Source organism: Prinia subflava, chromosome W (assembly GCF_021018805.1).
Source record: "Prinia subflava isolate CZ2003 ecotype Zambia chromosome W, Cam_Psub_1.2, whole genome shotgun sequence".
Lineage (NCBI taxonomy): Eukaryota > Metazoa > Chordata > Aves > Passeriformes > Cisticolidae > Prinia > Prinia subflava.
Window position 1 is genome coordinate 1,860,193 of NC_086282.1, and position 113,950 is coordinate 1,974,142.

Consider the following 113,950-nt stretch of genomic DNA (forward strand, 5'->3'; position numbering starts at 1 on the left):
TAAAATGATAGTAAACTCAATACTTAATTAGAACTTTCTCTTCAATATCTTTGCTTCTAACTTAATACCTTTATTCTTAGTAAACCATTCATTTACTCTTTCACTTCTACTATCTCTAACTTTCTCTTCCTTCTTATTTCCTTCTTTCTTCTCCCTCTCCTAACTCTCTATTATTCCTTTATATTAATTCTCTCCCTTCGTCCTGCCCTCTAATACTAGCACATTCCTTCTTATCACTTACTTATACTTTCATTAGATTTCTTTTACTCTTTCGATTAAACTCAAATTACAATTTAACTAACACAACATAGAAAAAAGACTTTTACATATTAAAACTTACAATAAGAATTAATAAAATAAAACAATTTATATGTCATTCATTCTATTTCTAAACTATGAATCATTGATCTTCTGCTGGGCCCTAGCAGGAAAGCAATGAACAAAGTCTAGCAAATAGACTATTTAACTCATATTCTAAACTTATATATGATAGAAAAATATGTATATAATAAATGCAATATAATAATATTATTAAAATGCAATGAACATAAATATAATAATCATGTATATAACAATAGTATAAAATCAAAGGGATCATTGGGAAAGGAATGACAAGGAGTGGATAGGGACTTGTGCAGTTGCTACAAATGAATTATCAAATTAGAGAGACACAGGAGAAATGAACAAATCTCTTTTGCAATATAAAACAAAACTTCTTTTCTCGGGGATGAAAAAATCTTACAGAACCCAAAGGTTTCCTCAGAGGTCTTGAGAGATCGAGGATATCTGGGATGTCTTTCCAATAATGGAATATTAACAGTTGAACGCAAACTAAACGCGGAAACTGCTTTGTAAGAAGAGAATTAAAAACATTAGGATTAATAGAAGAACAACTGATAGGGGTAGAAACTGAATGGGAATTTGAGCAACCGGCACAAGTGGTTAGGGGTTCTGGAAAGGGGGGTGGCCTGGGCGCCGCCATCTCGGGGGGAGGCAAGATGACAACCCCCGGGCCAGGGTTTCCGGCAAGCCGGAAAAAGGAGTGGGAGTGACGGTTTGGCGTCTCTTCAAAGGTGCTGACCCCTCTCTCTCCTGCCCCCGGAAGACCCCTCCTCCAAGGAGGGGCATCAGGGTGACGACAGGAGGGAGGGCGGTTGAAGGGAGGCGCGGAACCGGGGAAAGTCTCAGGGACCGGAAAAGAAGGATCAGCGCGGGAAAGTGGAACCCAATCGGCGTGGCCATCGCCATTTTGGAAGGGAAGGGGAGAGCCTGCCCGACCTGAAATGGCAGCAGGCTCAGGGGACAGGGAAGGGTTTGGGGAAGTCTGAGGGACCGAGGGTATGGGGAGCTTCACAGAAGCTAAAGGTGAATCTACGGGAGAGGGGCCTGACGCAGTCAACTATCGATGTTGTGCGTGATGGTAAAGGGCTTCTTTAATTACAGTGTAAATTGATTTTAACTCAAGTTTCCAAACTAAAACTTCCCAAAACGAAATCTTAAAGAAATCATTAACTGGGGTCCCTGGGTAAACCCCGAAAATCAACTTTATAATCTCCTTTAATTCTTTTTTATCAAACTCTCTCCCGTATGAAATTAAATACCGTTTTAACCTAAAATAAACGCGTCTCTCCGTTTCAGTTAGTCTCTGCCCCATTACGATTTTCCCTTCCCTCTTTCCCCCCCCACTGGAAGCGCCTAACCGAGTTACACCAGTATGCCGAGGAGGGAAACGGAAGGGACAGTGAGCCCACTCCCTCCCCCAAGAGCTCTCCTTCAAAGTAGCCTGCTGCAGTTCCTCCCTCGGGGCCAAGCAGAGCCCGGTTGCCCTTAAAGCCTGGACAGCAGACTGACAAACAACTCTTGGGAAGAGGGCTTCCCTACCGACCCTGGCCAGTCACTCAAACTAAAAGCCGATAGGGCCCTATCCACCCGCCCGAAGCCTTACCCGTTTAGTGGCAACCCGGGTCCTCGGCGTTCCACGGCCTTCGCGACGGTCCGGCTGGCACGTTGCCCCGGGTGGACCTCCCCGGTAACCTGACAAGTGCTCCTGAGCTCACTGCGCGTCTCCGCAGCCGGTCGGAGTAAACGAAGACTGGCTGACAACTCCTCACGCCTCTCGGCTCGCCGTTTCCGCAGCCATTACTCTCCTTGAGCTTCAGCCTTGCTGTAGAGGCCTCGGCTACGGTGTGCCCCCGCACTCTTCCCCCGCAGGAGCTCTTCTCCCTAAGGGGCCTTGCGACGAGCTTTCTCCTCCGCCCTTGGGTACGTGCCCCCCGCCTGGGTGCTGGCAGGCACGAAGGAGTCCCGGAACTACTCTGTTCCTCCCGGAGTCGAAGAGTCCCTTGTCGCCGGTGTTTTTCACTCCCTTCCTCTTCGCGGGCTGCGAAGAGGCAGAGAGCCCCTCTTTCCGCGGAGCTTCTCGCCGCCGCTTCTCCGGATGCTGAGGCTCGCGCCGTGCAGCGCTGGGCCGGGGCCGTCCCACGCCGCTGCCGCCGGAGCCCCGCCGGGGCCGCGCCGCCACGCGCTGGAGGCGCGGCTGGGTCCCGCCGGGCCGGGGCTGCCGCGCCGAAGCCGCTCGGGTCACGCTGCGCAGCCCACGCCGGCTGGCGGTGGCGGCACGTGGCGTGGTGGAGCGGCGTTTTCGCGCGGCGGCTCGGGGGGGGCGTCCGGTCGGCCGGAGAAGGTAGGAAAGCGGCGTTCGCGGTTTTTTGCGCTGATGGTGCGGCGGTTCTTCTTGCCCCACGTTGCAGGCGCCAGAAATGTCGCTGTGCGTGTTTTCCTAAACCCCAGGGCACGCAGCGACATTCAGGGGTGCGACACCTTCCCCCGGGGAGCTCTCACTTCCCCACCGGAACTCTGGTTCAGCCAGTCTATGGGCGCAGAGACAAAGTGAAGACGAGACGGGTCTTGGGGTGAACTAAGGAGATTTATTACGGGTATAACTGAAGCATAACAACTAAAAAATGAACCCCAAAGACCAGGGGCACGTGTCCTCGCGTGCGTTTTATAGACAGGGCAATACAAAGCAAGCAACCAATGAAAATGCACTCAGGGAGGGGTTTAGGGCGGGGAGTACAGAACAAAATCCAATGGGAATAGCAGAAGCAGTGTGATGATATGAAACAGCAAATGATATATCGATTTAAGAAAGACTGGCAGGGAAGGCTCTAGAAATAGAGGCAGGGGCACAGAGGATTGACACCTAACAGTATGTATAATTTAAATCATAACACACAAATGAAATAGAAAGCTAGCTTGAAAACTTAGAGTAGAAAATCCACACCGCAACACTTTAATAGTGCAGGAGATGAGATATGTAGGAAAGAATAAAGAGCCTTGAAAACAAAAGACAAACATCCTACATTTAATGTGACAGGTTAGGTGGAGCTACTTGATAAAATCAAGAAGTGATGGATGTCAAATTGAGAGTTAAGGAAATTCTCTTTAGAGCAGCAATTATCACTGACAGAAATGGATCAAACCTGCATTGCCAAAGCTAGAAGTGTTGTTGGCATAATCAAGGTATACAAGAGAAAGCTATGAGAATGGCAGGGAAGGCTAAGGGCTCTGTTTCAGCTACATTGAGCTTCAAGAAGTGAACATATAGGCCCAAGCAAAGATTAGACAGGACAAGACTTTAGTTTTGTCATGGAAGTTGTAGAACCTGGACCATAACAAGACACAAAAATAAAGTGTGTGCATTTCTATTCTGAAAATTCTAAAAGACAGAGGACTAATAAGAAGGAAGCTTTTGGAGATTATAGATATGAATTATGATGGTTTTGAGAGGAGGACAAAATGAGGATTCATGAAGTACAAGACAAGAATTCAGTGCATTCTACCTAAGAGCCATGACAATACGCTTAAAGGAAATATCAGTTCTTGATCCTTATTAATTCTCAGTCTGTGTGAGCCTCACTATTACTCTGCATGCTTGTGTGTGCATGCATTAAAAAACAGAAAGTAGAATCTCAACTAAGACTGCTAACTCTTGACTGAAAAAAAGGAACCTAGTAAACAACACAGGAAAAGCAAAAGAACTTTAACAAACCAGACCACAGAGAATGTAACCTGCTTGTCATTATTGAAACTGTTTTCTAAATAGATTAGTAAAAGATTTTTTTTTTTAAGCAAAAAATCTCAAGTGTCACTTGCTAGTTTCCTACATCCTATATTTCTTATATGGGCTTTATAGAATCACAGTATGGCTTTGCATGAAAGGGCATGGGCAACCATTACCTCTGGGCAATATATTTCCATGTTTTAATACCGTCATTGTAACGGCTTTATTATATCTAATCTAAATTGATTGTATTTTAGAATCACAGGCAGTTTTTTGAGTTTTGCATCAGAAATCCTTTAGAATGCAGCAATGGACAATGCAAGAGCTGCTGAAGATCTGATATCTCCATAACAGCCTATGACTACTTAGAGAAGCAGGATTTTTTTCAAGTTCACACAGTCAGAAAGAACCTGAAGCCCTGAAGCAGCTGAGCCAGCCAATCTGATAGCATTGGTATTATAATTTATGAAAATTTATTGTGATCAGCCCACTGATAAAACACCTGTTTTATAAGTGTGCTATGCTGATCCTTAAAAAAAGTAAGCAGTAGAATCCAAAGAACAATCTCACCTGAAGTCCTGGAAATCATGGAGCACCTCTTTGAATACATTTCCAAACAAACAAATCTCCCAGGAAGATAAACAGGAAAATCAGCATTGAATTATTAAGCTTAAGCCACACTTAGCCAACCTACAGAGTAACTACCTGGAGAGAGTGGCAAAAATAATCTCTCTAGAGTTTAGTAAAGTTTTTGGAAGCTGAACAAGAATGGGCTGGAAGAACAGACTCTTAGGTAGGCTGAAAATAGGCTGGACTGCTGAACACTAACTGCTCAATGGTTGGCAGTCAAAAGTGAGAAATGTCTGCCAGTGATTGATACTGAGATCTGTGTTGTTTAATAACATCTGGGCAATAACAATGAGCATCCAGAATAGTGTGAAGTCAACTCATGCTGGGAAGCAGATGGATAAGTTTCAGCGCAGTAGAAAAGAATCTGTGAAATACAGCAAAGACCACCCTGAACACAGGCTACAAATGCTCGCTCATAATGACTGTGAAAAATGTAGTATGTTAATTCATGTTCTTATAGTTAATGAAATTTATTGAAAACTATAAAACTGTATATATGTATGTGTTGTATGAAAATATAAGTTTCAAGACACCCTGTAACATCTTGTTAAACCAAATTATGAAAAGGCAGGCACCACCCCAGAAACTCACATTCAGAAATAGACAAAAGGTTTACAGGAAAAACCGGCAGCCTCCTCGAGCACCGAGCACCGGGAGGAGACCCATCAAGATAAGGTGGCAGAACCATCAACAGCACCAGACTACACCCTCACCGGTCATCAAGCATCATCATCCATATCTCGACCATTCATCAGCCATAAGGATCTATAGAAACTGGACTTTAACATATGAACTGAGAGAAAGAACTCTTTTCAGCCTAGCCGGAGACACCCTTGAATTAGAATAGCTAGCTGAGACACAAAAGGGAGAATGAGGAAATATTGCCAAAGGCAGAATAAAGTCTATAAAAACCAAGCCCCTAACCTGGAAAATTTGTGAACCTAGGGGGAGGCAGCAGACGGCCAAGTTCTGTGTCTCGAGGTTCACCCTTGGCATTTTCCGGGAAAAAGACTGTCAAGTATCTCCGCTGTTGGTGGGTTTACCGAAATTCTGTAATTCGATCTTTTGATTAATAAATCAAAATTATTTAATTAGAATATTGTATTAGTATTTATAACAATTTGGCACATAATGTGGGGCCAGTTTTAGAAGATCTGCAGACCCCCGTTTCTGACTGGGATGCGCCCCACTGTAACAAGCGGCCCAGCAGAGCAGGTAAAGTCCAGCAGAACCAACTAGCAAAAAGAACCCAAAAACCACAACAGCGGAGGGGTAAAAAAAAGACAAGCTAGCTTAGGTAAGCTCTAGAACTCAGCAGGGGGGTCCCTAGTAACCGCGGTATTTGTTTTCACTCGTAAAAATCGACGTGCACGAAGAACCCACGCGAGAGAAAGAGACCATGAGTATGGTGTAGTTGAGTGGGGTGACCAAGTGTATGAGAACGTGTGTGTGTGTGTGTGTGAACGAGACGTGATATTATCACGAAACGAGAGCAGACCCTGAAACCGCTGTTCCACTGTCCCGCGAGGGGCGTGGCCAGTTGACAGGGAAGCGTGTGATATTTGTGTAATATTTGCATGAGTGTTTCCCGATGGGGGGTTGGTAGTCACCAGGGGTCTTAAAAGAAAGAGGACGTCTGTTGCCTGGAACGCAATAACCAACGACACCGAGGCAAGGTCTTCAGTGAAAGCTGCTCTCTACTGAAAAAAAGGGGCCCAGCCTGTTTATTTCTTTTTTTTTATAATTTTGTGGGTCTGGAAGCACATTGGCTCTTGGGGTTACTACCCCTTCACCCCACTGGCCAGACTAGCTGTCAACTAACATTGTTTTCAGGCTGGAAATATGTAAGCAAAGGACAGTGAATAAAAACAAGAAAGGTTGTTTATGTTCTAAAGCGTGAGAAAGTGAAAAACTGACCCTTAATATCGCAACAGTAGCTAAAGAACTGACTCTATCTTATAAGCAAGTAGAAGGCTTTAAAAAATCTCAGAAAAACCAGGGCAACAGACGTCCCTTCGAGTTCAGAGACTAGTAAGCCTTCTTAGCTGCGACCAAAGAGTCCGTTAATTTTTTCAGTAGCAGTTGTAGAGCCCGCCGTTAAATGAACCTCCACAGAACGGTCCTCCGGTGGACTACTAAGTTAACAGCACCGAGTTCAGAAAAACTCGGGATTTAATTTTTGTGTGATAACCCATCAAACTTCTGCGCCACGGGAAAGATAGAGTCGAATCTCAGTAGAGATCAAGAAGATTCCTTAAGGGAAACCTCAGCGAGAGCTACTCTTGAAATCCCTCAGAAAAGTCCATTAGGAAAGTTGTTGCAAGACTAGCAAGAATGCCTGATTAAGAGAAGGGCATCTAAAGATCAGATGATTTATTTGTGTATGAATGTTTGGGGAGGAAAGGAGATAAGACCAAATCTTATATGGCCAGTGTTCGGTACTTTTGACGAATGAGCATGGGAAGCTCTGTAGGAACATGTAGCGAAGAAGAAAAGGAGAGAATTTGAAGAATTGGCATATGCTATGTTATAGTATGGGGTACGAGTAAAGCTGTATTCTGAAGAAAAGGAAATACAAAATAAACTAGACTACGAGATAAGCTTCTCTCACAGCTCAGTGGCCCCTGTTCTGTCAGCCCTAACCCCCACCTCTTCCTCCTCCTCGGCCTCCTCGGTGACAGCATTAGCACCGTCATCCGGGACCCATGCAGAGCTTCGAGCTCGGCGGCAACTCCAAAAACCTTCCTCCCGCTCAAGGAGATCCCTGAGAGGGAGCCCTGTCCCCGTTTCTGGTCCCAACCCCATACCCTAGCCACCAACACTAAACTATGGAGAGAAAGGGAAGAAGAGTAAGAAAAAGGAAGGGCAGAAAAATAAATTAAATAATTATACACCAGGTGAAGCCCTAGCTAAAACCTAGACCCCTGAGGGAGATCTAGGGGAACCTGAGGGAGATTCGGGGTAAGACAGTTGGTGTAAGAGCAAGAACGGCCCAAGAGAAAACACGGGGAAAAAGACATTTATGTTAGACAGTGAAGCAAAACAGGAATTACAGGGGGTAAATTGACATGCATCAGAAAACAATTAGTAGTGTTGGGACACGTACAAGCCAGAATGGGAGAATTCGCGCAAATCCGCAAAATGAGAAAAAGATAGAAAAAGGACTTAAAAGGAGTTTCGCTTACTCTTTTCCTTAGTAGTAGTAGATCTTTTTACTTCAAGCTAGATACATTTTAGAAGCTCCCTAAAATTGTGTACTTTGCTTTAAAGAAGTTTTTTTCTCAAATGAGATCAGCAGAGTTTCTTAGTTTTTGCTAGCAGGGGAAAAAAGAACTAAACCTCCCCCCCGCAAGCGGTAGAGCGAGTTAATCCCTCGTTGCTGAGAAACAGTGACTGGCAGCAGCAGCTGCAGGGCGCAGCAGTACAAGCAGCGTTCCTCTGTCCGTAGCAGCACAGACCGTCCAGAGCAGAAAGTAGTGATGTGTAGAAGGGAAAGAATTGAGAGGAGATATGGGAATCCCTGTTTCCATAAGTTTTTGAGATAACTTTGAAGACTGATGTGTTTTCCGCTAATTAGAGCTGTGTTGATGAGGCTCAGTGAGATCACCCTGAAGATAGATATGAAAGCTTGCTTTGAAGTTATTAACAGTGTATATATTTTATACATGTGTAGCTGTTTTTAGATGCCTAAAATTATGAACACTTTAGTTACCTGTTTGTTGCATGTGAAGATTTTTTGCAAACTAAAATTTGTTGATAGTCTCTTCATTAAACAAATCGGGAGAGAAACAAGTTCCAGCAATAAGCTCTCCACATCTTTGCTGTTAACAGTATGGCAGATACAGCTTATCTATGCTTGAAATAATCACTACATTTTGAATTCAGGTTGTTAGCTTGAGTATGAAGTAGAGATATAGCATTTGTGTTAGCAGACAATGTATTACAAAGAGGGTTTTTTACTGCTTAAGTTTTTTTTAATGTTGAAGCATGTGACCAGAAGAATCCAAATCAAAGCTGCTTATAAGAAGTAGTAGTCAAGAAGCTGGAAACTAAATCTTTCTGTTAAGATAGTATTAGAATAGTAGCTGGATTCAGAATTCTAGCATTAAGTTGAGAAAATAGCATAATACAGTAGTGTCACATGATTCTTTTTCTAGATTAGTAGCAGGTGCACTTGTTAGACGGTAGCTGAGAACTAGAAACTGAGAACTGGAAGTTTTTTTCAAATATTTAACTTCTGCAAGGTGATTGTATGCATGGGGGACACACCTTGTTCATAATGTTGTTCAAGTCTTGTTGCCCAGAAGTAGCTGTAAAGCCAAGCTAGATAGAGCTGGTAGTGAAGTGTCCCTCCCTGTAGCAGGAGGATTGGAATAAAAATAAGCTTTAAACTCTTTCAAGTCACATATGTGCCCAAGTAATTTCCTTAGAGAGAATTATGAGCTGTGATTTCTCTGTGTTAGTAGCTACAAGTGTTTTCTTTCTTCTTTGCAGTTCCTATTCTGTATGTACTTTGTCTAGGGGAACAAGATTTTTCATTTCCAATTACTAATTTCTTAGGAGATAGTTAGTATTGTCCCTTTGATATTATGTCTTCTTTACTTGCTCCTCAATTTAGAAAATATAAACCTTAAAGTTGCCCTGATACCTGTATTTAAAAAATAGAGAGTGATTTATGAGAAGTAGCTTTTGTGTCACTTGTATGAAATATTATAGTTAATATTTGCTTGTAGTCTTTCAAACCACGTATTTAGGTTTAGTAATACACAAGAATGGGTAGCAAATACAGGAGTTTTGCTTTAGTTTAAGGAAAATAGTCATAAGTTAACTCAAGTTTTGTTTGTTAATAGAAGCTAAGTTTGTAGAAGTTTTTTTGATGACTAGAGTAAAAAGCAGTAGTAGTAATGTTCTAGCAATTGTACTAGATAAAGCTGTCTAGTTACTAGAGCCGGAATTTTAAAGTGACTCTTAGCCTTGGAAAACTTTCCAGTATCTTAAGTTTCAAATTTAAGCAATACATAGTATATTACAGAGTATTTTGATGCATTTTAACTATAGCTTTTGATGCCTTTCATTCAAAACAGATGAATTAGTCTTGCTACTCTATTCATTTCTTTTGATAAAAAGCTAAAGAGCTCAGACACTCAACAAGTTACAATTCTGATGTACCTTGTCAAAAAAAAAAAATAATTTTTTGTGTCAATTGTTAAAATTAGTCTTAAACTATAGATATGAGAAGTGTCTGAAGTGATGCCATTTCTATAATAATCATGTAATATGTGTAAAGCAAGACGTTATATTGCTGCTAGTGTTATGTGTACCTTTTGTTCTTATCGCATCTGTATGCTTAGTTTATTTTGAGAGGTTGAGATATTACATATATTGTAAAGGATGAAGATCTGTCATTTGTAGAAACAATTCTTTAGCTTTTCTATGCCTTGTTAAAATATTCCCCAAGATTATGGTTGGGATCTTAAATGTTATCTCGTTTAAATACTAATTTTACTTAAGTAGCCCTTCTTCATTAGAAGCATATTACCTAGAGCTAGTCTGTGAGATTTAAAGTTGTCTTAGTGCGTATTTACATATTGTGTAACACCCAAGTATAGACAGACACTTTTAGATGTATTGGAAGTATATATATGTGTTGTTTGTCTCTATTATTATTATAAGCCTCATTTAGTAAGAGATAAAATTCCCTTTCTATTAGTTTTTCTTTCTCTCTGTAACAATACAAAAAGGAAGTTTTGAATTGTATTTTAGATTGTGTGCTGAATTGTTTTTATATGAAAAGGAGATTCTGAATTATGTGTTGAATTGTTTAGATTTTAGACTGAGTGTTGAATTGTTTTTATATAGAGATGAATGTGTGAAGTATAAACTAGAAAACTTATTCTAATATTTAGATGGTCTGAATAATAGCCATAGCAGGCATTCTTCCTGTAAAGCATTTCTGTAAATTTTTCAAAAGTACTGTGCTTATTTAGATTTATATTGTGCATAGATTCTTAATTAATAGATTTAATTTAAAGCAAGTTATGATAAAAATTGCAAGATTTTAATTTATATATGATTAGCTAAATTTTGGTAAAAGAGGTTATCTCCATATGACAAAAGTATAGCCTTTTCTAACCCCTCAGTTAGAGTTCCCCTGTTGTGTTCCTTTTAAAACAGGTGCCAGTGCGAAGAGACATAAGAAGTGAACCCGTGCTCCCAAAATTAAAGAAGAGGAACTACATCCCCAGGAAGCCCTGAAAGAAAATCCCGAGTGGAAAGTCGTTTCTTCCCCAGGAGATTTGAGGATCTGTTTACATCGAAGACATAACAGCCCAAAAGAGCACAGAGCTACGATTTAGAGAAGTCCAGAAAGAAAACCTTTGTATCCACCTTAAAGAAAACCCAGAAGGGGCGAGTAATATTAAGAGAGACATTTTTAGCCATATGATCGGTTGGGAAAAAAGGAGATTCATTAGCTAACACTTGAAATTCGGCAGGAAGGGGGGAAAGCAAAACCATAGAAACCGAGATTTTAGTCCAAAAAAGCTCCTACCGCAACAGAACAACCAAAGTCATCTAGGGAAAACCACCCAGTAAGGAGATATGAAGCAGAAACCAGAAAGAGGGTCTGGGAAACCTTTTCCTGCTGTTGAGAAGAAACAAAACCTCACCATTGGCTGCAACCCAATGGGCGCTAGCATAAACAGAGGAATTTGTTTGCAGATCACTCTAATAGTCATAAGCCTAACCATAAGCCCGACAGAAGGCCAGCATAATGAAACTAAACTTAGCCCAAAGCTTCCCAAAATAGACAGCCCTGAAGCTAAAATTCAGTCCATCTTAGAGCACCCTCTAAAGGGAAATCTGGACCAAGAGATCAAATTAGTTAAAAAAGATTTCAACCGACAGATCCTGTCTAAAGATCATTAGTCACAAATGCTCTCTTCATCCTCAGAAATCCCACTGAAAGGGACCTCTGAAGGGAGTTTAATATCACGCAGTCCAGCCCTTATAATGGAATCAAGGACAAGGACTCATGAATTCCTAATTAATATACAGATTGAATTGAAAAAGCTAAAGATGATGTTAGAATTTGTGAGAAATAGCACTCGGAAAAACAAAAAAATTGAAATTTAGTCTGAGTATGAAAGTTGGGTGAATATGCAATCAGAGAGGGTGGACTGCCTTCTAAAGGGGAAAAGAGAAAATATGCCAAGTAAACAGAATGATTTATCCTCAAGAGACTCAAGGTGGAGATAGATAATAAAAGGAAGTGCAGGAATAACAGGACTATGGGTCCTAGGAATAATAATTTGGGCATTGACAAATCCCAGGCTAACCCTAAAGTATATGAGTCCCTTGTATTAGATAACAAAAAGAGTAAAGACTTTCAGAAGTATGAAAGTAAAGAGACAACAAAGAAAAAGAGCCGCTCAGGCTTTAGCAAGGTTTGAAATATGGTTAAAGGAAAAAGTTCACTAAATTGTAAGAAAAAGAAACCATAGGGATGATGCGAATATGAATTAAATTGTTAATAAAATAAAAAGAGGGGGGAATTGTGAAAAATATAGAGTGTTAATTCATGTTCTTATAGTTAGTAATATATATGTATAAATTGTAAAATAGTGTATATATATGTGTTGTATGAAAATATAGGTTTCAGGATGCCTTGTAACATTTTGTTAAACCAAATTATGAAAAAGGGCAGGCACCACCCTAGAATCTCACATTCAGAAATAGACACAAGGTTTAGGGAAAACCGGCAGTCTCCTCAATCACCGGGAGGAGACCCATCAAGATAAGGCCGTAGGGCCATCAACACCACCAGCCAACACCCTCACCGAGCATCAAGCATCATCATCCATATCTCGGACCATTAATCAGCCAGGAAATCTGCCAAAACCAGAAATTAACACCTTACCTGAGAGAGGGGACTCTTTTCAGCTGAGCCGGAGACACCCATGAATTTGAATAGCTAGCTTAGACACAAAGGGGAAAATGAGGAAATATTGCTAAGGGCAGAATAAAGTGTATAAAACCCAAGCCCTGAACCGGGCAAATTTGTGAACCTAGGGGGAGACAGCAGACGGCCAGGTTCTGTGTCTCAAGGTTCACCCTTGGCATTTTCCCAGGTAAAAATTGTCAAGTATCTCCGCTGTTGTGGGTTTACCGAAATTCTGTAATTTGATCTTTTGTTAATAAACCAAATTATTATTTTAATTGGAATATTGTATTAGCATTTATAACATTGCAGAAATAAAAACCATGTACTAAAGCTTCAGTCTGAAAAGCATTTTTCATCACAAGACATTGCATAGGCCCCTGCTAAGTCCAAATGAAAATGGGGTTTTCCTCAAATCAGAATTATCAAAAGTTCTTAAATACTTCATTGGCCTAAAGACTACTATACAGGCTTTGTATTAGTTTACCTCCTATGTGAAGAAGTTTCCTACAGGAGAGAAGGAAAAAGGCCACTCCAATGTTCCTTCCATCTCTACAACATGTACAAGACGACCTGTGGTCAGTTCTTCTCTATTGGAAAGGAATTTTTTCCTGGTCACTCTTTGTTGTACAAGGGAAGGATATATCCCAAAAAAAGGAATGTTACAAACTAATTAAAACAAGATATATTGTACAAGTATCTACAGATCAGTGTCTGCTGAAGGGATCTCTCAACTGGTTCTTCTTATACAGCACTTCGAGGTAATTTATTTAAAATATAAACATATCAGAATATCAGTGCTACAAAACGTTGTCTATAAGACATTTTCTTACTTGGGAAAATCATCTTCTGCATGATTCAGAACCATTCAGCATCTCATACTGGATCTTGGGAAGACAAGAGGTGATAAAGGTTCCAGGAAACTTTCAAGTGCCTGTGTGCACTGCTGTCCTCTGCTGGAAGAAATCAGCCTCACTGATGTGTGTGTGGCTGACCGGCTTCTGTTGGCAGTCACTGACATACTGCACAGATGAAATAAACAACAACAGCTCATGTTCATTCCCATTTAAGCTCCACACGCCTGTGGCTTGGGATGGACTGTCATTAATTCTGTTATCTGTGCAATGTAGTGTGGGTACTGACAATGGTCAGATTTTAGGCTTCAGGCACTGCTAGAGTCTGTGTGAAAGACAAGTGAGCAACTTTCTCATTCTGGCCTGGGAAAATCTTAAGGAGGAAACAATAACAATCCTTGGTGTGAAATACAAAATTATGTTTTGTGTCAGGGAAATGAAGAAAATCTGTGTTTGTAGTTGTGGAACACGGCCATGGGACAGTTATAAAGATGAGTTCTAATAAACAACCGAGGAAAGCATGGAAGGAAGTTTTTGAATAAATCTTTTGCTTGCAATTACCTATTATAAGTCTCAAGCTATTCTGTAGTGTCTTGAATATGTATAATATAGCCAATAATGTATGAATATAGCCAATAAAATACCAGCAAGTCCAGCAATTGGTGTGCAGTTGGAAGGGAAAACCCCTACCACTGTACCCAGCACGCTGTCTTTGCTCACACTTTACCATGCTAATTAATTAATTATTAAAATGAATTACTGCTTGATATACTGGCCGTGTCAAGCATCTCATTTCTAACATTGGGAAGTGAAAACCATCAGCAGGTGGTGTTTTTCCAACGTGTTAACTGGCAAAGGGTGTTTACAAAGAGGTGTAGGCTCTGAATGACCAATCATATTCACTGTACCGAAGTACTGTATAAAAGGAAGATTTAGAAGAATAAAGACTGCTCTCATTTTTGCATCACGCTGAGAGTCATGTTGTTATTCCATGCTGTCCGTAAACCATAACGACAATGTAGCGACATAAATATTAAAGATTGCAATAAACGCCAATCGCTTGTTTTAGAAATTTATGAAAGTTTAATAACAATAAAATGGTTATATAAAAAAATAGTAATACAAATATAGCAATAAAGATTAAACAATTTAGAGTTAGGACAATTAATAAGACAATAACAGCAAAGAGTTACAGCCCGGGCTGGGTCCCCCTTCCTAGACAAAAGTCAGCCAGGAGAAGGACCACGTTAAAAGAGAATTTACCCCTTAAGAGGAGTCACCTCATGATTATGCATATTTTATTTAAAACAAGAAATTTTGCCTGGTACTTGTCAAAAACTTTCTGTTAATCCCCCAGGCGCCTTTGAGTCTAAGTCAGGCTTGAAGAGGTTGTTTCTGTTGATTAGGAAGCCATAAATCCCTCTCCTCTGGAAAATTTAGGGGTTTCTGTAATTGTTATCTCTGTGCGAAGAATTTCTTGGTTATCTTCTCTTTTTCTTGAGCTAAAAAAGAATATCTCACACACATAGTTCTTATTTTTGATTACTAAAGCTTAATGTTAATTACAAAACTACATTTACTATATTATTCAAATGTTAATACAGCATAACTTTTCAACCTAGCATAATACATATAGTAAATATCTGCGTAGAGCCATATAATATGCATTTTTCACAAAGATGTTATCATATGCCCTGGACAAGACCCTTTATTACCACAGAACATTCCCAGGCCCTGCCGAGACCGAACCTTGCTGGTCTACCTATGGGAAGCGCCAAGATCTCAATGGCGTGGTACTGCATCATTTGATGCCCAAGGCTTGCAAACGTCCGCCGATGAAACAACAGCTGGTTTTGTGTCAGCGTGAGCCCAGAAGAAAATCACACACAACCCACTTGGAGGACCTGAGCCACCTAATGCGTTGTAAACAACAGCCAAGCAGCGATCCTATCCCCCGCTTCAGCATTCCCGGGAGAAGCACAGGGCCTGCGAACCCAGATCTCGGCGTGGGGGCGGAGCCGGCGCCACGACGAGCGGCCTGATGGGAGTTGTAGTCCGCCCGCACAGCCCGTGCTCTACGCAGCCATCCCGGACTGCATTTCCCAGGGGCCGCTGCGGGCGCCCAGCAGTCGCTAGCGGGGCAATGGCGGCCGTGGCGGCCATGGTGGCCATGGCGGTGCAGGGATGCGGCGGGGTCTGGCGCCGGGCGCGGCAGTGCGGCGCGGGGTGGCCGGGGCGCGGGCCCGGTCCTTTCCCCGCGGGCAGAGGGCTGTCGTCTGTAACGCGAGAGGCGGGGCGGTGCCGGCGGGGAAGAGCGGGTACGGTGCCGGGACGGCGCGAGGAGAGGGGCCGATGGAGCTGGTTCTGCCCTGGGGCATCCCGCCCTCGGGGCGGAGCCGGGTCTGGGGCTCCGGGCTTGGGCACGGCAGCGGCGGCGACAGGAGCGGGTCCCGCTGTAAATTCCGGCTTCTGAGCGGTGTAAGACATCCACAGCTTGCTGGCAGCGCCTGCTCAGCACGCGTTTATCTCGCAGCCCTTCCCGAAGCACAGACGGTAATTGCCGCGGCAGCGGGGCCGTGACCCTCTGACACGCTTGGCTGCGATAAGAGCCCGCAGCTCGGGAAGCGTGAGCGCTCACATGTGCCGGGAATGAACAGCCAGGGCTGCACCAGCTTTCATGAGCGTGTTTTCGAGGGTCATTCTAGTCCAAAAGAGGCTTCCTCTTCCAGTGGAGTATTATGAGATTTGAGCAGCGTGCCTGAAACAGAGCGTTTTATTTCTGCTGCAACTGAAATCACGGCCTGAACAAGTTCTGTTCTCTGGTGTCCCACGAGTTTCTGCACAGCTGATCACTTCAAGAAAGTTGTGCAGACACCGGCAGAAGTGTGCTGCTGATTCTTTAGAGACACATAAACTTAGTCCTTGAACAAACACGGCAAGAAGTTCTAGGTGCCTCATCAGTGTTGTTAGTAGGACTGAAGGACTGCAATACCTTTTTCTCTTGAGTGTAAGCCAACACAGTGATTAAGCAAAGCCTGGCATAATTTTTAATGCCATGATATGACAGAAAGGCATTTCTGAAGAATGCAGGAAACAATGGAATAAATTTGCCTCTAAAATGTAAAAGAAAGTCCACATTATTTCTTAAACCTTGAAGCATTTGTATGATCAGTTGAATATACAGAAGAATAATACTATTTTAGTGAAAGGAAATGTATTAGCTCCTTTAAACATCTGAATCTTAATCTTTCGTGATAGTATTCTTCTTCCTAAAGCATCAATATAAGTGGCATGTGCATCACTAGTTTGGTGTTTGTAGGGATGTCCTCAGCTGTTGGAGAGCAGATGGAGAACTAAAATCTTGGCAAGGTAGACTGTTCACCTTTAAAAAGAATGCTGTACTTGATATATTTGTTTGATGTTTTTCCATAGCTTACTTATCTCTATCTATCTGGGTACTCGTACTGCTGAAGTATTCTGACACAGAAATGTGATTTCATCAGTGAAATACTATTTGTGCCAGTTCATTTGTACAAGGCCAGATAATTACTTACAGAAACTGTCAAAGAATTCATACTGTAAAGGTGACCTTTTCCTCTTGTCCATATAAAGGTTATGGATGTGAGAATTGCAATTACTTTTTAGATGATATGAAGAAGCTTTATTCTGTGGAATACATTCAGAGAACAGTAGTTCTGGTTGAAATGATGATTTCTCTATTACCAGATTACTAATGTTTATGCTAATATTCTACTAACGCTGCTCTGGAGAGCCACCTTTCCCAGTGTGCAAGTGTCTTTCTGACAGAGAATACATAATTTATTATGCCACCTGTCTGTTGGAGATTTATCAAACTACCTGAGAAGTAATTCATATTTATGATGATTTGGGGATTTTCACGAGGCACCAAATTAGGGTTCATCCAGCATGCAAGTGTGCCTCATTAGTTTCTCTGAGATTTCTTGTGTAAGGAAAAGTTAAAGGTTTTAAACCATTACATTTTTTATTACATTCTTTTTTGAATATAATGAACACTGCCATATAGTCCCCATAGCCTCTGTTCTCCATATCGCAGCACAGCTTTTCCCATCACAGTGTAGATGTATTTGCAACATTGTTTACAATGCTTTTACAATTACAATTTAATTTTTTTAATAAATTAAGCATTCCTAATTCTTCTGTTTCTAGGTTTTCATGGGTTTTAATGTCATCTTTATTTAAAATGTTTCTCCCTTCTCCTCTTTCCTTTTCAGCCTTGCTCCACGGATACCAGTTGTGGGTCTGGAAATTCATGCACAGATCAGATCCAACTCAAAACTCTTCTCTGGTTCCCAAGTCCAGTTTGCAGCACCTCCCAACACTTTGGTATCTTTCTTTGATGCCTCTTTACCAGGAACTTTACCAGTAAGTTAATCTGCAATTTCATTTATGTCAGGATTAATGTCAGACAACTTTGCATATGTTTCTAATATTTTATTCTTCCGAGGATTTGATTAAAGTCATATATATGACTACTTTTCCTTACTTTTCTAATTTCTGTTTGTTTCATGAGATGCCTAGTACTGTTTCTTTTCAATTTCCTTACTCCTTAGCTATTGACTTAGGTACTTTATATCCCCTGCAAAGGACAAAAATCAGGTGTCTCTCTTCAACATATTGAATGGATTGTGATATTTCTTTGAGGCCAGAGTAGGTGTGTTTGGTTAGTATGCCACACAGGAAATTCCTTAAATATGAGAGATGCCTAAAGCCCAGTGAGAGAAGAACATCTTAGATTTCTGAGTGGCTATTTGAGGTTATTTTGCCATATGTTTGTTTATGTAGCTGTCATTTGCCATTTGAAATGTCTCACTGAGGAGTTACTTTGCTTCCCGAGTAGAAAGTCTCTAATTTAGGAAAGTGTCAACCATTCCTATTTCCAGAGCAAAGCAGTTATTAAAAAAAAAAGTAATCTGTCTGAGACATTGGGGATTAATAGATCAGAATAACTAGCTAGCACTTAGCAATAAGGTTTATTAGTGAAAACTTAATAAATGTTTGAATTCACAGCTTAATTATACCCATGATGGCTTTGACAGTGCTACTGTAGAATTTTCTGAGTATCTAACAAGTTTAATATAAAAATAAAAGTTAAAAATTATAACATAAGCTCTTACAATACAGTGAAAATAAATATTTAATAGACTTAGCATTGCCACATGCAACAACTCTGCAGAGACTATAATGGGGTCTAATTATTTAAAGCAGAAATGTTTCACTGATGATATTCATTTAAGTGCAGATTTGAATTCCAGTTACAGAAATGTATTTTTAAATGTAGTTGAAGATTTTCATCACCATAAAACAGCCTCAGATAATCTAAAATTGAGAATTAATTTGTGGCTGGATTTCTAGGGTCTTGATAATATGATCATTATAAAGAAAAATTATGTTGTTATTTTATTTTTATTTCTGTATTTACAGAGGTATTGAAAACTAAGGAAGTGAAGTTTAGATGCTGATAAAATTGGGAATTCCCTCTGGTTGCAGTGGCAATTTAGAGCTGAGTTTCAGATCTAACTATATGTAAATTCTGAAAACTTCAAGGAGATAATGGTAATCTTACGCAATAATTTGGTTTTAGACGAGTCTAGCTAGACTTAAAGGCAGAAAATTAGTTCCTTTCATTTGGGGGCAGGGCCAGGTTAGTCAGAAAATCTATAAGAGTTCAAGATTCTGGATTTGGACATTCTACTTAATCTGTTAATGCACAGAAATTCTCTTAAATTGTCTAATGCTTATCTTCAGTCAAGTAGAAAAGCTGTTCTTGAGTGAACAAAAATGAGTATTTATGAGGAGTTTAATTTTTCTGTATGTTACTGTTTATCAAGGGTGCAGTGTATGTGTGTGTGTCTTTTTTCGTTATTAATGAGGCTTTAAAATGAGGCTTGGTATGACCTTTGTAGGAAGACCCCAGTACATGTGGGCTTTGGTAGAGAAAATAACTGCACCTGAGAAGAAAAAATCCAGAATGGTTAGGTTAATTTTAAAGTAGTGATGCTGTGTTAGGTTCTACTAGCTGCTTTTATCTATACAAAGAGAAGAAAGATTTTTCTTACTGTAGTACTGGTGAGAATAGAGTTGAAAGTGGTTGTTACAAAATACATGTTCCTGCATGTTAGAATGTGATGCAAAATCTGATCAGTAGTCATAGCTTTATTTTCCCATTGTACCTGCTGCTGCTGAGAGACCAGCATTTGTTCTGGAATCAGATGGGCTTGTTTTCTATGTGTAAATTTGTACATGGCAATAGTACCTGAAGCAGAACTGGATTTTGGTAAATTGTGAAAGATGGAAGGTAATTTTTGAAAATTCTGAGTGTTTGTAGAATAAAACCAAACCAACAAAAGCCATTTTAATAAATGTTAGGTTATTGCCTAATAAGACTACTTAGAAGAGAAATATTTGGCCTTTCCTTTGGGCTCCGTTTTGTTGAAAAATGAAAAAAATAGCAGCAGAGTTTTTACACAGTAGTTGTGCTGTCTCTAGAAGAGAATGACTGCTGTTTTAACCCGAGAATTATAGGGACAGTTTTCAGCATCACAGGGATTTAAATTTACCGTGTGACAATGAGATGGTTGCGATAGACACCTGTCCTAGTATTTCCTCCTTCACTGTGGGACCAGAAATGATGGTGCTGAAGAGAGCTTTTCAGGTTGCTGTGGATTTCTGGGTCACAGTAAGTGTTGGTGTGAGCTTTTGCTGTGCTCTAGACAGGAGAGGTGAAACTAGAAGAATGTGTTTAGCCCTCCTCCTGCTTTCCTTTTTATATTTGCTTCCTGTAAGGTTAATACAGCTTATTTTATGCTTTTGCTGCAAGTAGGCCTTGGGAGGGTGTCCTGGTTTGAGGGGAAATGAGTTTTTTCAGGAAGCTGAGGTCAAACCAATCAGTGGTCAGGTTTGAATGTTGGTACCTTCGGTGGCCACTGAGGGGTTGGACACGCCTCTGAGGACACAAGGGGTTAAAAGCGAGGCCTCCCAGACAGACTTCCTCTTTTCTGGCTCTGCTTTCAGCAGAGGAGCATCCTCCCCCTTCCCCTGCCCAGTCTGACCAGGCTGGGTGGGGGAGGGGAGCCAGGTGGGCCTGGCTGAGGTAGGCCCCAGGCCCCGGGGGGGGAAAGAGAGAGAACGGGACTGGACCTCAGCCAGCCCCATCCAGGATGGAGGGGTGGAGAACTTTAGAGGTGCCTTCCGTCCCCCTGTCCCGTCCCCCGTCCCCCCCCCACCCCCGCAGGGAGAAGGTGCCGAACTGCGAGCTGCGTGTGGGAGCTGCCGGAGTCTGCGAGTGCCTGAGCCTGTGGCCTTGCTGGAAGACACAAGCTTTTAACTCTTTCTAAGGCAGAGGAGAACTGTTCCCAGACATTGATTCTCATGGCTGGTGGTTTCAGGAGAGAGAGGGATAGCTTGGGACCGAGGTGATAAAGCACAATTGGAAAAGAACCCCTTCATTGCGAGAGATGAAGAGGAGTGGCTTTTGGGCTGGACTTTTCTTGCTTAATGCTAGCCATAGACGGACCCTAGACTCTCCTGAACATAAATAAGACTGTATATGGGTGGATGCTTTTTGGTTCAAAACCAAAGACTTTGTGGCCTATTCTTGGAACCCTTGGCCCCAGGGGTAAATGTGGGGGGGACTGCTAGTCCCAATATGAGAAGATGGCTGGTTTTTGGTACTTGGCCAAACATCCTTAAAAGAGCCCTATATGCGGTTTTGGTCCATGGACGGTGGTGAGAGCACTGGACATGGAAAGGAGGGTGTCACCCTGGCAGACTTCTCCGGGTGGTGGCATGGGTGACATGGGAACACAGGAAGGTGGACCTGTGTTTCCTGTGGGGGGTCTGTGGTGCGAGAGAGACTCCTCTCTCCCTGGATGGATTGAAGATTGGTTTTTTTTGAGTGATGATGACTTTGGGAACCCAGGGTTTTTGGTTTAAGCAAGTAGGATGAGGGTAATGTGCAAGTGTTAACTGTTGAGCATGTAAGGGATGGAAATTGGGGGGAGGAGAAGTGTTCTGGGAGGGTTTTTTTTTCTGCTTTTGGGTGTTTGGGTTTTCTTTTCTATTGTCTGTTGTTATGTAGTTTAATAAAGTTTTCTTTCTATTTCAAGTTTTAGGCCTGCCTTGCTCTGTTCTTGACCACATCTCACAGTGGTTTATTAGAAAAAACAAACACTCATGGGTGCACTGGCATTTGGCCAGCGCCAACCCATGACAGAGGGTCATCACAGTGGAAGTGGCATGGCCATTTCACTTTGTTGTTCTCATAAAGTGCCTCTGAGAGGCAGCTACAGGCAAGAGGAGCTATGCAGGTGCCCTCTTAGTTGGCATGAGACGGGAAGAAATGATGATAGAATCATAGAATCTTGGGATGGTTTGAGTGCCAAGGACCTTACAGCTCATCTGGTTCCAGTCCCCCTGCATGGACAGGGACTCCTTCCATTAGGCCAGGCTGCTCAGAGCTCCATCCAGCCTGGCCTTGAACACTTCCAGGGATGGAGCAGCCACAGCTTCTCTGGGCAGCCTGTGCCCATGCCTTAGCACCCTCACAGTAAAGAATTTCTTTGTAACATCTAATCTAAACCTGCCCTATGTCAATTTGAAACCATGTCCTATCATTACAAGCCCTTGTAAAATGTCCCTCTAGCTCTCTTGTAGGCCCTCTTTAGGTACTGGAAAGGGCTGTAAGGTCTCTCCAGAGTTTTCTCTTCTAAATGCTGAACAACCCCAACTCTCTCAGCCTGTCTTCATAGGAGAGGTGTTCCAGCCCTCTGGTAATCTTCATGGCCCTCCTCAGACTCTCTACAGTAGGTCCATGTCCCTCTAATGTTGGAGGTCCCTGAGCAGGATGCAGCATTCCAGGTGGGAATTCACAAGAGTAGAGTAGAGGGGCAGAATCCTCTCCCATGACCTGCTGTCCACGGTGCTTTGGATGTAATCCAGAACATGGTTTGCTTTCTGGACTACAAGTGTGCTTTGCTGGCTCATGCTGAGCATTTCCTCAACCAACACCCTCAAGTCCTTCTCCTTGGGGCTGCTGTCAATCCATTCTCTGCCCAGCTTATACTGGTGCTTAGCATTGCCCTGATCCAGGTGCAGGACATTGCACTTAACCTTGTTGAACTTCATGAGGTTTGCACAGGCCCACTTCTCAAGCCTGCCCAGATCTCTCTGGAGGGCATCCTTGCCCTCCAGCATGTTGGCCACTGTGAAAAACGTGAGATGATTAATTCATGTTCTTATGGTAAATTGGAAAATTATAAAGCTGTATAAATTTATATCAGGTAAAAGTCTATGTTTCAGGAGGTTTCTGCAGCAGATGGTGAAACTGAGCACCCTGAAAATCAGGCGTCTCCATTCAGAAGGGAACAAAAGACTTTGCAGCCTTCTCAAGTATTGGGAGGGGACCTGTTGAGATGAGCGGGTATCAGCAACTCACACCTCTACGGCTCAGAGCAGGGACTCTCACCGATCAAATGCTACGTGCCAACAGGATCATCACACACTTCTACGACAGTTAAATTACTCAAAGCAAGGACTAACTCTGGACATTAGCATTTGAATGTGCCAGGGGACCCTTTCGGGATTTAGTATAAACAAAGTTAATGGCCGGTGCTTAGTGAAACAATGGGAGAAAGGTTGCCGAGGGGGAAGTTAAGGGTATTTAAGTTAAGCCTTTAGGTGGGCAAAGTGTGAACCCAGCTAGAGACACCGACTGCCAGGTTCCGTGTCTCTGGGTCACCCTTGGCTCAACTTTTCCCGGGAGAAATTCTGTCAAGTAAGTGTCGCTGTTTGTGGGGTTTCGTATTGTTTTGTTTTTATTACTTAAAATTGTTATAATTTGATTCCAAATTTGTGATTTGAATTTTAATAAACCAAATTATTGAATTTGGCAATAAATTTGTCCTGGCATTTATAACAATTTTGGCGCCCAACAGAGGGGCCAGTTTTGAATATTCTATGGACCCCTGCTTCTGACTGGGAGGTGCCCCGCTGTAAAAAGCGGCCTGGCAGAGCGGGTAAGTCCGGAAGAACGAACTGGCTTTACGAACCCAGAACCCACAACAGCGAAAGTATTAGGTATTAGGACAAGCTAGCTTGGGGGGGGGGCTCGGGAACTCAGCAGGGGTTTTCCCCTGGAACCGCGGTATTGTTTCACTCGTAAAAGTCTACGTGCACGAAGAATCCACGCAGGAAAAGGACCGTAAGTATAGCGTGGTTGAGTGGGGTGACCAAGTGCTTGAGAACGTATATGTGTGTGTGAGTGTGTGCGTGAACGAGACGTGATTTATCACGAAGCGAGAGCGGACCTTAAGGTCGCAGTTCCGCTGCTCCCGCGAGGGACACGGCCGACCGACGGGGAAACGATTGGAACGCGTGATATTTCGCTTCGTGTGTGAGTGTTACCCGACGGGGTGTGGGAGTCACCAGGGGTCCTGAAGGAAAGAGGACGTCCCTTTTTGAGTTCGGGGACGAGTAAGCCTTCTTGACCGCGACCGAGTGGGGTCCGTCAATTTTTTCGGTGGCGGTTACAGAGCCCCGCGGTTAACCGAACATCCACGGAACGGTCATCCGTTGGATCATTAAGTTAACGGCACCGAGTTCGGAAACTCGGGATTTAATTTTTTAGTATCCCATAACTTCTGTGCCACGGGGAGTATGGGATTGGATCTCAGTAGAGATCGGGAGGATTCCTTAAGGGAAACCTCAGCGGGGGCTGCTCTTGAAATCCCTCGGAAAAGTCCATTAGGAAAGTTGTTGCAAGGTTGGCAAGAATGCCCAATTAGGAGAGGAGCATCTAAAGATCGGATGATTTATTTGTGTATGAATGTTTGGGGAGGAAAGGAGATAGGACCTAATCTTATATGGCCTGTGTTTGGTACTTTTGACGAATGGGCATGGGAAGCTCTGTGGGAACATGTAGCGAAGAAGAAAAGGAGAGAATTTGAGGAATTGGCATATGTTCTGTTATGGTATGGGGTACGAGTAAAGCTGTATTCTGAGGAAAGGGAAACACGGAATGAACTGGACTACGGGATAAACTTCTCTCACGGCTCGGTGGCCCACATCCTGTCAGCCCCTACCCCTACCCCTTCCTCCTCCCCGGCCTTCTCAGGGGCAGCGTTAGCACTGCCATCCGAGACCCATGCGGAGCCCCGAGCTCAGCGGCCACTCCAGAAACCTCCCTCCCGCTCAAGGAGATTCCCGAGAGGGAATCCTGCCCCCGTTTCTGGTCCTGACCCCGCACCTCGGCCACCGACGCTAAACTATGGAGAAAAAGAGAAGAAGGGTAAGAAAAACGAAGGGTGGAAGAATAAACCAGACAGGTATACACCAGTTAGAGCCCCGGCTAAAACCAGGACCCCCGAAGGAGATCTTGAAGAACCCGGGAGGGATTCAGGGTGGGACAGTTGGTGTGAGAGCAAGAACGGCCCGGAAGGAAAAATGGGGAAAAAGAAGCATTCCCGTAAGAAATTTAAGCTAGACACTAGAGCAAAACAGAAATTACCAAAGGTGAATTGGAATGCATTAGAGAATAACTAGTGGTGTTGGGAAGCGTGCAAATTAGAAATGCGAGAATTCACGCAAGTCTGCAAAAGGAGAAAAAGATAGAAAAAGGAATTAAAAGGAATCTTGCTTACTCTTTTCCTTGGTGGTGGTAGATCTTTTACTTCAGGCTGAATACATTTTGGAGGCTCCCTAGAGTTGTGTATTTTGCTTAAAAGGGTTTTTTCTTCTGGACGGGATCGGCGGAGTTTTTTTTAGGGTTTTTTCTTTTTTTTCTTTTCTTCTCTTTTCGCTAATGTGGGAAAGGAACGAAACCCGCCCCCCCTTTCCCCCCCCCCCCGCAAGCGGCAGGGCGAGTCAGTCCATGGTTGCCGGGAGACGAAGGAAAGCGGCAGTTTTAAAGTGACTAGACGAGGCTGCCCAGGGCAGAAAACCGCCCTGTAAGGCGAAATAGGAAGCAAAAATGGATAAAAGTATTGAGAGAAGAGACCAAGAATGAGAGCTATACTTATGCCTGGGAAATACCTAGGTGTTTGTTCTTGAAAAGCTGAAAATATATCTTCCTTTTGGTTGCCTGTCTACTGCATGTGAGGATTTCGTGCAAATCAAAATGTTGATAGTATGGTGGATGTAGTTCGTCTATGTTTGAAACGATTGCTACATTTTGAATTCGGATTGTTAGCTTGAGCAGGAATATGGCATTTGTGTTGGCAGACAATGTATTGCAAGGGTTTTGTGCGTTTAAGTTTTTCTTTCAAAAGGTTGAAGCATGTGGCCGGTGGAGTCCAAATTAAAGCGGCTGTTGAGAGGCAGGAAACTAAATCTTTCTGTCGAGATAGTGTTAGAATGGTAGTTGGAGTCAGGATTCTAGTATTAAGTTGGGAAAGTGGTATAATTCTCTGTGTTGGTAGTTACAGGATTTTTCTTTATTCTTTACAGTTCCTATTCTGTATGTATTTTATCTAGTTGGGAACCGGGATTCTTAATTTTAATTACTGACTCCTTAGAAGGAGATAGTTTGTGTTGTCCCTTTGATATTATGTCTTCTTACTTGCTCCTCAATTTGGAGGATGTGAACCTTGAGGTTGCCCTGGTGCCTGTGTTTCAGGGGTGGAGAGTAGGTGATGTATGAGAGGCAGCGTTTGTGTCACCGGTGTTAAGTATGATCGGTGTTTGCTTGTGGTCCTTCGAGCCATGTATTTAGGTTTAATAATACGCAAGAATGGATAGCAAATACAGGAGCTTTGCTTTGGGAATTAGGCATAAGTTAACTCGAGTTGCTTGCTAAAAGAGGCTAAGTTTGTGAAGTTTTTTAGGACTGAGGTAAAAAGCAGTAGTGTTAATGTTCTGACAATTGCACTAGATAAAGCTGTCTGATTACCGGGTCCTGAAGTTTACAGTGACTCCTGGCTTTGGAAAACTTTTCTGAGTCTTAAGTTCCGAATTTAAGTAATGCATGGTATATTACAGAGTATTTTGATGCATTTTAACCATAGCTTTTGATGCCTTCCATCTAAAACAGATGAGTTAGTCTTGCTACTTTATTCACTTCCTTTGATAAAAACTGAAGAAAGCTCAGACCCGCAATAAGTTAGAAGTGCCTGAGGCGATGCCATTTTTATATTGCTGCCAGTATTGTTCTTATAGCATCTGTATATGTCTAGAATATTCTATAAGTGGTAAAGGAATAAGTTCTGCTATTTGTAATATAATTTTCTTCTATTTAGTGTGCCTTGTTTTTTCTATGTCTTGTTAAAATACTCCCCCAGGATTATGGGTGAGGTCTTAAGTTTTTCTTTTATATTGTATTAGGTACAAATGTTGCTTAAAGGTTATCCCTCATTACGTTGTCCTGCTCACTGATTGTTTGAATTGGCTCCCTGTCGAAGTGGTCACTTCAGCTATTACTGCAGATTGTATCTTGCCGCGCTGGGTAGGGGTCTGAAATATAAATTTGTAGTTCAGTTAATTAGCAGTAGTGCGGACTCATTGCACAGAGACTGCAGAAACTGAGGGAAGATGTGTGTAACCTTAACAACTGATTGTCTTGGAAACTGCTGGTGTCTAAAAACGTTGCAGGATACGAGGTTTTATGAATGTTTGTCTGTATACCAAATCACTCTGAATGTGCTGAGTTTGGTTCTTGAAATAAGCCCAAATTGTTTGTGCTTGTCTATGATTTTTTTTAAACTGAATTTTTCTTTAAAAAGCTAAAACCTGTGTTAATGCTATGGGATTTGGAGTAGTCTTAGTGTTTATTGTTTACTCGCTATATATCCAGTGGACATTGTCAGAAGTATTAGTAGAATGTAAAAAGAATTGTTTGTATGTTTCAGTATAAACCTCGTTTAATAAGAAGTAAAATTCTCTTTCTGTTAATTTTAATTTTTCCCTGTAACAGTACAAAAAAGAAGATTTTTTTGAATTTTGTATTGAGTTCTTTAAATTCTAGATAAGGAATTAAATCATTCTTGTGTGAAAAGAAGATTTTGAGTCGTATGAAGAATTGTAAATTATTTTGTATAAAGAGGATGAGTGAATTATGAACTACAAAACTCATTCAAATATTCAGATTGTCTGAATAATAGTCGTAGCATGTTTTCTTCCTGTAAGGTATTTCCGGAGATTTTTCAAAAAGTACGGTTAAAAATTAAACTTGCATTATACCTAGATCTGAATTGATAAATTTAATTTGAAGCCAGCTGTGAGAGAGCTTCAAGATGTTAATTTATAAAATCAGATAGATTCTGGAAAAAGAGGGGTTTTTTTTCATGTGACAAAGGTGTAGTCTGTGCTAACCCCTCAGTTTTGGAGGGTTCCCCTGTTTTGTTTTTAACAGGTGCTAGTACGGAAGAACATCAGGAAGGGTGAATCCGGAGCTCCAGAAATTTAAAGAGAAGGAACTCCACCCCCAGGATATCAGAAACAAATAGCAGAAGAAATATCCATTCGCTGCTCTGAACCTGGATGCCCCTGCAATCCATATATCCATTTCAAATGCAATTACTGTCTTGAAATTTGGGTGGTGCACTGCAAGTGGGGGTGGAGGCCGCTGGGGTTATGCCACAGGAGTTCTGAGGAAGAACAGACTCTGACTATGCGATTCTTAGACTGTGCCACACGTTTGGGATTGATAGAACCAGATTATCCCGGGTGGTATTCAATATACGAAAAAAGGGGTTAAAGGGAAAATTGGATCTAAAGGCCCAAGTGTTAGCCACTGAGTGCCGTGTGTGGCAGAGCCGGTAAAGTTATCTTGGTGGGGAGCTTGTAAAAGGAGATATGCCGTCCGAACCACCCCGAGGGTCCGAGCAGAGAGCCCCTGCTGTCGCGAAGAGAAAAACTTCCCCGTTGTTCGGTTGCAACCCGACAGACGCTGGGCCAGACAGAGGGAAGCTCCTGCGGATCACTCTAGGAGTGTGAACCAGGCTGTGCACTCTGTGAAGAGCCAGCCCTGTGACATATGGCTCCTCCAAAAAGTTACCCCTGTTAAGACACAAGTAACTGGCTGGCACTCAAAGGCAGTCAGGGACATGGGAATTGGAAAGATCAGAAGAAAAGCAGAAAAGGCAAACATGGTTCAGGAATCGCTAGTGAGGTGTTTCTCCAAGGAATGAGAAACTCAAGAGAGGAATTTTAAGTAGATTTAAAGAAAAATCTAAAATGATGACGATGCGAACATGAATTAAATGGTTAACAAAAGAAAAGAAATGGGGGAATTGTGAAAAACGTGAGATGATTAATTCATGTTCTTATGGTAAACTGGAAAATTATAAAGCTGTATAAATTTATATCAGGTAAAAGTCTATGTTTTAGGAGGTTTCTGCAGCAGATGGTGAAACTGAGCACCCTGAAAATCAGGCGTCTCCATTCAGAAGGGAACAAAAGACTTTGCAGCCTTCTCAAGTATTGGGAGGGGACCTGTTGAGATGAGCGGGTATCAGCAACTCACACCTCTACGGCTCAGAGCAGGGACTCTCACCGATCAAATGCTACGTGCCAACAGGATCATCACACACTTCTACGACAGTTAAATTACTCAAAGCAAGGACTAACTCTGGACATTAGCATTTGAATGTGCCAGGGGACCCTTTCGGGATTTAGTATAAACAAAGTTAATGGCCGGTGCTTAGTGAAACAATGGGAGAAAGGTTGCCGAGGGGGAAGTTAAGGGTATTTAAGTTAAGCCTTTAGGTGGGCAAAGTGTGAACCCAGCTAGAGACACCGACTGCCAGGTTCCGTGTCTCTGGGTCACCCTTGGCTCAACTTTTCCCGGGAGAAATTCTGTCAAGTAAGTGTCGCTGTTTGTGGGGTTTCGTATTGTTTTGTTTTTATTACTTAAAATTGTTATAATTTGATTCCAAATTTGTGATTTGAATTTTAATAAACCAAATTATTGAATTTGGCAATAAATTTGTCCTGGCATTTATAACAGCCACCCCACACTGCCCCACACTATCCAGCTTGTTGCCATCAGCAAAGTTGCTGAGAATGCACCTGATCCCTCTGTTCCTGTCACTGACAAAGATATTAAACAGCTCTGGTCCCAGCCAAGACCACTTAACACCACTTGTCACTGATCTTCACTTGGACATTGAACAGATGACCACAGCTCTTATAGTGCCACCATCCAGCCAATTTCATGTCCACTGACAATTTGGGACTACATCTGACTACATAAATTTCATTTCATGTAATGAAATTTGCAAAAGCCTGCGGTTTTTACCTTGTGAATTGACTTGGCAATAATCTTGGCTTGGTATCTTCAGAAAACCTATTCTATCGGTGGTAGCAAATAGTACATTAGACTGCAGACTGGACTAAAATTCTTCTGAGGATCCATAAAAGTGGTTGCCCTCCCAATCTGATTTAGCCTCTGAAAATTCTGAGAGGCTTTAGAAAGGTTTTTAAAGCTAAAACTAGGCTCACAGAAAAAGAATCCATGATTATCTATTTTCATGATGGAGCTGGCTGACTAAAAGTTGATTATAGCTCAGCCACAGAAATAAGATAGTAGATCTAGCAGCTAAAGGCTGAAACATTTTTATCAGTGCTTAGTCTTTGTCACACATTTTATGTTTGTCTCCTGCATGACTGAAGTGAAACCATGATCCTATTGTAGGCAATCTTTTGTGGGCAAGTATATAAAGAAATAATCTAGGATTTACATAACCAGTGTTTAAATTTATAAGATTTGAATGAATATTTGCCCTACAGTCTTAAATATTTCAACTTGTTTTAATATCTTCTCATGCATTTGAATTTCATTCTCCTCTTAGTGTGAACAGCATCTGTTTTATCTTTTTTTACAACACTTTTCAGAAACACTTGGGGCAACTAGATCACTCCTTTTCATGGAAGAGAGCAGTGCTAGAGCAGCTATCAGCCCTTATTCCTTCCAGCATTGCACCTCTGGCACCTTCAGCTCCAAGCTTGGGCTTGTCCAAAGCTGGCAGATGCCAGCGCAGCACTGCGCAGTCACTGAGAGCACCTGGATCAGACTGTTGCCTTGCAGTGCTGGGCTGCTGAGGGGGCTGCCCAGGCATGTGACAGGGTTAATACCCAGTTTGGGATTATAGAGGGTGTTTCCGTGTATTCTTGGCAGTGGCAGGTACCCAGTGTTTTTCTGGATGTTTTGGGTGATGGATTACCAGATTAAATAACATCTACAATTCATCAGAATATACTGGATTTATCTGATGCATTTGCTTTCAAAGGCTCTGAGAGGCTTGTGTAAGATTTTGGTGGCTCTGTCTGTCAGCTATTCATACTGGAACAGAAACAACATTTGAGACCAGAATTTATACTTTCCAGCTTAAAACTAGAATTTTTTTTTATATCCTGTGCCTGTTAAATCTGGTGGTTGCAACAGCTGCTTTACCAACTTGTGATTTCAGTTTTGTTTTGACATTCCTGCAGGCATGCATGTGAATTTACCCCCTTCTTGTACTACTTTGTTTTGAAAAAAAACCTGCTTCTTAGCTTGACTTTTGATAACTGCAGTTTTAATTGCGTGCAGTTTTAATTGCGTGCAGTTTTCATGGGGAGCTGAAAAATCTTCTGATCATTCGTTGGATGTTTTTTTAGCTTCCATTACATACATTTTCTTCTTTTTTTGAAACCATATAATGGCTAGGTTTTTGTATCCATGAGTGCTAAGGCCGTCTCTACAGGTTAATAAAGTTCCAAGAACGTTTTTAAGTCTTATGCAAAGTTGTTAATTACATAAAAGCATATATCTGAAGGGGAAAGAGTCCTAAATGAGTGGTCTTACAATCAGTTGTGAGCGTGAAGTCTTAGAAAATAAAATACTAGAATAAACAAGTTTTGACACAGAATTTAACACAGCATCACAGCCTCAGGGTAAAACAACCTCTAGCTCCTGACCCCAAGCAGGGTTCCTGGCCGCAGGGTTGCAATGACAGGAAGAGGATCCCGAGATCACAAACCCCAAGCAGGGATCCCAGCGGCGGGGTCGCAGTGACAGGAAGGGGTCTTGGGGTCCTGAACCCGCGCAGAGTCTCCGGCAGCCCCGAACAGAGTTCCGGCGGCAAGTGCCGCAAGGGGAAAAGGAAGGGGACCCCGGGGCCCTGATCCCAAGCGACAAAGACTACAATAGATGGTACCTTTAGAATCCCGTTTTGGCTCCCTGGCAAGGCTCCTTCCCCAGGCTGTGAAGGTGGAGGTTGCATCAATAGATCGGATTGATCGATCGATACCTCCACTTCCAACCCAGAGGCTTTTTATCTATATGTTACAAATTCATATTCATGCTTTTATCTACACACTACTCAATCTAGGTGCAATTCCTAAAGTTCGTAACACTACAAAAAACTACGAAAAGCAGTATCAAAAACTTATGCATATAGCATATCTATTAGTGTAAAAACTCTATCTTGCTAACGTCAGAATTTTATCTTATTATGAGTAAAATTCTATCTTAGTATACGTGAAAAACTTTATCTTATTTGCGTAAAATTTATACCAAAAATTATAAACAGTACTCTATTTTTTGTTATGTGTAAACTATATTACTGAGCCTGAAGCTCTGAACTTTTACACTAGCAATTAAGCACTTAGGGTATGCTTAGGGAAGCTTTAAGCTAAAGCTTAAATCTCAACTTTATGTATGCATGGCTTTATATATCCTAATTTTTCTAAAAGTTTTAATTCAACCCCTATAATTCTCACTCTCTGTGGAGAGTCAATGTCATTACTCCCTGTTGGGGGTTATATTTGCCTCTTCTTTACTTACAGAATTTTTTCCCATAAATTGCTAAGAAACCTTAACAACAGTACTTAGCCAGAACAAAAGGAGTAGTTGAAGGACATGGCAGCACAAGGCTACACCTATTGTTTTTGAGTCTCTGGGAGTGTCCCTCAGAGGGGAGAGATAACTCAAGCTTTGGGAAAGGTAAAAAGACAGAGCTGGGGGGGCAGTTGCGAGGACAGTCAAGCTGCCCCTCGCTGCAAGGAGAGTTCATAGCCATCACTCCGTCTCGTCCTGGGAAAGCTACCTTCATCTGCTCGTGCACCCAGGAACCCTGAGCTCGCTTTCTCCGGCCCTCCCCCCACCGCCACTGCTTCTTCGGAGCTTTGAGACTTTCCTGCTACTCTGTAGCCCTGCACTGTCCAGCTCTGCCGGGACACCCCTGCCGCTCCAGCTACCAGCGCAGAGCTCCTCACCTCATCCACCAGCCTGGGAGTTTCCTCCCTTCCAGCTTGGCCTCTCGGAGTCCTGCAGGGGCACCGAGATCAAACTGCCCTGGGCTTTTGTGAAAGAAAGCCCTCGAGGTTCCTGGTTCTGTTTATTATTAATGCTGTAGTTGTTGTTTGTTTGTTTTTTTGTCATATATACTAGTAAAGAACTGTTATTCCTATCCCCATACCTCTGTCTGAAAGCCCCTTTAATTTTCTAAATTAGAATAATTTGGAGGGAGGGGATTTGAATTCTCCATTTCTAGGGAGGTCCTGCCCCCTTCCTAGCAGATACCTGTCTTTCAAACCAAGGCACTTCCGTGCTGTCCGTATTCAGTAACGACAACACAGTCCTGTAACTGCAGTTATTCTGCCATCTTTGACATTTTTGGACAGCACAACCACTGCACGACATAGCAGTGTCCCCCCTTTCTGAATTCATTTGGAAATTGCTGCTGAAATGCACATTAGCTGTTTGTAGTAGCTTTTCTCAGTGGGCTGGGAATTTCTTTAAGTTGGACCTGAGAGGGGATTTATTGTTCCAAATTTCTATTACCTCTGTTATCAGTCAGTATAGGTATTCTGACATCCTTAAGTTTTTGATTTTGTGAGAAATGCATATTATATGGCTCTACGCAGATATTTACTATATGTATTATGCTAGGTTGAAAAGTTATGCTGTATTAACATATGAATAGTATAGTGAATGTAGTTTTGTAATTAACATTAAGCTGTAGTAATCAAAAATAAAAACTATGTATGTGAGATATTCTTTTTAGCTCAAGAGAAAGAGAAGATAACCAGGAAATTCTTTGCACAGAGATAACAATTGCAGAAACCCCTAAATTTTCCAGAGAGAAAGAGATTTATTGTCTTCCTGATCAACAGAGACCACCGCTTCACCCAGATCCAGACTCAAAGGCGCCTGGGGGATTAGCAGAGGATTTTTGACAGGAACCGGGAAAACGGGTTTGTTTAACATAAAGTATGCATAATCATGAAGGAGGTCCTCAAAAAGAGAAAGATTTCTCTCTAATGCGTCCTTCTCCTGCTGACTTTGGCCTAGGGAGAGGAGACCCAGCCCAGGGCTGTTCTCTTTGTCATTATTCTCATAAATTGTCCTACTCTAAATTGTTTAACTTTTATTATTGTATTTGTATTACTATTTTTTTATAACCATTTTTATTTTTATTAAATTTCCAAAAATCCCAAAAGCGAGTGATTGGCGTTTATTACAATTTGATTTCATTTCCTCACAGTATGTAGACAGTCTGGTTCCAGGTGACTCCATTTGAGGAAATCTGTTGTTGAACCCTGGAAAGACTGGGGACTAGAGTAACGCGAGACCAACCAGTATGGTTTCCAGCACGTACTCCGCTTTATTCCGCGAGATGGCCGGTTAAGTACAGAACGAATAGTTTACAGTTAGCAGGTGCACGGTGATAGGCGGTGAACATACAGAAGTATGTAAGCAATCTAGGATTAAGGTGGCTACGGAGATCTAGTGCCATTACCTCTATGCTGCGAGTGGCCATACCTTAACACATACCTAGTAGGAGATAAGTTTATCTGCTACTACGTATGCTGAACGTTTTGCGGCCTACTAGGCCCAGGCCTGAGGCCTAGTTTGGCCTAGTTTGGAATAGCTCAAATGGTATCTGTGAGCATATCATGCCCACGATACCTGAGAAACTCGGCCACAGTTCCCCCTTTTTCTTTTTGGGCTATCCAAACTGACGTTAAAGCACGGTCGGCTAATTTGCGCATGCATTGTATCAAGCAAGGCACTATTGTCAAAACTACTATGACAGCAATAAAGATCATTATACCAAAACGAATTAAATCCACAATCCACCCGGTGAGATTCCAAGACTTCAGCCAATTGTCAAACGGAGTGTTTTCAACTACAAGGTGTTTCATGTTGTCCCTCAACTGCGCTAACTGCTGATGTATCGACCATGAGTGGTCTGATAAATTCATGCAGCACATGCCTTCAAACTCTTCGCATCCATGCCCCTGAGCCAAAAGAAGGAAGTCAATCGCGGCTCGGTTCTGGAGCACTGAATGGCGAATGCCACTAACATCTTCAGCAAGCTCACTCAACAACTTCGTCGTTATATTAATCTGTTTCCCTGTCCAGCAGGCTAAATGTTTCAGTTGTGTGAGGGCTTGTGCTGAAGCAACTCCTGGGGCAAAAATGGATGCTGAGATCACGGCTGCAGGCTGCCATAACTTAACTTGATCTCTGCAGTCGGAACCTAGTTGAGACATACTGCGCTTGACTCGTTGAGCCTTCCTTGGCAAGCCTAGAACCTGGTGAATACTAGGTGCGAACAGAGTTAGTTTACCAAAATAACACGGTCCTCCGACACTGTTTGGAGGTACTGTGGACCATGCTCTATCTCCGCAAACTAAAAAGATTCCTGGTGGCAATCTCTTAGCAGCTGTTGTCAATTGCGTGACAGATCTGACCCAACTATTACAATACTCAGAGTAATTGTAATACAATGGTGAATGAGGGGACAGCCACGTAGCGTGGCCTTTCAATTGCTGCTCATCTATGATTAATAGACTTGAATTCACTGCAAAGCGCCCAAAGACAAGACAATAGTTTCCTGGCACAGAACCTAAAAGATCAAGCTCCTGAGGTTCTGGACCAGCAGTTCTAAGGTTTCGCGCTATGGCAGCAGCTTGTGGCCCTAAAGCACCTTTTGGGTCAATGTTGACAGGGGTTAAAGACTTGAACTCTGCCATGGAGGTCAGTGGAACTCCAATCAAGCAGGTTCTAAAAGGATTGGATGGTGTTGCTAGAGATAAACAAAAGGAATCCTGTTTAGTTTGTTTGGCCCAAGTAACCCACATGTTCTCCCTTGTGTCAATGTTAAACATCCCTGCTCTTGTTTCTACTACCACACTGATTAAAACCAACACCCTCATGCTTAACATTTCACCCATTGTGAAAGGCACACAGTGTAGCACGCAGGCTATCAACCTAAAACCCTAACCAATAACTTATCGTGCCTCTAAGTATCACACAATAACAGTGCAATGATATAGTATTAAAACAGTCAATTTTCAGCATTCTCCACGTCTTCTTGAGGTGCTTCAGGTAAGTCGTCGCTGTCTTTGTGAGTGTCTCTAGGAGTGTCACCGCCGGTTGGTATCTTTTCCTGTGGACACGCACGGGTAAAGCGACTCGGCACCCAGACAGGTCCTGCTTCTCCTGCAGAAACACACATATAACCGCGACCATTAAACAAGACTGGACTGGGTCCCTGCCATTCACCCGTTCGCATGTCCTTATGATATACGTAAAGTCCTGGAATTGCTTGTGGTCTCCCTTCTTTCACAGCCTGGTGGTGGATGACAACTGCAGGCTCTTCTCACCCTTCTGCTAGGCATAAGTAATTTAAAGTGAACAGTACTTTAGATAAACGATTGGTCACATCTAGGTCATTGCTTTGCTTCTGTTTTGTGAGATACTTTTTCAGCGTCCGATGAGCCCGTTCCACAATGGCTTGGCCAGTAGGAGAGTGAGGAATCCCGGTAGTATGTTTGACTCCCCACTTTTGCAGAAACCTAGCAACTCGTTGTCCCGCATAAGCTGGACCATTGTCAGTTTTGATTTCTGCAGGCACTCCCATCACTGAAAAGCAAACAGTCAAATGTCTCTCAACGTGCAGAGCTCTTTCCCCAGTTTGTGCTGTGGCCCAAATGAATTTGGAGTAGGTGTCAATAGTGACATGAACATATTTCAACCTTCCAAACTCTGGGATGTGTGTTACATCCATTTGCCACAGTTCCAGGGCTTTCATTCCTCGAGGATTCGTGCCTAGGCCAAGACCTGGCCCGTGATGACTGCATTGAGGGCAGGCACGCACAATCCCCTGTGCATCGTTCATAGATATTTGAAATTGAGGACGCAAAGCTCTAGCATTCTGATGGAAGTTCTCGTGGCTGTTGCGAGCTCTTACAAATTTGCTTTCGGGAGGGACATGGGCAACGCAACTGACTGCAGCATCTGCCCGTGCATTGCCTTCTCCCAAACCATTGCTGCACTGATGACTACGAATGTGCATCACGCAAAAGGCATGCTGACGCTGTCTGAGTATACTCCTCAGTCGTAGAAATAGTTCTCCGAGGCGCTGATTCTGAGTGGTCTTAATGAGTGCATCTTCGATTCTTTGTACCACTCCAACCACATACAAAGAATCTGACACCACATTAAGAGGTTCCTTATTCCAGGTTTGCAAAGCCCAACACACTGCTCCCAGTTCCAGGGTCTGCAAGCTGTCTCCGGCTTCACTGTGGATTAAATGCTGCTTCCATTCTCCTTGCTGTTTCCACACACACACAGCTCTTTGTGTCTTTCGGCCAGCATCCGTATAAACTGTTCTGCCTTCCACAGGTGTCATGGAACACAAAGGCTTCTCCAGCCACTGATGGCGTGCAATCAGAGTCCACATCGGACCCTTTGGCTGTCGATTGTGAACCACACCTGTAAAACCTAACAATGCTTCTTGCAGCTCCACAGAATGTCTCAGCTTCCAGTCCAGATCTTCATTTCTGATCGGAACACTGATATCTGCCGGTTCTTCCCCATCGATCTCTAAAATCCTATCTCTCCCTTTCCTGATGAGCGCGGCAAGGGCTTCTGTTCTTGTCATAACACGACTCTTCGGCTGCACCGGCAAGAACACCCATTCAATCACACCAGCTGTCGATTTTAACCCAGACTGGTGTTCCCCCTTTTTCTTTTGCCATTGAAAAATGATGGCAAACGGACAGGCATCTGCGTTGGAGAGGAACAGTGACAGTGGCAGGTGTTCTATGCGGCGAATGCTCCAACCACGTTGTAGCTTCTCTGACACCTTGACTAAGGCTCGTTGCTGTTCAGGGGTACATTGTCGAAGGCTACTGGCATCATTACCGTGTAGCCATGGTAGAAACGGTTGCAAGTCCTCATTGGTGATTCCTACAATGGTACGAACCCATTGCAGGTCTCCAAAAAGTCTCTGAGCATCATATAACGTTGAAATGTTGGTATGTAAAGTAATTTTCTGCGGCCGGATTTGTGCACTCGTGATCAGCCATCCTAAGTACTTCCACGGGGCTGATCGTTGTATTTTTTCCGGGGCCACAGTCAGACCACGATGTTTTAACTGCGTGACTAGCCAGTCCAACTCCTCTGTGGGCAGAGGCTCCTTAGTAGCAACAAGGATGTCATCGACGTAGTGATAAATTATTGCATTGAAAAAATGCTGACGAATTGGCTGCAAAGCCCAATTGACGAATATCTGGCACATGGTAGGCGAGGTACGACTTCCCTGAGGAAGAGTTACCCATTCATATCGTTGTGCTGGCGCTGCTCTGTTAATAGATGGCACAGTGAAGGCAAAGCGCTGAGTATCTTGAGGGTGGAGCGGGATAGTGAAAAAACAGTCCTTCAAATCGATGATCACAATGTCCCACCCTTGAGGAATCATGGTCGGTGCTGGCAAGCCTGGTTGCAGAGCACCCATCGCTTGCATCTGCTCATTAACCTTACGAAGGTCATGTAGCAGTCTCCATTTCCCTGATTTTTTAGGGATGACAAAAATCGGTGTGTTCCATGGACTCACTGAGGGTCGAATGTGACCTGCTTCTAATTGTTCCTGCACCAATTGCTTGGTAATTAGCAGCCTCTTCTCTGTCATTGGCCACTGCTCAACCCACATAGGGGTATCAGTTAACCAGGTGATTTTTAAAATGGGTGGCTGCTCTGCAGTGGCCACTAAGGAAAATGCCGATCAGTAGTCAAAACCATCCCTATTTGGGAAAGCACATCTCTTCCTAGCAGCCCCAGAATCTCTTCATGCATTGGCACAACATATAGATGAGCCACAACCACTTGTCCATCTTCAAAGATGATCCGAATAGGATCTGCGCTTATTGAGGGAACAGTCAGGCCTCCTACGCCCACAACGCGGGTATAGGGGGATTTCAAAGGCCAATGAGAAGGCCAATGTAACTTGTTAATTAAAGATATGTCTGCGCCGGTGTCTGGAAGTGGTTCCATGCCAATAATTTCATCGCCCCGTTGCAGTTTCACTGCAATCCGTGGCCGCTCGTGTAAATCCACTGTAAGGAAAACATTGTGTCCCATAGATCCAAAGCTCCCAGCTCCGCCTTCGGTTTTCGCAGGCTGCTTGTGGGACTGACGACGTGGCAGGATGTTCTCAAAGGGGATGATCTGAGCAATCCTGCTCCCCTTTGGGATTGTCACAGGAGGCTGCAGGGCATAAACCATTACTTTTAACTGTCCAGTGTAATCTGCACTGATGACTCCTGGCACCACCATAATACCCTGTTTGCTCGTGGAGGCTCCTCCTAATATCAAACCTCCAGCTGAGGAAATTGTATTATAGATGGGTTCAGAGACATCAGTTGGGATTAGGGTGACTTCTTTATCTTGTAAGATGACCTCTTCTGCTGCTGTTATGTCCACACCAACGCTTCTCCACGCAGCAGGTCTGGTCTGTCTCAATGAGTCATTTTTGGGGTCTGGTGGGCTGAGGCATCGATTTGTGTCTTGGCGCGCTGCCTCGGGGCGCTGGCCGTGAAGTTTCCCTGTTTCCTGCAGACCTCTGTGGCATGAGTGTCCACATTGCAGTTGTGACACCAAACAGGCTTTTGGCAGGTCCGCCTGAAATGACCCATTTCACCACAGCGGATGCACTGGGACTTTGCCGCTGATTTTTTGTTATTAGTAAAACGGTTAAAGGGCTTTCCTGTCAATGCAGCTGCGATAACATGTCCCTGTTGCTGCATTGCGTTTTGCATTGCCGCTGTGAAAGCTGCTGTTTGGTTCGTCTGTTCTGCTCTCGCTGCTCTCACCAACATTTCGTCCACGCCACAGCCTTGAGGGAGGGAGGCCAGGATGGTTTTCATGCGTGCGTTAGGGTTCTCAAATGCCAGAGAACGAAACAGATGGTCTCGCACCTCCTCAGGCAGATCTGGGGCATCTCTCAATGCCATAGAAAGACGATCAATGAACTGTGCAAATGATTCGGTGGCTCCTTGCTTGATGTTGGCATAGGATGGAGGCTTCTTCTTGTCTGGCACCAACAGCAAAGCTCTGTAGGCTAGTGACTGGGAGAGTTGATGGATTTCGATGGGAAAAGTCAGCTGTACATTCGTCGTGGCATAGGCTCCTTGGCCCGTCAGCATGTCCGGCTGAATCCCATAAAATGGATCTCCCACTGTTTGATGCCTATTGGCTTCCTCGGTTGCCAGGCGTCTCCACTCTCTTTCAAAAATGAGAAATTGAGATGGCGTGAGCAGAAGTGCTGCAATATTAGAACTGTCAGCAGGGCACAAGAGGTCAGCAGTGAAGATGTATTGGATAATATTTTTAGAAGCTTCCGCACGAATTCCATACTGGCTAACTGTCTGCTTTGCAGATTGCAGTACTTTCCATTCATGCGGTTGCCATTTGGCAACGTTCTGCTCAATCACCACAGGGCAAGCTATAACATTGGCTGCTTCAAAGTCCTTATCGAGGATGGCATGTTTTTTAACTTCGGCCCAGCGGTTCAGCAGCGGATCAGGTTGATTGGCAGACAGCGCCATCTGCTGGGCATTGGATGGCAACGCCTGCTGGCTGTGTATTGACGACAGAGGTTGTACGTTACATGGTTTCTGCGGGAACGTTTTGGATAATTCAAATGTCCTTTGTTCCAGCTGACTTTGCCGGTTAGAGAGCTTAGCAAGCTCTGCTATAATTTGCTGCAGCTCCGTTGACCTCTGCGGCTTTTCCGGCGAATGAGTTGCACAACTGTTATCAGGTTTCAAAACGTCCTCATCCGAGTCAGATTCTGGCAGAGGACAGTGAGACGCTCGTGGATGGGTGGCGGGTCCCACTGATGCAGGCTGTGGGGGCGCAGGGATCTCAGGTTGAATCGAACTCGCGTTGTCTGATCCGGACATGGGCGCCGCCACGTTCTCTGTTTTTGTTTTTGTCATGTGGGCAGCTGACGTCAGCTCCCGTTCCGGTGGGGAGGGGTTCGGCTCCGCTCCGCCGGTGGCACCGCCTCTGAGTCCGCCTCCTTGCTGCGTCACTTGTGCCCGCCCTGCGCCGCTGCCGGTCCCGCCTGCCTCCTCTTTCGCGGGTCTGGCGGCTGGCTCGTCTCCTCCCCCACGCCTTTCTCGCCGAACCGTGGCAAGGACACTTCCGGCTTCTCACTCGGTCTCTCAACCGCATGGCTGGCTACGTCTACCACATCACGGAGGGACGAGCAGAGGGGGGCCGCGTTCCCTTTCACCGGATGCGTGGAATTAATTCCGAAAAATCTCGCAACCCTGGATACTTTTTTCCGCTCTTCCGCTTTGGAAGAAACGGTCTCCGGTTCAGGAGAGCAAGGGGCTGTTCTCTCCAGTGCGGAAATCGCGGCTTGGGCAGCTCTGCGCTCCGCGGCTAAGGTTTGTAGCGTATTTATAATTTTCTTCCACGTGACGCCTAACTCTGAACAGAGTTTTGCGTCTTTCCCCTGTGAAACTACCGAGTCCCACAGTAAATCTCCGATCTCCTTCCATTCTGTTTCGCTGAACAAAAGCGAGGGCTGCTGTAACTTTCCTTTCTTTTTAGCCCATTGGGCCAGCTGATTTATATCAGAATCTCTGATCTTTTCGCCCCGTTTCGAGACAATGGACGCTAACAGCTGCGTGGCAGCTATGTAATCGCGTTCCGTGAGTGAATCCATCCGCGCCGCTGCTCTTACCTTCTTTCCACTGACAGTGGGTGGCACTGTCGCCTTCTAATCAATCCAATCAGCCGACGCTCCCCAGCCTGCCTCGGAAATTCCAGACTGTAGTTCGCAAGCGACACACACACGTCCGAAATCAAGCGAGGTCTTCCAGCATTTAAGCTAAATAATTGACAGCATTTAAGCTAAATAATCCACAGCATTTAAGCTAAATAATCACACAGCATCGAAGCTTTATATTTCATTAAAATCCAGGGCTCTGTCCCTGTTCGGGCGCCACTGTTGTTGAACCCTGGAAAGACTGGGGACTAGAGTAACGCGAGACCAACCAGTATGGTTTCCAGCACGTACTCCGCTTTATTCCGCGAGATGGCCGGTTAAGTACAGAACGAATAGTTTACAGTTAGCAGGTGCACGGTGATAGGCGGTGAACATACAGAAGTATGTAAGCAATCTAGGATTAAGGTGGCTACGGAGATCTAGTGCCATTACCTCTATGCTGCGAGTGGCCATACCTTAACACATACCTAGTAGGAGATAAGTTTATCTGCTACTACGTATGCTGAACATTTTGCGGCCTACTAGGCCCAGGCCTGAGGCCTAGTTTGGCCTAGTTTGGAATAGCTCAAATGGTATCTGTGAGCATATCATGCCCACGATACCTGAGAAACTCGGCCACAGAAATCCAAGGTGGTATGTTGTATATATGTGTATGTAAGCAGTGCTCTCTTGAGCAAAAGTTTCATAGTTCTGCCAATTCCTTAGCATTTTAACTTTGTGTCCTGGTTTAGGACAAATTAGGGGAAAAAAATCTCCAAAAGGAGCCCCTTAAAAAAATGAACCCCCCACAACTCCTCCCCCCCCCAGGTTTGGGAAGATGTTCCTCAGAGGAAAAGTGGAAAAAACTTGTTTATTAAGAAAACAACAAAAAAACCACTCCCCAACATGAGGAAAAGAACAGCCTGAGATGACAAGTGTTTTCACCAGTCCAAGAGAGGATGAACAACTTGAGCAGTCTCTGCTGGGGAGGGTGCCAAGCTTCTCTCACAGATGCAGACTCCGGGGGGAGTTCCTTGACGTTCCCAGATCAAGGTTCGGAGCTGGTTCCGATGTCTTGAGGAAAGGGGAGGAAGGAAAGAAGGGGAAAAACAAAAGCAGAAAAATGGCAAAAAGCAAGCAAAAAAGCAAGAGAGCAAAGCCAGCAGCAAGCGAAGCCGAAAAAGCCAGCAGCAGCAAGCGAAGCAAGCAGCTGGGGGAGGGGTGCGGCTATTAGACAAAAAAACCCGAGAGCACGGGAACAGAAAACACACGATTGGGATACAAGGCGCTGTCACCCCAGGACACTTTGCAAACAGACCTCTTGCTACTTCATTCTTCTTCTTAGCAATTGTTTCTTTGAAGAGTCTTTCATTAAAAGCTGTTTAGGGAAGCATTGTCCAACAGTAATGACAGATAATTGTAGACTATGTCTTTGTTATCTTCATGGTTAGCTGTCTGGTGAGTACTGTTGCATAACTGTCAGGTTTTTGTATTTTGTTTGAAACTTATTTTGGCGCAATTAGGCTGTAATTGGTTCCTGGGGTAAAATTAATTTCTTTGTGTTCTCTCTGATTGTCAGTCACCTTGCCACCTTAAATATGGCTGTATTTGATTTTGAGAGGATTATGTAAACTTCTGCAAGTGATGTTTATTAGTTACATATGCAGATTTTGCCACAAGGACTATTGTTTTCTATACAGAAATGCTTGTTTTGCAGTTTTGCTGCCAAGTTCAGCTGAACTTTCCTCTAAAAATCTTTAGGCTTGTAGAGGGTTGTTATGAATATATTAGCAGGCATATGATGAAGAAATGATCGATTTAGTCTCCCCACTGATCTCAGCTTTTTTTGGGCTGCTGCTCTTCAGATACTTGTGACACTTTATACTCATTTTGGGATGTTTGATGAAATGAGGAGAAGATAAGGGAGTCACAGAAGAGAGAGTTTTGGGGTCACTGCTTAGGTAAAACAAACTAGGGATGTTATTTAGAGGAAATTAGTCTCTGTTGGTTCTGCTATTGCAGAACAACTTTGTTAAAAGCAAATAATTTCCTTTTGCTCTCTTGCAATTTCCCTCAAATAATTTCTTAATAGCTCTTTGCAAGACTTGTTGCATTATGTTGCCTATTGTTTTCCCGAATCAATAAAATATTTTATCTATGTGTAGAAGACCACTTCTGCTTTACTCCTGATTTGTATATTGTGCTCTCTTAAGAGATCTGGGTCAGCCTGCAGGGAAAGATGGCTGAGAAGAAATAAGCATGTTTTGGGAGGTAGCTGTTGGAGAAAAAAGGAATGAGGGAGTCAGAGCAAGGGGCTGAGAGTTTAGTGTGGGCTCTCAGACACACAAAAATTGCAAGAAGGAGCAGATAGCCAAGACTTAAGAATAATAGAAAATTACAGTAAATGGGTATCAAAGATCAGAATTTACGACTCAGAAAACCACAGAGCTGGCTCTCAGCAAGCCTACAAGCAAAGGACCATCTGCAAGGAGAAACAGGGTAGGAGTTGGTTTACAAACTATTTTGTCCTAAATGCTCTGAGTATTTTCATTTAAGAAATTAAACCATCTATGTTATGTTGAAGAAGGCAGATGATATTCACATTCAAAAATTTTTTTTTTCTGCAACTCAGTGTAGGAAGAAAGGTCTGAGATGGTTCTCATTAAACATCTTGTTGCCTTTAGATTTGATCAGAGTCTGTAACTCAAGTTTTAGCCATTGCTCAGTCCCCTACCTCCAGCAGCAGTGAAATATTTTCACTGGATCTTCCTGCATTAAATGTGTCCTGGATCAGATGGCATTAGCAGTGATTTAAATTCCAGCTGGCAGTAAAGAGGGAACATCCTTAGGACAGGTCAAAAAACACCATGTGGTAGATGCAGAAGACTAATGTCAACAAGGAGAGCATGTATGTTAGAGAGGTCCTGGACCTCTTTATGGGAACACCACGTAAGCACAGCATTTGGTTATGAATTTCATGAACCACTGTATCACCATTGCATTGTCCTGTCTTCTCTGTGGGTTCTCCTTGGAACTGGTTCTGAAGGGTAGAATTTTATTTGTTTTTAGATGCTGCTGATGGGATCAGAGATATGATCTTGATTGGTTGCTTCCCAGAAAACAAATTTATTCTACTGAGACTATTGAGCACTTTGCCCACACAGTGGTCTGAATGGATGTTTCCTTCTGTGTTTCTTCTAGCAACTGCTGTTGAGCTGAGAAACTTTCAAGTGTGTCATTTTTGAAATATCTTTGTATCTGGTGTTACCTTCCGTTTTTCTTGCTCCCAGGGGTCAGCATTTCTCCCTACTGCTGCTGCATTTTTCTGGTCATCACTGACACTGGAAGATGCTTTCTCCATCCTAAGCCTTGTGATACAAGCTTTCAGCCTAGCTCTTCAGCTTTGACTAAGTGTGCCCTCTCATTCTGCTGAGTACACCTGAAGTAGTATGTTGGGGAGCTGGGTACTTCTTGATGGCAGAACTGCCTGGTTTTTAGATATGACTGGAATCATTGTGTGCTGCATCACCACAAGCCGACTTTTGCCACTAGACAAGGTTAGCAATAATATGTTTTGTAGAGCAGTGTATAGCTTTTTGGTACCAGACTATGGAAAGGCAAAGTTAAAAAGTGCATTAAGTATGTTTAATGCCTCTCATCACCTTTGTTGTTTCAGCTTCTGTGTTGTCATTTTGTTCTCTTAAGCTGGAATCTCTTTCGATAAAGCTAAGATTTCAATTTAAAACGTCTGGTGCTTCTTCCTCTTCTGTCATGCCCCTTTCCTTATGGAAAAGAACATAATGCTCATACTGGGGCACCAAACCTGCTGTGAAGTAGCATGCTGGACTAAGAGCAGAGGACACTAAACTGAAGCTTTTAAAATTTTCTCTGAATTTTGATTCCTCAGGTTTTGGAATGTGGGCTCTTTGAACACCTAACAAATGACAGGACTTAAGTTGTCTTGATTTTTTATTTTTATTGCATGTTTTGGGGGATGGAGTCTGATTGTAACCTATTGAAGTAAATTTGGGAAATGGTCAACACTTGATTTATTGCATGTACATTCTGTACATGTATAGCTCCAGTTGGTCCCTTCTCTCTGTGTGGGAGGATGCCAAGGCAGAATGCTGCAGAGCAGTAAGTAATCTACAGTGTCAGACTGAACAGCCACAATTACACTGTGACTAAGTACATATAAGGATATTCTATTTTGAAGTTTAACTTATGATTGCATTTCAAAGAACTATATATTGCAGCAATTTGGTACTTTTAACACAGCTAGAATAGTAAGACTGAGTATATCCATTAGTAGAAGCAAATAAAAATCAGAGTGAGATGAAATAGGAGTACTTGAAAATGTGATTAGATATATCTGTTGAGGTTTCTAAAGATTAGTGTCTGGTCTACAGAGAGGTGGCTGAGTACGTTGTACTACTTCCTTCTTTCAGATATTATTTTGAATGAAAAGGAGCTAAAATTAAATATTTCTTAGATAAACAGTCCTGTAGGTAATCTGATTAATGCTGATTTTTTCATGATTGTAAGTAGGATTGAAGGTCTTAAGATAACCAGTGAATATTAAATCTACTTTATTAAAATGTGTGACCTAGAATCAAAAAGTTCACAAATTTCTAGGGATTTATTTTGATTTTACTGGTTTTAGTACAAGGAATATTTTCTTCTGTAAGATAGGCTTCCTGGGTGCAAATCTTATTGCAGGGATTATTGTTTTTTTGTAAAAGGTAGCAAAAATAAACTTTTTTCGGGAGAGTTATTTAGATATTTCTTCTTTTTTCCCCCAATTTTCCTATATAATACTCATTAGCAAAACAAGAAGCTGCATACCTACCCTCTTTAAAATCTAAACATGTTAATTTACTAAATATAGAAACATATATCTTTACATTACGTAAAAGGCTGCCAACTTTCTTTAATATATTAATATAAGGACTAAACCTGTTGTTAAAGAAAAATATGTTAGAAAATTGATTTTGGTGGGAATTTGTGCTGTTGAAGGTATTGCATATAGTTTTGAATAGCTATTGAATATTGTATTTAAAACTAAGGTCTTGACTAAACTGAACTTACGAATAAAGATAAATTTTTAAAAGGAGCCTTTCCACTTGTGGTCTAGATGTAAAGAATAGACAAGTTGCAGAAGAAGAGAGATCTTGGTTGGACTGTTCTTTCATTCCTTTAGTGCTCAGTTACCATGAAGCTGTAGCAGGAGACCGTAGCTACAAGGGAGATGGTGCTGGTGTTGTGATGCCATTATTAAGGTTTTTCATGAGTTTCCAATACAAACAATTTCCATTTCCTTTTGTAATAGCTCTCTAGGATTTTCTTCAAATACTAGGAGGGATGCTTCCAATTTAGAAGAGCAGAAATATTGAAAAAGTCTTTATAGACTATTGTGTTTTGTCCGTAGCTACTGCAGGAACTACACAGCTTGCTTTCAAGTCCAGCACTTTGCTAACATAGCAGACAGGCAGCTTGTCAGCTCAAGGCAGTAATTTAAATCTTTGGTGCTAGTCAAAGCTGTCAACTTAATAACAGCTTACTGCATAAACAAGCTAGAGGACTTACTCTAGGCCATTAGTATGGGAAGTTTCACATACTGAATTGATCTTTATCACTGCAGATTATTTGAAAAGCAAGGCTTGTTTGACGGGAAGGTAGTGGTTTGCTTAAACAATTCTGCTTTGTGCCTACAGCCTCAGTCATGGCAGTGGGTAGTAAAAGTCACTTCAGACATGAAGCAGTATTAGATAAGTTTTGATTTTTGAAGAAGAAGAGGGTCATCTGTTTGGGTTTGGGTTATTTATTTAAAGGCACACAGGGCAGAGGAAGCAGATTGGCACGGTAGCCATCTCAGTATGCCATAGCAGGAAGGATCTGCTTTGCAAGGCCTTCTCTTACCACTGAGATCGGTGAAGGAATAGCACAGGAAGTTGAATGAGTAATGGTGCATATAAAATTATTTGGCTATTATGGACCAGTCCACTGGGGACACAAACACATCAGAGTCATCTAAATGCTTAGTAATACTACATAAAAATAATCAATACTTCATGTTTTTACTCCAGTTTTCCCCCAGAGCTGCCAAAATGTTTCATCAGCGAAACATCAGCAAAAGATTCTCTCTATTTAAGTAGTATATATGTGGGGATTCTTTCTTTCACCTCAAAACAGTGCTATCCCTTAGGACAGTAAGAGCCACACTACCTGTTTGAAGTAAAAATTGAAGAGCAATGAAGTGCTATGAAGCTTTCACTGATTGTGACTCGGGAGTTGGGGTTTGTCTTGTTCACTGATTGCAGCCAGTCACAACCCCTGCACCATCAGGAATTGTAGCAAGATATGGTTCACTGCTTTGAAGCTGTGCTGTTTTGAGTCTACCAGTCCTTATGGAGGCTTAGTGGGTTTCTGGTGGCCAGTTTTTAAAGGACTGACTGACAAGGTCCTCACTAATTTGTAAAGCTGAACAGGATTGTGCCATAAGGCTTTAGTAAGGGGAAATTTGCCTGTATATTTAGAAATATGAAGATATTTTAAACATCGAACAGTTTGACTACCACTGTTACAGAATTCCTTAAACAGTAAAAAAAAGTGTCTGTACTGTCTGGAAGCATTTAATTGCTGAAAACAGGATCATCTACTATATAATGAACTGCAGTTATGCTACTAAAATAAATTTATATTTTGTAGTTACCAATTTTCTTTAGATTAGAGTCAGGACTAATTTTGTGCATTTTGTTGTGGATTGATATTTCAAAGGGAGATTGTTCTTCCTTTTTTCTTGTCTAGAATTTGCTTTACGTATCTCTTAAATTTTTTAATAAGTAAAATATGCCTGAACAGATGATGTGTTCTAGTTAGCCATATATAGCTACACTAAAGATCTGAAAGTTCCCTTGTTAAATGTCTTAAATATTTAATTCCTTTTCTGTAAAAGCAATTTTAAAGTTTTTGTTACATGAAGAGTTGCCCATATCCTCTCTTACTATTTTGATTTTTAAAAACTAAATGAGTAAAATAGATTCGTTTCCTGGCTGAAAGGATGATGGGAAATCTACAGCTGCTTAATATGTTTTCAGAAATCAGACTGGAGAATATAAAAAGTAAATACTGTCAGAAACATGGAAGAAAACAAAAGCCTTTTATGTTCTGGTCAATGCAGATGAAGTCATACATTCTTTTACATAATGTGCTCCTTTAATGGTCGTGCTGGAAATAGACTTCTTGGCAGCTGTACAGTGCAGAACAAGATAGATAAAGTTCTGTTACTGTTGCAAAATGCTGTAAGTGTGAGCATGTCAGAATTGTACTAAGACAAATTCAGTCTTTTTTCCTTTTCAGTTTCACCTATTTGATGTTAGTTGAACAAACTGCTAAATTAATGAGAGCACATCTGAAAAAAAATCATTTGTCAGTAGTTTTTGGAGTGAAATTTTCTTTCTCCTCTGGATCCTGACCCTGCTGAGGAGATGGAAGGGTGTAGTGCTGAGAATGATGAGTCCATGGTGAAAAACTGCATTTACCTCTTTTATTTCTTTGTGAAGACCTTGCTGGATCTTTAGATCACATGGCATTCTGCAAAAACCTTTATCACATGGGTTTCTTGGGTGCTGGAAACATGTATACTTGTAGCCATGGGATCAATTGCTGTCTTTTGGGTTCTGTTTTAGCAAAGATGTAAGTGTGCATCAATTCATCCTGGTTAAGCAAAGCATTAAAATCTATGGTATGTGTAGATACTCATCAGTTCACTGTGGTTCTGGGGTTGCAGGTGTTCTGGAGTGTTCTGCTGTAAGGGCACTGCAGTCCCTAATACAAATCCTCTGTGTTTCAAATTCCCAGTATGAGCTGACAGCTGGTTACAAGTCAGTTATCATGTGCTGTGATTTGTTTCCTGTACCCTCAAAAAGATTCAAAAGCACTCAATGTTTGCAAAAGTAGCAAGCCAGAACAGTGCACACCTCCATATGTGGTATGACAAAATGACTGAATAGCTTGTTTTTTCATCTTAAAACTTTGCAGATTTATAGCTACCACAACTTAATTGATGAATAAGAACTACCCACACAAAGAAAGAGATCTGATGGTGACTGAAGGCAAGTGCAATTGAATAGATGCTCCTTATAAGGCAGTGTGTGGGAGACATTTGTAACATATTGAGTATCTGAGCAAAACCTTGTGTCATGTTTCCTTAGGTTTTCAACAGGAGATGTGTAGAAGCAGCAGTGATGACAGGGCTGGCTCTCAACTGCAGCATAAACAAGAAGTCCTTGCTTGACAGAAAACACTACTTCTATGCAGATCTTCCTGTAAATATGCAGTATGGCTGGTCCCTCCTGGGCTGGAGGAAGGACAAGTCTGGAGTCTGGATGGCAGTAGGGGAGGAGTGCAGAGATGCTTTTTCTGTTTTCAGTCCTCTGCTCACCCCAACAGGATGCTACACTGTGCCCTGATTGAATAGGCAGCTGTGCCCTGGTGCTCACTGACTGAATATGATTGCTCTGATTGCTGACTCCTTGCTTAGCTGCACAATTCCAGTAGCCTAATGTAATTGGATTGGGCGCTGGAGCTGCTTTGTCCCTTAAATCGTCCATTCCTGGTGTTTTATACTAATTGTCTGTTAGGGTAAAAGCAATCTGATAAAAGTCCTTCATTTAAAGTGAATGTATAACTGTCTTGGTTTAAAAGACAGGTATCTGCTAGGGAGGGGGCAGTACCTCCCTTGGAATGGAGAATTCAAATCCCCTTGTGAAAAATGAGGTTCACTTGGTAAAATTTAAAAGTTTAATTAAAAAATACAAATAGACAATCAGAAGACAATAAGAACAAAAATATTCTTTTACAGGCACCTGGATACCTTCACATGGGATTCACCATGCAGGTACACTGCTTAACAAAAGACTCATCCCTTAAAAACACTAGGGTGTTGAATATTCATACATCACATACATGATTCAAACATTCTTTTCAAACTTAGGTGTTCCGGTTTAATCTTAACAAACCCCCCCCCCCTTTCTCCCTTCCATCTATAAATCTGGTCTTCTCATGGCTCCATTCAATCGCAGGGATTTGATAACGGATGTCATAAATCTTTTCTCAGAGCCTTTTTAGAGTCATTGCTGCTATCTCTTATAAAGCTAGGATACTGTGAAAAAATTCTTTGGTTATCTTCTCTATTTCTCGAGCTAATTACAAAAGCATCTTTACATAACATAGTTTCTATTTAACTTTTATTCTGTAACCTAAAAACTACATTTACCATATTACTGAAAGAAACTATATGAATACAGCATAACTTCCCAACGTAACACATGGGATATTCATTTTAATATGTGCGAAAAGTCAGCTATATAATATGCATTTATAACACCCTCCCTCCAAATTATTATAATTTAGAAAATTAAAGGGACTTTCAAGCAGAGGTATGGGGATAGGAATAACAGTTCTTTATTAATGTGTCTAACAAGGCAAATAAACAATAACAACTGCAGCATCAATAATAAACAGAACCAAGAACCTCGAGGGGCTCTGGTTTCACATAGCCCGGGGCAGTCTGATCTCTTGGGACTCCTAGAGCACCAAGCTGGAGCGGTGGAAAATCCTGGGCTGGTGGATGAGATGTATCAGAACCTCTGTTGGTGGTAGCTGGAATAGCAGGGATGTCCTGGCAGGGCAGGGCAGTGTGGGGGCACAGAGTAGCAGAAAGCCTCAATCAAAGCAGTGCCGGAGAAGCCGCACCGGTAGGACAGGGCCGGCCCAGCAAGGCAGGAGGAGGCGAGCTCAGAGTTCTTGGGCACACAAGCAGATGATGGTAGATTTCCCAAGACGGGGCGGTGTGGTAACAGTGAGCTCCTGCAGCAAGCAGCAGCCTGGCCATTCCCTCTCCACAGCCCTGTCCTTTACCTGCCACCAAACCTCGAGTTATCTCCTCTCCCCCCACCTAGAGAAACTCCCAAAGACCCAAAGAAGTGTAGCCAAGTGCTATAACTCCTCCCCTCTGGCCCCTTTGTTCTGCTTAAGCACCTACAAGTACCCAATAGTTAGTTTCCTAGCAACTTATGGGGAAAATTCTATAAGTAAAAAAGAAACAAATCTAACCCCCAACAATAACTAACACAGGCTCCAGTGGAATAAACACAGTAGTGTCTTTTTTTTGTGTGCTTAGGGACCTAAAAATATTTCATTTCCCTTCAAAACTTTCCCAGTAGTGGTTCCAATAAATTAAAAAAACATAACTGAGAAATCGAGTCTGCAGTGTGGTTTATTGGTAGCTTTCATATTGTGTATGTGAAAAATGCATATTGTGTGTGTGGCTCTACGCAGATATTTACTATATGTAATATGCTAGGTAGAAAAGTTATGCAATATTAACATTTAAAATAATATAGTAAATGTAGTTTTTAACATTGAATCTAAGTAAGAAGTGTGTGTAAGGTATTGTCCTTAGCTCAAGAGCAAAGAGAAGATAACCCAGAGGTTTCTACACAGAGAGAACAATTACAACAAGCCAGACTAAAACCCCCTCTTGGATGTTTCAGAGGGAAAGATACATATCTCCTCGAAACCACCCTGGTCAAGCCAGACCATGCATATCTCCTTGAATCCACAAAGCTATCTGGTTAAGCCAGACTCCAGGACGCCAGGGGTTTTGCAAAAGGCTCGTGGCAAACGGGCTTTTCTTAGATAAAGTATGCATATTCATTAAAGTTGGTCCTCAAAAATAGAGAGGCTTCTCTCTAACGGGGCCCTTCTCCTTCTCAGCCTTTGTCTGGGAGGGAGGGGGGACGGTAGACCCGGGCTACCTACTTTGCTCTTATTTGTCTCATTATTTGTCCTGTCTCTGAAAACTTTTTAAACTTTTATTATTGTATTATAATTTTTTGTAACCAATTTTTATTCTTTATTAAATTTTCATAAATTTCAAGAAGCGAGTTATTGGCATTTATCACAATTTGGTAGCAGAATACGGTTAAAATACCCCACTGTGGGTGCTGTGAGAGGATTAGAGACCAGGAAGACGCGTCCCGCCTGCATTAGGCGGCCTCGGCTCTGGTCCTCGCAGAGTACCCCAGAAAGGGGTAAGATCCAAGGACAAAAGGAGGCAATAAGGCAAAGAGAAGGGAAAGAATTCCCTAAAAACCGCGGTAACCAGCTCCTAACATCAAAGTGTACACGAAGAATAAAGACCCAAGGACAACGGAGTGGTAAGAATTGCTGGGATTGGGGGGGGCAGCGTTTGGCGCGGAACGGGGGCTGAAAGTGTGTGACTGAGAGGCGGGCTGGGGTAACACCCGGACCTTCCAAGCGAGAGCGGAGTCCCCTACGCTGCAGTTCCGTTGTCCCGCGAGGGAGGCGGCCAGTCCGAGGACGAAAGTGAATGGTAAAAAGGAATGAAAGAACCCCCCGGGAAGAAGTGTGTGAAAAGGGGACCCTAAAAGCTTTTGCTGGGTTGAGGAAAATTATTCCAAGAACACCCAGGTTATTTTAATAATCGGCTGGGTTGAAGAAATATTCCAAGAACACCCAGAATTTAGCTGGGTTGAGGAAAATTCTGAGAGCATCCAGGGTTGATAACCAGCTGGATTGGAGGAAGCAATTCCGAGACATCCAGGGTTATGTTAAATTCTGCAGAATCTATGAAATAAACCCAAGAGCACCTGGGGTTGGGAAGGGAGAACCCCCAACACTGCCAGATTGAGGGTTTATGAAGGGCATTTTCTGGCCAGGTACTCTCAAAGAGTGTAAAAGTGTGTGGAAAGTAAAAGGTACCTTGTTGTTGTGATTGTTTTGTTGTGTGTGAGATTAAGTGAAAAATAGAGTGGAGTGAATGTGGACGAATGAAAGTATAGAAAGTGTAGATTTTTATTTTATTTTAAGCTTTATTATAGTTCCTCAGAGAAGGTAAACTTTATTAAGAAATAGTGTGGGAGAAAGGAGAAAAGTAGTTTTTGTGGGGGTAAAAGAGAAGGTGAACAGAGACAGGGATGGGTAGAATAGAGAAAATTTTGAAAGAAAAGGGATAGAAGTCCAGTGGGGAGAAATCATCGACAGAGATACCACCCTAGGATCGTCCCTTGGGAGTTGCATTGCCGGCTCCGGTGTTGGTGCCTGTCTCAGTCCCTGTGCTTGCCCCAGGTTCTGGCTTGTCGCTTGTTTCTGCCCCAGTTTCTGTCCCAGGCACTAGTCCGCTGTTCGCAGCGGCAGCCCAGCCGGTTTCCCCCCTGCCCCCCCTCGCTGTTCGCAGCGGCGGCTCAGTCGGGACCGGCACCCCCCCGGTCCCTCCGCCCGCCGCTTCGGGACCGGCTGCCGCTTCTCTGCAGCGACGGTACCCGGCCCCCACCCCGGTCCCTCTCGCTATTTTCCCGCAATGGCTTTTTCAACCTCATTCCCGGTATTTGTTTGTTAGTTTGTTTTAGCAGCGCTGAGCGTTGCCGCCAATGCCTTACTTTTTGTTGGAATCGGCGAGTACAGTAGCCATGAGCCACGTGGGGGGTGACCGCGTGGTGGCTTAGCCGACCCTGGAAAAGCCCCCCAGCTGCAGCAGCGGCGGCAGGTCCCCCTCCCCTCCCCAGCCGCGGTGGTGAGTCCCCCTCCGCTTGCAGAGCAGGGGTGGGGGCGGCTGGTTCCTTCACCCTTTCCTCCCAGCGGCGGCGGCGGGTACCCCCTCACCCCCCTCCCGTTCGCGGCGGCGGCGGCGGGGCAGCGGGCTCCCCCTCCCCCCTTCCCCCCTTCCCGGCGGCGGTTCCTCCGCTGTCGGCGTGTGGCGGGTTGGTCCGGTCCCTAGCTGCCTCAGTAGCGATTCCAGCTCCGGTGGTGCTGGGCGACTGCCGGAGGCAGCTGGAGCCGCCAGCATGGGCCATGCAGGAGAGCGCGGCCACATGGAGGAGACCGGAAATTGCTTCCCCTTCGGGAATTCCGGTGGCAGACCCCACCCATGCCCCGTCCTTGGAGGACCAAAAAATCAGTGGTCAGTCCTCCAGAGCTCCCCACTTCCTGTTGGGGAAGCCGTTCCCTTGGAAACCGCAGTCAATGCAGATCTTCTCAGGAAGAAAGGGAGTGGGCAGAGAGGGACGGTGGGCCGAGCGCTTCTCCTGCCGGGAGTAGGAGGACGAGCGAGGCTCTCGTCCCCGGTGGCGGCGGCGGAGAGGGGCGGCCGCCGCATTCCTGCACAGCCGTGCCATGGCAGAAGGGTGCCCGGTGGAGGCGGCGGCGCCGAGCCGCGCGTGGGACGCGCAGCTCCCTGCCCGCCCCTCCTCCAGCTCACTTATCAGCGCCCGCAGCTGCTCTTTTCCTTATGACCGAGTGACTCGGGTCATAGAAGTTTTAAAGATTTTTTTAGTGTTTCTCATGCGCTGGCCTTCAGTTTCTCTCAAATCAGTAGCCTGTAAACTCAGACAGCGTGCACACGTGTTCTGGGATGTTTTAGGAAAGACTTGTGGTTTTTTTTGAGAGGAAAGGAGACAGTGTCTGAAGCTGTGCTTTTTAAATGACTGCTGCTTGATGTGCTAACATTTTTCAAGCGTTTTTCACTTGATGAGAGAGAGCTTGGCCATGTGAAGTCAGTGTTTAGTGCTTTTTAAGTGTCTCTTCTACAATTGATGAATGGATGTGGAAGGAGGAGGAGTGAAGAAAGGGAAGTATTAGTGTTCACTGGATTATTTGCTTAGTCTATGTTATAAAATGAGATGTGTAGAAAATATTTTGGAAGATGCAGACAGGAGGAAGAGTTGGAATTTGTGGAAGGTACAATAGCAAGAAGAATTTGTTTGGTAGATATTTCAGGAAGGCATGGTGTAAGTAAAGATGCAGTAGAGTGGTGGGAGCAAGAAAAGAGTTTTGCCTGTCATCAGGGATGCGGTGATATAGAGAGATACCAGAATTTAGATAAGAGATGTTTTGTTAGTCCCAGGAACAAGGAGTAATTTGTTAAGACGAGAATTTCAAGTGAAATTAGGAATAGGAGTGGTTCCAAAAGATGAAATAATTTGGCAGACCAGGAAGCTAAGGTGCAGCAGAGAATGAAGCTAAAAGGGTCATGTTAATATTAACACCAAATAAGGAAAATTGAAAATTCCAGAATTTAGTGAAAGAGAGGAAAGAGAATTGAAAGAGATAGGAGGTGAACCAGATGAATCAAAGAAATGGAAACTTCTTGATAGAAGGCAATTACTTAATAAAGTACTTACTAGAAAAATATTAGAAGACATGCATCAGAAAACTCACTGAGGTACCCAAGCTTTGTGTGATTATTTCCTAGGAAACTATGAATACATTAGGATTTATAGGATAGCAGAGAAGGGTAACTGAAAGATGTATAACTTGTCAAAGGATAAAATAAAAAGATAATGAGGAGAACTACACTGGAAGGTAAGGAATTAGCCTTTAGACCATTTCAAAGTATCCAAGTAGATTTTACAGAACTTCCTCAAGTTCAACAATGGAAATATATATTAGTAATAACAGACCATTTAACTCATTGAGTGGAGGCAGTTCCCACTGCCAAGGCTACTGCTAATGTGGTAAGTAAAACCCTTTTGAAACAAATTATTCCAAGATATGAGATGGTTAATAAAATAGATTCAGACAGAAGAACACACTTTACATCAAAAGTGTTACAACAATTAATTCAAGCTTTGGGGACCCCAGGCCCAGCAGCTCTGGCTCTGTAAGAAAACCCTAACAGAAGCTGTGAGGCAGCTGCACCAGGACCCCCCTGACCTTGGGCCCCTCTGGGCATTGGGGTCTGGGAAGAGAATGAATGTCTTTGTCCCCAAGAGGGAAATCCCAGAAGTCCCAGGGTGTCCTTAGGGAAGTGTTCCTGAGTTCTGCTTCTGTTTGTCAATAATGCTGGGGTTGGTGTTGTTTGTTAACCTGTGTATACACACCAGAAAGGAACTATGATTATAGTCCCATATCTTCACCTGAGAGCTCCCTAATTTTCAAAATTACAATAATTCAGAGGGAGAGAGTTGGAATTCTTCATTCCAAGGGTGGCTCCAGCCTTCCCTGGCAGACACCTGTCTTTCAGACAAAGACAGGACCATTTTTTTGTTATCATTTAGAACTTAGTTATAATATACTTATAACCGCATTTTAGCATTGTGCAGCTTGTATTCCAAGATTTTGTTAAAACCTATGATCAATTTAATATGCTGCCATTTCTGTTGGCTATATGGTGCACACACAGATAGATTATGTTGTGCCAAAATATAATTCAAAGGAATTATAAATTGCACCATATCAAAACTGTTGTGATTAATATCTCTAACTCCAAAATGAGAAGGTCCTTTTGCTGACGACCGAGGCTGCGATCCGGACCAGGGAACGAGGGTGGATCCACGCCAGCAGAATCAAAGGACCTGTGGAAAAGCCTAAGGAGTGGACAATATCATCGGAACCGGGTGATACGAAATTAACCCTAAAACGGGAATGAGAGGTGATGAACTGGGGAGATCCGCATGATCCAGGAAACATACACAGGATCACACCAGATTGGGAAGCTAGACCGAGTTTGCACCATTGGTTTCAAATACCACCTGGGAAAACTTTGAGACACCCTCCGGTACCCTCCCTGGGGAGGAATACTTCCACCACAGACAGGAGGATCGGGATTGTTTCGGACAGAAAACCCCTGTGTTTTTGCCTTAGCCTGTGATTTATATAAAGAGGAGGGTGAATTACAACCTCATACATTGCCAAGCCAAATACCCTGTTTGATTCCCCCAAATACTGGACATGCTGGTTGGTGTAAATGTAAGTGTTTGAGCTGTGGGGAAAATTGGTACTGTAGTTCACACAAACGACGCTCTCGTTGCATGAAGTGTAGAGTGTCACCTGAGCCCCCTATCCAAGAAGAATTTGGAGCTACTGAAATAATAACTTGGTTGTGTGGTTGGGAATTATTAGTGCCTGTTGAATGGGAGATAGCTGAGGAAAAGTAGGAGACCACGGTCAAGAAGTGTCAAAAACGATTTGCCTGGAAATTAACTAAGAGAAAGTGACAATAGAGGAGAGGGCAAGACCAGATTGGCCTCTATAATCGCCACCGAGAAGATCACATACACCTGCTGTGGGTTGCCCCCCCATAGGCATGGGAGGTGGGACTATAAGCCATACTGGACCTCTCCTGGTTCTGTCACTCATTTTCTGGCTCTTCCCTTTTGGGATGCCGACCAGGCCATGCTACAGGTGTTACCAAGAACTGTATATGGAAAGACACCGAGGCTCCTTCTTTGTTTCTCACACTCCTATCAACAGTCACTGTTATAACCCTTCCAAATTGGGAAACTGCATACACAATGGGAAAAAGTATTGGATAGCGGAAAATGTAAGGGGAAGTGAATGTGCAAAAGGGGAGAAATGGATGTGTTTCACCCACATTACTGGGAGTAAAACAAAGGATTTGGTAAAGGAGGAATTGATAAGCAAAAAAAGCTAGGCCTGCACCACCACCAAAGCCTGTACCAATCTCACTGGATGGTTTGTATAAGAAATTGGAACAACAACTAGAGAAAGAAATAGATATTTCACGGATGGGTGAAAATCTGTTTGTGGAATTGGGAGAAAGAATAAGTAAGGAACTTAACGTAACCAATTGTTGGGTCTGTGGAGGGGCTTTTGATGTCAGAAGAATGGCCATGGAAAGGCAGCAGCTTAGGCCCAATCGAGCTCCTTAAGTGGAACCAAACAAGTATAAGGGGAGAAAATCGGCCAGGGGGATGGATTTTAAGTTCAGTAGTCATAGGGGAGGAATGTCTTTGGCGTTGAAGGAAAAAGTTCCTCCATGAAGTAGGAAAAACTCCCTGTAAAAGATACAAGGTTAGTAATGGGACCTCTGTATGGTGGATCCCAGAAGAACCTACCATGTACTGGACCCAGAAAAAAAGAAAAAAAAAATGGAAATTGTGAATATAATAATAAAATCAGACCTTTTCAATGTAATGATACAGAAAAAAATCCTTATGTTGGCATCCCAGAGGTTTCTAAATTTTGGGAGAATATGGATAAGCAAAAATTGGACTATGGGAAAGCTCCAGACGGTTTGTTCTGGATATGTGGGAAAAGGGCATATCCAAAACTTCCCTCTCAGTGGAAAGAGAGCTGTATTCTAAGAATCATACAGCCAGGAATTTTTCTTTTTTGCCTAGACCTGAAGGGGATTAGTTTATGAATATTTCCCCCTTGTTTGATCCCTTGTTTTATCAGATTAATTACTAGTGTAGTTCAAGGTATGCAATTAGTAACCTTGGATCAAAAGATGGATACAACAAAAACGGTACAAAAGATTATGGTATTAAGGAAACAAAACAGAGCAAAAGACCCCCTCCAGAAAGCTAGACTGATTTATATGAACATAGAAGGGATGCAAGAGAGCAGTAAATATCGCTCGAGCCAATTTTATTATAAAAACAAAGAGGAGGGATTGTGAAAAATGCATATTGTGTGTGTGGCTCTACGCAGATATTTACTATATGTAATATGCTAGGTAGAAAAGTTATGCAATATTAACATTTAAAATAATATAGTAAATGTAGTTTTTAACATTGAATCTAAGTAAGAAGTGTGTGTAAGGTATTGTCCTTAGCTCAAGAGCAAAGAGAAGATAACCCAGAGGTTTCTACACAGAGAGAACAATTACAACAAGCCAGACTAAAACCCCCTCTTGGATGTTTCAGAGGGAAAGATACATATCTCCTCGAAACCACCCTGGTCAAGCCAGACCATGCATATCTCCTTGAATCCACAAAGCTATCTGGTTAAGCCAGACTCCAGGACGCCAGGGGTTTTGCAAAAGGCTCGTGGCAAACGGGCTTTTCTTAGATAAAGTATGCATATTCATTAAAGTTGGTCCTCAAAAATAGAGAGGCTTCTCTCTAACGGGGCCCTTCTCCTTCTCAGCCTTTGTCTGGGAGGGAGGGGGGACGGTAGACCCGGGCTACCTACTTTGCTCTTATTTGTCTCATTATTTGTCCTGTCTCTGAAAACTTTTTAAACTTTTATTATTGTATTATAATTTTTTGTAACCAATTTTTATTCTTTATTAAATTTTCATAAATTTCAAGAAGCGAGTTATTGGCATTTATCACATGTAGAAAGTGCCACTGGAAGTCAGATGTATTTTGCTGCATTTGATATGGATGTAGAAATATTGAAATAGTTTAAGAACCTGTCCTTCTGTCCTTGCAACAGGATGCAGCAGTGTTTGAGCCTTTTTTTCTCTCTAATGATATTAAACCTCTAATTTTTAACTTACTTTTGCATGAGCTTATTTGTACTGAATGTTCAGTTTAACACTAATCAGTTGTTATAAATGACCTAGGATAATTCATGTTTTAATAACATATTTGTGCAGTTTATGTGTATAAAATAAATGTAACATGCAAGCCGGGGTTTGCAACGAGAAAAATCGGGCAAGCCCAGGCTTGCAGAGATTGCTTTTCAGAAGAACAAAACCCTGGCTGGGTGTAGTTAATAGCGAAGAACTACAGCCATTAACCAGAAGAAAAGACGAAGGAGCAACTCGTTCTGAGCAAGGAGGATGGTTGATTGCTTGGTCGTTAAGAGTTATCTCAGCAACTGCATCGAAGGAGACACACCTCTATTCATCAACTCAAACCCCAACATTAGTATTCATCTTTCCCCAGAACGTCTATTCAGCAAAGGAAGGAACTGAATGAAAAACTGAAATGATTCTTCATCTTTCTGTGGAGAGTCGGTTTAACGGGTGATTTTGCTGAATAGAACAAAGAACTGGGGGACCGCGGGCTTAATAAAGTCTATTGAAGGGGACCCCAAAACGGGTAAAATTTTTGAACAGGGGGAGGTCTCAGTGTGACTGAGTCTGTGACCGTGGTTCACCCAGTGCCGATCCTGGGTTATCGGCATTGCACTTTCGATTGCTGGTTTGCCTAAATTTTTGATCTGTAATTTCTTTAATTAATAAAAATTATTTTATTAATTTGGAAATTGACTGGCCATTTATAACATCTGTCAAAGGGAGGAAGCTATCAGTCATGTTAGCTTATCCTCTCTTTAGGTGAGGAGTCTCAGGCATCCAGTGAAGCAGAGTGGGAGACCTCTCAGATCCCAGATGAATCTATAAAGGTGCTGTATTATTAACCAAATTACTTTCTTTCCCACTCTTGTTCAGGCATTGAAAATGTTTTGAAGTTAAGCAAAACATTTTCAATTACAATTGCTTCCCACCTTAGAAAGAGAATTATATTATAGTTGTCCACTGGAGACCAGGATCTCAGAAGAGATTTCTGTTTTATTTTCTTCTAGGTAGGTAACTTGTGGCTCTTCTGTGAAGTTGCTATAATTTTGATTTGGTTTCTAGGGATAACTTTGCAAATATTTGTAAGCAACTAAGAGGCCCTTTTATTGGGAGCTGTGCAGTGACCTGCTGGGAATGTGAAAAGCAAACGTAGCAGTTTGAATTGCCAATACTTTTTTAAAAAAGTGTAGAACTATCTTAAAGCCCATTTCAAGACCTGAAGGAGAAAAAGGTGAAATAGCAGGAAATAAATATGACTTTTGAAATTCCTTTACACATCATGCAGAAACATCAAAAACATCACAGATAAATTGTTTGCAAATTACCTTTAGTGCTTATTCTGTTAAACTGAAATCACTCTCATATTTTTGTGAATGTTGTCCTGGGAAAGAATCCATATCTGTGTGTCCAAGAGAACAGTTGAGGTGGAAGAAACTGTGAGACTCTGCCGACATGAATTGCAGGATCCTCTGGTCACATAAGCATGGAGATTATGTCAGGGAGATGCTGACATGTTTTATTAGCTTAAAACATTTAATCCTGGCTTTTTACTGACTGACTTCTGCAGTTTAAGCGCTGACAATAAACTGCCTGACCTGCATTTCATAGTGAACAGTCTAGTCAGGAACCCTGTAATAAGATGCAGAGTTTAGGCTAATGAGCTGACTAGAACAGATAAATCCGGCTTGAAAAGAACAGGGCTTATGCTTTTATTAATATTCAGCTCTTTATTAGAGAGATCAGCTGGATGGGGGAGCTTGCCGGAGTCTTCCCACGCTGTTGTAGCAATCCGGAGGGACAGGAAGTCTCTCACCTCAGCACTCAGCTGCAAGCAGTAAGTGCCGAGTCCTTGTTCCCATGGGAACAGCCAGAAGCTCTCTTTGGTGACTTCTCAGAAGGCAGAGTGGTGGGGAGTCTGTCACTGAAGTGCAAAGCAGCAGATGTCAGCTCTTTTCCCTCGTGGAAAAACCTGGAGAGTTTCTCTCTGAATCAGTCACTTGAGCTGGCCCGCTCCCATTCCATTCAGACTCCTATTAGACCATGGTGAGTCTTCGAACCAGGCCAGGGGGTGCGTCCACTCCTTCCTCGGCCAGGGCACCATCCAATTCTCCTCTGATGCATCTAGCTTCCCATCTTGGGGTGCAGTTCCTCTCAAAAAACTCTCCCAGGATTCACAGGGTCGGTTTTATTTGCATATACAAATGCATATGCATTTGTCCTGGTCGCAGCAGAGGGTATTCCTGCTGAAAAAGGTAGTTACAGTAAAACAATGACAGGGCCATTTAGACAGTAGCCGCTCCTTTTCACATTTTAATGAGGTAGGAGAATGCCACAGGGCAGCTTCCCCTCATCCTCAAACTTGCTGGGGTGTCAGGGCTACATCTCGCCTAGCCAGGAGGGGGGCCAGCGGCTCCCTAGGAGCAGCAGCATCACCCCAGCTATAGGGTTCTCTGCAAAAAAGAAAAACCCCATTTTTCTAAAAGGCTGGGTGACGGCACAAATTGATGGGAGGAGGGGGTTGCATTTTGAGCAATCAGAAACTCTTTTAATATACTAATGGATGCTCTGCATTTTCCTCTGGGGGGATGGAGCAGCTGTCTTGCTATGGGGCCCAGGACAGGGATGGCACAACCCCTCCTGACTGGGGTTTACCTGTCCCTGGGAAATGCTGGGGGGTTCCAGTGCCCCCCATTTGCTCTGTTCAGAGCCCGGCCCTTGTTCTCGTCAGCAGCGGCTGCGCCTGTCAGGGCCACACAATGTGAGTGTGGCTGCCAGGCGGCTGGTGTTCTAGAGACATAACCCTGCCACATCCCAGGGCCACAGCAGCAAACACAGGCAGCTTTTAGAGCACTCATACCCACTGGGAATTCATTCATAACAGCTCTTAGGGTCATTTGACAATGGGATTATTGTTACTCCTGAAAATGCGGCTTTGGATGGGAAGTGGGATTCATATTATTTATTGTCACTCAATATTTCAGGCTTTAAAAAAATCATTTTAATGAGAACTTTTAGGAGAAGAGCCTGTGATTAGCGTAGGCTGTAGAGAGTCAGTTATTCTTTTTTTCTTACAGTGATTATGTCTAGTAGGTCATGCACTTCACTGCATATATAAATTGGGATGTTGACAGGACCAGACCACTGTTCTCCATTCCAGTGCCCTGGAATTCACCATCTCTACATTTTAGAGTAAGCTCATCGTCCCTGCAAAATATGCAAATACTCCTCACAAATACTTTGTCTGGCAGACTTTTTTTTAAATTTTCACCACTAGCGCCATAGGCAAGTGAGGAAGGAGGAAGCAGAGGGGACCCCCACCTCAGCTGTCATTGATTCACTTCTCTATTTTTACATCACTGCAGTTATTCCAATACCTTGCAGCCACTGTTTTGGCCAGCAGTTTCCCCTTTGAGTGGAGTCCCAGGCGTGAGGTGGCATTTATCAGCCGTGTGCCTTACGTGGGGTTGCAGTGTCTTGTCTTTTGAATTGCTACATTAATGAAATAGAGCTTTCTCATTTTCTTGATTTCCACACCTCCACCCCTTCCCTCTCCTTCTCTCTAATGAGTACAATTTGGAAAGACAGAGGGGGATATGCAGCCTCTTGGGAGGACGAGTTATAGCCCCAGCTTGGGGATGGAAGTACAGAAACTGGCTTCAAACAAGATGTAACATGATCATGGGACCACAGGCGTGAAAGAACCTCCTGCAGTCCACTTCCTGCCCTAGGGCAGTAGCAGAGAATTTTGTCATCCTTGGCAAGAGATAGTGCAGTTGATTATTGATTGTTTCAGCATTAGTATGGTGTTGAATATTTATCTGTATTGAGGAGTCCTCATATTTTTTTCCAGACTTCTAGCTTCTTCTTACAGTTATGTTGAATTCTAACTCATCTTCTGGCTTGCTTCCTTTCCATCTAAGAAAAGTAACTTTTGAATTAATATGTGCATGTATTCTCTCCTCTTATATAGGTCGCTATGAAAGATGTTGCATTTTCAGTTTTGTTCTTAGTCAATTATATTTGCACTTGGTCTGCTTTCTGAAAAGTGAATGTTTCAGTTGAGTATAAAGCTAATTTTGTTGACAGACTGGCTATCAAATCACTCAGCAAAGAGTTCCTATTGCAGTTAATGGAAGTCTGTCATACAGTCTCTGCATAGACAACAAGATGAGCCAGATGGTGACCAAAACTGTGAGGATTAAACAAATTCAGTTGGAGCAAGACAGTGGAAAAAGTCTCCATGATGACACAAGGTGCCAAACCCTAGTGGACTTGAATAGGGCTGGTAGGCTTGGATTATTATCCTATTTTTCTCCTTCTTTTGGGTTAAGATGGGTCTTTAAAGGTAAATAGATGACAAGAAACAGGCAAAAAATAAAAACAGCTTTATGGCTCTCTCCTTGAAAAAATAATTTATGAAAATGACTGTTACACTTGAAACAGATGAATACTTGGTTTTTTTAATGGCCAGTAAACCTTTCCCATTTGCTATTGGTTGATGGCAATTGGCAGTAGCAAGTTAGAAATCTCTTGGCTCCAGTTTGCTCAGAACTGTCAGTCACATGGAGCCACTCAGCTATTTAAGCTCTGCACTGTATGTGTTGTTAAAAAAAGTAAAATGTAACAGATCTAGTGAATCAAGTTTGTGTAAGAAAGAGCAGCTGTTGGAATCTGTTGGTGCATGAATCAGACATTTCTTTTAATTATTAGCTTTGAAGAAATGTAGATTTTCTCTTTTAACTTGGAAACTGTAAATGGGGTGATCCAAAGGAGTGCACAACATGGGCAGCAACTGGCTGTCCTAGCCTAACTGGGATGAAGTACTCTGGTGTCCATTGAAGCTGAGGGCTGTAGCTGCTCAGATTCTTTGAAAGCTACGTCCTGAAGCTAAAAACTAGACTATATCTGTTTACAGTTCTGCCTGCTCCAAAATTGGTTTAAGATAAATAAATTTGCATCTGGAACCCAATTGGCTTTAAGTGAGAGTCCTTTTAGAGAAAGGCAGAAGAAGAATGGGTCCTTCTGATCTGCTTGTCATCAAAGGGTGGAGGGTTGCCTGCAGTTTGTCTGTTACTTTAAAAAAATATCAGGAAAAGTTTTCATAGCAATCAGTAGCTAGGCCCATTGTGACAGTTACTAAATAATACATGAGGGTTGTATTATATGTATTTCTATTTTTTTTTAGGAAGCCCAAGTTCTTTCATGTGTTAGCCAGTTGCACTCTCATATGCCAAGATCAAAAGCTATTGTTGAAAATCTCCTGTCTCTTTCCCTGATAGGTGTCGGTCTCATAGAGGTTGTCATGGAGCCTGATATGTGCTGTGGGGAAGAAGCAGCTGCAGCAGTCAGAGAGCTTCAGCTCATTCTGCAAACACTTGGGAGCAGCCAGGCAGTCATAGGAGGTACTGAGGGGAGAAAGGCATGTTCCCTTGTCACCAGTAGTTCTCTGCATTTGCAGGAGTTTTGCAGCTTCTGGTTATTTTGCTCTGTGGTTGCTTATAATGCATAGCCCTTTCTAGCTGTTGTTTTTACAATCCTCAGAGTCTGTCCTAATGTTTGCCATGCTTATAGGCCTGCCTTTGTCTGCAGAGCTTTGCCATGCTAGATGTTTCCTCACACAGTAATTTTACAGGATAAAGCTAGGCAGGAAGAAATGTCCTCAGGGTTCCTGTGGTGCTTCTCCCCGTCTCTCTCCATCTTGCTTGCCACAGCACTGCAGCACAGATCTGTAGCAAGGATTAATTGTAGAGTATGGAAGAGACAAAGAGACAAAGTAGTGGGAGCATGGATTGTCTTCTAGGTGTCAGGTCTCAGCTAATCATAAATTGATGTAGGCAGTAAACTTGTGCTGGTGTCATGGATGAGATGGAGTAAACAACAGCATGTACAGAAATGGGTGCTGGAGTTAATTTTAGCCAAGATTACCTATCTTTCTGAGATAACTTCCTCTTGCAGGAAACGTTGCTTCTGGCACCAGCTCTTTCTGTAATTTTAAGGCCCCAATTTTCACAATAGGTGATGTGCAGAAGCATAGCCTGCATTCAGCCTCCTAACTGGTGATTCTCTCTCATTAATTGTAAGATTCAGATCATGCCGTTTTTCCTCAGTCTTAAAGTTACCAAAATTTACAACCAGCCCATGGTTACAGGTAGCATATAGCAGACATCTGCTTAAGAATTTAAAAGTGATTTCAGGCATTCATCCCCTCTACACATATCCACAGTTAGCAGCTGCTTATTAATGTTCACAGTGTAAGCTATATTTTTGCCTGTGACAGTTGGCCTCACTATCTGGCAACAAATTCAGTCCATTATACAAGTGGATGTCTCCTGGAAAACTAAGTCAGAGTGGTCCATGCATCACACAATAAATGGGATCAAATAAATGTTGACTACTTATGCAACTTTAATTTAATATAGCGGGAAATAACAATAGCTAGTCATTATGTATTTCTCTGAATCTTTTCTCACACAAGTGTCCCACATGTCAAATAAGGCACAGTTGTCAGTATTAAGCAGCCAGTTTGGATGCTTCTTCGAGGGACTTCATGGGCATACATATACACAATCATTTTTCACTACTGAATTGGCCCTAAGATTGCCATTGGAATTGAAGTGTTATATCTTTTATCACAGGGAGATTTCTGACTTTATATGAGAATCACAGTATTGGAAATATTTTTCTTCCAGGATAGTTAGCTATAAAAGTATTTGGATTTTTTTTTCTTTCTAAGTAGAGGTTTTAGGGGCTTTTGCATGTACAGTGAAGACGTGCCCAGTTCTATCAGATGTTATTTCATTAACAACAAACAGATGAAAAGATGCTTTCATTGTAAAGTGAAAGAAAAGTAAGCTGGGCTTAAAGAAAAAAAGGCCCTTTTTTCTTTTTTTTTTTCTTTTTTGAACTTTTGCAGCCTGGGTCTTTTGCTTATGCCTGATTAAATTCATTGTCTGGTCACACTGACACCTACATCCAAGTAGAAACAGGTCATGTCTCGAAGCAAGGGCAGGACAAGACTATTCCTCATTTGGAACAAGTACAAGTTTCACCCCAAAGAGGGAGCACATGCAAAACACTTCCCTTGAAAGAGATATTGGGTCATTCCAGCATCTTTGTCTCATTTGTATGTCTGGTAAGGCTCTATGAAGACAGAGGAAATGAGTGTGCTGTCATCCGACCTGCTTTTACGAATTGTACCAAAGCCTCGCCAGTCAATTTAAATCTATTGACTGGAATGGGTTCTGAAGCCATAGTGTCATCACAGTTTTAACTCTGAGTCATTTTGCACTCTCATTTATAGTTCTGTAATATAATGTATCAAAACAGTTGGCATTTTTATCTGTATTTAAAATAAAAAAAAATTAATAAAACACAGGGAAAGGCTACAGATGTTCACTGTGTAATATGGAGAAAATAATGTTTCTTAACATTCCAGGATGTAATACAACCTCTCCTGTTTGTGTATTCCCAGCAGCTTATAACTGTGGCAAGCCTTTTCTTCTGAGAAGAGATGTCTTTAGAGGGACAATACTTAGAAAGATACAATTATGATTTCCTTGTGGTTGAGTCATTAAAAATTTTTAAGGACATTGGTCCATTTTGGACTGAGAGTACATAATGCTTTTATATAAAACTTTGTACAGTTTTTGGCAGCCAGGGACATTTCGGGGGGTAAGATTGCAATTTCCTGAAGGAGAGGAAGAGAACTACAAAAAAATCCACTGCTTCTCACATTTTGTCCTTGAGCTGTAAATTTCCAAGAACACCTTAGTAAATCTGTTCAACATAACCTTAAGTTCTTGTGTTCCATGCTAGGGTAGTATATATCCATCAAATTGTAATTCCAAAAGGTATTTTTGTGCTGCTTTGAGAGGAATGGAAGCTCACAATCCACCACTTTGCTTGTCTAATTCTGCCATTTATTTAAGAGCTGTGAATCAGAAGCTCTTATCACTGTATGGATTAGAGGATCTGTGCTGCACTGCACCATGCAGTTTCTGAGATGAATTATGAGCAATAATTTAAAACTATTTTGAATGATTCAAGGCAGTGCCTTGAGATGGAATCACAAACAGAAAGCTATGATGAAGTGGTTGTTACTCCTTTCTGAACATAGAGAAGTCTGTTATTAAGGCGCTGCACATAACATGCAGTTTATTAATGCATGCCAAGGTTCTTAACTCTAGTGTACAGGGCAGGCCGTTCTGTTAATAAAATTTCCTGTTACAGAGGATCAGCTGAGAGTGGATGCCAATCATCCTGGAGAGCCTTATTGAGTGAGGACTGAATTGAAGAATATCAATCACATACGATTTCTGGCAAAAGCAATAGGTAAATAGTGGTTGCTTCATTATAAGAGCATTTTAGGTATTTTATGTGGTCTGAGATGAAATGTGTCAGGCTCTTGAATGCAGTAATTGGCCTTAAATGCCCTGGTGAGCTTCACCTGGGTGTCTCCTCCATGTGCCTTGCCTGTGGGTACAGGAGTTCCATTTAGGCTCATGCTGGGACCTTCAGACCTTGCCTGAGTGTCTGTGTCACAGGAGTGGCAGTTTTCAGTCCTGTCTCCTGACAGACCTTGGACCTGTTCTGTAGTCTCGTTCCCAGTCCTATCTCAGGACTTAGCTCCTTCTGCTTCTCCCTGAGCTCTCTGAATGGATCCTGGATTCAGCTCATCCCCTCACCTCAACTGGCACTGTCAGAGGACTCTGTTAGTAGCACCTACTCCTGCTCACGCTGTTCAGAGTGCTGTGGGACTGCATCAGACCATGAGAGCATGGCCTGGGCTCTGGTCACCCCCCACTCCTGGCTTATCCCTCTTTATGGAGTAGCCCCACTCTTGCTGCTCCCTGACAGAATAAAGCTTAGGATGGGAGACTGGGAGGAGCAGGCATGTTAGTCTGCAGGGTTTTTGCAGTAAAACCTCTGCCTACTAGAAGAACGAAGCAGTTGGTGCAGTGTCTAGCATGTACTAAAATATGGTAGCAGTGGTTTTGTGTCCTCCAGTGGAGATGATTGCTTTCCCCTGAGTATGGTGTGCGATGTGTGTGAAGTTCTCATGCAGCTTGGGTATGAGGAATAAAATGCTGATTGTTACATCTCCAAAAGAAAGCTGAATTAGGTGACTGCAAGGTCACCAGGAATGTATGACTTGACTGCAGTGCCTGGGAGAAAATGGTTTCCATTTAAAGGAAATGAAACCAGATGAGGAAAACACACAAAGAAAGAAGCCGTGCTGGAGAGACAGTGACTGATAATTCTGCCTATAACTACTGCTGTTGATTTTATTAAGGTTAAAACAACAAAGTCTTCCATTATGGCGTAGCAGTGAAAAATTAAATAGTGGAGTGCACTAAAGCTAATAGTGTAGTCTAACAAGCTTGCTCTTTTTTCTTTTGTTAATGTCAGATTATGAAATACAGACACAAATTGAAGAACTTGAAAATGGAGGGACAATTTTGAATGAAACAAGAGCCTTTGATTCCAAGCTTGGGTGAGTTTTTATTTTGGAGGAACACAGGAATAGCTGCTTTTGAGTGCCCACATATACCTAGTGACATGATCAGGAGTTGTAATATAATGTTGCTCAACTTGTGTCTTCTAAAGCTAATGTTCACAAGTACAGTCTCCTCATAGGGAGTAATTTAAGGCTGAGGCTTTTTCACAACAGATTGTGTGCTGTACCAAGCAGTGTCTATGAGAATGACTGCCCTCTTACATGCACTTATTCTTTGAAGTGGTTTTAAGAGGCTCTCCTAATTTTCATGAGGGAGAAGTTTTGGGTTGTGGTTTTGCCATAAAACTAGTTCTGTGATGTATCTCTTACCACATCTTGTTTTGTTTTTATTTTAGGTGCACAGTACCAATGAGAGACAAAGAAGGCAAACAGGATTATCGGTATTTTTTTAATAGACTTAGCATTTCACAAACTGAGAATTTACTAAATTTCTGAAGTGTAGCCAGTGTAATAAGGATGTAAAGTTAGTACAGTGAGTATGTGTTGGAAGTTTACCTTCCACTGGAATGGGCAGAGACCTATCAAAATCCCTGCTAGTCTGAGCAGTTCAGATCTGGATTCGTGTCTCATTTCTGGTAAAACCTCTAGACCTTTCCCAAAGACTAGGCTGGGAGTACTTCAGCGCAAAGTGGGAAAGTTGAAGGTTTACTTTATGGCCAGTATAAGTGTATTCTTAAGAATACCTGACATAAAACATCAGAATATTCTGAGTTCAGCATTGCACCTGCTTTAAGTAAATACAGAGGGAAACAGTTTTCAGCTACCAGGCCCTGCCTCTCCATGCATAGATTCTGTGATCACAGATCACAAACACTGTTTGAAAATCCTAGCTTCTATTGAAAGGTGTCAGCATTTTAAGGCAAATTTCTACCTTGAAGTTCTTTGTAGACCTAATGAAGGTGCTACCTTGCTAGGTACTTTGCCTTCCATAAGTGTGAGATGACAATCACTGAACCATAAAGTCACCCAGGAAGGATTTAACTGTAGGGCCGAGGGGACAACGCATGGGTCCTGTTGGAAAGCAGTGCTGCTGGAAATGAGTTCTGAGGCAACACTGCAAGGCAGCAGCACAGCTGCTCAGGGCCATCGTAGTGCCAATCCTCCCAGTAGTTCCCTAGCTTTGCATCCCAGAGAGAGCTTCCTATTACTCCCAGAGTTCACTTTCCAGCAGGAGACTTGCAGTTCTGCAGGAGAACTTCCAGAACCCCTTAGCTTTGTCAGTTCTGTGTTCCTGTTACATCTTATATTCTACCACTGATCTAGCTACAGCAGAGCAACAATTTTGAAAACATCCCACAAACTTTGAATTTAAATCTGCCTTTTAGATTATGTTTTTGTAGAAATGCAGCAGTGATCATTTTGTGAATTCTTTGTTATGGTAGAGGCAGGCATGAGGCTTATTTAAAAAGACTAATTTTAAAAAATGCAAAAGAAGATTCGTTAAAACCTAGACAAAGCTGATGAGTCTAAGATATTTCTAAAAAAGACCATAAAGATTATTACTAGTACTAAGATTATGAACAGTATTGAACTGTAAACTATGTTTTTTAGGGGTTTTTGTGTCTTAGTGCTGTACATTATACATTATTCTTAAAATCTGTGTTTAGGCAGATTTTAAATAGAAATCATTATAGCCCAATGCCCTTTATTCTAGTGGTTTTGAACCTCTCATTTGATCATGTAAGAGTGAAGTTTCTGCTTCAATTGCAGTTATTTGAGTCATTTGAATTGGCCTTCTCTTTAAGGGAGCCTTTTGTTCTGTGATAGCACCCTGCTGAGCACAGTAACTTTGCTTTTAGCACAGCATGAGATTTCATCAAGATTTTTGAAGTTTGGTTGGAAAAGGTTACAACCTGCCCAGATCACTCCTGGCAGTTGGCTGTCAATCCAAGTTTTTCCCTGCCGGCCCACTCCCATTTTTCTCTAGGTCTGTAATTTATGCTTGATGCCAAAATGAGTGGGCTGTTTCCGTATCTTTCACTGGTGCTATTGGGACTTTTTATTATTATTTTTGGTGCAGAAGTGTTTGAATTACCCCTTTTGTATTATGAGCTCTTTAACAATTGGTGGAAAATTCCTGAAAAATAGAGGCTTTGCAACAGTTTGGGGCCTGATATCTTTCTACTTACCAGTGATATACCAAGTCATTAATTTTTAATATTTTGTTTAGTTGAAAGGGTGATACAACTTTCAGGGAAGTATAAACTTGTGGTATAAATTTTATTCCTTGTTGTTCAGCTTCTGAGTGAAAATAATTATAAAGGAGTTTTTCTTCATTTTTACTAGGTTCATGCCAGAGCCAAACCTTCCCCCATTGATTCTGTATGATGCAAAATCTTTGCCAGCTAATATGAGCCATCAGCAAGTGATAAATATTGATTGGATTCATGATAGACTTCCTGACCTCCCCAGTGTGAAGAGAGAAAAGCTTGTTGAACAGTATGGGTTTCTTCCTGAACACAGCTTCACCTTATTGGTAGATCTATTGATCAAGTGCTAAAATAAGCCTAGAAACTTCAAAGTTGGACGGTTCTTGAAAAGATTTACAAATGTCATATTAACCAGCTGTCAGTCCTTATGAATATTCTAACTTGGAAGTGTGTCCAATGCATACTTCATACCATGGAATGGTGGAAAAAATGAACCAGACACAGTGTGCCAAGAAATGTTTCTCACACAAAGTGCAGTTGAATAACTGGTACTTAATATTGATCTTGTCTGTCTAGACATTGATGCACCCCTGACTGACTGCAATAAATGTACAGCTTCTGGATACAGACCCTTGTCTGCAACTGTCTGCTCTTCAGCTCTGGGCCTGCTGCAAGCCTGGGCACACAGACCATATTTAATGAACATGAATCAAAATCCAAAGTCTAAATCTTTCAGCTTCATGTGCTCCTTGACCTACCTTCCACATTATTGGAAACACTCTCCCTCCTTCCCCCCAGATTTATTCTTAGAGAAATATTCTAAATGCTTGTACAGTATCAACTGTGACCTCATAGTGCAGTTTACTAGGGATAGGTTCAGAAGAGGGGATGAGAAGGGAAACGATGTGACAAATACAGTTATAAATAAGGAAGTGACACCAAAATCTCATAACTCTCAAAATTATTCTAGAGGACTATGAGCTTTTTAAATGCAAACTGTCATCTCTCTTTGCCAGTGATAACTTTGGGGAGGGAGTTAGTACACTCATGCTAGATTAGACATTTCACATACCCAGCTAAGCTAGGAGAATTTCCTGCTTTGGTAAGCACTGTCATTAGTGGAGAGAGAAGGAAAAGGACTTTTTCAGAGTGAGATTCAGAGCAGAACTGTAAGTACTTTAATTTGTCCTCTGGAGGAGATCCTTTCCTTTGACTATAAATGGAGAGCAGTGCACATAACTACCTCATATCCCTTCTTTGTATGTCTGTAATTTAATACACTTGTACATAGGCTGATTCTACAGGAAGAAAATTATTCTGTGTTCTGAAGGAAGCTGTTAGGAAAACTGCTTTTGTGCTGCTGTGCCATTTTAGTGAGTTGCAGACTGTTTGGTGGGCAGATGCGTCATAATTCTTATCAAAGTCAAGACTGCAGTCATAGTATTGAGAGCTGTCAGCAGTTCTTAGCTTTCTATTTCACTGCATAAGCTGCAAAACATGATTTTGCGGCCAGTATTCCTGTCCATGCATGCATTTTTTCACATATTTCTAAAATATTAAAATAAACGTAAGAGTAGAAAGGGTAGATAGGTCCTGCATCCTTTTTTTCTGAATTTTTCTACTTTTTCTCTGTAGTGCGTTGGTCCTGCCAGCTGCTAAGTACTACAGCTGCTTGCTCATCTTCCAAGCCAGTAGTACAGGGAGATTAGGAAAAGCAAAAGTAAGGCTCGTAGTTTGAGACAAACACTTAAGTGAAGGAACAGATTAGGGGTGTTGGGAAAGATGAAGTAGAAAGACCTTGCAAATATGGTGGTTTAGATTCTGGGAGTCTGAGTTCAACAAGCGAGATAGAAATGAAAGCATGCTTTGAAATTTAGGGTGTAGGGTACAGAGCCATCAGCTTGTGAACAATGATATGCTGAGCTGAGGGCCAGCTCCCTTGATTAAACAATATACTCCTGCTAAGCTGAGGGCCAGCTCCCTTGATTAAACAATCCCCTTCTGCTTGCCTTAGGTGATGGGACAATTCTATTGGGTGTAAGTAAATGTTGTTATCTTGTATTAGATTGGTTGGTCCAACACAGACTATTCAACTTAGAAAGATATTTAATGTACGGTATTCAGAACCTCGCTCTCTGTTCACTGTTCCTGCTCTCCTGGCCTGCTTTAGCTGTGCCTAGCAGCTACAAGCAAGGCCCTCACAATAAACCACGTGCTACCCCTGCTACTTTGCTTATAGAGATACTTTGTCGCCGACTCTACCGTCACGGAGTTACTCCTTCATAGGGGAAAACCTAAAAATGATGCAAATACAATCACTCATCACTCCCACAAGTAGACTGATGTGCTGCCAGTCTGCAGCCAATGACACTGACTACATCCCCCAAAATGCCCTTCCCTCAGTTTTCCTTGTTGAGCAGGGCATGAAATAGTACCAGTTTGGGTTGGCTGTTAGACTGTGTCCCCCACCTCTCTTTGTGCTTATCCTTGGCCTATTTGCTGTGGGGGACAGAGTAGAGAAAGAAAGTGCTCCTCAGCAGTAGCCAAAACACCTGTGTGTTGTCAGCATTGCTGTGGTCACAAATCCAAACCACTGCACCCTCTTTAGGACATAAACTCCATGGCAGCCACACCCAGGACAGTCACTCCTCTCACTTGGCATCAGCCCACCTTTTGTGCATATTAAGTTGCTGATATGGGTGGCTTCTGTCATCTCTGCCAACTAGCCCTATATATTTGCCTCATTAACTGCTCTTCCTTTCAGCTGTTCTCTGAAATCCTTTATTGCCTTTGCTTTTCCCTTTTTCCTTTGTTCCTTTTTACGATGTGTAACACAACTAACGAGCTCCAAGCTGAAATTTGGGATTCAGCTTTGTCTTGGTTTGAAAGACAGGTATCTGCTAGGAAGGGAGCAGGACCTCCCTAGAAATGGAGAATTCAAATCCCCTCCCTCCAAATTATTCTAATTTAGAAAATTAAAGGGGCTTTCAGACAGAGGTATGGGGATAGGAATAACAGTTCTTTACTAGCATATATGACAAAAAAAACAAACAAACCACAACTACAGCATTAGTAATAAACAGAACCAGGAACCTCGAGGGCTTTCTTTCACAAAAGCCTGGGGCAGTTTGATCTCGGTGCCCCTGCGGGACTCCGAGAGGCCAAGCTGGAAGGGTGGAAAGTCCCAGGCTGGTGGATGAGATCAGCTGCGCTGGTAGCTGGAGCGGCAGGGATGTCCCAGCAGGGCAGGGCAGTGCAGGGCTACAGAGTAGCAGGAAAGCCTCAACGCTCTGAAGAAGCAGTGGCGGTGGGGGCAGGGCCAGAGAAGGCGAGCTCAGGGTTCCTGGGTGCACGAGCAGATGAAGGTAGATTTCCCAGGATGACACGGAGTGATGACCATGAACTCTTCCTGCAGCAAGTGGCAGCCTGACTGTCCTCCCCAATGCCGAGAGCAAAAGAGACCAACTGCCCCCCCCCAGCTCTGTCTTTTACCTTTCCCAAAGCTCGCGTTATCTCCCCTCTCTGAGGGAAGCTCCCAGAGACCCAAAACAATAGGTGTACCCTTGTGCTGCCATCTCCTTCAACCACTTTCTTTGTTTTGGTTAAGCACTGTCCTTAAGTTTGCTAGCAACTTATGGGAAAATTCTCTAAGTGAAAAAGAAGCAAATCTAACCCTCAACAAGCTTGTAATAAGCTAATGCATCCATTTGAATGCATGAAGCAAACAAGTTCTTCGTTACAGGTCTCTTTTTATTGTGCATTAGAATGTCAGCCTGCACACTCCCCACCAGAGCTGCTTGCCTGTGCACTGGGACACCTGTTAACCTTAATTCATTGGGAAGCGCCGTGTCTGTCGCTGCGTTCAGCTTGCATCAGAGGCTGCATGGGATTGCTGATAGGGCCGGATGCACACATCTAATGAGCATTCCTTCAGGTCAGAGTGCCCAGGAGTGCTCATTAAATAAATGGCAGTTGTAGAGGAATGGCTCTAAAATGCAAAGTGTGTTCTGCACCAACTCGATAGAGGAAGATTTTATGCTGAAGTTACAATCAAATATACATGCACCAGCATGCAGGGGTTAGGGTGAACTTATGCTTATTTTTAGAATTCAAATCATTTTACAAGAAGCTTCAGGAAAAAGTTTGAACTTTCTTTGACTGGTCTGCTTGTCTACTGGATGTTCTGGGGTTTTTCCCCAGACGGTCTTGTACATTTTTGCAGCAGTTGTTACCTCACAGTTGGTTATTGTAGGAACTGTGATGGTGAAAATGGGAATAACAAAGCATCAAATTACATTTTATTTGTGAACACTGAAGTAGTTTTCTTCTTTAGTTCTTTGGGAAACATTATTGGTCTTTAAAAGAATAAGTTTGCATTACAGTCCCAATGTCCCTAAAGATTGTACCCATGGTATTCTGTAAAATAAAGTATTGTTTTAAACTTGTTTAAAAGGTACTTGAAATCACTACACCACTAGGGTTTTTTACATCTCAGTGCCATGAAATTATCATTTTAAACCATGTTTAAGAAAGAAATTTGCATCTGATTGAAATATTGGTATGTCAAGTTTCGTGCCAGTGAGACTTGCATGAATAAATTACAGCATATTTGGTGTGTAATGGAAGCACAGAGTGGCCTGGATCACAAACATGGTGCTACTATTCCAGATTTCTGGTTTTCTTTCAATGAAGTTTAGAGTATTCAGAATGAAGAGAGAACAGGCAGTCAGCATTCCTGTGAATCCAGCACATTGGAGAGTGCAGTAGTTTTCAGCTCACATTTGCCACAAGGGACAGGTCTGTGAGTGTACTGGTAGTTGGAGTGAATTTGGCAGGAAGAAAGTTTACCAAAATGTAAACCAAATTAAAGTCAAGTAGTGCAGTATCTAGAAATTGAAGCTAATCAAGTTATGTCTACATTTCTTTTAATATAACAAGAAAATAAGAAAAATGTTTCATTTCTGTCAGTCATTCTAATGTTTTGACACTGCCTTACTTATTTCAGTCTAGCATTACTAGGTTTTCCTTCTCTTTGGCTACAGAAAATGACAGTCACTTAAAAAAACCCAAAATGAAAAGCAAGGGAATTTTGGGGAATGTATCTGGTTATGTGTGCACAAGTAGTGAGTATGGGGTTCAGAGACTTGGTAGCATATGTAAATCTGTCTCCCTGAGTTTTCCTGGGCTTTTCTGCACTTGCTGCCTGGAAATCATCTGATTAAAATGCAAAGGCTGCATATGTTTGTCCTTGATTTTTCAAAGGCCTGGCAGCAGGATCAGAACTGTAACTCCAGCCAGGCTGTAAGTATCCAGAAATCTGGATGTGCCCACTGCTAGGGATACATTCTGTAGCCTATACATGATGGAAGTGCTGGATGTGCTGTGTCTGAGCTGTGTATCTGCATTCAGACTTGGCATCTCCAGAGATTATTTGCCTGTGCATAATGCTGTAGCTAGACCTACTCTGCCTGGAATGTTTGTAAAAACTTCTGCAACATTTGTAAAGAAACCAGCATTCAGACATGCTCACTATTTCCTACCTAGACTGGACAATTGTTGCTGTGTAAAGGAACCCACTATTTAAATAAGGAGTGTTTGTGCTTATGAATCCTGTGGTGAATTAGAAAGAGTACAGTACTTGGCAATACATCATTCTAGGAATTCTGCTTAACATACAGAGTTTTTAATCAAGTTTACTGTGCTTTGGTAATCATGTCATTTCTTTACTGTTTTTTTCTTAAGTTGAATTTGTTCCTCTAGTCTGTTTAGCCTTAGTTTTGCATAATTTGATTAGAGACTAACTGCTAGTTAGATTAGAATGCTGGAGAAGAAGAGAAGGATGTCTATGTATATTTAATAGATAACTAGTGGGAGTTAGAAGGTTTACCTTGGTTCACAAAAGATCTCAGTAGTTTCCCAGACTGATAACTTGGTTTCTTTGGTCATGGTCTCAAGGTGAAGGGGATGGGTCTGATTTTTGTCACACCAGTTTTACAGCACAGACATTAATCTAAGTACATTTTGTTCTATTTCACAGAACAGAGATCAGTAGTTTGCAGGCTTCTCAAAAGCCATCAAAAGTCATCATTATCAATGAAAAATGTGGTATCCAGAGCTTTTGGAAGTTTGTATTGTGAAAGTTTGGAGAAGGAAAGTCTAAAATTCTGTATTGCTATGGCAGTAAATGGCCTTTAAAAAGAAGGACAAGTGACACTGTTTTGGTGGGATGGAATGTGAGTGGCGAGCTCAGGCTTTGTTTTTTGGTTGCCCTTCTCTCTTTTTGCTCATAACTGTTCAGAGATCTGGGTGCAGTCAGTATGTGCTTGAGAAATGTTTTTGCTGTGATGACTGTATACTTAGAATAGCTCCTTGGCTATCTATAAGCTGTTACCTCCTGACTTCTGAGAGCTGGCTTGTCCTTCTGTGTGTTTACGGCACATACTACAGGAGTCCAGTGGCATACTGGATTTGGATTTCTCCTTTAGAAGGTAGGAGCTGCCACTTCATACCTCTTCAGCCTTCAGTAAACCTAATGAGTTCTGTGCTGCATTTAAAGGTCCATCAATGCCTTGATGACAAACAGCACAGCATTCAACAGACTGTACAGTATCTGTTCTTCTAAAAACAATATCAGATTTCTGTCGCAGTGCCTTTAGAGAACTCAATCTCTCTGCCTGCCCAGGCTAGCTCAGGCTCCACGGCAAGCTAAAAAGTACAGCCAGGCGAGTCACTCAAGCCTGCTGATCCCTGTGAGTTCTTGTCTCCGAGAGGCTGTGTGAGGCGGTGGAGAAGCGCTGACAACGACAGAGAGAAACGAAGGGAGGAGCCAGTTGAGTAAACTAACAGAAGGTTTATTTGGGGGTCACAGGGGACCTCCTTACCACCTGCCGAATCCTCAGACTGCACCCCCTAGGCTCTTGAGACATGATGCTTTATACAGCAGTGACGTGGGGCATGGTAAGGAGGTTACAGCCATTGGGCTTCAACCAAAGAGGTGGTAAGAACATGGAGTGACATTACAGAAACCAATTGGTAAACTTGGGGAGGGGATTCACATAGAACTGACAGATAACTGACGGTTACATAACTAGGGAGATTTCAGGAGCATACCAACTGGGAAGAACAATGGGGTACAGAGAGCGAACCATTCTACAAACAGAATTCTATAAACTTTATGTAAACTTAAATCCACACTGCCACATCTCCCGCTTTTTATTAAAATGACGAGAACTGGTGAGGAGGTGGCAGGTACTCTGATTCTGGGTATAACTCATCAAACCCAGTCTGAGTCGTCAGCCACTGTTCACATGGCGGACATTCCCGTTCTTCCATGTCTTGGAGGTCGACCATCTCAAACTCTTCCAACTCTTCGGGAATGCTGACTTTGTTTACTGATGGATCGGGGGTAGATGTAGCACTTGAAATTATCTTATTTAGCATGCATATGACTAAACTTAAGGTAATTATTGCAACAATTATAAAGAACAAAATCAACAGACAAGTCTTTATAACCTACCCGACCCAGCCTGAAAGTTCCCAGCTCTGTAGAAATCTGTTGAACCAATCAGCCATCTCCTTTTTAATTTCGCTGACCATATCCCGCATCTTTGTGATGGTTTTGCGCACGTCCTCAGCCTTTGATGTTAGATTGAAGCAGCATAGCCCCTCAAACTCCTCACATGTGTGACCATGCCGGAGCAAAAGGTAATCTATGGCTGCTCTGTTCTGTAAAGTGGCCTGTCTCATAATCTCCTCATCTTTTAGGAGGTCAGCCAGGGCATTGGAAGTCAGATTTGCCTGTTTCGCCACCCAACATTCAACGTGAGCCAATTCACCCATCACCTTAGCGATAGAGACCCAGGGCAAAAACACAGTGACTGCGACTCCTTTAGGTTTACTCCAATGAATAATTTCTGAGTCACAGTCAGGATCTAATTCTTTCAGATCTCTTTTTTGGATTGCCAAATTGTGTGTGCTATTTTTTCTTTTCCAATCTATGATTTGGGTTCTGTTGGGGGTGAAAAGGCCCAACCTACAGAGGGTGCACGGACCTCCTATGAGGCGAGAGGGGATGCCTGCCCATGCTCGGTCCCCAAAAATTAAAAAACTTCCCTTAGGAAGCGCCAAGGGCCTATAATGCAAGGTGGAAGCCATTCGCACGTGGGCAATCCGCTCACACCACGGATTGGCATTATATGCTTTGTTTGGTTGGAGAACATTAGTAAAGGCTTTCAATTGTTGTTGAGGGGGAATAAGTGTAAACTGAACACAAAAGGGCGCTTTTGAAGAACCAAGGAGTTCTATCTCCAAAGGTCCTTCTCGAAGGTTTTCCAATTTGGCAGAAAAACTGCGCCATCCGACAAACGGATTTACATCGGGAACGGTTCTCTGATCCATAACTACTATTGAATGCGAACCATCGGGAACCTGCGATTTACTTATCCTGATAGAGTTTTGCAGCATGGCTTCAGGGAGTTCTAAATGTTGGAAAGGGATCCCCATGAGACAGGTTGACAGAGGATCAGTGGCTGAGGCTTGGCTAAAGCATATGTTGTCTTGGCCGAGGGACTTTGCCAAGGTGGTCCACACATTGGCCTTAGGCTGCGGGACGATCCAGGCCTGGTGTTGAGACAGGAGGTCGGCAATCAGGATCAACGTGACCAGAAGGATGGACATGATGTACAGAGTCCGGGGCTGGATCGGGTTCTTGACAACTGAAAAATAGACTTGAAACAAATATGATTAGCTTTAACGATACAGGCAGTAGGAGAAAGGTAGGGGGTCCTCCCATTCCCACAGAACCGGGAGAGTCAATTGAAACAATGTCTTTTGGCAAAACGCCGCCCTGGCAACTTGTGACACCTCGTTGTCTCTTTCTGATTGTTTCTTCACAAATGGTCTTACCCATTTGGCAGGGACCCACCGCAAGCTCGTGGGTGTAGAGACGCAGGTGTACCCACGCCCCCACGTGACAAGCTCATAGGGACCCTCTACCTGACCTGATTCCGGTGATCTTAACCAAACTGGTGGCTTTTCTTTGAGGTCGAACTAGGAGTTTGATCCAAAGTGACTCACAATCGGTGGGTTCAAAACCTCAAATGTACAATTTAAAAAGTTCATAGTATATAAAGCCCTGGCCAGTCTAATTGAAGGAGGTTCAATCTTTAGAACCCGTTGCTGCTGAGCAAGGACCCTTTTGATCTCTCAGTGGGTCCCTTCTACTACTGCTTGGCCCATGGGGGAGTGTGGGATGCCGGTTTTGTGTTCCACTCCCCATTGCTGCAGAAAGTCACAGAATTCCTTGGAACGGTACACCGGGCCGTTATCAGTTTTCAGGATCTTTGGAATGCCTGTGAAAGAGAAAGCTTGTATCAGATGTTTGATTACTTCTTGGGCTTTCTCCCCTGTGTGGGCGGAGGCAAAGACTGCACTGGAGAAGGTATCTACAGAAACGTGCACATATTTCTGTCTACCAAACTGGGGGTCGTGTGTAACATCCATTTGCCACATCTCGCAGCTCTTTAGGCCATGAGGGTTGACTCCGGCATGCAATGTGGGAACTGTGTGTGATTGGCAGGATGGACACGAAGCCACAATGGCCCTTGCCTGCTGGCATGTGAGGTGAAAACGCTGAACAAGGCTTGGCACATTTTAAAGAAATAATTGGATGCTGAGCTTCGTCTGCTTGAAAATGTTCGGCAGTGGGGCAATTGCCGCAGGGGCAGCGAGAGCGTCTGCTCTCCTGTTCCCTTCAGCAATATACCCTGGCAAATCAGTGTGCGATCGCGTATGCATCACATAAAATGGATGGTCTCGGTTGGAGACCAGCTTTACTAGCTTCGAGAGCAGCTCAAAAAGAGCTGTGTTGGACACCTCTTGCAAAACTGTCTGATCTGCCCTAGAAACCACCCCCGCAACATACGCAGAGTTGGTCACCAAATTGAATGATCCGGGAAACCTTTCGAAAGCCCTGACGACAGCGGCCAACTCAGCAATCTGAGGTGATCCCATCAACTCCTCGACATCTGTCTCCCGCTGCTGAGTTTGAGGATATCTCCAAGTCAGCACTGACTTGTGAGATCTTCCGGACGCGTCTGTGAAAACTGTCAGGGCCTCTAGAGGTTTTTTTCTGCGGACACTTTTCAAGGCCAATATAAACTCTACATTTGAATTGAATAATTTGTGGGCTGTCCGATGAATGGAAATTTGGCCTGTAGAGGAGTCCAGGGCAAATTGGAGTGCTTCATTCTCCTGAAGCAGGTGCTCCAACATTGGTTTCGTGATTTGGCCTGTTTGCAAGCCAATTGGCATGTGAATGCATGCAAAATCGCATCTGGCCAATTCTCCGATTCTCATTCTCGCTTTGCGGATTAGCTCAGCCATCAATTCTTGTGGCTGTGTCATTCTCTTGGGTCGATGGTGACTGAGAAAGACCCACTCTATGATAAGAAGAGGGTCTCCTCTGCCTTGGCCCTTCCTACCTTGTCTCGGTGATTTGTGTGATGGGTCCCACTGGAAAATCACACCATGCAGGTGTGGCAGCTTTCCCATGATGATGAAATTGAATGGCAGACCAGGGTCGCATCTGCTCGCCTGTCGTGTCGACATTGCCTCCTGTACCTTCACCAGGGCTGCCTTCGCCTCCGGGGTAGATGCCCTAGGAGAACTAAGCTCCTCTCCCCCTTTCAATAAATTGAAAAGAGGGGCTAGGTCCTTGGTAGTCAGACCCAGCCAAGGTCTTACCCAGTTCAAGGCACCACACAGCTGATGGACATCCGCAAGAGTCCTGACTTTGGTTTTGATGTCCAATTTTTGTGGTACAATGGACCGCTTACTGATTTCCAGCCCAACGTACCTCCAAGGTGGCATCTTCCGAATCTTACTGTCCTGCAACTCAAAACCTGCAGCAATCAACGAATTTGTTGTGAGGTCAAGAGCGTAGGTCAGCAGATCATAGGTTGGGGCGCAAATGAGTATATCATCCATGTAGTGGTGGATGATTACTCCCTCCGCGGCTGCGCGAACAGGGGACAGCAAGGAAGCAACGTATTGTTGACAAATCACTGTGGAATTTTTCATTTCTTGGGGTAGTACCTTCCAGTGATATCGCTTTCTTGGGGCCTCTCGGTTGATAGAAGGCACCAAGAAAGCAAAACGAGTGGCATTGTCAGGGTGTAAAGGAATTTGAAAGAAACAATCTTTTATATTGATGACAGCCAATTGCCAATTTCGTGGGAGCATGGTTGGGGAAGGCATCCCAGGCTGGAGAGACCCCATATCTTCTATGACACTGTTAATTTGTCGGAGGTCACGGAGAAGCTGCCACCGAGTCTTGTCAGCCTTACGGATAATAAAGACTGGGGAATTCCAAGGAGAGTTAGTCTCCTCTATGTGTCCCTTTTTTAATTGCTCATCCACAAGCTCCTGAAGCGCCTTCAATTTTTAATTAGTGAGCGGCCACTGCTCTACCCAGACTGGTGTATCCGTCTTCCAATTCAGTCTTTGGGTAGGGTGCTTTTCAGTGGCCGCAGCCCAAAAATTTTTCGAGGGATCGGGAATGTCAATCGTGACCCCCTCACTGGGCCATGAGGTCTCGTCCGAGCAAGTGTTTCTCATAATCTAAAATGAAAGGACACAGACTCACCAATTGTCCTTTCGGCCCCTTAATGTTCACCACACTCTTCGATTGTTTTGCCAGTTGGAGTCCCCTTACACCTCTGATGTGTCCAGCAACATTTTCCAAGGCCCAATGTGACAGCCAATTCCTGATGGGGACGATCATCACATATGCCCCTGTGTCAAGAAGCGTCTCTGCATCAAAGGATTCATTTCCCACCGAAAATGTACATTTGATCTTTGGCTTGTTTACAGTTATCTTGTGAACTGTGTTGATTGATGGAGTGTGTTTAGAAGATGTGTTCCCGAAGGGAATTGCCTGTGCGATAATTTGTCCTTTAGGTAGGGAAATTGGCAGGTGGGAACATCACAGCCAGAGAATGAGGTGCCTGGGATTGTTGGAGAGTCTCCCAGGGAGAACCTCAATCTTGTGCGGAGTAAATTTGCAATCCCCAACGATGAGATACTCACCTTTAATTAGAGGCCAGTTCTCTATCTCGCCGGGATTGATGACGACGAAATGCCAATCACGGTCACTGAGGATCAAGGATTCTGTCAGCTGCAACCTGTAAAGTTCAAAGGCAGAATGAGTTGTTAGAATCGGTTTTGCTAGGTCATGTTCTAAGAATTGAGTCAAGTCAGGTAGTTTATTGTCACAGTCTGGTTGTTTTCCCCCTATCTCCCCTGCCCGGTCCACTTCATTTGTGTCATTGCACTGGGTGGACCCGCGCTCCCCCTTTAGTTTTTTTGGAAATGGCAGTTGGGGCGTGGCGTTCCCTGTGGTGCTACGTGTTGTGAATTCCCCTCCTTGCCCTGAGTCTGCTGTCAGAATGCCTGGAATTGAGCTTTGACTGGACATTTAGTTACCCAATGACCACCCTCCCCGCAGAGAAGACATGGCTTAGTTGGAGCCTGGCGGAAGGACAGTCTGCGTAGCAAGGGCTTGTGGCGTGAAGAGTCTGCAGTGGTTGCCTCTACAACGTTGATATCCCGCGCGACACGAGACGGTTGAGTTGGTTGAGTCGGAAGTTTCGGGGTCATGAACAGAACTTTGATCTGGCACATCTGTAACATACTCTGCAGAGTTCTAGGGAGGTTTAGAGGAAGGCTTAAAATGGCTCAACAACATGAATCATTAGCATTAACAAAAGTGATTTCCTCTAAGATCCCTTCCCTAGTGTGCTCGTTTTTAACCTGGAGCTCAATAGCTCGTGTTAATTTTTCAACAAAATCTATAAAAGACTCAGCTGACCCTTGTTTAATTTGAGTGTATGGAGGCAGGGGACCATGAGGCTGCAGACTAAAGAATGCCTTACATAGGAGGTCTTTGACAGCATCAAGGGCAGGAGCAGGGATGAGGGAAGCCTGAGTGGTGGCAGACATCCATTGTCCCTCACCACAGAGCAACTCAGGGGTGAGAGCATTGCCATGCTCATCAACCGCTGTGTCTGGTTGCTGTAGGAGATGTGGAAGAAGATCTCTGAGCAACTGTTTCCATGCCCCTTTCCAGAGTTTAAATTGTGTGGTATTCATGAGGCATGCAAGCAGCTGTTGGAGATCTGCTAGAACAGCAACAATTCCAGAAAGGTCAGCAGCAAGGAGACCTCTGAAGTATGGACTTTCTCTGCCATACTCCTTATGTGCCTTGCATAGATCTCTAATGATGAATTAGGAAAAGGGATGCCAATTAGGATTGGTGTTATTACCTTCTCGAGATCTTCTCTAAGTCACCGGAGCAGCAGTGAAAGAGGCATGGGGACTTCAGGGTTCCCGTCTGCAGACTTCCGGGTTCCAAGAGTGGGAACTGGAAGTTGGGACGTGGGAAACACAGTTTCAAGATGGCTGACTTCTGGAGAGGGGTGACTCATGGGAAAGCGCTGAATCCACCTCGAGGGCATGTCTGTGGGCAGGGCGGGTGGGTGGGATCATTGGGGAAGTGGGAGGAGTTGGGGACCAGAAGGGGTTGGAGGGATGGAAGGGATTGTGGGAAGAAGAAAGGGACAAAAAGGACAACGACACCGCCATGTGGTCGCCGCCATTTTGAGACACTTGTGGCACAGCAAAATTAAAACGAACTTCAGGTTTATCAACTCGGAAAGTCTGGGGAGGGCATGATCCTCGGACTGCCCGGCCAGGGCTTTCCGAGGAATCCCGGGCAGTCTGGCCTCGACTGTTCGGGCGGGGTGATTGAGGGACCTGTGGAGAGCCTGAGCTGACAGACCTCAGGGCTGTTGTTCCCTTTAGAATCCCTTTTCTCAGGAAAGAGGGGTTGGGACTGGGGAGAGGAGAAACTGGGGAAGGTTGTCCTGAACCTGGCTTTTCCTCCATTTCCCTGTTTTTCAGTATTGCAGCCCTAAGCTGCAGGACCAGGAATGAATAATTTTGAACTGTTTTGTCCCCTGCATTAGCCAATTCTAAAATTTTCTTCTCCACAGTGCACCAAAACCGGGCACTGTGGACTTGTGCTGGGGATACTTGAGCGAAATGTAGGAAAATCCATCGGACCAACCTCTTCAAACAACTCTTAGAGAATTTAACTTTCTCTAAAACTTCAACTAAAACATAAAACACCCCCTTCTGAGCTGTGGAGAGACCTGCACCCATTCTGCTCTCGATGTTATATTTACAGCTCACTCACAGGACCAAGATTTAACAAAGGTAGCAACTGAAATCAGACACCACAGCGCGTTTCAAAAACCAGCACTCAAAACCCATGCACTCTCACTAACCATATAAAATCCAGCTGGGGCGCTGCGAATAACTCAAGCTGGCTGACAGCAAGCCCTTCGAAGTCCCGTTGGGGCTGACAGCCACGCGCATGCGCAAATTAAATCTATTGAAAACTCACTAAAAGAACTAAAGCTGCCAGAGAGTCAAAACCAGGGAGAGGGGCCAACACCCACACCCTTGGGGCTGCGCAGCCTGATGACCCGGGTGACACACCTCACAGGTCGCCCACGGAGGGAGAGAAACTCAATCCCACACACACACACCTTCGTCCTCAAAGAGGAAACGGAGGGTACTCACCACTCTCCGGCTTGGGTGCAACACTTGATCCTGGGGTCTCTGTCTGAGAAAGACCTCCCCCGAGTGCCTGAAGAGGCTACCTTCCTTGTCCACCAGGAGCGCACCCCGATTATCGGAGCTGCTGCGACTGGTGGTAGCGTGACGTCCAAGGACGATCTTCGCAAGCCCAGAGCTTCAAGCTGCCGCTTGCCAGTCCTCTCTGCGGGGTCCGTCGAGCTTCTCAGGCCCCCATGTTGGGCACCAGTGCTGTTGTGGTGCCTTTAGAGAACTCAGTCTCTCTGCCTGCCCAGGCTAGCTCAGGCTCCACGGCAAGCTAAAAAGTACAGCCAGGCGAGTCACTCAAGCCTGCTGATCCCTGTGAGTTCTTGTCTCCGAGAGGCTGTGTGAGGCGGTGGAGAAGCGCTGACAACGACGGAGAGAAACGAAGGAAGGAGCCAGTTGAGTAAACTAACAGAAGGTTTATTTGGGGGTCACAGGGGACCTCCTTACCACCTGCCGAATCCTCAGACCGCGCCCCCTAGGCTCTTGAGACATGATGCTTTATACAGCAGTGACGTGGGGCATGGTAAGGAGGTTACAGCCATTGGGCTTCAACCAAAGAGGTGGTAAGAACATGGAGTGACATTACAGAAACCAATTGGTAAACTTGGGGAGGGGATTCACATAGAACTGACAGATAACTGACGGTTACATAACTAGGGAGATTTCAGGAGCATACCAACTGGGAAGAACAATGGGGTACAGAGAGCGAACCATTCTACAAACAGAATTCTATAAACTTTATGTAAACTTAAATCCACACTGCCAGAGATTTCACTTAGGCTATAAATTGAATCTCCCACTGTCATATTTTCCGAGCTTTTAGTGAGCTGTGTAAAAGGTTACTATAGCTTCTAAGAAAAAAAAAAAAAGGAAAAATAACACCCTGCTTCTTACATATGACCTTTCCATATCACTGAAGGGTAAATGTAAGCTAAACTTATTAATTCAATCCAAAATAAATAGAAGTGATTTCAAGATCAAGAGTGAAGTAGCTGCAGACAATTTCAGAAGTCTCTTCTTCGTAAAAGGTAGCATGACAGCCTATGAGATGGCAGCATTGTATTTTCTGGCATTTGTCTTGGTTTGGAAAGACAGGTATCTATCAGGGAAAACTGGACTTTCCCTTGGAATGGAGAATGTAAAAATCCCCTCCCTCCAAATTATTAAAATTTTGCAATTAGGAGCTTTTCAGCAAAAATATGGGAATAGGAATAACAGTTCTTTACTAGGAATATATATTTTAAAAAGAATACAAATGCAGTAGTACAAAAAACAAACAACCAAACAAACAAAAGTCCTAGAAAACCCTCACAGAGTCAGAAATACGACCTGACACCCAGTTGTCAGGGTGTTGGAAGCAGTCCAAATGAGTCCTCCTGGAATAACAGATGTTGTTCTCTGAAGTAGAGATGATCCTGTAGGGGAAAAAAAAAAGGATCCAGTGCTGGCGAGATTGGTGTGGTCTTCCTCCTAGAATTCAGTAGAAAATTGCTGTTTGAGATTGATGGTTTTATGCTGGTGGAAAGGCTTTGGCTCCTCCCACTGGGTGGAGCATCTCACAATGGAATGAAGTAATGTTATCAGTCATGTGAGAGGCCTTAAATGGCCCATTCACAGGTGATGTGCCTCGGAGGAGGATGGGTGGAGGAAGAGACAAGAAGGCACTGCCTTATCTGGTGTTATCAGTTGTCCCATTAACAGAAGGCATCTGTCCTCTTCCCCCCCTAGAGTTACAAGAGATAAAGAACAATATCTCCCAACTGGTTTCAACAGATGAAAACAGACTACACTTTTTTGGTTACATTTTTCAACCCAAGACACATTATACGTAAAACACTTGCAAGGATGAAAAAGCTTCTGTCCAAATGCTAATTTTATGGAGGCATTAAGAGAAAAATGATCAGTTATTTGTTGGAAGTTTCCACTGAAACAGACAGGATGACAAATAAACTGTATGTTCCTGTTCAAGGCATAAGATTGTTTGCTGTTATGTTAGTAAAATTACTCCAGAGCCTTGTGACTTTGCAGTGAATTCACAACTGAAGTTTACTTTAGGACTGATTTTTATATGCCAAGTGTGATTGTATAATTAATTGTAAATTCTAAATTTTGTCACCTGCTCCAGGTGACCCTGCCTTGGCAGAGGGGTTGGACTGGATGATTTCCATAGGTCACTTCCAACCCTAATGATTCTGTGATTCTGTAATCATGTTGCCCTCCAGTATCCCTTTGATACATTTCACTTTTCTTAAACAGAATGAAGATGTACTAGCAGAATTCTTTGAAAGTGTGGTAAAACAGACCCAAATGAAGCCAAAGAAGGTAATCGGCTGGATTCTGAACGACCTGCTCAGTCACTTGAAACAACATTCCCTTACAGTAAAGGAAAGGTCAGTCTTCTTCGGTCCTACAGTAGAGACAAAATGATCCTTTTCTCATGACTGGTACCATGTCACTCCATTGCTCATGGCTGCTTTAGTTACTACCTGTGAAGTTTTTTACTCCAGGCATTCCTGCACAGGCCTTGGCTCTGTCCTGCTGAATGGAGTTAGACAAATACATGGCAGAGAAGAGGATCACATAGTTAAGAGCAGCAGTCAGTCTTTAGAGTACAATGATGGTAAGGCATAATCAGGCCATTAGTACCGAACATGAGGAAAAATAGCTTGTCATACTGAACTCTTTGATCTTTGGGCAAGCAGCAGTAACATAGATACATTATTATAGATCACCTTATTCTCTGAGGTAACTTCTGCCCACTTTTCTCCTGGCCCAGTCAGTTCTTTTCTCCTGGCTGGCCTCTTGAACCTTCTAGAAAAAAAAATTCTTCTACAGCAGCAAAGAAGGTAAGTACCTTTTTGATTTTGCTGTACTCTGGATCTGTGGCTGCTTACTTCAGTTGTGTAGCAATTTTGTAATCATTGTGTACCAGTACAATAGTTGCTTTAAAGGGAAATTAGAGTTTTGATAAAGGATAAAGTAGTATAGTAGTAGTAGTATAGTAGTAAAGAAGTAAAGTAAAGAAGTATCTATACTATATACATATAATAGATGCAAATACCTTATGTGTGTATATAATCTTAGAGCTATATCTGCATATGCCCTATTAGAAGGGAGCAGAAGCCAAATAGTAGACTGAAACAATGTGAACTGAACTCAAATAAATCCTGCTTCTGAACACAGCAGGCAGTAGATCTCAATTTCACTATTTCAGTCAGGCCTGCATGAAGGGTCAGTGGGGGCTAATCCATGGCTTGCAGTTAAGATGAGAGTATCAGTTACTAGATTTCTGGAGACAGTAAGGTCTACGTTCCCAAGCATTAGCACATGGCAAAGGATAGAATTCATCCAAGTGTAGTCACAAATGGAATTCTGCATTGGTGTACCTGAGTCAAAAGTGGCAGAGGTCTGGCCTTTCTTTTATCCTTGCTTCTTTGAGCAAGTGCTGTCATGAAACTCTCAAGCAAGTAAAGCTGGGTTTTTTTTTTCATCTTGCCTAAGACAGTCTGAAAAATCAACTCTTTATGATTTATATCTAAAATTGTGAGCTGATTATGATGGGAACAGTACTGCTGTGTTTGTAGACAAAATGTAGAGGCTTTTTTGTGATGGGCCATAATCAGTCATTCACCTTAAATTGCTGCAAGCTCATTTATGTGGAATGATTTGTCTTTTCAGATTAATTATTATTCTCTAGATAAGTGCATTAGGTGACTGTTTCAGTGTTTATCAGTGAAACTGTTGATGAACTGTGAATGAACTTTCTAGTTTATTTTCTTTTTTTGGAGATGCTTGTGGTTCTTAATTAAGTTGGTCTGTGTCTGTGGATAGCCAGCTGCATAAGACAGGCATCATAAATAGGGATTTAAGTGCCTGGCTTCAGGCATGTGTGTTTGGAAATTTTGTATGGAAAAGTAAAAGCTTCAAAAAGGAGATAAAGTATTAATAGGAAAAGCACTGGAATGCAGAGCAGCTCTGTGCCTGCGAGGTTGTGGTGCACCCATCATTTTTGTGTCTCTGTTTGAAAAGGAAGCTTCAGAACTCCAGTCTGAAGTCTCTTCCTTGTGGAGGTAGGGACAGGGGACTAATGCTCTTCTATGGGATTTTCTGCTTTGTGATACATTTGTGTGCCAGGCACTTCTGACAAATTGTGAAGTGTCAAGAATTTCAGAAATGCATTTGTTGTTTAATTACCAACTCCTTGTAACGTGCATGTTGTCCCCAGTGATCTGAAACTGGACCCAGAAATCGCAGTACTGTTTGCCCTCACCAAGTGATGATGCTATCAAACTGCAGAAACCTTGCCACATTTAGAAAAGTATTTTGGTTGCCTGGATGTCAGAAGAGTAACAAATGTTTATAGCAATTCTCAGCAGTAGGCAGAGATGCTGGATGGCCTGAGGGCAGAAAGGGCTATATATACACACCAGCAGATGAATTGCAGCTCTTGGGGAGGGGAGCATGATCTGCAGTGGCAGACACCAATCCAATGGGGAGGGATGGAAGGCTTCGATGGGGTGAGCACACAGACGTGTACACATACATGCTCACTGCAGGAAGCTGTTAACCACTTAAATTATTTAAAAGGTTTTGTGTTTGGGCTCTGCTGTCTGAGGCAGTAAAAGAGGCAGATAAAAGCTGTGAGCACTGTCTGTATATACCAAGCATTGTGTGGTAGGATGCAGTGCCAAGCTAAGGGCACTATGTGCTCACGTAATTACCATGCAGGTAATTACAGAGCTTATGCCCAACTTGTCATCATAGTGTCCCACTCCAAAGGTCTCCGAAGCAGTTCCAGGTTGACGTGCCTGTGCAAAGGAGGGAGCAGCTTCCAGCTCTGCTGGCATGCGGGGCTGTGGGTGAGCATGTCCTGGATCAGATGGATACGCACTGCCTGTGGCCCAGCCCAGAGGCACCATTTTGAAGCCCACAGTGTGAGGAGTTGATGCTGCTCACCCAGGGCTGAAACCAGTCAGATGGGGAATGTGCCTGCAATGGGGCCTTGCTCCTCAAGTTGGCAGGCTGGCAGCAGGTCCATGTCTGGCATAATAGACCTGCCTGTGAGTTATGGCATTATGGGAGGAGGCTGGTTCCTGGGCCAGAGAAGTGGAAACTTGTCCCTGCTGCCTAGAGCTGTGCTGAAGCAACTCTGTGCAGACACCCTTGTCACTGGTTCATGGGGGATCCATGCCCAGCAGGCCGTGGAACAGAGCAGACCTTGAGTTTTGCTGGCTGCTGCAGTTGCATAGGTCACCCACATAGGAATAACTTCAACAGACCTGGTTGGCACCCCTACTTTAAAGTAGATAGCAGGGAAATGACTACAGTACCCATATCTAAACTGAACCATCTGCTTTGACAATTATGAATACACCATCTGGAGGACTGGACCCAACCTGCCCCCTGCTTCTCTGAGAGGCTGAGGGACACCTGCCAGACATAAAGGCTTCGGTCACTGGAAGGAGAGGTGACCACAGGACTTGCTGGAGTGGTGTAGCCTGCTGCTTTCCTTCTGCCCTTGGCAGCAGATCACTGCAGATAGGGTTTCCAGTTGGAACATTCTTAGGCACAGCAGTCAGCTGACACAGTCACCAGTTGCAAAATGTTTGATATGATGCTCATGACAGCCAGACGTGTAAGTCCTGATTAATTCACCTTGACCAATGCTGTTATGCCTGCAAAGGTGGAGACCACATAACATCATTAAAATCTAATCACACTCAGGCAAGAATCAATAGTAGAAGCTACTGAGATTTCAGTGATGGAAATGAGGCCTGAGATTCACGTTTTGGCTCTGGAGACTTCATAATTTTATCCTCTTGTGCTGGTGCAGGCAGTTTGTGTAAATGAGCTGAAATAGTTTTTTAAACTGCTTCCTTTAGATTTGTACTCCTTGCCAAGCGGAGAAACACATTTTTTAAAAGTGCGTCTTTGACAGGTCTTGGCCACATCTCTTTCTGTTTTCCTACATACCTGTAAACAAGCAAGGGCCTTGATAACATTGTTGCTCTACTAAGTGGAGATGCTTGTTACCAAATGGGAAGGGACACGTGATGCAGCTGTCACAGAGAAAATCTGGTGCCTTCAAGGTTTCTAAAGGGCAAGCTTTCCCCAGTGCCAGGAAATATTTGGCAAAGGCATAACAGGGAATCAGAGCTGGATCTCTCTCTGCCAAGCTGTCCTGCCCCTGATCTAAGTCAGCCTGATGTACATGTTGCTCCTGGGTAACTATGCTATGGTTGGCTGCATAGATTTTGTTCATTGCAGATTTCCCCTTCCTGTAGCCCATGGCATCCAGCTTGAATATGTACCAGTCCTAAAAATCCCATTTGCCTTTTTCAAGGAGACTGAAAGGACTTATTCATTGTCCACTCTGATTTGTGCAGTACTTTAGACTGTTCAGGGTGTTTTGCTAGAGGCTGTTGCTGTGGCTGGCGAGGACAGAGCTCATTCTGAGGGGTGGCATACCGTATGGGTGCCTTGGGAGGCCTCCAGGACAGAAACCTTCTTGCTTCATCCCTCAGGGAAGAAGCAGATGTGTTGCCTGGAGTAGCAATGTGTCTTGGTTTGGAAAGACAGGTATCTGTCAGGGAAAACTGGACTTTCCCTTGGAATGGAGAATGTAAAACCCCCTCCCTCCAAATTACTACAATTTTGCAATTAGGAGCTTTCAGGAAAAAAAATGGGAATAGTAGTAACAGTTCTTTACTAAGAATATTAAAAATGCAAATGCAATAATACAAAAAAACAAGCAAGCAAACAAACAAAAGTCCTAGAAAACCCTGACGGAGTCAGGAATATGACCTGACACCCTGTCGGCCAGGGTGTTGGAAACAGTCCAAATAAGTCCTCCTGGAGTGACAGATGCGGTTCTGTTGGAGTATAGATGATCCTGTAGTGGGGATGAGATGAGTCCAGTCTTCCTCTGAGAATCCAGTGAAAAAGAGGATGCTCTGCTGTTTTGAATCTCAGGTTTTATCCAGGTAGGAATGCTTGGCTCCTCCCACTGGGTGGAGCATCTCACAATGGAATGATTTAATTTTATCAGTCATGTGGTAAGCCTTAATGGCTCACTAACAGCAGATATCCCCCTGGAGGGAGGATGGGTCGTGGAAGAGATAAGGAACATTGCTCCCCTGGTTTTAACAGCTGGCCCATTAACAGAAGGCATTCACCCCCCTCCCCCCTGGAGTTACAAGAAATAAAGGAAAAAAACATCTCCCCAACTGGTTTCAACAGATGAAATAGAATACACATTTTTTTGGTTACATAACCCAAGACACAATGGAGTGCAGGAAAAAAAAAACAAACAAAAAACCAAAGAAAACAAAGACAAATTAAAAAACACACCAAGAAAACACCACCACAAAAAAAAAGGCAAGTAGCTGCAGACAGGCTGAATCTCTGTTGGATATTATATATTTATTTCTAGGGTTATTCCAGGTAGCACTGGCATGTTGATTTTTAAATATCACACTAGAAGGAAGATCTTTTAGAAGAAATCATATACAGCACTGATTTATTCAGTATAAGGATCTGAAAGCTTTACTTATAGCTATTGCAACTCTGGCTGCTTATCAGTAACTTCAATATTGTCATCTGCCTTTGGCCCTCTCACAAGGTCTCCAGAAGAGTTGATAAGATCCCATAAAAAGCTTCAGACTGCCACTGGCAAACAAATATCCTCTTGCAGCAGCTGTATGAATGCACAGTTCCTAAATACTTGCTGTGGCTAGAGAACTCTTTAACCAAAGGTCTTTTGTATCTGAAAATTTGTCATGCTGAAGCAAATTGCTGGGGTAGTTAAGATCCCATCCTATGTGCTTCATTCTACCTGAGTTCTCTTGCTGCCCTGCAAATTATTTAACATGTGATTTGAATGCCCCTCCTTGTCTTCCCATCCTAGCCTCTTCTTCATCCTACAGGGAATATTTAGTGCTGAAACTTTGACATGACATTCATTTCCATATTGGGACACAGCAATTGCCCAAACATACAATTATATCTTCAGCTCAGGATGGAGCACAACGAGCTGTTTTAATAGGGGTTTTCTTACTCTCCTCCCACAGCCCTGAAATAAAAGCAAAGGGAATACCGAAAATGACTGTCCAAGGAAATTGGTTTTTTATAAATGTTCTCTCCTCTCAAGTGTATTCCAGGGCAATAGCCCTGCTGCAGTGTAGGAAAACACTAGCATTAACAAGTGATTATTCCACAGGCCTGGGTTTGCCCAGCAGTCCAGTACTTGGAGATGATGCATAGGTGGGCTGGAGATGCTGCATTCATTCTGCTTGGCACCATTTTTCTTCTGCTTTGTCATACATATACTCATTACAGCCTCTTGGCAAGGACTGGTAATTGGGTGAGTTACCTGGGATTGGACTTGGTACAATAGTCAGCTAATCGTCAGTTCCTGCACAGAGCCATTGCTCATGGAGATGCATTTCCTTGCTGCTCCCAGGCAGTTCTGTGAATGATGTGAGAAGAGCAGGAGTACTGGTGGAAGAGAAGCCTTGCAGCCCTCCCTGTTGTGGTGGCTCCTCTCCCAGCGAGGGAGTGGCAGCTCCGGGCATGAGGAACAGGGGGCTGTGCTCAGCAAACCCCTCTGGAGAGACCCCGGCACTGGGGGAGCAGGCAGGGCCCGGACTGCAGGAGGCTTCACATCACCTGCTGCAAACTGTTAACCTGGACTGCAGGAAGTGGCAATGCTTTGTCTCAGTACAGCTGGCAGAAAAGGAGTACAAGGGCTCTTTCAGAGAGGCACATGATTAAATCTTGGGCTTGTTCACATTTAGACAATCTCCTCTTAGCGTAAATAGGGCTTCTTAGATCCATAACCGAAGTACTGCATGTAAATAATGTTGGTAAGTCAAGCCACTGACCTTTGCTGCTTTTTTTGTGATTTTCGGGTGCTTGCAGAATTGTGAAAGGGAGAAGGGAAGACTTCCCTTGAAATTGTTAAAGAACAGAAACTTGAATTGTTACAGGATCAGAAAGAGCTTGAACAGATCTGCCAGGCAGCGATTGATGGACAAGAAAATGAGGTGATTATGATAGTGCTGAGAACCTTCTGCTCTGTGGCAGTCTGTGGCACTGAAAGGGGGTTAAAATAGCCTCTCTTTTTTTCCCTTTTGATGGCATTTGAGCTTTAGAGCCAGAGCAGTAAAGCTGCTACCAAGATATTATCCAGCTTTTCTTCTCCTTTCTTATTTTACTAAGTGGGTTTTTTGAAACTGAAGCTTACACAAAATGATCCGCAAAACAAATTACCAGTCTGGCTAATGTGCTAAGTCATTCTGAGAGCCCATAAAACTTTAATGCAGGAAAGCAAAACTGCAGGGCCCTGTCCCTCTCCGGCTGTACTGCCATTAACCTGACCCTGCCACCCAACCACGTAACTCTGATTTTTATGTCATCTGTTGTGGTATTGGGGCAACACTGTTAAACTGTTCTGAAGCTGGAGATTGAAGTTAGTTGCCAGCAAGGCATATATTAGCTATGGAATTAGAGACTATCAGAGCTGACAAGGCAGAAATTATACTTGCATCTGACTTTTTGCCATGTCCCTGTCTCTGTCCACTGCCAAAGAGAGAAGCCTCACTGGTGCTCCTGCCTGACAGTGGCTGTGGGGTGGGGAGGAGCCAGAGCCCTGTGGCAGCAGTAGCGGCTCCACAGCTGCTGCCCACTCTGCTGTTCTGCTGTGCTGTGGCAGCAACACAAACGCTCCTCTGTGGGGGATGATTGGCTCTTCCCCACCTCCTTGGAAAGACACAGCAGCCAGTGTGGCTCAGCCTAACAAGGTCTGAGCTGGAAAAAAATGGAAAAAACCCTTGTTGATCATGAAAGGGAGGAGTGGGATGTGATCTTGACAGAGTCTATATAATCTGCTTTACAAAAAGCAAAATGAAAACATGTGTTTATATGTTCTCTGGAGCAAAAATGTAAAAGCAGAAGTGAATAGCTTACTTCTAATATAAACAATGTCTAGCTCCATTTGCCACTTGGAAAAAAACATTAACATCTTTTGAGAACAATACCACCCACTCCAGATCTCGTTGGGGGATGCTAACAGTTCTGCAAGAGCTTTTGATAAAATGAGCTTCCAGTAGGTCGGCATGACATCCATCTGACTTGACTCATTTGCAGAGCCTGATAAAAGTGCTGCTGTGTTTCCAGGCTGGTATGAAAGTGCAGGGAGGGAGAGAATGTTAGAACTGACTGGGAAGTGCAGGAGCTGAAGGTCCATAACCACACTCCCACTTCAATGTGTTTTGAGAGTAACATTTTTCAAAATGAAATAGCTTCTAAACAGCTGCTCAGACCAACACTGAGCACTTTATAACAGTGCAGGACTGGGACTGTACTGCACTCTGCCCCACATAGGTAATTTCTAGCAGATCCACAGTAATGAGTCCTTTCCACTGTGTAACAACAGAGAAGACTTTAGACTGGCAATAATTCAAAGATTGTAATGAGAAGCAGTATTTGCATCTGAAATTGGTATTGGCACAGTGCATGGCTCCTACGTTTGCAACCCTTCCCTGAATATCTGCAAATACGTCATCCTGTTTCTTTGTATCTATTGTGTTCTGCCCAGTACTCTGACAAGGTAGAGAATGCCTTCCCTGCCACACAAACAGTAGGAAGGCCAGATGCTTGTCTTTCAGCAGTAGCATTTCCTTTAGGAAGGCCCAAAGGTGAAATTTCTGATCCTTTCAGCTTTTGAACATGGCCCTTGCAATGCAGCAGGTGATTGTGCATTAAAGGCTGTCTGATAGGAGGTCATATTTGACCAGTTAATTAATCATCATGTTGCAAAGGATTATGCACTTGAAGGAAATAAAAAACACCGATGTGTGTGCTTGAAGGACCTCACCAATATTATCAAATAGATTTTGATTCAATGCAAATTACCTGTTATAACAGGACATTATATTCAGCAAAATGGTAGATCCTGTTAGCAAGGAAAGTCCATCTCACTTCTCTGGCTCTTTTCCAGGAAGTTGCTGTTCAAGCTGCAGACACTGTAAAATCCAAAAGTGTCTTCTGATTCTCAGTAAGAGGAGCTCTTTCTATTAGTTTTAAGGCCCTGCTGCTGTAGGGACTTGTGGGAATACACAAGACAGAGAGTCAAACAGACTTGATTAGCACAGTTGGTTTGATAACCAAGATGCCATGGCAGGAACAAACAGAGCTTTGAAGATTACAGAAGATGGGATTAAACCTGCTTACGGGAAGAGAGAAGATTCAATCAACTTCTGCAAGCAAAGAATTATTGTAAAATGCATGAGCTGTCTGTGTGATTTTTACCCTGATTATTGTAGTAGAAATTATTAACCTGTCTGAAATAGTATATAAGCTTTTGGGAAACCTGAGTAAAATCGAATTCTGATCACTGAATCAGTCTTCCCATCTCTCAATCAATCGCCAATAGGGACTTGCTGTTCTCTCATGGGAGCAGAGCAGGAGCTTATTGCAAAGCTGAAGGCAGTTTTTATAAATAACACTTTAGCCCAAAATGCAGTCTTTTATCACAATAGTCCAAAGGAAAAAAATATTCATACCTTGGTTGGGAATGAGTGAAGATGTTTGTTTTTCCTGTAACAACGGTGTCTGTTGTATTTTTTTCTTTAAAGGTTATGGCAATAAAGCCAGGAAATTGAAAAGTTCTAAATAAGTTAATTGGTCTGGTACAAAGGAAAACACAAGGATGGTCCAATCCTGTTCTGGTGAAGCAATTATTAGAGAAGAAGCTATCAGAGTAGCCACAAGAGAAAAAGCACACAAGCAACTAAAGAAGCATGTGCTTCGTTCTGTCTGCAAATGAACTTTGGTGTCTCACTGTGCAGCACTGCACTTGTTGGTTATACTTCAAGCAGCTTGAAGTCCCAGCCTTCCCTGGATGCATCAAAGGCAGATGGGCCAGAGAAAAGCAGGATACAGCCATTTGCATCTCCCATGCTTTGATGTGGCACTTGGAGATGTGATTTCCACACAGCCCTGGGGAACAAGCTCCCAGAGGTGTCTGTGAGTATGCAGAGAGCTGAAACTGCATGGGTTAGTTTTCTAATAAAGCAGATACAAACTCAGCTTTTCTGTCTGCCTGTTTATGAGAAGGGAGATTCACAGTCTCAAATAGTCTGTGCGTGCACACTGTAACTGACTGTCAGTGTGAGCACAACAGTAACAATGATTAAAACACCCAGAAGTAATTGAAGGAACCACGTGCACCTCAATGCCTAACAGAAGGGAAAAAAACCGTTCACTACTATCATTCTTCCTGGTTTCTGAGGAAAGGGGAGAGGATGAAGCCATGAGCTGATGAACTGTGTGCCTAAGGGTAGTGCCATAGACAGAAGTGCCAGCATCTCACCCTGTCAGATTGTTTGCTCACCTTCTCCTAGTTCTGCACCCACATACCTGCTGTGCCTGCTCTCAGTTCTGAGGAGTGCCTGAGAGGTGTGTGCCTGAGCTTTTCTGAGGGTCACATCCCATTTTGGCCTCAGAGGTTCAGAACAGCAGATGTGCTTCTGCCAGCCCTGTACAATCTACAGCAGAACAAGTAGAATCATAGAACAGCTGGAGTTGGAAGGGATCCACAAGGATCATTTGAGTCCAGCTCCTGGCCCTGCACAGGACAGCTCCAGCTCCAGCTCCAGTTTTTTTTTCTCTGCAGGCAAGAACTTGGCCGTGTGTTACAAATGCCTAAAGCCCAGGGCTGCTGTTTCTCTGGGATGTGGTTTTCTGCTGTCATCTGGAACTGCACTGCTTTGGGGAAGTAATGGAACATGCAGTTGGCTTACCAAAACTGAGTGGGATTCAGCTGGACTTCAGTCCTTCTCCACTACTTAATCCTAAGGGGTGTTTTGTGCTGGTAGTTTTTATTTTGGGTTTTTTACATCCTTTGTTTTTCACTTCCTGGCTTTCAGTACTCACTGAAATGCAGGGATCTGGAATAAACTTCCCCGTCCCAACCAATTTTATTCATCGAGCCTTTAACAGGAAATGCAACAAGGAGCCTGTCAAATTTTCACGTAGTAGGGAGATAAATCCCATTTAGTACCAGATGCTTGAAGTTCTTAAATCCTTCCTGGAGACTAAGCCCTACTTTTTAAAGATCACACCTACCTCAGGCCTCGTAGCTACTTCTTCAGAATTGTTCTTCAGGATGTGCCTGCAGGGCAGACATCGTCGCAGGAGTGCAGCAGGTGTGGCCCTGGGACTTCAGTCACCTTTGGCAAACGTTTTTGCAGCACTAGTTCAAAGTAGGCTGATGGCAGCTCCTCCTCCTGAGTGGCAGCACTGATGTTATGTCTTGAGGAGGACATTACTGTACAAACTAGCTGAGGTTCAAGTGCAAACTCCTTCATTAAAAGGAAAAACCCCCTTTGGTTTTCAATACATTTAATGAATAAAATGTATACCTATTATTCACAAAAAAGTACCTTTACAATTCAAACATCATCATACAGCTTACAAAAAGCAGTAACCTGATTGCAATGAAAAACTGTGACCCTTCAAAAGCCAATCAACCAAACAAAAAGCCTAAACCTTCGAAAACTCCCCAAATCACACCACGCCCAGGATTTTCATGTAATTTGACCTTCATACTAAGACTCCTACTATCACTTTTCACATCATGACCAAGAACTACCGATTTTACTTAAGAGTGGTATGAGTTTTCAGGTAAGTGTTCAGTCAATAAAGGTTTAGATTATACAACAAACTGTTGGAATTCTGTTCAACTCTTGCCATGGCAGTAAGAAACAAGAAGGCACAAAGGTTTCTCCATGAAATCTTGAATTTTAGAGACCGTCCCTCAGTTTAGAAAAAAACAGTTGTTTCCCAGAGGTGGTCCCCCAAGGTTAGTGTTTGTTGTGGCACAGCTGAATGCTGCTGTGATGAGTTCCCCACTGCTGAAGTGGGTGCCTTTTAAAAAGAAAAAACAACAAAATATTTGGAAGAGTAATAGTTAAGGTGATTTAAAAGAAGGAAGGATCTCAACTAATGTAGCAGGGCTACTGCTGATAATTCTCTCTATGGGCTACTTCTTCTTACCCACTCTTTTACTATAGAATTGTACATTGCTAATATGGTGCAAAAATCTGTTAAAAATCATCAGCCAGGTTCTCTCTGAGTCTGTCAGCACATCATGCACCTGGGCCTGCACAAAGCACTGGACATTGCCCTGCATGGCATCCTTATCTCTAAACTGGAGAGACATGGATTTGATCAGTGGACTACTCAGGGGATAAGGAATTGGCTGGCTGGTTGCACTCAAAGAGCTGAAGTCAGAATCCTGATGTCCAGGTGAAGGCCAGTGATAAGTGTGGTCGTCCGGGGGTCATCACTGGGCCTGGCCCTGTTTCACATCTTTGCTGGTGACATGGACAGTGGGACCGAGTGCTCCCTCATCCATCAGCAAGTTCTCCAATGACAACAAGCTGTGTGGCATGGTTGATACACTGCAGGACAGGGATACCATCCAGAGGGCTCTGGACAGGTTTAAGAAGTGGGACTTGGGAGTGCTGGGGGATGACAAACTTGTCAAGACCTGGCAATGTGCACTCGCAGCCTATAAGGCCAAATGTGTCCTGGGCTGCATCCAAAGCCCTGTGGGCAGCAGGGCGAGGGAGGGGATTCTGCCCCTCTGCTCTGCTCTGGTGAGACCCCACCTGCAGTGCTGCGTTCTGCTCTGGGGTCCCAGCACAGGAAGGACAGGGACCTGTTGGAGCAAGTCCAGAGGAGACCATGAAGATGATCAGAGGGCTTGAATATCTCATCTGTAAGGACAGACTGGGACAGTTGGGGCTGTTCATCCTGGAGAAGAGAAGGCTCTGGAGAGACCTTATAGCACCTTCCAGTACCTCAAAGGGGGCCAACAAGAGAGCTAAAGAACAAGGGCATGTAGTGGTAGGATAAGGGAGAATGGCTTTAAGATGAGAGAGGGCAGGTTTAAGATTGGATATTAGGAAAAAAGTCTCTACTGTGAAGCACTGGAATAGGTTGCCCATAAAAGCTGTATATGCCTCATCACTAGAATTGTTCAAGGCCAGGTTGGATGGGGCTTTGGGCAACCTGCCCTAGTGGAAAATGTCCCTGCCCATGGGGGGGATGGGTGGGTTAGAACTAGATTAAGGTCTCTTCCAACCCAAACCATTCTGTGATTTATGGTAAGTCTCAATCTATTCTCACCTGCACCTGCCAGACACAGTGGAAAACAAGAAAGATTAAAAAGGGATAATTGTAATATTCTTCCCTTCCAGGGAAGGGAAAGAACAGCCATAGTCTATAAATTTTGCACTATATTATGAAACAGTCATGCCTTAAATTTTTTAAGAACTCTTTTGCAGACACACACAAAATGTAAATTTCTTTTTGATAGGAAAAAAAAAAAAGTCTGTTACACAATTTCTACCCATTTTTCATAATATTACCAAAGTAGTAGAACAAACAAATATTAAGAACTCTCAAACTTCCCCTGCGGAAAGCGTTCCGACCTTATCTCTCCCGCCAGACTCTCTCCTTTTAAATGCTAATCTTCCCCCTCTCTCTCTTAATGCCGGCCGCCGCAGGGGTGTCAGGCCTGAATGCGCCGCTGCCCTGCTCCCCCCCCCGGCACCCCCACGCCCTCTTCGCAAGACCCCCGCCCCTCAGTCCCCCTTCCTAAGGTCGCTCCACCTTCAGCCATCCCTCCGGGGATGCTGAACAAGGACTCCGTGCTTCCCCCACCTCCCTGCTCCACGCTGCCCCTATCCCCCTCCCTCGCGTTGCTCCCAAACCCCTCCTCTGTGCCTGCAAAGCCCACGGAGCCTGCTTATCTCATGTGTGGCCATCACCCTTCCCCTGCAGTACCTCTGAACGTAACTGTACCTGTTCCTATCCAGTCTGCACCCCCACAACCCGCCCTCCCTGCTCCCTCTGTAGCGAATGTGGCTCCAGGCAATCCCCCCCCCCCCCCCCGCTCCTCCCTTATCCTCAGACCCTGCAGCCGCAAACCCCTCACGGCTCCCTAGATGGCACTTCTGAGACACCTCATACTGGCATTCCACTTTCACCTGCTCCTCAACACTGTGCAAACTGCTGTTCCCAAATCCAGGTCTTGCCACCCTCTCTCCAGCACCCCACACCCCTGCAAAATACCACTCCAAAACACCAGAAAAAGGACTCTCACTCCTCATCTGAGGACAGTAGTGACAGTGAGTCCAATTCTGATGCAGAAGACATTGATCCATGGGCTGTAATTAAAATGGAAGCCACTCAAGCAGGGGACTGGGACCTGGCTCAGAAAAATTCTGCCTTCCCTGTAACTTATATAAAGGGAAAAAGAGGTGGTGCCTTCACTAGAGTAATGTGAGAACCTAACAAAAACAAAGAGCTCATAGAACTTGGAAAAGTGGCCAAAGAACACGGCAGAAGTTCACATATTTTTTAAAATTTCCTAGAAGCTATCTTCTCAGCACGTTTTAATACCCCACGATGTTAAGAATATGGCCCACTGCCTCCTATCCCCAGCAGAATATATGCTATGGGAAAGGCATTGGAAAAGACAATTAAAAATACTATCAGACACATACACTAAAGATACTAATAGGCCAAATTATACAGTTGAACAGCTGGCCGGAGAAGGCAATTTACAGAAACCCTCAAATCAAGCTAAAACCTTGTCTGAGACAGCACTACAAGACCTGGCTATGGCAGCAAAAACCTCCTTACTTCTTACCCCAGATGACTCTATCCCTACCCTACACTTCTCTAATTTTAACAAGGAGTAGATGAAAGCTTTATCAAATTTGTGGACAGAATTAAAGAGGCTCTGGATAAACAGATAGAGAGCATATAGGAAAGAAAAGAACTGTTATGCAAACTTGCCATGAGCAATGCTAATGAACAATGTAAAACAATTCTGAGAGCCTTACCCTTGGATACAGAACCTACCATAGAACAAATGGTGGAAAGCTGTACACATCACCTCTCCGCTGAAAACACAGTAGCCCAAGCAGTTGCTAAGGGTATTGCAGAAGGAGTTTCTGGTGCATTTGCAGTAGTGACTTCCAAAGACCAGACCCGCTTCTTTCACTGTGGAGACTTGGGACATTTTATAAAGGACTGTTCAGATAGGACACCTACCCGAATCTCCCGTAACACCTACCAAAAACCCCAAAATCGGCAGTGCTTCCAGCAGCGTTCGGGAAACCACCAGCGGAGCGTGGTCAGGCTCCACACCAAGACAACAAATCAAAAGCCATCCAGACCCAACCATGTATCATTCCAGGAGATTCCAGGTCACATGAAAGGGAGCCAACATACAGAGCAATACAGACGGGAACCTGGCGCCAGCTGGTAACTGCTTTATCCATTGACTTTAATAAAAAAGATGTTTATCGTGTCCCCACTGGCAAGTAGGGCCAAAAGGTGGTCCTTTTGACATTTTAATTATAGGTGATACTTTTCATGGCCTGGAGGAAATCTTTGTTTTTCCAGCAGTACAAACAGTGCACCCGGGTCAAGAAATCTTGGTCCAGCTGTGCTGCACAGACTTACCATTTTTTCTTTTAAAGGGAACTCCAATTGCACAAGCCTTTCCACTCCCAAAAAATCACAAGGAACAGCTTCCTCTCAACCCTATAGCAATGTGGGCACAAGTTTTGGGACCTAATAAGCCTACCATCGAGTGTGGCCTATCTTGCAAAGGGGAGAAGATCCACCGACTAGGCCTGCTGGACTCCGGCGCAGACGTGAGCCTTGTTGCCCGCTCAGAATGGCCAGCAAACTGGGAACTACAACCGGTACCAGGTATGATTTCAGGGATTGGTGGAGCCACAGTGTCCATGCAAAGCAAGCACAATGTCCTCGTTGAAGGGCCTGAAGGCAAGTTGGCAACTATCCGCCCATTTGTGGTAAGGGCCCCCATCACCCTTTGGGGAAGGGATGTTCTATCCCAATGGGGAGCTTCCTTACAAATTCCCAGTCGGGATTTCTAATTGGGGCCACTGAGGAGCACGCACTACCAGATACCCTTCAGCTCACCTGGAAATGCCAAACCCCGATCTGGATTGAACAGTGGCCCCTCCCTAAAGTAAAACTGCACTACAAGCCCTTGTAGAAGAACAGCTTGCCAAAGGTCACATTGTCAAGACCACCAGCCCTTGGAACTCCCCAGTCTTCGTACTGAAAAAGCCTGGAATGGACAGGTGGAGGCTCCTCCATGACCTGCGTAAAATCAATGAGGTAACTGAGGACATGGGCCCCCTTCAGCCTGGACTGCCTTCACCATCGATGCTGCCCCGAGACTAGACACTTGCCATCATAGATATTAAAGACTGTTTCTTCAGCATTCTGCTGCACCTCCAGGACGCTCTACGGTTTTCTTTTTCTGTCCCCTCTCTTAACAGAGAGGCTCCACTCAAAAGATATAATTTGTGTGCCAGTGGTACGTTGCTCACGTTTTGTCTCCCATTCGGAGCCTATTTCCAGATGCAATCATCTACCACTATATGGATGATATCCTGGTCTGTGCATCAGACAAAGCTTACCTAGACAAAGCAGTTACAAAGACCATCAAAACCATAGAAAAAGCAGGATTCGAGATCCATGAAGACAAAATACAATACACCAACCCATGGACTTATCTTGGATTCCAGATCCGTGAAAGGACCATTGTACCCCAGCAGCTCGTCATCCGAGACAACCCAAAAGCCCTGAGAGACTTACACAGTCTGTGTGGATCCATCAATTGGGTACGTCCTCTGCTAGGAATTACAACAGAGGACCTCGCTCCCCTATTCAACCTTCTCCGTGGCAACAGAGACCTGGACTCTCCACGCACTCTCACAACACAAGCCTGAGATGCCATCAACAAAATCCAAGAAGCCCTATCTTCACACCGAGCCCATCGCTTCGAGCCTAGCCTGCCTTTCCAGTTTGTCATTCTAGGAAAAGCACCCTGGTTCCATGGACTGATTTTCCAATGGGATACTCAACTTATTGATACTTGAATGGATCTTTACAAACAACCAACCTTCAAAGACAATTACCACCTTCCAAGAAATCATGGCACATCTCATAAAAAAGGCCAGAACTCGCCTCCGTTCTCTCGCAGGGTGTGAGTTCACATGCATATACTTGCCATTAACCAGCGGAGACCTGGAGCATTTGCTTCAGACCAATGAAAATCTCCAGTATGCCCTAGATAGCTATACAGGCCAAATTTCCATCCATATCCCAAAACATAAACTTTTTAATATAACCTTTAATCTGACCCCAAAATTAGTACAGAGTAAAACACCTCTAAAAGCTCTAACAGTCTTTACAGATGACTCGGGATCATCCCACAAGTCTGTAATGACATGGAAGGACCCTAAGACCCAAAAATGAGAATCTGATGTCCAAATAGTGGAGGGATCTCCACAGATTGCAGAGTTAGCAGCTGTTGTCAGAGCCTTTGAGAAATTCAAAGATGAACCCTTTAATCTCGTTACAGACTCTTCATATGTTGCGGGTATAGCTATGAGAGCAGAACAAGCCCTTCTCAAAGATGTTTCCAATCCAAAGGTACACCAATTGATTTCTGCATTAACACGCTTAATCTCCCACAGAAAGCAACCTTACCATGTAATGCATGTGAGGTCACACACTGACCTCCCAGGTATCATTGCAGAAGGGAACAGGAAAGCAGACTCATTGGCCATGGAAATAGAAACTGCTAACATCCCTGACATCTTTGCCCAGGCAAAGTTGTCACATGCATTTTATCATCAAAATGTACCTGCCCTTATCAGAATGTTCAAGCTCTCAAAAGATCAAGCAAAAGCTATTGTCGCCACATGCCCGAACTGCCAAAACTACCAGATACCATCTGTGGAGACAAGAGTCAATCCTCGAGGCTTTAACAGCTGCCAGCTGTGGCAGACAGATGTAACTCACTTCCCACCTTTTGGAAGGTTAAAGTATGTGCACGTATCAGTTGACACATTTTCTAGAGCAGTATTTGCATCAGCTCATCCAGGAGAGACTACACAGCACACCATAAAGCACTTCCTCCTTGCCTTTGCTACCCTGAGAGTAACAAAAAAGATCAAAACAGATAATGGACCTGCTTATGTCTCTCGTAAGTTAAAAGAGATCTTCAGTGAGTGGGGAATAGAACACAAGAAAGGCATACCTGCAAATCCCACAGGACAATCCATCATAGAGAGAACACATCAAACCCTCAAAAGAGTCCTCAATCAGCAGCAAAGAGAAACAAAAATCGTATCTCCAGTTGAAAGACTCTGCAAGGCTCTCTACGTCATCAACTTCCTAAATGGTACAACATCGGAGACTGACCCCCCAGTACTTCGCCACTTCGCAAATACCACCCAAGCAAAGCTTGCTGAGAAACCACCTGTGCTAGTGAAGGACCCAGAGACACATCAAATTTCTGGGCCTTTCCAGTTAATTACTTGGGGTAGAGGATATGCGTGTGTTTCACTACCATCTGGCCCAAGATGGTACCCAGGAAAAAACATAAAACCATACCTAGGCACTACAAACACTATTCAGTCAGACACTGACAAGAGTTCCTCTGAGTCAAATACAAGACCGCCTCAAAACCAGACAAGTTCTGCCTGGGGACAAAGGCGTCCCCGAATGTCCACATAACGAAGAAAAGACTGTCCCATCACACGACAGCAGAGGAAACAGAAAAGCTGAACAACATTCTGCTGCATCAGTCAAGCTATAAGCCAGACATAGACTGAACACAAATTGTTCTCTGAATTACATGTTATTACCCCTTTTTTATTTTATCCTAAAGACCCCTATTATTCCCTTTCTCAACTCTTACAAAAAACTCCTAACCTCACACCCACTTACTCATCCCTTGATTATATATAAAAAAAAAAAAAAAGAAAAAGAAAAAAAAAAAGGGGGGGAAGGGGGGGAAGGAAGAGAGGCAAGGAATGAGGCAAAAAACCCTAACCCTCCCATCCCATCATAAAAGATAACAAATTTTGCTCATATTCCCTATCAGAAGCCCTATCCCTGTCCAGAGATGAAAAATGGTGCTCTCCTCACTTCTGTTTGGATGCTTTTCACTGTACCGTATGCCTGCGGCTGGATTAGCCCACAGCCTAGCCATAATGTTTGGGTAACCTTAGCAAAAACATTGAAACAGGATAACGTGCTTATCCATGGGCAACGTTGCTAACCCACTTTCCACATGTCTAGTAGGGATTCCTTTCGTAGCAGATGACTGGCCCGTCTATAATTCAGAGCTCCTCCGCACCACAGGTAAGAGACCCAACGTGGTAGATACTTGGGATGAGTGGGCAAAAATGTTGCCTAATGCTCTAGAGGAACCCCAAGAATTGGACTTGCTGGGGTCCACCAAAGCAACATACTGCGTCAAATTTTACTTTAGACATCCAAAGAATAATGGGCCAGAAATTGACCAGGTAAAAAACACATACAGAAAAAGACATATCACCCATTAACAAAGCCTATAACTATCCGGATTGGTGCAATTACACCACTCGTGTGATATCTGTATCCTCTCTCCATCCCAAAGTATTACCCAAAGGAACGTTTCTCATCTGTGGTGACCGAGTATGGGCTAGGATCCCCTCATGCCTTCAGGGAGGTCCCTGTAGCCTTGGGAGAATTTCTACCCTCACGCCAAATATTACCTTGTTACATAATTGGAAAAAAGAAAGTGAAGCAAATCGCTAAAAAAGATCCTATAAGGAATTTGATGAAAATTGCAATCCCAAATTATACAGTTGGAATAAACCAAAAAGGATTGCTGTCTCCCTATTCTTACCATGGATAGCTGCAGCTAAGGCCCTTGGTGAAATAAATCACCTAGGGTGCTGGCTTAGTAAGCACGCCAACAGTACATCTGCTGCCCTGAGTGATCTTTTAAAAGATGAGGAAACCACAAGACATGCATCACTCCAGAACAGAACAGCAATTGATTTTCTGCTGCTCGCCCATGGACACGGATGCCAAGACTTCGAAGGGATGTGCTGCTTCAATCTCTTACCATGCTCAGAATCCACCCACGCAAACATCCAGAAACTGAGGGAACTTGTGAAAAACTTAAAAATAGAAAAGAACCCAGACTGGCTCAATGACCTTTTTGGTCAATGGGGATTAACCGGATGGGTTGAATCTGTTGTTAAAGGAATTCTGTGGATTTTCACTGTAATTGTCATTGTATTAGCTGTGTTCTAATGCTTTGTCCATTGCTTTAAAAGAACTATTGGGAATGCCTTTTTATTAAATACAGAAAGTGGAATTGTTGCAGCCATGAGGCCTGAGAGGCCTCCCTGGCGGTCAGTTGCCTAAAGGCAAAGAAATGCCTAGTCATGGTGACTGGACCAAATAACCCCTCTCCTGCTCTCGGACCCTCTCTTATCTCCCTGTAAGACAATAGGTCACTTTATACCCCTACTCATACCATTGGACCATTTCTCAAAACCTTAGTACCCTATATAAACCCCACTTTTGCCCAGCTCAGTAGAAGAGCTGTCCCTGAAACCCTTTGCAGAGGATGCCAATAAAGATTCATCTGTGGAACCTCATACAGCGCTTCTCCTCTCTCTCCCTGCGTCTGCCAAGGCACTTAGCAAGCTTATGAGCTGAAAATCACTAGAGCTGACACTGTAAAGAGCTGGAATCACTGACAGCTAAGCTGCTAAGTATTGCCTGTGCCTGGGAGCTTTGACTGAGGTACTTGGACAGGAGGTACTTAGCGGTACCTCCTATCCAGGAATACCTATGGCAGCCGGGATCGGACTGATCTTGAGAAGCTCCAGGAAGGATAAATTCTGGAGCCTCACCCTTTTCCAGTGCAGCCTGGATCAGTCCGTGGCAGATGGTGGGGCTGTGCTTCCACCCCTGGGGCAGTCAGTTCCAGGTGTACTGCACGCCCCTCCAGGTGAAAGCAAACTGAGGCCTGCATTCTGCAGCCAGAGGAATGGAGAAAAATGCATTAGTGATGTCAATTGTGGCAAACCACTTCGCTGCCTTGGACTCCAGCTCGTACTGGAGTTCCAACTTGTCTGGCACAGCAGCGCTCAGCGGTGGTGTCACTTCATTCAAGGCACGATAGTCCACAGTCACTCCCCATTCTCTGTCAGACTTGCGCACAGGCCAAATAGGGCTGTTGAAGGGTGAGTGGGTTTTGCCGACCACCCCTTGGCTCTCCAGTTCTCGGATCATCTTGTGGATGGGGATCACAGCATCTGGATTTGTCCGATACTGCCGGCGGTGCACTGTCGAGGTGGCAACAGGTACTCGTTGCTCTTCCACCTTCAGGAGTCCTACTGCAGATGGGTTCTCTGATAGTCCAGGCAAGGTGTTCAATTTCTTAATGCCCTCTGCCTCCACAGCAGCTATTCCAAAAGCCCACCTGAATCACTTAAGGTCTTTGTAGTAGCCATTCCTGAGAAAGTCTATGCCCAGAATACATGGAAGCCTTTGGGCCAGTCACAATCAGATGTTTCTGCTACTCCTTCCCAGTCAGGCTCACCTCGGCTTCCAACAGAGTCAATTCTTGTGATCTCCCCGTCACCCCGGCAAGGGAAATAGGTTCTGCTCCGGCTTGTCTCGATGGCATTAGGGTACACTGCGAACCAGTATCAACCAAAGCTTCATATTTCTGTGGCTCTGATGTGCCAGGCCATAGAACCCACACAGTCCAAAAGACTCGGTTTTCCTGTGCCTCTTCCTGGCTAGAGGCAGGGCCCCTCTAGCACTGGTTACTACTCTCTTCCTGTGCATACATAGTAGAGCTTCCTTCAAGGGGATCCGACACAGCATCCTCACTTCTGTAATACCTGGTGGCTTGGTCATGGGAGGCTGAGGCTACCTTCATTGTAGTGGAACCCCCTCAGTTAGTGTTTCTCTCCTTAAGCTCACACACCCGTGCTGCTAGGACAGAAGTGGGTTTCCCATGCCATACTCCCATGTCTTTCCCATGGTCATGCAGAAAAAACCACAGGTCAGCTCGTGGGGTGTACCCTCTCTCTCTAGCTAGGGGACGTTGGGTTCTGATTTTGGGGTCTGTAACTCACATCGGTCCCACGTGGGGACTGTTCATCCTCATCTCCTCCCTCATCTCCCTCATCTCCTCTTTAAGTTCCTTAACCACAGCAGAGACCTGAGCCTGCATTGGACCATTGATCATGCTCTCATAATTTCTGAGCTTGGTGGCTTCGGAACCCACTGACTCTCGGTTGTCCTCAGCATTAATTGTTGCAATGAATGTGGTCTATTGAGATGGTCCTAGAGTTGCCAGATTCCACAACATTTGCCCTGTGCATCTAACCTTGTCGGGGTCATTATCATGCTGTCTGCTCCTCCCAAAAAGTACCTCCAATACTGTTACTTCCCTCAGCTGTTGGCTCCCTTCCTCAAGAGTCTTCCAGCGCATTCTATGGTGGTGCTCCTGCATTCTTTCTCTGTGGACAAACCTCTCTATTACACTCATCAAAAGCCGCTCCCAAAGCGAAAGGGGCCCTGGCTCCCTTACAAATACCTGATTCAAACCTGAGTCCTGGGTCAAGGGTCCCATATTCCTTGCCTCACCACTGTCTAGTTGCACCCCTATATCCATAAGGTCCCAGACCCGAAGTAACCAGGCTGTATAAGCCTCACGTCCCAGTTGTACAATATCTTTTTGCAGATTACGGAGACTTTCACATCACAGGGACTCAGTGATGATTTCAACCTGAGACTCCCCTGTGGGTTGTAAGGGCCCTCCTTTCTTATCCTTATTAACTGGGCGTGCCAATTTCACCTTAGACTTCTTTGTTTCCACAGGGGCAACTGCTGCTGGCTGACTGCCCCTGTGGTTCAGCTGGAACCTGGACGGTTGTAATGTCTGTGGGTTCCACTGCTGCATCTTCAGACTCTCCTTTGTCAGGGAAGAGGGAGGGTTTCCCATCAGCTGGGGCTAATGAGGCTACCACAGGGGAAATGTACTCCCTCAGCATCTGGCCCATCTCACGTATCTCCTTCACCCAGTCCGGGTGGTTCATCTCCGAAGTAGGCTGTGGGGCAGGGTCAGGCTCTGGGGCAGTATCCTTATTCTCTGGGGTAGGTATCAGGGTGGTTATCCAGGCCAATCTCCCCTTATCTCTGAATGCTAAACAGAACAGGCATACCAGCAACACCAGCCACTGTATGATATCATTAGCATTTAGAGAAGATTTAAACCCTTCAAAAACTGGTGGAGTAGACCCAAAGAGATGAGTGAAGGGTTGGGAAAAAATTTCCTCTGGTGACATTTCTTCACAGTAGCCACCAATTTAAAGTAACCTCAAAACCACACAGTTAGGGTGTGATAGCTCTGAATCCATGTGCATGCCTTCCAGAGGAAGTTAAAAATCCATGAATCCTCACCTTATTAACCCATAAAATAAACTGGATAACAGCCACGGTAGCCTTATTTATAGGGCCCATGTTTAGATAAGGGCCTGCAAATGGGAGAAACACAGCCACAACCACATTCCACCAAAACCAGGGCAATCTAGACCACATGATGCTGTCCAACAAGGCCTCTATATCTAGTACACAAAAACCTAAGCACCCCAAAACTGTTATTCCTTTCCCTCAGTGCCCTCGTGCCTCATGTTGGGCACCAAATTCTGTCTTGTTTTGGAAAGACAGGTATCTGTCAGGGAAAACTGGAGTTTCCCTTGGAATGGAGAATGTAGAAACCCCCTCCCTCCAAATTATTACAATTTTGCAATTAGGAGCTTTCAGGCAAAAAAATTGGAATAGGAATAACAGTTCTTTACTAGGAATATATATTTTTAAAAAGAATACAAATTCAGTAGTACAAAAAAACAACAAGCAAACAAACACAAGTCCTAGAAAACCCTGACAGTCAGAGATATGACCTGACACCCTGTTGTCAGGGTTGGAAGCAGTCCAAATAAGTCCTCCTGGAGTAACAGATGTTGTTCTGTGAAGAAGAGATGATTCCACAGAGAAATGGGTCCAGTTCTGGTGAGATGGGTCCGGTCTTCCTCCAAGGAATCAGTAGAAAACCAGCTGCATTCATGTTTGGAATTGGAGGTTTTATGCTGGTGGAAAGGCTTTGGCTCCTCCCACTGAGTGGAGCATCTCACAATGGAATGAAGTAATGCTGTCAGTCATGTGAGAGGCCTTGAATGGCCCATTCACAGGTGATGTCCCTTGGAGGAGGATGGGTGCTAGAGTAGAATGGATGGAGCAGGAGAGAAGAACAATATCTCCCAATGGGTTTCAACAGATGAAAATAGAATACACATTTTTGGTTACATTTTTCAACCCAAGACACAATCTCAAGAAATCCCTTCTACCCAGCAAATAAGGATTCTTAGTTTAGAATACAAACAAAGGAAGGGAATGTTCAGGTTGTAATTTACTGCCTTCTGTGCTGGTCTGCAGTTCTTTATTTTTTAAAAAGTGAAATAATATTTCTATTTTTTTAAAGGTCCTCAAAAAAAAAAAAAAAAGGATTAGATTGCTTCTGCATTTTAGCACTTGTTTCTGAATCACTAAAAGTCAGCTGATCCAACTTTCCTTTTGTTCACATGCAGCTCTTGCACAAGTGGTGAGAAACAGAGCAAACACTGACCCCACAACCATAATGCTAAAACACTTTGAATACACACACTGAACCCCCTCAGGCCAGGCCTGTGAGTACAGCATGGAAGGCAGCAGAAATGGGGGGGGGGGAATGGGAGGGGGAAGGACCCACGGTGCCCTAGGACAATTAAAAAAAAAATTTAAAAATAAATCAGTCAATTTCATTATCCATTTACAACAACAATGCAGGGGTGGGAGGAACTGAAAAAGAAAGAGCTTTCTTCAACCTGGATAACTAATACTTAAGGAATAGCCTACAGCAGGCTGACACAATGAATGCAGACACTTTACCTTGTAGATTAAAGGCAGAACGTTTCAGAACTATCTAAAGGATTTAGGAACTTAAACTGCACTGCACATTCCAGAGGAATTTGACCTGCAATTAATTAGACTGTTCTGGAGTGTCTTTGGATTTTGTTTTTAAACTGGTTTTTTCCTTGAAATCTCTGAGAAAGTGTGTTTCAAAATCAGGATGTGATTAACTGGACTTCCACATTATGGAATTACGAGCAGAAGAACTAATGTGTGCAAGTGTTATTTCTGATTTCTGTTTCTTCACATTTTTTGGAGTCACTGTTAGTTTGTATCCTGGACAAAAGGGTTTATGGCTTTCTTGAACTAAGCCCCTTTTTATGTAGCCAACTACAGCACACTGGAAGCACAACTATGCAGCTAAGACAAAATGCAGTGGTAATGCACCAATTCATCATGTTTGGGTTCTTCTAATGAAGCCCATTACTCAGAAGAGAATTTTCTCAAGCAGTTAGTCACCAGCAGACAGCTTTCCCCATTACTCCTTCCTTTTCTGCAGCTGGTGAATAGCCTGGTCCTCCCCTCACCATCCCAGAAATGCAATATTAGGAAAAGTCAACACCTAAATTAAAAGTAAACAAACAGTACTTAACTTTCCCTTAACCTAAAGAAATTAACAATAAAACAATACACCTTTCATGAGCAAGCAAACTTTTTTCATTTAATAAAAAAAGACAAAAAAAAAGACAAAAACCAGCCTGCTGTCCATTTAACGCTACAGAAAGATACTGAGTATCTTTCTTTAGCTTATTAAAACAAGCATACAAATAAGACAGAGACTACTAACAGCTTGCATAGAAACATCTTGTTTTGTACTTTGTGCAAATCTTACTAAATAAGGCATACTCGCGGGCTTAG

The 113,950-nt window shown here is 43.4% G+C and overlaps 1 pseudogene; it reads left to right on the forward strand.

The window, feature by feature from the left end:
- The first annotated feature begins 14,600 nt into the window (after window positions 1-14,600).
- On the forward strand, window positions 14,601-98,198 carry LOC134563404 (glutamyl-tRNA(Gln) amidotransferase subunit B, mitochondrial-like; annotated as a pseudogene).
- Window positions 98,199-113,950: the final 15,752 nt, after the last annotated feature.